The following is a 144,179-nucleotide window of genomic DNA, read 5'->3' on the forward strand; positions in this document are numbered from 1 at the left end:
TAGAGACAAGGTGTACATGTTGTATATGTATATGTCATCCATTTTAACTGATCTCAGTTGTGGCACATGTGACACAGTTATACAAGAGCACCCTTCAAAAGTCGTGAAAAATAAAGCCAATATATTATCACAAGAAGTCAAAGGCATGAAAATATTGCAACTCAGTTTGCACATATAAGTGAAGCTCTTATTCATAATAAAAGATTGGCAATGCTCGTCATTAAACCATCCCAACCTTGATGAACCATCACCAAGATTAGAGGTCATATCAAAATGATTAAACATTGGCACAACTATTTTCAAACGTATTTGATCCAAATCTGATCTTTTCACTGATTCACATGGTTCTTTTGCATCAATTGTTAATTCAATGGGTTCACTCAAAATTGTTTGATCACATGGCAAAGTCAAATCATGAACATAGTCCTCTAAAATAGCTGGTGTGATCAAAGTAGTGGGTAGCTCATCGCATGGTTCATTTAAATTGACAAGGCATTCATCATAATCATGTGGAGGTGGAAGATCGGTACCTTTGTCATTACCTCTTATGATCAACAAAGATGATGTAGGCACTCTAGGTGGCGACATGTCACATGGTGGAGGTGATGTAGTGCTCTCAACAATGGATGTTGTTGCCATAGGAGACGCAGTGGTGGAAGGAACAACCGTCGCAACTCGTGGGATTTGCACCTTCCGCTTGTTTATCTTGTGGGCAACACGTCTTGTTATCTCCTGTTCAGCTTTGCAAGCAAGACGAAACAAACGGTCCATAGGATAACATGTTTCATGAATTAGTAACTCCTGAATGTCACGGTTTAATCCTCCCCAAAATCTATCCATAAATTCTTCTTCACTTCCTTCTAAAGAGGAATGCAACAAGGTAGTTTGTAAATCATCATAATATTTCATTACAGTGTCACTACCTTGTTTTAAATGTTGCAACTTTTTAATCATGTCACGAGTATAATAAGCGGGGACGAATATATGTCGCATGGCAAGTTTCAAATCATCCCAAGTAATAGGTATATAATCAGGGTGTAACCGACAATATTCACTCCACCAAACTAAAGCATAACCAGTGAAAGAACCAACCGCAACCTTAACTTTTTTATGTTCATCAAAATTATGGGAAGCAAATATAATATTTATGTCGAACTCCCATTCAATATATAAAGCAGGTCTAAAACGGCCATTAAATGATGGTATAGAAACATTAACCTGATCATGTGCATTTGGATGTTTATGCACCTCTCGTGATCGTTGTGGAATTTGCATAGGTGGTGGCACGTCTCCCGCGATCGACAAAGCCCATGGATTGACTCTAGATCCTGTCATGATTAGTAGAAACAAGAAACAAAATCCAAAAATAATGTTCCTATAACTACTAGGATGTGGTAGTAAAACGCTCACAGGAAAGCAAATATCAATGTCTTACAATGTCTTACCATGCAGCAGGCGGTGATCGGCAACCAGCGGTGTCAAGTAACTCCAAAAGTTGGGTAAAGCGATTGCCAGGTGAACGTATGGATAGACGGTGTAGAAATATGTGGAGCTGGGTTGCTTTATATATGTGAAAAAAATGCTACAACCATGTTAATTAATGCAAGCTGAAAATTCGTTCAAAGTGGTCGAGTGCTGGTTCTAGGCTAGACTGTGCTAGAGACGCGAGCCTATAACACAAATAATTTTGACGCACTGACAAAGTAGCACAAAACAATACACGGTGAGGGGAAAAAACTGCACTCGAAGATACTTCCGAACAATAGGATGCCCTCCAAACAGAATAAACCACTTAAATCTATCTCATCCTTCCACAATATTCTGTTTTTTTTGCAGCGTGGTCTCCAACGTGAATGATTCCAACCAAACAAACTAGCATGTATAGATGTACTTGTCTTTTTTTTCCTCCAGTGCAAATTTTGCAACCGGACCAACACAACAGAAGCTGTCGAATCTGTTTTTCTTTTCTATCCTTCCAAAAGATGTGCGTGTATTCTACCACGTGAGGCCTTTCTTTGGAAACAAGATGCAAAAAACGAAATTTCCTTCTACAGTGATAGAGGCGAGGGCCCCGATCTTTCGATGAGATGATAACTATCGATTTGGTGGAGATGACTTTGACGATTCGAGTACAAACGTGCACGACGTTGCGCCTTAGCAACCGCTAAACCAATCTCCTGAGGTTACTGACGATGCTGGAAGCACGGTCAGCCTGACCACGAAGGTCTATTCCTGCAAGCAATCGAAGAACGAGCAAGAATATAATAAAGCAATCTGAATATCGCAAATATATATGAAGTATTGATAATGGTGGGGATCCGGAAGCGGTCTTGGTCTGGTCGTTGGACACAAACGAAGTACATGAAGTTGCAATGGCTAACTTTTAACTAAACAAATCCCCCAGGAAAAAGCTACTAGATGGATCTACTTATATATGAGCAAGGGGTGGCGGCCAAGGAGGTGGGAGGACGTCCCAAGGCAGCCTAAAACTAACCCTAGGTCGTACAAGGCTCATGGGCCCAAGTGGAGGTGATGCAACACCTTTGGGCTTGTAGTTTGACTCGGATTCTGCTGCAACGTCAGATTGTTTCGTCCGTAACTCAACGCTCCGGACGAATTTGAAGGTGAATCGAATTGGGATGGAAAGAGCACGAAATCTAGTTTCCAACAAAAAAAGAATCACCCAATTCGGAGTCCGTATGAAAAAGTTGTTGGCGTTTTGAGTCAGGTATGTCTGTGCAGTCCGAGTCTGAATCCAGAACGTGAGAGACTTGGACTCTATCTTCTCTTGGCCCAAAAGTGACGTGAGAGGACTTTTTGAACAAAACCTAAACATCTCCTTTTCCCTTATCTTCATATGTGGATTGTACAAATGTCCCGTACACCTGCAATTAGACAAAACACAAAAGTGTGTGAAGTATTTTTGTTCCGGATAACATAAATAGACTATTGAATAGTTTGCATCAGAAATCACCTGACAAATATGCATGTATGCAATATTTTTGGTCGTATCCAAGGTAGTCATGTCCTCATCAAACAGGCCAAATTTGGATCAGCACTTGCCTTCTCTCTCTCTTTTTTTTTGCTGCGATCTCCACTTCTCCCGTAATCAGGCCAAATCTGCTCGTTTTTTTAGCTGATCTGAAGTTACCAAACCAGTAAGATTCGGCCTGATCTTTTTTTTATTTTGCAGATCCGAAGTTACCAAACCAGGTGCATACTACGTCCCCCTTTTCCTCTTCTTTTTAGTCAAAACGCCCCAGCAAACTTCCCACAAAATCAGCCAGCTACCATACACCAACGCACTTGCCTTTTGTTTTAACTCACTTTCCAATTAAATTAAACCGATCAGCCCTCTTTTTTTTTATTTGGCTGATTTTTTTTTGCGTAGTACTTTCCAATTAGCGCACAACTCATGTCCTTCCTTCCTTCCTTCCTTCCTTCTTTTTTCAAAGAAAATTGCCCAACAACAACGGCCACCAACCAAACCGATTGGCACTTGCCTTTTTTTAATCTTTTCTTTTGATACGCACAAAACTTTCCGCAACCAACTCCGAGAGGTTATTGACCACGCTGGTATATAGCCCTTAAGGCTTCGTTTAGACTGGGGGATTTGTTTAGTTAAAAGTTAGCCATTGCAACTTCGTGTATTTCGTTTGTGTCGAACGACGAGACCAAGACCGCTTCTGGATCCCCACCATTATCAATACCTCATATATATTTGCAATATTCAGATTGCTTTATCATATTCTTGCTCGTTCTTTGATTGTTGCAGGAATAGACCTTCGTGGTTAGGCTGACCGTGCTTCCGGCATCGTCAGTAACCTCAGGAGATTGGTTTAGCGATTGCTAAGGTGCAACGTCGTGCACGTTTGTAGTCGGATCGTCAAAGTCGTCTCCACCAAATCGATAGTTATCATCTCATCGAAAGATCGGGACACCCTCGCCTCTATCAAGATTGCGAGTATGGATGAAGTATTGATAAAAGTGGGGTTTCATAAGCGGTCTTGGTCTGGTCGTTGGACACAAACGAAGTACACGAAGTTGCAACAACTAACTTTTAACTAAACAAATCCCCCAGTCTAAACGAAGCCTTAAGGGCTATATATATATAGGGAAAAGAGAGGGGATTTTGTCCACCCTTGGCAAGGTGGGACTAAAACACCTCCTAAGTCGTTTCCACTATAATATGGACTCTAAAAATAGATTACATGGGCCTGGCCTAAAATAAGGTGGCGCGACACCAATAATAAGCTATGGAGGAAATTTATGAAAGGCCATCTTGTATATTTCGTCCATCTTCTTGTATGTCATCATGGTGGCTTCAAAGTCCGGAAATCTCCACTTGAACCTCCGTTCTTGTTCTCTTTGCATGCACCTTCATCTCCGTGCTTGACCATGCTCCAATGTTCATCCTTCTTGTCCATGCTAGGCCCTTCAATTGCAAGCAACACAAATGTATCTAAGTTAGGCAGCATCATATTCTCATGAACACTAGAAACATTACCAAGAAACGAAAGTACCTGATAATTTAATTGGCGTATCTGAGCTCTAGCAACTGTTCCAAGAGGTAAAACAACAGGGGATATGTGTGTAACTGTGGTAGCCATGTCCTCATCAAGATCCTTGCTGGGAGGCGGTTTTAGCAAACCCGGCAAGACCCTTGCCGTGGCAGCTTGCCACACGCCTACGGAGTGAGTCACCCTTGAGTCCACTGCCCCCATGGGGAAAGGATTCGGGAGACATCCCCATGGTGGCATGCAGATCTTTGTGAAGGCATTCAAGATCAGATACACCCTTTAGAAGATGATGATCCTTGGCGGGATCCCAGCCAAGGAAGACCACAAGGCCCCCAGCAAGAGCCTTGCCGGGGATGACAGCAGGCGCCATGGCAAGACCCTTGCCGGGGCCCCGGCAAGGCCCTTGCCGAGAACACCCATAGGGCCACCATCAGGCCCGCGCCAGTCAAACCTCCACCGCCATTCGCATGCAGCTGCCGACCCAACTAGCTGGGCAGGCACCTACGTGGCGGCATGCAGATCTTCGTGGAGACCCAGCACTGCGCCACCTCAGCTGCCTGCCTGCCTACATGGCACCGCGAGCGCCGCTGGCCAGGGCGCGTGTCGACGCAAGAGGGAGCGGCAACGGACGAGACAGGGCTCTCCCCCATCCCCGATAAAGCGAGGATACCTGCGCAAGACGCATTAAATGCGCCTTGTCATGTAATGTGAGGGATAACCTCGCATCACTGTTCCCTTTCCACCTCCTGGTGCTACTGTGGCAACCCCTTTCCTATAAAAGGAGGCCCGAGGCGACCAGGAGGAGAATTCGGCTTTTTGGAGCTCCTCACGCCCCATAGCTAGCTCAAGAACACAGATATACAATCCACCAAAGCAGGAGTAGGGTTTTACGCATCCTCGTGGCCCGAACCTAGATAAACAAACCGTGTGCTATCTGTTTGATCCGCTCTTCTCATGACCCCGCGCCCCGCAACCGTAGTAGGGATTCTTGTGATCCCATAGGTGTCGTTCATCACTGACATCTTTGGCGTGCCAGGTAGGGGCGCAGTTGTGTGAATCGGCTTTAGCAGTTAGCTCGACGCTTCTTCATCGTCATGGCGCCCAAGAAGAAGAAGACGGTGGCGGTTGGCCCGTCGGAAGCCGGACATCCCGTCCCAACGCGGGCGAGCAGCGGACCGGTCGCAGAAAGGACCCGGGGCGCCGTTCGCGAACACCAACACCGTCCCAGCAGCCGGAGTTTGGGAGGCGGCAATGTTCGTGCGCCTGGTAACGGGCCGCACGCCGCCAAGTCCAAAGACGGAGCCAGGCCCTCCGCGGGTGGCGCGGGGCCTTCTAAGATCACTACCGCCCCGCCCGAAGGCGATGCGAGGGCCTCCAAGACTCCCATGCCGGCGACGATGGCGCGCTCCTCTCAAACGGCGCGCGACGAACGGCGCAATCACGCCGAAGACCCCGGGCGTCTCCGCGGGAAGAGCCCTGAGCGCCACTCCCGGGAGGTAGAAGACCTGCCCGCTCGCCGAGGCGCTGGTGAAGATGGCATGCGACCACGGGGTCGTGATAGAGCTCCTTCTGACATGGTCAGAAGTCGAAGCGCGTCGCGATCCGTGTAGGTTTCGCTGCCACCAACGCCAGCAGAAGCCATGGCGCGCGCGTAGTTGCTCCTCAATTTTCCTCCCACTACGGGGAAACTCGACGAATGGAGAGCCACTATCCGAAGCCTTGTTGTGGTGGCCAACAAAGACAAACCAAGTCCGTTGGAGCCCCCGGGTCGACGCTCCGACGGAGTCCCATGCACCAGTGGTAGGAAAGCTGGCGGCGCCGCGACCACGGTGCACTCGCCTCCTCCTCGCTCGGTACCGCGGACGCCAGCCCGCCGCGACGTTGCGGGCGACGAAATCTCCATAGCGTCGTCCGACCCGCGGACCCACCGCGACCAGCGCCAAGTCCTTCGGGAACGAGAACATGAAGACGCTCAAACCACTATCGAGCGCCGGCGCGGAGCGCGCCACCAGTAAGATAAGCGAGCAGGGCCCGCTGTGAACCACCCGGCACCGGAGAGCCCTGGAGGCCTACCTTACAAGGTAGGTTGTCCGGCTTTTACCCGTGAGCTGCGGCAGTTCCAGTGGCCCACTCACCGCACCTTCAAACCTGACGTGGGCGAAAAGTACGGCGGCAAGACCCACCCGTCCGAGTTCCTCAGCATTTACACCATTGCGATGCAAGCTGCCGGAGCCCGCGACGATAAGGTGCTTGCGAGTTACTTTCTGTTGGCTCTTAAACCCAACGCCATGTCATGGTTGATGCACTTGCCAGTAGACTCTATTTCCTCCTGGTCGGATTTGTGCCATGAGTTTGTGGGCGCCTTTACTGGAGGCCACCAAGCCCATGGCCAAGCGAGCGACCTGCACGTCATTCCCCAGAAGGGAGGCGAGAGTCTCCGCAAGTATATACAGAGGTTCAGCCGGATACAGTATAATATCCCTGATGTTCACCCTGCCGCCATCATCAGCGCATTCCATCAGAACGTGCGTAACCGCAAGATGCGCGAAGAGCTGGCAATGAACAAGGTGAAAGATGTAGCAGAACTCTATGTTCTTGCTGACAGACGTGCCTGGGCTAAAGAGGGAAGGAAGTACCCCAGCGAAGACGCCGACGTGGAAACCGACTCCTCAGATGAAGATACTGCCGCCCCGGCGAAGAAGGGCCGGCGCCGCAACAGGAAGCGCAAAGGTAAAGTTGTGCTTGCCGTCAAGGGATCTGATGACATCGGCTCCACCAAGAAAACCAAGGCAGATGACCCCGCAAGGAAATTGCAGGATGTGTCGCCTACCGGGCCTTGGCGGTTGCCGAGAAGCTAGGAAACTCCGACAAGCGATACTACAAGATCCATCGCACCAAAGGCCACGCTCTCCAAGACTGCCGACAGGTTGAGCTCCTCACTGAGAAGCAGAGGGCTGAATATGAGAGGCGGGACAAGGAGAAGGGCCAAGACGGTGCTGAGGGGGTCCGGCAAGAAGCGTGACGGCCAGGCGGGCTGTCGCAGCAAGGATAAACAACAGGAGAGGCCCGCCCGGGGCCGTGACAAAAAGCCAGAAGATGACGATCACGAAGAGGACGATGAATCCGGCGACCAAGAGTTTATAAAGCTACAGAGGCCATGTGCGTCGACGGCGGCGCCTCGCTGCATACTTCTCACCGCCAGCTTAAATAGTGGGCGCGAGAGATTACAGCAGTAGAGCCGTCGTTTGATGCCCAAAGGCCGCTAAAGTGGTTCAGCACACCTATCATTTTTGACATTGAGGATCACCCTGATCGCACTACTGCGGTCGGGTTCTTGCCATTGTTGGTTTCACCAATAATACGCAACCTCAAGGTGACAAAGATGCTAGTCGATGGCGGGGCCGGTCTAAACTTGATCTCGCCTGCCGTGATCGAGAAACTGCAGATTCCTGATGGGGACCTCAAAGAGACGGGCACGTTTCAGGGGGTCAACCCAGGAAGAAGCCAACCTAAGGGAAAGATCACGCTGCCTGTGACTTTTGGAAGCGATCTGAACTACAGGACGGAGAGGATCGTGTTTGATGTTGCCAAGATCCCCTTGCCCTACAACGGGATCCTTGGCCGCCCAGCGCTGGCCAAGTTCATGGCGGCGTCATGATGAGGACATGACTACCTTGGATATGACCAAAAATATTGCATATATGCATATTTGTCAGGTGATTTCTAGTGCAAACTATTCAATAATCTATTTATGTTATCCAGAACAAAAATACTTCACACACTTTTGTGTTTTGTCTAATTGCAGGTGTATGAGACATTTGTACAATCCACATATGAAGATAAGGAAGAAAGAGATGTTTATTTGCTGTCCAAAAAGTTCTCTCACGTCAGTTTTGGCCCAAGAGAAGATAGAGTCCAAGTCTCTCACGTTCTGGATTCAGATTCGGACTGCACAGACATACCTGACTCAAAATGCACACAAGTTTTTCATACGGACTCCGAATTGGGTGATTCTTTTTTTGTTGGAAACTAGATTTCGTGCACTTTCCAACCCAATTGGAAGCACCTTCAAATTCGTCCGGAGCGTTGAGTTGTGGACGAAACAATCTGATGCTGCAGCAGAATCCGAGTCAAACTACAAGTCCAAAGGTGTTACATCACCTCCACTTGGGCCCATTGGCCTTGTACGACCTAGATTTAGTTTTAGGCTGCCTTGGGACGTCCTCCCACCTCCTTGGCCGCCACCCCTTGCTCCTATATAAGTAGATCCATCTAGTAGCTTTTCCTTGGGATTTGTTTAGTTAAAAGTTAGCCATTGCAACTTCGTGTACTTCGTTTGTGTCCAACGACCAGACCAAGACCGCTTACGGATCCCCACCTTTATCAATACTTCATATATATTCGCAATATTCAGATTGCTTTATCATATTCTTGCTTGTTCTTCGATTGCTTGCAGGAATAGACCTTCGTGGTCAGGTTGATCGTGCTCCAGCGTGGTCAATAACCTTCGGAGTTGGTTTAGCGATTGCTAAGGCGCAACGTCGTGCACGTTTGTAGTCGGATCGTCAAAGTCGTCTCCACCAAATCGATAGTTATCATCTCATCGAAAGATCGGGACACCCCCGCCTCTATCAAGTGGTATCAGTTTTCAGGTTGCTCGGTGAGAATTTCCAGTTTTTCCTAGATTAGATTTATTTTCTTACCTATTGTCCAAGAAAAAGCCACAAAACAAAAGTTAGATCTATTCATCCTTTGTCCTAGCCAGACTGAGCCTTTGCAATTTTCTTTTCATTGTTTGCATTATTGAATTATCGGTTGCATCGCCGTGTCGAGTTGCTGGTCTTAGTGTCTAGTTCCTTTAGAGTTTCGAGTTCTGTTCACATTAGTCACGCAGCCGCTGCATCATTATCCCATCCGCTGTCCACCATCCCATCCACCAATTTCCACCACGTGCTACGCACTGTTTATTGTCATAATCATAGTTGAGGTCACTCACATCTTCGCCTGATCGAATCTGCATCTTATCTAGTTTGTCTTGGAAAGAGGGAGAAAAAGAAGATAAAGAAAAAAAAGAGAGAAAAAAGGAAAGAAAAAAAAAGAAAAAGAGGGAGAAGAAAAAGAAAAAAAAGGCGTGAGAAAAAAAGAGAGAAGAAAAAAAATTGGATCTATCTAGAATCAATCTCGTACCTGAATTCGGATTGGAATCTGTTTTGCGCACTGTTCAGTAAAACAGGTGTATCTTCCTCATACGAAGTCAGTTTTGGCTCCGTGAGTACTCAAATTGAAGATAGCGACGAGCCGCATCTAAATAGTTGCAGAAGCTAGTTCAATATTTGACACCTCAAAATCGGCTTCTAAATAGGTCTTTTTGCCCTCCGAAGTTCGTGAACACAGCTTGTTCCAATTTTTCAGGCCAGTTTTAGAATTCTTTGACTCCTCATATCAACTCGGAATTGAGTGATTCTTTTTGCATTGGAAAGCTTGAGTTAGTAGCATTCTTTGAAAGAATTTATCAGAAAATTGTCTCAAACTTTTCAAGAGGAAAGTTGGAGAGAGAGTTGTTGTATATCCTGCTTGGCAGTTGTTTTTCATCATTATCTTCACTGCCGTTGTGATCTTCACTTATATCTTGCTGTCAAGAGCTACTTAGTATCCTTCATTGATGCTAGTTGTGCTACGCCGTGACCTCATTAGTGTTCTAGGCTCGCGTCTCTAGTCCGGTCTAGCCTAGGACCAGCACAGTACCGTCGTTGAGCGTTTATTCAACATTGCATCTTTGAATTGATTATTGCTAATCTTTTGCTACCATATATAGCCAACCCAGCTCCACATATTTCTACACCGTGTATACGTACGCTCCCCTGGCAATCGCTTTACTCAATATTCGGAGTTACTTGACACCGCTGGTTGCCGATCACCGCCTGCTGCATGGTAAGAACTTGTAAGACATTGATATTTGCTTTACTGTGAGCGTTTTACCACCACATCCTAGTAGTTATAGGAACATTATTTTTGGGTTTTGTTTCTTGTTCTACTAATCATGACAGGATCCAGAGTCAATTCATGGGCTTTGTCGATCGCGGGAGACGTGCCACCACCTTTGCAAATACCACAACCGTCACGAGAGGTGCACAAACATCCAAATGCACATGATCAGGTTAATGTATCTATACCACCATTTAATGGCCGTTTTAAACCTGCTTTATATATTGAATGGGAGTTCGACATAAAAAATATATTTGCTTCCCATAATTTCGATGAACATAAAAAGGTTAAGGTTGCGGTTGGTTCTTTCACTGGTTATGCTTTGGTTTGGTGGAGTGAATATTGTCGGTTACACCCTGATTATATACCTACTACTTGGGATGATTTGAAACTTGCCATGCGACATACTTTCGTCCCTGCTTATTATACTCGTGACATGATTAAGAAGTTGCAACACTTAAAACAAGGTAGTGAAACTGTAACAAAATATTATGATGATTTACAAACTACCTTGTTGCATTCCTCTTTAGAAGAAAGTGAAGATGATTTTATGGATAGATTTTGGGGAGGATTAAACCGTGATATTCAAGAGATACTAATTCATGAAGAGTGTTATCCTATGGACCATTTGTTTCATCTTGCTTGCAAAGCTGAACAGGAAATAAAACGACGTGTTGGCCACGAGGAGAACAAGCGCACGGTGCACATTCCAAGAGTTGATATGATTGTTCCTTCAACTACTAGGCATACTATGACAACCACATCCGTTGTTGTCAGGACTACATCACCTCCACCATGTGACACATCGCCCCCGAGAGTGGCTACATCATCTGAGTTGATCATAAGAGGTAATGACAAAGGTACTGATCTTCCATCTCTACATGAGAATGATGAATGCCTTGTCAATTTGAATGCACCATCTGATGAGCTACCCACTACTTTGATCACACCACCTATTTTAGAGGACTACGTTGATAATTTGACTTTGCCATGTGATCAAACAACTGAAATACCAACAATTTTGAGTGCACCCATTGAATTAACTATTGATGCAAAAGAACCAATGTTTAATCATTTTGATATGACCTCTAATCTTGGTGATGATTCTGTGTTGAATGACTTATTGCATGTTTGCTTATTTAAGCATGTTGTAGCATGTAAATTTGATGCAAGTAAGGTTTATTCACCAATGTTGGGATGGTTTAATGATGAACATTGTCAATCTTTTGAAATGAATAAGAGCTTCACTTATATGTGCAAACTGAGTTGCAATATTTTCATGCCTTCTACTTCTTGTGCTAATTTTTTGGCTTTAGATTTTATGAACTATGCAAGTTACTCATCTATTCATGTGTCATATATGCAAAAATCAAGGGAAGTAAAAATGGATGACATATACATATACAACATGTACACCTTGTCTCTTTTGTTAGCCACATTTCAGATTAAGCAACGCCGAGGACGGCTTTATTTTCAAGAAGGGGAGGATGATGAGGACATGACTACCTTGGATATGACCAAAAATATTGCATATATGCATATTTGTCAGGTGATTTCTAGTGCAAACTATTCAATAATCTATTTATGTTATCCAGAACAAAAATACTTCACACACTTTTGTGTTTTGTCTAATTGCAGGTGTATGGGACATTTGTACAATCCACATATGAAGATAAGGAAGAAAGAGATGTTTATTTGCTGTCCAAAAAGTTCTCTCACGTCACTTTTGGCCCAAGAGAAGATAGAGTCCAAGTCTCTCACGTTCTGGATTCAGATTCGGACTGCACAGACATACCTGACTCAAAACGCACACAAGTTTTTCATACGGACTCCGAATTGGGTGATTCTTTTTTTGTTGGAAACTAGATTTCGTGCACTTTCCAACCCAATTGGAATCACCTTCAAATTCGTCCGGAGCGTTGAGTTGTGGACGAAACAATCTGATGCTGCAGCAGAATCCGAGTCAAACTACAAGTCCAAAGGTGTTACATCACCTCCACTTGGGCCCATTGGCCTTGTACGACCTAGATTTAGTTTTAGGCTGCCTTGGGACGTCCTCCCACCTCCTTGGCCGCCACCCCTTGCTCCTATATAAGTAGATCCATCTAGTAGCTTTTCCTTGGGATTTGTTTAGTTAAAAGTTAGCCATTGCGACTTCGTGTACTTCGTTTGTGTCCAACGACCAGACCAAGACCGCTTACGGATCCCCACCTTTATCAATACTTCATATATATTCGCAATATTCAGATTGCTTTTATCATATTCTTGCTGTTCTTCGATTGTTGCAGGAATAGACCTTCGTGGTCAGGTTGATTGTGCTCCAGCGTGGTCAATAACCTTCGGAGTTGGTTTAGCGATTGCTAAGGCGCAACGTCGTGCACGTTTGTAGTCGGATCGTCAAAGTCATCTTCACCAAATCGATAGTTATCATCTCATCGAAAGATCGGGACACCCCCGCCTCTATCACGTCACACTACGCCTACAACATCCTGAAGATGCCAGGACCTGTGACGATCATCACCATCCCCTCCGACAAGAAAGATGCGCTGATTTGCGCTGACCAACTATACCAGCAAACAGTTGCAGCAGCTGCCGCCACTAGGGCACTTGCTCTTGCCGCTGGGACCCCGGGAGGGAAGAAGAAGAAGAAGAAGACCGGTGAGACCTCGGACACCCACTCCGGCAAGCGCACCTCTTCGGAGTGTAGCGCTCCCGTCAAGGACGTGCCGGAGAGCTCCACCGGCGGAAACAAGAAGCCCAGGACCATACCGCCGGGAACCAAGAAGGTTTCTGTCAATGAGGACGGCACGGGAGGAGCTTTCACCATAAGCTCCACCCTTGATGACAAATAGGAAGACGCGCTTGTCACCTTCCTGCGGGCGAATGTCGATGTGTTTGCATGGCAAGCTTCCGACATCCCTGGCGTTCCCAGGGAGGTGATTGAGCACCACCTTGCTGTCTGTCCCCATGCGCGGCCCGTCAAGTAGAAGGTCAGAAAGCAAGCTTTGGAACGACAAGAGTTCATCACAGAGGAGATCCGGAAACTGGAAGCAGCGGGTTTGGTAAGAGGAGTGCTCCATCCAACGTGGTTGGCCAATCCGGTCGTAGTGCGCAAGGCTAATGGGAAGTGGAGGCTGTGTATTGATTACACAGATATCAATAAGGCTTGTCCTAAGGACCCCTTCTCGTTGCCGCGCATCGACCAGATTGTTGACTCCACAGCTGGGTGTGATCTGTTGTCATTCCTCGATGCCTACTCCGGCTACCACCAGATCTTCATGACAAGAGAAGACAAAGAGAAGACAACATTCATCACCCCATGTGGTACGTATTATTTCATACGGATGCCTTTCGGGCTGCAGAGTGCTGGTTCGACGTTTGCGAGGGTGTTCTAGATTGGTTTTGAACCCCAGTTCCATAGAAATATGGAAGCTTATATGGATGACATAGTGGTCAAAACCAAGGACAGGGCAACCCTCATACCGGACTTGCAAGAAACATTTGCAAACCTGTGCAAGATCAACCTCAAGCTGAACCCCGAGAAGTGCGTCTTTGGCGTCCCGTCCGGCAAGCTTCTCGAGTTCTTTGTGTCACAGCGTGGGATAGAGGCCAATCCGGACAAGATCAAGGCTGTAGAGCAGATTGAAGCACCCAAGCGAATCAAGGATGTGCGTCGGCTTGCTGGTTGCGTTGCCGTCATGGGCAGATTCATTTCCAAGTCTGATGATGAGGACATGACTACCTTGGATACGACCAAAAATATTGCATACATGCATATTTGTCAGGTGATTTCTAGTGCAAACTATTCAATAATCTATTTATGTTATCCAGAACAAAAAATACTTCACACACTTTTGTGTTTCGTCTAATTGCAGGTGTATGGGATATTTGTACAATTCACATATGAAGATAAGAGAGAAAGAGATGTTTAAGTGTTGTTCAAAATGTTCTCTCACATCACTTTTGGGCCAAGAGAAGATAGAGTCCAAGTCTCTCACGTTGTGGATTCAGATTCGGACTGCACAGACATACCTGTCTCAAAACGCCAACAACTTTTTCATACGGACTCCGAATTGGGTGATTCGTTTTTTGTTAGATTCTAGATTTTGTGCGCTTTCCAGCCCAATTGGATTCACCTTCAAATTCATCCGGAGCGTTGAGATATAGACAAAACAATCAGACGCTGAAGCAGAATCCAAGTCAAACAACAAGTCCAAAGGTGTTGCATCACCTCCACTTGGGCCCATTGGCCTTGTATGACCTAGGGTTAGTTTTAGGATACCTTGGGACGTCCTCCCACCTCCTAGGCCGCCACCCCTTGATCCTATATAAGTAGATCCATCTAGTAGCTTTTCGCTTGGGATTTGTTTAGTTAAAAGTTAGCCATTGCAACTTCGTGTACTTCGTTTGTGTCCAACGACCAGACCAAGACCGCTTACGGATCCCCATCTTTATCAAAACTTCATATATACTCGCAATATTCAGATTGCTTTTGTCATATTCTTGCTTGTTCTTCGATTGCTTGCAGGAATAGACCTTCGTGGTCAGGTTGATCGTGCTTCCGGCGTGGTCAATAACCTCAGGAGATTGGTTTAGCGATTGCTAAGGCGCAACGTCGTGCACGTTTGTAGTCGGATCGTCAAAGTCGTCTCCACCAAATCGATAGTTATCATCTCATCGAAAGATCGGGACACCCAGCCTCTATCAAGTGGTATCAGTTTTCAGGTTGCTAGGTGAGAATTTCCAGTTTTCCTAGATTAGATTTATTTTCTTACCTATTATCCAAGAAAAAGCCACAAAAAAGTTAGATCTATTCATCCTTTGTCCAAGCCAGTTTGAGCCTTTGCAATTTTCTTTTCGTTGTATGCATTATTGAATTATCGGTTGCATCGTCGTGTCGACTTGCTGGTCTTAGTGTCTAGTTCGTTTAGAGTTTCGAGTTCTTTTCACATTAGTCACGCCGCCGCTGCATCGTTAGCCCTTCCGTTGTTCACCATCCATCCATCAGTTTCCACCACGTGCTACCCACTGTTCATTGTCATAATCATAGTTGAGATCATTCACATCTTCGCTTGATCCAATCTGCATCTTATCTAGTTTGTTTGGAACGAGAGAGAGAGAAAAAAAGGAGAAAAAAAGACGGAAAAAAAGAGAAAAAAAAGTAAAAAAAAAGTCGGAGAAAAAAAGGAAAAAAAGTGTGAGGAAAAAAAAGAGAGAAGAAAAAAAACAAAATTCGGATCTATCTAGACTCAATCTCGTAGTTGAATTCGGATTGGAATCTGTTTTGTGCACTGTTTAGTAAAACAGGCATAACTTCCTCATACGAAGTCCGTTTTGGCTGCACAAGTACTCAAATTAAAGCTAGCGACTAGACGCATCTGAATAGTTACAAAAGCTAGTTCAATATTTGGCGCCTCAAAAGCAGCTTCTAAATAGGTCTTTTTGCCCTCCAAAGTTCGCGCATACAGTTTGTTCCAGTTTTTCAGGCCAGTTTTAAAATTCTTTGACTCCTCATATCAATTCAGAATTGAGTGATTCTTTTTGCATTGGAAAGCTCGAGTTAGTAGCAAACTTTTCAAGAGGAAAGTTGAAGAGAGAGTTGTTATATATCCTACTTGGCAGTTGTTATTCATCATTATCTTTACTGCCGTTGTGATTTTCACTTATATCTTGCTGTCCAGAGCTACTTATCCTTCATTGATGCTAGTTGTGCTATGCCGTGACCTCATTAGTGTTCTAGGCTCGCGTCTCTAGTCCGGTCTAGCCTAGGACCAGCACAGTACCATCGTTGAGCATTTATTCAACATTGCATCTTTGAATTGATTATTGCTAATCTTTTGCTACCATATATAGCCAACCCAGCTCCACATATTTCTACACCGTGTATACGTACGTTCCCCTGGGAATCGCTTTACACAATCTTCGGAGTTATTTGACACCGCTAGTTGCCTGTCACCACCTGTCGCATGGTAAGAACTTGTAAGATATTGATATTTTCTTTACTGTGAGCACGTTACAACCACATCCTAGTTGTTCATAGGAACATTATTCTTGAATTTTGTTTCTTGTTTCTACTAATCATGACAGGTTCCGGAGAAAAAAGTTCTTGGACGACGAACACATCTTCACCATCACGAGAGTTGGGACAACACACACAAGCACATGGTCAGGTTATCTCTTTACCATCATTTGAGGGTAGATTTAATCCTGCTATTTATCTAGCTTGGGAGCTTGAAGTAGAACAAATTTTTAGTTACCATGACTATTCTGAACTTGAGCAAGTACGAGCTGCTACTAGAGCATTTACTGGTTTTGCTTCTGTTTGGTGGAGTGTGCATTGTAAGAAAAACATTGATAACCAACCCACAACTTGGAAAGATTTGAAACATGTAATGAGACAACAATTTTTCCCTCCTTACTATCGTCGTGAATTGCTTCGCAAATTTGAACAATTTAAACAAGGCAATAACACTGTTCATGCTTACTACCAAGAGTTCAAATCTTATATGCATCATTGTGACATAGAAGAATCTGAGGATGATACAATGAATAGATTTTTTGGTGGTTTGAACCATGATATTCAGGCAAGATTTAGGTATATTCCTCGTTGCATTACTGGTATGTATGTTCGTGCTTGTACCTTTGAGAGACAGTTACAGGAGGATGCATTGGGTGACTAAAACAACTACTATTCCAATTCATGCTCACTGCCATCGGTTGATTCCTCCACCGTTGCACCTACTAGAGCAGCCACACATCAGATTGTGAGTGCGACATCATCTCAAGTGTATGGTACATCGTCATTGTCCATACCGACATCAGCTACGTCTTTGCGACAAGATAACAGTAAAGGTATTGATGATATAACTTCACATGAGAATGATGCATCACTAATTAACTTAAATACATCATGTGTTCAGTTACCTGTTGATTTGAGCACGCCACCTATTTTAGAGAATCATGTTACTATCATGAATGCATCATGTGATCAAACAACTGAAATACCAACAATTTTGAGTGCACCCATTGAATTAACTATTGATGCAAAAGAACCAATGTTTAATCATTTTGATATGACCTCTAATCTTGGTGATGATTCTGTGTCCAATGACTTACTACATGTTTGCTTATTTAAGTATGTTGTAGCATGTAAATTTGATGCAAGTAAGGTTTATTCACCAATGTTGGGATGGTTTAATGATGAATATTGTCAATCTTTTGATAGGAATAAGAGCTTCACTTATATGTGCAAACCGAGTTACAATATTTTCATGCCTTCTATTTATGATAATATTTTGGCTTTATATTTTATGATTTATAAAAGTTACTCATGTATACATGTGTCATATGTGCAAAAATCAAGGGAAGTAAAAATGGATGACATATACATATACAACATGTATACCTTGTCTCTTTTCTTAGCCACATTTCAGATTAAGCAACGCCGAGGACGGCTTTGTTTTCAAAAAGGGGAGGATGATGAGGACATGACTACCTTGGATACGACCAAAAATATTGCATACATGCATATTTGTCAGGTGATTTCTAGTGCAAACTATTCAATAATCTATTTATGTTATCCGGAACAAAAAAATACTTCACACACTTTTGTATTTTGTCTAATTGCAGGTGTATGGGATATTTGTACAATTCACATATGAAGATAAGAGAGAAAGAGGTGTTTAAGTGTTGTTCAAAATGTTCTCTCACGTCACTTTTGGGCCAAGAGAAGATAGAGTCCAAGTCTCTCACGTTCTGGATTCAGATTCGGACTGCACAGACATACCTGTCTCAAAACGCCAACAACTTTTTCATACGGACTCCGAATTGAGTGATTCTTTTTTTGTTGGATTCTAGATTTTGTGCGCTTTCTAGGCCAATTGGATTCACCTTCAAATTCATCCGGAGCATTAAGATATAGACGAAAGAAGCAGACGCTGAAGCAGAATCCGAGTCAAACAACAAGTCCAAAGGTGTTGCATCACCTCCACTTGGGCCCATTGGCCTTGTACGACCTAGGGTTAGTTTTAGGCTGCCTTGAGACGTCCTCCCACCTCCTAGGCCGCCACCCCTTGATCCTATATAAGTAGATCCATCTAGTAGCTTTTCGCTTGGGATTTGTTTAGTTAAAAGTTAGCCATTGCAACTTCGTGTACTTCGTTTGTGTTCAACGACCAGACCAAGACCGCTTACGGATCCCCATCTTTATCAAAACTTCATATATACTCGCAATATTCAGATTGCTTTTGTCATATTCTTGCTTGTTCTTCGATTGCTTGCAGGAATAGACCTTCGTGGTCAGGTTGACCGTGCTTCCGGCGTGGTCAATAACCTCAGGAGATTGGTTTAGCGATTGCTAAGGCGCAACGTCGTGCACGTTTGTAGTCGGATCGTCAAAGTCGTCTCCACCAAATCGATAGTTATCATCTCATCGAAAGATCGGGACACCCCGCCTCTATCATCTGCCGAGCGCGCCCTTCCCTTTTTCAAGATCCTGAAAAAGGCGGGCCCGATGGAGTGGACGCCAGAAGCCGAAGCAGCATTGCAAGATTTGAAGAAGTACCTCTCCTCCGCGCCGATACTGGTTGCGCCTAGGCCACAGGAGCCATTGCTGCTATACCTGGCGGCAATGAACTAGGTGGTCAGCGCCGCACTAGTGGCGCAGAGAGAGGTTGGCGACGAGGTAATGGCAGCAATAGAGCCCAACACCACCAATGCAGAGACGGCACGGCCAGTTGAAGTGCCGCCGAAGAAGAAAATGATGCAGCACCCGGTCTACTTTGTCAGTTCCCTCCTGCAGGGAGCTAGATCAAGGTACTCCGATATGTAGAAACTACTCTTCGGCCTTCTTATGGCCTCGAGGAAGCTGTGTCACTACTTCCAGGCACACGAGATCACTGTCGTCACTCGCCTCCCTCTACAACGGATATTGCACAATCCAGATGCAACGGGAAGAGTTCTGGAATGGGCACTGGAGCTGTCCAGCTTTGACCTCAAGTTTGAAAGTACTTCGACGATTCAGAGCCGAGTCCTGTTGGATTTCATTGCAGAATGGACCGCAACACCTGACGAAGAAGCCCAAGAGACTGCTCTACCTGGCAAGGAGGCAAGTTGCAGTTGGATCATGTATTTTGATGGAGCTTTCTCCTTACACAGCGCCGGGGCTGGCGTACTGCTTGTCGCGCCCACCGGAGAGCACCTCAAGTACGTGATCTAGATGCACTTCCCCAGGGAGGTGTCAACAAACAATACGGCAGAGTACGAAGGGCTACTTTCCGGTCTTAGGATCGCGGCGGACCTCGGAATCAAGAAGCTCATCATCAGGGGCGACTCGCAGCTCGTCGTCAAGCAAGTCAACAAGGACTACCAGAGCCTGTTGATGAAGGCCTACGTCGATGAAGTGAGAAAGCTGGAAGAACGTTTCAACGATATACAGGCTGAATACGTTCCCCGAGCGGAGAATGATATCGCTGATTACCTGTCAAAACACGCTGCCCTCAAGCTACCTCTGGAACCAGGTACCTTTGTGCTCCAGCTAACTCAGCCATCCATTGATCCATCAACAGAGTAGCACAACAGGAGGAAATCAGGACCCGGCAAGTACTTTCCCGCCGAGCTCCCCGGAGCCGCCGGCAAGGATGTTGCCAGGGACACTGAGCCCACCACGGGACGGCTAGCTCCGGCAGAGCGTCAAGCTCTTGCCGTCGAGATAGCCGTTCCTATAGCAGAGGAAATGCCTTTAGTCCTCTCCGTCGAGCCCCAGGCTCCAGCGTGGGCACAACATACCGTCCGATTCCTCCAAACAGGGGAACTTCCTGAAGAGCAGGAAGAAGCGGAAAAAGTAGCCCATCGCTCTACCATGTACCAGTTCGTCGATGACGTCCTGTACAGAAAGAGGTCGAACGGTGTGAAATTGAAGTGTATCCCTCGGGAGGAAGGACTGGAGCTGTTGGCGGAGATACACGGAGGCATATGTGGATCCCACATCGGGTCAAGGGCCCTTGCCGGCAAGGCTTATTCTGGCCCACCGCCCTCCAGGATGCGACGACACTAGTCAGCAGGTGTGAAGCGTGTCAGTTCCATTCAAAGAAGCTTCATCAGCCAGCTCAAGCCCTTCAAGCCATTCCTCTCTCCTGGCCCTTCTCGGTCTGGGGGCTCGACATACTAGGCCCTTTCCCCCCGCGCTGTCGGGGGCTTTGAGTACTTGTACGTTGCAATCGACAAGTTCACAAAGTGGCCGGAGGTGGAGGCAGTGAGGAAGGTCACAGCTCAGTCAGCCGTCAAGTTCTTCAAGGGACTAGTGTGCCGTTTTGGTGTACCTAACAAGGTCATCACCGACAACGGTACACAGTTCACAAGCCGCACCTTCATGCAATATATCCAAGACCTCGGCAGGAAAGTCTGTTTCGCTACTGTTGCTCACCCACGGAGCAATGGTCAAGCTGAGAGGGCAAACACTGAAGTTGATAGAGGCAAAGGTGTCCCGTCTTTCGATGAGATGATGGATATCGCTTTGGTGGAAGTCGACTTTGACGATCCGACTACGAACGTGCGAGGACGTCGCGCCTTAGCAATCGCTAAACCAACTCCGAGAGGTTATTGACCACGTCGGAGCACGATCAACCTGACCACGAGGGTCTGTTTCCTGCGAGCAAACGAAGAACAAGCAAGAAACTAAGATTGCAATCTGGATATTGCGAATATAAGATGAAAGCTTTATTGATCAAGGTGGGGTTCTGTGACGCCTTTGTCTGGTCGTTGAACACAAACGAAGTACGCGAAGTTGCAGCTATGGCGAACTTTTAATCTAAACAAAACCCAAAGTCTAAACGATGCCCTAAGGGCTGTATATATGGAGGAAGAGGGGGGAATTTCGTGGCCCTTGGTGGAGGGGTCCGAAATCAACCCTATCTCTTGTTTCCCCACACATACGGACTCTAAAAATAGCCTATACTTATGTATTTCGAAATTACATGGGCCTGGCCCAATAATAAGGTGACGCAGCACCTAAAATAGCCTCGGGACGAAATTTATGAAGTGGCATCTTGTATATTTCGTCCAAGGCTTCATGCACCCATTATGGTGGCTTCAAAGTCCTGAAATCATCACTTGTAACTCCGTTCTTGTTCCCCTTGCGCATGCCATCATCTCCATGCTTGTTCTTGCTCCAATGTTCATCCTTCTCCAAGCTAGGCCCTTCATTTGTAAGCAAAACAAATGTATCCAATTTAGGCAGCATCATATTCTCATGAACATTAGAATCATTACCAAGAAACGAAAGTACCTGGTAATTTAGTTGGCGTGCACGAGCTCTAGTAATTGGTCCAGTATGTATAGCAGCAGGGGCTGTGGGTGTAACAATTGTATTGATGTCCTCATCATCCTCCCCTTCTTGAAATGAAGTCGTCCTCGACGGAAGTTCATCTTCCTCACCCAAATAAGGCTTCAAATCTGCAATGTTAAAAGTGGGACTAACCCCAAAATCTGCAGGCAGCTCAAGTTTATATGCATTATCATTTATTTTCTCTAACACCTTAAAGGGACCATCAGCACGTGGCATTAGCTTTGATTTGCGCAAATCAGGAAATCTATCCTTACGCAAATGTAACCAAACAAGATCTCCAGGTGCAAACACAACATGTTTTCTACCCTTATCTCCAGCAAGTTTATATTTAGCATTCATACGCTCAATGTTTTCCTTAGTTAACTCATGCATTTTTAAAATCAATTCAGCACGTTGTTTAGCATCAAAATTAACCTTCTCCGAAGATGGAAGAGGCAACAAATCAATAGGTGCACGAGGTAGGAAACCATACACAACTTCAAAAGGGCACATCTTAGTAGTAGAATGCAATGAACGATTATAAGCAAATTCAATATGAGGCAAGCATTCCTCCCACATTTTCTTATTATTCTTCAAAACAGCCCTAAGCATAGTAGACAATGTTCTATTGACTACTTCAGTTTGTCCATCAGTTTGGGGGTGACAAGTAGTACTAAAAAGCAGTTTAGTCCCCAACTTAGCCCATAAACATCTCCAAAAGTGGCTAAGAAATTTAGTATCACGATCTGAAACAATAGTATTTGGCACACCATGCAAGCGAATAATTTCACGAAAGAACAAATCAGCAACATTAACAGCATCATCGCTTTTATGACATGGTATAAAGTGTGCCATTTTCGAGAATCTATCCACGACAACAAATATGCTATCCCTCCCCTTCTTTGTTCGAGGTAAACCTAAAACAAAGTCCATAGATATATCCTCCCAAGGAACACTAGGTACAGGCAAAGGCATATATAAACCATGAGGATTGAGTCGTGACTTAGCTTTTTGACATGTAGTGCATCGAGCAATAAAACGCTCAACATCCCGTCTCATCTTTGGCCAAAAGAAATGTGTAGCAAGTACGTCCTCCGTCTTCTTCACGCCAAAGTGTCCCATTAATCCTCCTCCATGCGCCTCCTGCAACAACAAAAGACGAACGGAGCTAGCTGGAATGCATAGCTTGTTAGCACGAAACACAAATCCATCGTTAACGACAAACTTGTTCCACATTCTTCCTTCTTTACAATTCTGCATTACATCTTTAAAATCAGCATCATGCACATATTGATCTTTGATGGTCTCCAAACCAAATATTTTGAAGTCAAGTTGTGAAAGCATAGTATAGCGACGAGACAATGCATCAGCAATAACATTTTCTTTTCCCTTCTTGTGTTTAATGACATAAGGGAAAGTCTCAATGAATTCAACCCATTTAGCATGTCTACGATTCAGTTTAGCTTGACTTTTAATATGTTTCAAAGATTCATGATCAGAATGTATAACAAATTCTTTGGGCCATAAATAATGTTGCCATGTTTCTAAAGTCCGAACAAGAGCATATAATTCTTTATCATAAGTAGAATAATTCAGACTAGGCCCACTCAATTTTTCAGAAAAGTATGCAACAGGTTTGCCATCTTGTAATAACACACCTCCTAATCCAATTCCACTAGCATCACATTCAAGCTCAAAAGTCTTATTAAAATCAGGAAGTTGGAGTAAAGGAGCATGTGTCAACTTATCTTTCAATACCGTGAAGGCTTCTTCCTGTGCGGTACCCCAAACAAAAGGCACATCCTTCTTTGTAAGCTCGTTGAGAGGTGCAGCAATGGTGCTGAAATCTCTCACAAAACGCCTATAGAATCCAGCGAGGCCAAGAAAACTCCTCACTTGTGTGACCGTTTTGGGCTGCGGCCAACTCTCAATAGCTTCAATCTTGGCTTTGTCAACTTCAATTCCCTGTGGAGTAACAACATAGCCAAGAAAAGATACTCGGTCGGTGCAAAAGGTGCACTTCCCAAGGTTACCAAACAAACGTGCATCACGTAGAGCAATAAAAACAGCACGTAAATGTTCCAAATGTTCTTCCAAAGATCTGCTATAAATCAGTATATCATCAAAATAGACTACCACAAATCGTCCAATGAAAGCACGTAAAACTTCGTTCATTAGTCTCATGAAAGTACTAGGCGCATTAGTTAACCCAAAAGGCATGACTAACCACTCATATAATCCAAACTTAGTTTTAAATGCTGTTTTCCATTCATCTCCCAATTTCATACGAATTTGATGGTAGCCACTACGCAAATCAACTTTGGAGAATATTGTAGAGCCACTCAATTCATCAAGCATATCATCTAGCCTAGGAATAGGATGACGATAACGAATAGTAATATTATTAATGCCTCTACAATCAACACACATACGTGATGTACCATCCTTTTTCGGCACTAGAATAATAGGAACAGCACAAGGACTAAGGGATTCGCGTATATAACCTTTGTCGAGAAGCTCTTGTACTTGACGCATAATCTCCTTCGTCTCCTCTGGATTGGTACGGTATGGTGCACGGTTTGGCAGTGAAGCACCGGGAATTAAGTCAATCTGATGCTCAATCCCTCGAATAGGCGGTAATCCCGGTGGCACGTCTTGTGGAAAGACGTCAGCGAACTCCTGCAAAATGTTAGTGACAGCAGGAGGCAAAGAGGAAGGCACGTCCTCGAATGAAAATAATGCCTCTTTGCACACAAAAGCATAGCAAACAGATTTGCTGAAATCTAGCTCATCAATATCAGATTTGGTGGCAAATAAACATGCACTTTTCAATTTAATTTCAGAAGCAACACTAGATGGTTTATTATTAGGCTTCATTTGTTGCTCAAATTCTTTTGCCACAATCTGATTTTCACTCTTATTCTTCTCCTGTTTTGCTTTATTAGCTCTATTAATATCATCTTTCAAAATGGAATCAGGAGTCATAGGAAGCAAAGTAATATTTTTATCCTTATGAACAAGAGTATAGTGATTGTTTCTACCATGGTGTACAGAATTTTTATCAAATTGCCATGGTCTACCAAGTAATAAGGAACATGCTTGCATAGGTACCACATCACAATCAACATAATCAGCATATGTAGAGATACTAAAATGCACACGAACAGTACGTGTTACCTTAACCTTGCCGCTGTTGTTGAACCATTGGATGTAGTAAGGATGTGGATGTGGTCTTGTGGTGAGAGAAAGCTTCTCCACCATCTCCATGCTAGCCAAGTTGTTGCAGCTCCCTCCGTCTATTATGACGCGCACAGAACGTTCCTTCACAACTCCCTTGGTATGGAACAAATTGTGCCTCTGATTTTGCTCAGCTTGTGTGACCTGCACACTCAAAACACGTTGAGCAACTAAACATTCATACCTGTCAGCGTCTTCAGGAGCCATGTATTGCGTCTCATGATCAGAATCATCTCCACCATGTTCTTCACGTGTAATAAGAGCCAATGTCTCCTCATCATAGTCACTAGCGGACTCATATCCACCATCTGCGGTAGCAATCATCACACGCAGAGATTTGCATTCCCTCGCATAATGACCTCCTCCCTTACAACGACGACAAATAATATCACTTGTGTGCCCTGTTGATGCCATGGAAGAAGAAGAACGCTGTGCAGGCCCCGCAGGTGCGCTCTTGGCAGATAATGGTGGTTGTGCCTGTTTTCTTGTATCACGGCTGGAGGTGGCACCGGATGGAGGTGCTGGTGCAGTTGAAGTAGAAGATGCACGTGGTGTCCATGATGAAGGTCGGCCTGCAGAAAAGTTAGTTCGCCCCAATGCTTGTCGATCCTGCACTTCACGTTCAGCTTTACAAGCAAGATGGAATAAACAAGTGATATTAGTATACTCCTTATAGTCTAGAATGGTCTGAATCTCTCTATTTAATCCACCCAGAAAACGTGCAAGCATAGCTTCATTCTCCTCAACAATACCACATCTAATCATGCCAGTTTGTAATTCCTGATAATATTCTTCTACAGAATTTTTCCCTTGTCTTAAACGCTGCAATTTTTGAAGCAATTCACGTTGATAATATGGTGGAACCCAACGCGTACGCATAGCAGTTTTCAAAGCAGCCCAAGTAGTTGGAATAGGATATAATCTACAATGTTCAGACCACCATACACATGCAGAACTAGTGAAAGCACAAACAGCAGCAGCAACTCGTCTCTCCTCAGGATATTGTAAACATGTAAATCGTTGTTCAGTTTCTAACTCCCAAGTAAGATATATATCAGGAACATATCTACCCTCAAATGGTGGAATATTCAATTTCAGTTTAGGAATATGGACATCATCTCGTACCTGAGGTGGTGGTGCAGGCCTACCATTACGAATATATACCTGAGGTCGACCTGCTGGTGGTGGTGCTGGTGGCTGCTCGTAGATCTGATTTTGATCAACCTCATCCTCATAATCGCCCGCATACTCATCATCCTCCTGGGTACCAGCAGGAGCAGTAGCAGGAGCCAAAGAAGCACCAACAGCAGTAACAGCGGCACCAGAATTTTGTCCTGGCACAATAGGAACACGCTGTGCTCGTCCATACTGATTCGGAAGGGGGCGTAGTTGTTGTTGTTGCAGAGGTGCGACAGGTGCAGCCGGTGGTGGAAGACGCGCAAGCAGTTCATTAAATCTGTTATCGAGCTTTGTTTCGAACGTCTTCTCAAGGCCAGTGATCTTCTCCATGGCCTCTTCAAAATTGTTCAGCACATCTTGTACCTGTTCAGTCATCATTTGCTGAAACTTATCATGAAGCTCCTTGTTCGATAAGTTCTCTCAGTCAATCTCGTCGGCTTGTGATCCTGGCATGGTTAGCAGCAATAGAAACACACAAGAATATGATTTTACAGACTACTAAGAAGTGGTGGTGGTGTATCACAAATCCGTCAAGCAAATCTCAAATTCTTACCAGTTCTTACCCAGCAGCAGGTGGTGATCGGCAACCGTTGTAGTCAAAAACTCTCAAAGCTTGGATAGAGCGATTACCAGGGAGAGTCAAACACACGACGTAGATGTATGTGGAGCTGGGAAGGCTTATAGTACGGTAGCAAAAAGGGTCAGCAATAATCAATTCAGAGATGCAAAGTTGAATAAACGCTCAACGACGGTACTGTGCTGGTCCTAGGCTAGACTGTGCTAGAGACGCGAGCCTAGAACACCAACAAAATCACGACGCGACACGTAAACAAGGGAAAAGCACACACTGAATTTTTTTTTCGCTCTTTTTTTGCGCTGTTTTTTTTTTGCGAAAAATCACTATAATGGCGAGTGTCTCAAAACTCTTCCTAGGTCAAACTAACAGGATGGGCACGAAATTTTTTTTTCGACCAAAATTTTTTTTTTCGACTGCCCGGACCCAAAAATTGGAAACGGATCAAAAAAAACTTCCTATAATGGCACCTGTCTCAAAACACTCAGAAACACCTAAAAATAGGATAGCCAGAATTTTTTTCGAAAAATGCGTTTTCGAAAAATTTTGGGCCTAAACGGAGCGTGGCTACCCGACTCTTTTTTTTTCTTTTCCGAAACCTACTCCGGCAAGGAAAATACGAATCGGAAACTAGATGGATCTCGGAAACAAACCTAATAAGCAAGGAACTCGAATTGGTGGTAGATATATGGTGGTGGTATATGGCAGCGGTGGTGGTAGCGGTGGTAGTATATGGATATGGATCGGTGGTGGTATATGGACACGGATTGGTGGTGGTATATGGATACGGATTCGGAGCGGTGGTGGTAGATGGCAGGGGCGATGATGATGGTGCGGCGGCGGCGTGACAACTTATGACCAGAACTCGAAACTCTAAAAGACTAGACTCTAAGACCAGCAACTAGACCGACGATGCAACCGCAAATTCAACAAAGCAAAACCCTAAAAAGATTATGCAAAGGCTCAGATTGGTTCGGATATGATGAACTAACCCTAAATTTTTTTTTGTGGCTTTTTCGTGGACTGTAGTTATGAAGAACAGACTCGATCTAAACTACGAAAAACTGTAAAATCTCACCGAGCAACCTGGAAATCTGATACCACTTGATAGAGGCAAAGGTGTCCCGTCTTTCGATGAGATGATGGATATCGCTTTGGTGGAAGTCGAATTTGACGATCCGACTACGAACGTGCGAGGACGTCGCGCCTTAGCAATCGCTAAACCAACTCCGAGAGGTTATTGACCACGCCAGAGCACGATCAACCTGACCACGAGGGTCTGTTTCCTGCGAGCAAACGAAGAACAAGCAAGAAACTAAGATTGCAATCTGGATATTGCGAATATAAGATGAAAGCTTTATTGATCAAGGTGGGGTTCTGTGACGCCTTATTCTGGTCGTTGAACACAAACGAAGTACGCGAAGTTGCAGCTATGGCGAACTTTTAATCTAAACAAAACCCCAAAGTCTAAACGATGCCCTAAGGGCTGTATATATGGAGGAAGAGGGGGGAATTTCGTGGCCCTTGGTGGAGGGGTCCGAAATCAACCCTATCTCTTGTTTCCCCACACATACGGACTCTAAAAATAGCCTATACTTATGTATTTCGAAATTACATGGGCCTGGCCCAATAATAAGGTGACGCAACACCTAAAATAGCCTCGGGACGAAATTTATGAAGTGGCATCTTGTATATTTCGTCCAAGGCTTCATGCACCCATTATGGTGGCTTCAAAGTCCTGAAATCATCACTTGTAACTCCGTTCTTGTTCCCCTTGCGCATGCCATCATCTCCATGCTTGTTCTTGCTCCAATGTTCATCCTTCTCCAAGCTAGGCCCTTCATTTGTAAGCAAAACAAATGTATCCAATTTAGGCAGCATCATATTCTCATGAACATTAGAATCATTACCAAGAAACGAAAGTACCTGGTAATTTAGTTGGCGTGCACGAGCTCTAGTAATTGGTCCAGTATGTATAGCAGCAGGGGCTGTGGGTGTAACAATTGTATTGATGTCCTCATCAGAAGTACTGCGAGGATTAAGGACCAAGACCTTTGACAGGCTGCACAAGAGTGGAAGGCGCTGGATTGATGAGTTGCCGACGGTTCTTTGGTCGATTAGGACGATGCCAAATCGAGCCACCGGCCAGACACCCTTTGCCCTGGTATACGGGGCAGAAGCAGTTCTCCCCACTAAACTCATATACGGGTCACCTCGAGTGCTCGCTTATGATGAGCTTGAGCAAGAGCAACTGCGGCAAGATGACGCAATGCTCCTTGAGGAAGATCGTCTTCGGGCGGCTGTGAGAGCATCACGCTACCAGCAAGCCTTGCGCCGCTACCATAGCCGCAAGGTTCATGCCCAAAGCCTTGAGGAAGGCGACCTTGTTCTTCAGCGCGTTCAATCATCCAAAAATTCCAACAAGTTGACGCCAAAGTGGGAAGGCCCTTATCGGGTAATACGAGTCACCAGGCCCGGCGCAGTCCGCCTGGAGACTGAAGATGCCATTCCGGTGAGTAACTCCTGGAACATTGAGCATCTTCGCAAGTTTTACCCGTGAGGCACGGCTTGCCGGGCCCCCCGGCAAGCCACCTTTTGTACAAGCATTGCCGATGATGCATGTAACCCTTTGTACAAAGCCAGGCGCAGACCCTGAGCACAAATAAATGAAGCGCTGGCGCCCTAAGTTATAGCATGCATGCTAGGTCGAGTCTCGTCCTTGGTTAGGGTTGATAGTGCTTAGCGGCGACTAACCCCTAGCTTAGAGGTCGGGTGTGCATCTCTTTGTCTTTCTTTTGTCTTCTTTGGTTCACAGGACACACGGATATCCGTGTCGAACCACTTGGGGAGGAAAAGAGAAGAGGGACAGACCAGCATCTAGACCACAGCAAGCCAGTATTGCCGGGGGCTGCAAGAGCAAAGATTCACCCATGGCAAACCAGAGTTGCCGGGGGCTACAGCTTCAGATAAGTTCTTCATCCCTTATCATGCATTCCCTTATGGACTGAGGTATGTGAAACCTCGTTTTTCCAAAAGCTACCATGCTCCCCTAACTCTAGGCCCTAGGGCTCGTTCCTGGGGCCAGGTTTTGTCGTAGTCGCGGCAGCGAGAGGATGAAACCAGGAGCCTAAACCCACCTCATCCCTGCCTCCGTCAAAGGTGTGCGAAAGGTCGAGCGAAGTGGGGAGACGGCAAGGCCTGTTGCCGGGCAAGGAAATGTTTGTCTTAAAGATATCAAGGATTTACTCCTTGTCGTGGGTTCTACCCACAAACAAATGACTCGGCAAACATCCCTTTTTCATTAAAAACATTCCACTCAGGTACAGTCCATAGGGAATGAAAAACATGAATAATGGGATTACAAGTTTTAAATTCAGCTAAGGCCCGAAGTCTTACAAACTAAAAAGAGATAAGGTGCCCGTAATCCCTTTCTTGTCCCTCTCCTCAGGAGGCAGGTCAAGGAGACGAAAAGGGAAAAAGGGGCGCCTAGGCGAGCTACGGGCGGCAGAAGACACCAAAAGAACATCTCGGTGGCCGTCCGAGGGCTGGATGGTGATGGCGGTGCCAGAAGCAGAGCTCGAAGACGAGGCGGCAGGACGTCAGCACGCGTCGAAGGCGTCGGTGCCCGCGTACTCCGACTTGACGGCCTTGCCGCCCGCCCTCTTCCTCTTCCGTAGCCTCCCAATGCCAGCCACCCAAGGAAACGACCCCGAGAAGTTCAGGGAGCCGGCGACGCGGATGATGGGGTCACCAGTGCCGCGTGGAGCGGCACCCAACGCCTAATCGGACCCGTCATCCTGTCGCCTACTACCCTCGTCGTCGCTGCCGCTGTCTTCCTCGTCACTCCCGCCCGAGGAGGAGTCTTCACTATCAGAAGAGCTCTCCACGCAGCACCTTGCACGGGTCCCAAAGCACCCAAAGACCTTGACGGAGAGAAGGCCACCCTCCATCAGCTTAAAATGGAGAGTGAGCCCCTCCGTCAAGCGGTGGATATGGGCGAACATCTACCATCCCCGACGAAGATACATCACGTGAGGGGCGGGGAAGTCGACGCGGGCCCGTGTGCCACTGATCCCGCAGCCCCTCATGCGCAGCCACAATGACTCCGGCGGATCTAGCTCCATCTCCTGCGCGAATGGAGTCGGGAGACGAAGGCGATGGCGAGGCAGCCGGCGCAGCCTGATGAAGAACTCGCAAGGGTCATCCCCAACGTGGCCCTCCATGGGGGGAGGAACTGCTGGCAGAGGCGAGGCTGGCGCGCCGCCCCGTCCTCCTCTTCCCCGAGCGCCTCGGCCTCGCCCATGGCCTCGCCCCCTCCCCCTTCCCTTCGCGACTGGCTCTGCCACCGCGGGTGCAGGAGAAGGAGGGATGCGTTGTCGAGCGGCGACTCTCGCCGCCACCGTTGAAGGACCAGGATTCCCTCTCTCCATGACGGATGGAAGGGAGGGAGCAGAAGCTGAAGGGAGGAGGAGATGAAGGAATGCGGGACGCCATCCCCCCCCCCCCCCGTTCTTTATAAAGGAACGGGGTGGGGGCTCGGCCGCCCCGCTCAGCCAATCAAGACGCGGAAGGCGGAGGGAACTGGAACCGACCCGCCGCCCCAGCCCATGGTGGCCCGGTTTCCCGCCTCCACCTTTCGCCACCCCAGGCGCATGAGAGCCATGTGGCGGGCGTGAAGGACCGAGGCGACGGGTGAGGCGACCTCTCCCCACCCCGTGATCGTGGGGAGTGGACGCCTTGAAGACCATGCCTCGGCCCCGTTCAGTAAATGGGCCGCGCCTCCACGCCTCCCTCCGTTTATGGGGAAGGCGCGAACCGCCCCCTTTACTACAACGTGACGCATGCATGCAGAGCTCAGCCCCACGCATGCCGCCCACGTAACACATGCCTCCCCATGCCGCGCCATGCGCGGGAAGCATGGGAAGCGCAGCGCACGAAGAAACTTACCACGGTAGAAACCGCCCCGCCTGCCTGCGCACCGTTTTTGGGCCTAGCCCAACGACGCGATTGCGCTTACATGTGGCCCAGGCCCGGGGGCTCCTGTCGGTGTACAAAAAGAGGGGTACACTTTTTGTACCCCTATAACTGTGCGTGGGCAGTCTGAGCCACGGGCACCACCACACTGGGCAAGGCAAGGGAGGTGAGCCAAGGTAAGGCCAAAGCTCAGGAGAAGCAGAACGACGCCAAGACCAAGAGCACAAAGAGCAAGGGGACGAAGCGGACCCCCCGGCAAGATCCTTGCCGGGAGGCGGTTTTAGCAAACCCAGCAAGACCCTTGCCGTGGCAGCTCGCCACACGCCTACGGAGTGAGTCACCCTTGAGTCCACTGCCCCCATGGGGCAAGGATTCGGGAGACATCCCCGTGGTGGCATGCAAATCTTTGTGAAGGCATTCAAGATCAGATACACCCTTTAGAAGATGATGATCCTTGGCGGGATGCCAGCCAAGGAAGACCACAAGGCCCCCGGCAAGAGCCTTGCCGGGGATGACAGCAGGCGCCACGGCAAGACCCTTGTCGGGGCCCCGACAAGGCCCTTGCCGAGAACACCCGTAGGGACACCATTAGGCCCGCGCCAGTCAAACTTCCACCGCCGTTCGCATGCAGCTGCCAACCCAACCAGCTGGGAAGGCACCTGCGTGGCGGCATGCAGATCTTCATGGAGACCCAGCACTGCGCCACCTCAGCTGCCTGCCTGCCTACATGGCACCGCAGGCGCCGCTGGCCAGGGCGCGTGTCAACGCGTGATGGAGCGGCGACGGACGAGATAGGGCTCTCCCCCATCCCCGATAAAGCAAGGACACCTGGGCAAGACGCATTAAATGTGCCTTGTCATGTAATGCGAGGGATAACCTCGCATCACTATACCCTTTCCACCTCCTGGTGCTACTGCGGCAACCCCTTTCCTATGAAAGGAGGCCCGAGGCGACCAGGAGGAGGATTCGGCTTTTTGGAGCTCCTCACACCCCATAGCTAGCTCAAGAACATAGATATACAATCCACCAAAGCAGGAGTAGAGTTTTATGCATCCTCGCGGCCCGAACCTGGATAAATGAACCGTGTGCTATCTGTTTGATGCGCTCTTCTCACGACCCCGCGCCCTGCAACCGTAGTAGGGATTCTTGTGATCCCATAGGTGTCGTTCATCACCGACACCCTTGTTGATCATGGATCATGTATCTCTTTTGTGTTTCGAGGATCTAGCATATGTGTGACCGAATCTTATCGGTTCGAGTGATTTCTCTTGTGTTTTCCCTCCTTCCCTTATGTGTTCTTCATAGGATCCACTCCAATCGTGAAAGATCAGCCCGAGGGTTTCCACCCTACATCATCTTGCTATCATGAGCCATGTTGATCATGGATTTGGAGCCCCTACACCTTGTTTTCTAGCTTGATTTTGTTGTGTTCTTCCCCAATTTCGAAAATCCCCACCAAAATAGCCCCAAACTTTTTTTGTGATATGTTGGTGTGATAAATTTTGTTGGATTTAATCCATGGATTTACTTTGCCACTAGTGGATCTAGCTTTCCCCCATCATCTCCACCATTTCCATCCACAAAATAGCTCGGATTTGACCAATTTTACCACCTCCACCACGAACCCTAGTTGTTCATCCCGTGCCCGAAATCGCCCAAGCACCGGACATCTTCCAGCCACCGGACGTCCAACCACCGGTCGTCCGACATCCACCCGACGTCCGAGCTTACCTGACGAAACTGAAAAAGTTCAGTTCAGCCACCACCACCTCTCCACCTCCACCCCTGCATACGCTCTCCAATACCCATTCCACTTCCACATACGCTGATGTGGAGCATCCCATGTTCATCCCCATGAACACTCCGACTACTCTCCAAGCCTCAAGAGGACATATGACGAGACCTCGAACATACGCCATTGGAAACAAGGTGAACTCGCTCCTCTCCGAACCTTAACTTTCTGTGCATGATCAGGTACTTAGAGGAAAGCCACGGAGCCACCACATCCAACGGACGAGCTAGAGATGATGCCAAGTACAAGGAACAAGAGAAGAAACTGCCCAAAGTTTACAGCCTACGGACGACCGGACCTCGCCGGGCGTCCAACCCCGGGAACATAAACCAGCCTGAAGAGTCAGCCCATGAATGCTACAGCGACCGGACGACCGATGCAGACCGGACGTCCGACACTCCCCAGGCTCCGGACGACCGAGTACCACTGGATGACTGGTGCCACGGCGACAGAACGCTATTTATGGAAGTCTGAAGACTTCCGGACATCCGGACCGTCCCAAGCCTCCGGACGTCCGACACCCACCGGACGTCTGACGCCTGTCTGCGCACAGAGATCGGGCCCGAGGCCCATGTACCCCTTCGCCCCTCAATTACCCACTCGTGGCTCTAGACTATAAATACTCCTCCACCTCCAGCATTTGAGGGTTAGCGTTGTGTTAGCTCATTTGTGAGATAGAGCTTTGCTCATCCATCCTGATCTACTCCACAAGACAGACTGCGGCCCCTCTTCGGAGAAGATCCACTTGGATTCAAGACCTCCTCACGGAGAAGACCATCAAGACCTCCTCACGGAGAAGACCAGCGACCATTTGTATCGTCCTTTGTTGACTTTGGATCTTGTATCTCCTCCCGTGTTCCGAGGATCTAGCACATGTGTGACTTAATATTGTTGGTTTGAGTGTTTCTCTTTGTGCCCCTTTGTGATTTCCCCTCGTGTTTTCCCCTCGTGTTTTCCCCTCGTGTTCTTCATGTTCATCGTGGGATCCGCTCCTTTCGTGAAAGATTGGCCATCTAGGGTTCCACCCTACATCATCTTGGTACCATGAGCCATGTTGATCACGATTTCAGAGCCTCCCCTCTTTGTTTTCTAGCTTGATTTTGTTGTGTTCTTCCCTAATTTCAAAAATCCCCACCAAAAATAGCCCCAATTTTTTTGTGAATTGTTGGTTTGACGAAGTTTTGTTGGATTTGATCCATGGATTTGCTTGGTTTCAAGTGGATCTAGCATCTCCCCAAGTTTCCCCATCTTTCATCCACGAAATCTCATCAATTTTGACCCCAAAATCCACATTTTCCGCCCAAAATCATGCCCCGGATCTCGGATCTCGCGTTGACTCCGACCCACCGGACGACCGACCTTTTCTAGACATCCGGAACCCCTGACCTGAGCCAAATTTACGGATTTCTGAGCACTCTGGACGTCTGGCCCCTGGACATTCATCCTTTTACGGACGTATGTAACCTGTAGTTTCAGACTTCGGCTGATTCTTGTTTCGGCCGTAACTAATTCATCCGAACTCCGATTTTGACGTCCTTTAGCTCATTTTGAACACGAAGAACACGAGGGGAATCACGAGAGAATCACTAAACCAACAAGAAATAGTCACACATATGCTATATCCTCGAGTACATAAGAGGTCACATGATCCACGGTCAATTAGGAACGATACAAAGGTAGCTGCTCTTCTTCGTGAGGAGGTCTTCATGTCTTCTCCACAAGGAGGTCTTGAATCCAAAGGGATCTTCTACGAAGAGGGGTCGCGGTCTCTCTCGTGGAGTAGATCCGATGTTGATTACCAATGCTCTATCTCTAATATGAGCTAAACCAATGCTAACCCTAAAATGTATGTAGGAGAAGAGTATATATAGTTTAGGTGGGCGAAGGGGTACACGGGCCTCGGGCCCTTACACTATGCACAGACAGGGGAGGCCGGATGTCCAGGCATTCACGGAGGGTCGGATGTCCGGGCTGGCGGTGATGGCCTTGCTGCTCTCGGGTTCGGTGGTGTCCGGATTTCCGGGCTGGAGGCCAGATATCTGGGAGCTCGGGAAGGGCCGGATGTCCGGGCTAGCGGGGCCGGGTGTCCGGGGCCTGTAGGTGCTTGGCACTTAAGCAGCTATTGTGGATGACTCTCCAGGGGCCGGATATCCGGGGTCATGGCCGGATGTCTGGGGCCTGGGAGGTGTTATTGTCTCCTTCCGTCGGTTCTCTTCATCCGTGGACTTGGCGGCTTGTCCGTCTTCACGTGCATCGTTGGGAGGGTCCTCTTGGTTCCTGATCATGCACAACATCTCGGACTTAGGTAGTAGCCATGTCTTGAGGGGATCATATGCAATGCCACTAAGGAGAGAAGTCACCTCGGTCTCGAGAGCTCTAGCTCTAGCTCTAGTCATAGGTCCTCTTGACACTTCGTGAGGTGATGGTAGGTCCATGGGGATGACCGTAGGATGCTCCTCATCATCTCCCCTCCCTTGGGGAAGATCCGACCTCGGATCGAAATCCTCATCACCATGGTAGGGCGAGAGATCCTTGACGTTGAAGATGCTGCTCACGGAATACTTGTCACGCGGGAGGTTGATCTTGTAGGCGTTGTTGTTGTAGCGTTCAAGCACCTTGAAGGGTCCATCCGCTCGTGGCCAAAGTTTGGTCTTGCGTTCGTGGGGGAAGCTGTCCTTGCGAAGGTGTAGCCACACAAGATCTCCAATGTTGAATACCATGGGGTGCTTGTTGATGTTGCGCAAGTTGTTGTACTTTGCGCTCGATGGTGTGCCTTGTATCTTCATGCACCTTCTTGAGATGGTTCGCACGTGCACTTGTGTCCATATTGATGTGCTCTTATAGTGGTAGAGGTACAATGTCCAATGGGGACAAAGGGTTGAATCCGTAGATGACCTCGAAGGGGGACTTGTCGGTTGTTGAGTGTCTTGCGCGGTTGTAGGCGAACTCGGCAATAGGTAGGCACTCCTCCCACACCTCGATGTTCTTCTTGATGAGCACTCTAAGTAGAGCGGAGAGTGTGTAGTTGGTCACCTCCGTTTGGCCGTCGGTTTGAGGATGGTAAGCCGTGGAGAAGAGTAGCTTGATTCCGAGCTTGGCGCATAGGGTCTTCCAAAAGTAGCTTAGGAACTTGACGTCGCAGTCCGAGATGATCGTCTTTGGCACTCCGTGTAGACGTAATATTTCCCTACAAAACAGATTCGCAACATGTGAACCATCGTCTATCTTATTGCAAAGAATGAAATGTGCCATCTTAGAGAAACGGTCCACAACGACAAATACCGAATCCTTTCGATTTCTAGTTCTTGGCAAACCAAGTACAAAATCCATGCTAATATCTTCCCATGGTTTATAAAGAATAGGGAGAGGCATGTAAAGGCCACGGGATGGGGCTTTAGACTTAGCTTTGGGACATGTAGAGCATCGGTTGGTGAAGCGGTTGACGTCGCAAAACATCTTGGGCCAATAGTAGTTCTTGGAAAGCGTAGCGAAAGTCTTCTCGTCCAAAATTGTAACGCCCTCGATGCGGCTATATCTCCCACGTGTCGAAGCACGACTTAGAGGCATAACCGCATTGAAAGCAATGACGCAAGAGAGGTAATCTTCACACAACCCATGTAATACATAAGGGAAAGAGATACATAGTTGGCTTACAATCACCACTTCACACAATACATGAATAAAGCATTACAACATCCAAATACAATCAAGGTCTGACTACGGAACCAAAATAAAAGAAGAACCCCAAATGCAACAAAGGTCCCCGATCGACCCCAACTGGGCTCCACTACTGATCAACTAGAATGAAGCAACACAAAGGACAAGATCTTCATCGAGCTCCTCCTGAGCTTGGTTGAGTCTCCTGCACAGTATCATCGGCACCTGCAAACTGGTTTTGGAAGTATCTGTGAGTCACGGGGACTCAGCAATCTCACACCCTCGCGATCAAGACTATTTAAGCTTATGGGTAAGGTAAAGGTATGAGGTGGAGCTGCAGCAAGCAACTAGCATATATGGTGGCTAACATACGCAAATGAGAGCGAGAAGAGAAGGCAAAGCACGGTCGATAAAAGTATGATCAAGAAGTGATCCTAGAACAACCTACGTCAAGCATAACTCCAACACCGTGTTCACTTCCCGGACCCCGCCGAGAAGAGACCATCACGGTTACACGCGCGGTGGATGTATTTTAATTAAGGTCAACTTCAGGTTTTCTACAACCGGACATTAACAAATTCCCATCTGCCCATAACTGCGGGCACGGCTTTCGAAAGTTCAAATCCCTGCATGGGTGTCCCAACTTAGCCCATGACAAGCTCTCACGGTCAACGAAGGAATAGACCTCCTCCCGGGACATTCCGATCAGACTCGAAATCTTGGTTCTACAAGACATCCTCGACAATGGTAAAACAAGTCCAGCAAAGCTGCCCGATGCGCCGACATCCTGATGGGAGCTGCACATATCTCGTTCTCAGGGCAACACCGGATAGGTCAAGCTACGAGTAAAACCAGCCCTCAAGTTTCCTCGAGGTGGCCCCGCAGGCTGCCCATTTCGGACCAACACTTAGACAAGCACTGGCCCGGGGGGCTTAAAATAAAGATGACCCTCGGGATGCGTGACTCCCAAGGGAAAAAGGCTAGGTGGCGAATGGTAAAACCAAGGTTGGGCCTTGCTGGAGGAGTTTTATTCAAAGTGAACTGTCAAGGGGTTCCCATTATAACCCAACCGCGTAAGGAATGCAAAATCCGGGAACATAACACCGATATGATGGAAACTAGGGCGGCAAGAGTGGAACAAAACACCAGGCATAAGGCCGAGCCTTCCACCCTTTACCAAGTATATAGATGCATTAATTAAATAAGATATAATGTGATATCCCAACAAGTAAACATGTTCCAACAAGGAACAACATCTCCATGTTCCAACAAGGAACAAACTTCAATCTTCACCTGCAACTAACAACGCTATAAGAGGGGCTAAGCAAAGCGGTAACATAGCCAAACAAAGGTTTGCTAGGACAAGGTGGTTAGGGGCTTGGTTCAACAATATGGGAGGCATGATAAGCAAGTGGTAGGTATCGCAGCATAGGCATAGCAAAAGAGCGAGCAACTAAGCAAGCAAAGATAGAAGTGATTTCGAGGGTATGGTCATCTTGCCTGAAATCCCGCAAGGCAGAAGAACGAGTCCATGAAGTAGACAAACGGAATGTAGACCAATGGGTCCTCACAACGCGACGTTATCGGAACCAACCCGAAGAAGCAAACACCGGAAAAGAAGCACACAACATAGTAAACAACCAACACATGAACATGGTATGATATGAGAGATGCGGTATGCGATGCGTATGCATGATTTGCAAAGGAATGAATGAACCTGGCCTCAACTTGGAAATCCAAGTGTTCCACTGAAAAGATGAGATGAAATCTCTTGAAAACGATATAAAGATCACCGGAATCGGAGTTACGGTTTGGAAATGGCAAGCAACTTAAATATGACCATGTTCTGCGATTTACAGCAAGTAGCCATCTAAATGCAACAAATGAACATGCTACAACACTCAAACATGGCAGGAATCCATTCACGATGCTTAACAAAAGACTAGCACTGAGCTACGGCCAATTCACCATTAACAGGTTCAAACAAGCATGGAAAAAGTGCAATTGGTAAACAGGTTTCAGACTTAGTGAAATTAACACTTGTTTGGAATTCCAGATCAGGTAGCACACTTCGGAGCATGAAAACTATATGCTACAGGACCTGAACATGGCAAAGTAAAGCATGGCATGAAGCTACTCAAAGAGCTTAACAAAAGTCCCTTAGTGACCTTGAGCCAAAAGGGATCATAAAATACAATTGCAAGCATGTGAACATGGCAAAAACATAATCAGTTCTCAGACTTAGTGAAAACTGGAGCATGCTGAAAACAGATATCAAGTAGGCATGTTTATGAGCTTGATGCACTCATTACGGAGCAAGTCATGACAATCTAAGCATACACCCATCAAGAACACACCAAATACAAGCTAGACATGACAAGAACAATAACATAGCATGCACGGATCAACTACAACATCCTCGGCAAAATCGCTAACAAGTAGACAATCTGCCCAGATTCACGAAATAGCAAAAGCAGAGCTCGATTGAGTCAAGCTAGGGTGCTCCATAAATGCAAACAAAGACATGGATGGATAGATCACTACAATATTAACAAAACATCCTTACTGATCATCCTCAAAAGAGGCACGGATCACTAGGAAACAACATGAACATATGACAAATAACTCAAGTAGCATTCTTCTAACAGCATTTCGGGCATCGATATGAACTCAAATGAAAATGATGCAATGAGATGAAATGATGTACTCTCTGAGACGAACATTTTGATATGTTATATGCCCAAAACAGGGTTACAGATGCAAAGTTACGACATGATGAACATGAGCATATGAATCTGGGAATTTCGGGGACTTAGTAGAAATTTGGACCTCTCCGAGAAAGTCAACGGGACGGAGCGGTGCGGGATGACGAGATCCGGGGCGGAGGCGCTGTTTGGTTGGAGGAGGTGGTGGATCTGATCCCGGCGAATGGATCCGACAAGAGTTCACGTCGGAGAGGCGCCGGAGTTGGGGAAGGTGACCGGAGCGGTCGGATCCGGCGAGGTCAGGCCGCTCGCCGGAGCCCCCGGGCGAGGTGTGGTGCGGGCAGCCGGGTGCGGCGGCGAGGCAAGCGCAGGCAGGCGGCGCGGGCGCGCTCGCCGGCGACATGACGGCGACCGGAGCGGGGCGCCGGTGGCGAAGGGCGAAGACGGCGACGGGGTTTCCGGTGGAGAAGGCGGCGGCGCTCGGGCGTGGGTCTCGCGCGGGTGGTGGCGGTTGGCGCGGGCTCCCGCGGGGTCCGCGCGGGCCGAGCGGGCCACGGCGGTGGTTGGCCAGCGCGCATGCCACATGGCGAGGTGGGATTGGAGGGGAGAGGTGGAAGGGATGATGTGGCGGCCCCTGATTGGTAGAGGTGAGGTGGCCGATGGCCGGACATGTCCGGGCGGCGCGTGGACGCGTCTGACGGCGCGAGGAGGGAGATGGCTAGGGTTGATCCGCGAAATGATCCGAAATTTCAGGGAGGGGCACATATTTATAGGTAGAGGGATCTAGGAGAGTCCAAATGAGGTGTGGTTTGCGGCCACACGATCGTGATCGAACGCTCTAGAAGATGGAGAGGGTTTAGGTGGGTTTTGGGCCACTTTGGGAGGGTGTTGGGCTACAACACACACGAGGCCTTTTCGGTCCCTCGGTTAACCGTTTGAGTATCAAACGAAGTCCAAATGGTACGAAACTTGATAGGCGGTCTACCGGTAGTAAACCAAGGCCGCTTGGCAAGTCTCGGTCCAATCCGGAAATGTTTAATCCCCACACACGAAAGAAAGGTAGAAGTGACCACCGGAGGAGAACGGAGCGCCGGATTGCAAAACGGACACCGGGGAAAATGCTCGGATGCATGAGACGAACACGTATGCAAATGAAATGCACATGATGACATGATATGCAAGGCATGACACGCAAGCAATGACAAGGCAACAACAGCGAATAACTGGATGACACTTGGCACATCGGTCTCGGGGCGTTACAACACTCCACCACTATGAGAGGATCTCGTCCCGAGATCTAGAATGGCACCGGAGGAACAACGGAAGAGAAAAGAGGATAGGTAAAACTAAGTTGCTTCATTGACAAACGAGTGAAACCACGAACCTTGAAGAGGTTAAGCCACTCCAGGAGAATAACACAACGGAGATGAACGAAGTTGAAAGCACTCCGTTAAGAAAGAGTAACAAGTAAGAACAAATTCGTATAGCGCTCCGGTTGGAAAAGATGCAAGACTTGATAAGATGAAAATAACTTGAACAAAAGGGCACAACACTCCGGTTAAAAGGATAGGCATGAAAAGAACATGATCTCGACAAAGCGAGAAGATGGGTTGAGGAGAGCAACATCACAATGGCTCCGGAACAAAAGAATAGAAGATAGATAATTGAAATAGGAGAAATGAGGAGAAAATGCCAACTTCTGCCAAAAGAGCTTGAGAAGGCATCCTTAGGAGAAGGGTCGAACGGAATTGTTGGAAAACCAACAACGAAAAGAGTAAGCTTGTAGTGGGCTTATAGAAAAACATCTCGAAACTAGAGGTGATAACCTGCCACTCACGGGAAAAGAATTGGATTGATATGAACAAGGAGACGAGAAACTATATCACCGGGAGGATAAATGAAGAACTTGGGTCATTTATAAGCACCATAATAGCAACAATCCTTAGGAAAAGCTTTAGGTGAAATATAACCCAAGATAACTCCAATGAAGAGGTTGATGGATTTAAAATATCTCATACTTGATAACTTGTGAATCATGAAACATGAAGGAAAATTATCAAGAATGATGTAAAACCACCTCCAATGATACGGTAGAACGAATTGCACTCCGGATTGCAAGATGAAGAATGCTTGAACTCCTTAGAAAAGAATCTTGAAGAACACTTCGAGAAGGAATTAAATCCTTTATGAAACATCATGTAGAACCTTCATGAAGAACTTCGTTAAACAAAAGAATTGTCAAACAGAAAGAAAGGGTAGTTGAGAACACAAGTTTGAACCTTGTAAAGATTTAGATAAATCTCCGTGGTGATATAATTGCGAGAGCTTGGGACTCCGGGAAAGAAAAATGAATCAAGTGAAACCGAGAATTTGATGAGCCTCCGGAATAAAGAATTAATCACTTGGATGAAGCAACAATAAGAGTTACGTTATGCGTATCCTTCACCAATTAAATTGATGACAATCAATGGATTTGGCACACTACTTATTCTCGTAGAAAGGATTAAGATAGATATAGCGCCAACTTGGGATAATATTGAACAAACCACCGATAGGATAGAAATAACGACTGAATCAATACAATAACAAAGGAATAGAAATCTTGAGCGAGCCACCGGTAAGAATTGAAAACGAACGAAGGAAAAAAAAGAAAGGAACACCGGGAATACTTATGAAATGGACGGAGATACTTGAGAGAATTTAGATACAAGAGAACGGAGGGATCACAAACTGATTAGAGATCACTTGAACGATGCACCGGTAAGATAGGAGAATGGTAACTGACAGCTGAGAATGAATAAACCTGAATTGATGGACTCCGGATAACAAACTGAGAAGACTCTTGAATTGCTCCGGATAGGTGAAAAGAATTCCCACAATCGAAAATAATTATGAGAGGATGGCAACAAGCTAGAATCACGAATCTAAGAGAGAATGGATAGATATGGAGGAAAAGTCTTCTTCGTTCTTCAAAACCTGAGAATGACGACGAGAAACACCACCATGAATTGTTGATGCACTCCGCAATGCCAAATAGAAAAGGTTGAGTCAAAGATGAAAAGAATTTGAAAGATCTTGGAGAAAGGCATTTGACTGATGATAATTCATTCTTATGTCAAACTTCGAAAAGAAATTTGAGGATAGCTCCGGGAAAAATAAGAAGAGTCAGGTAAGATCCTGGGAGAAGACCTGTGGGTTAGGGCCCACTCAAAAGGAACACGGTTGAACAATTCAAGAGAGAGAAAGCACCGGTTGAATTAAATGTCTTGAATGGGATAACAACCTCGAAATAGGGTGAACGAAAGCATAGTGGAAAACATGAATCATCAAGATATCTTGAGCACTCCGGAACAATAGAATAACGAGCGTGGAATGACTGAATATAAGGTGCACCGGTATGAGAAAACATTTGAAATACGGAAAAGAATTTGAAGAACACCGAAAGCTTGAATGGGATCCACCGGAAAAGAAAACGAGTGAAGAGTGACGAACTTGGAGCTTCGTTGGCATCTTCCTGAGAATCAACGGATAAGAACATTGACGTAAAAGAATGGAGAGACTTCACAACATTAAAATGATCCTTGAATAAGAAATCTGGTTCCTTGAAGAAAAGGGTGGGAGGGAGGGAAAACAAAGGCAACTTGGAGACAGATGAAACAAACACCGTTCAGAAGAAACTGATACTTGATCTTGCGGATGTTGAAATGATCAGATCCACTTGAAGAGAAGCACGCCGGTTAAAAGGGATTGGCAAAAACAATCTTGATGATCAAGAAGGATTGGTATTCACATAGGAGTATGAGAACACCATTTCGGAAAGGTATGGAATCAACATTTGACTTCGAAGCAACTCGAATACCACAACTGAAAACAAAACAAAGGATTGGCTTGCAGAATAAGCCGGAACAAACATATGATAGAGATTTTGTCCGAAGTTTTCGTGGTGGGGCCTACACGGGCTCGATCGTACAACACCATCATGTACAAGGCAGTGCACATGACATACGAAGCGTCCCCGAGTCGGCATAGCCAAGGACTCTTTAAGACACAACGAGACCACTGTAAAGCCGACCGTGAATAGGCGGACCACTAGACGTCGAACCCCAATTTCATATCATACTTCTGTCGGAAAGATATCCTAAGAACTACTTGAATTCCCACTTATAAACTCCCGAAATTTTCCCGGTTATGCAATCAGGTGTTGGGGATACAGGGGAAGCATAATATCTCACCCAAACTAGCAAATCCTACATCCAGCTGTATCCATCCTTCAACACATAACCAAGAAACCTTCGGAAATCGTCTACCTCAACCTTCGAAAAACATCCGTTATACAAGTTATGGCAATACTCCCGGACTCCCGCCCCAGTACTAGGTGGCGTCGAGGTTATCTCACCAACGAACTGTATAAAAGAGATTTTCGATGTCGGTGTACTAAACTCGGGTATTCCAGAACTACAACGATAAAATTATGACGACAACACCTCGGAGCTCAACTCCCCGGGACACTTCCACAAAACCCCTGACAGGAGGCACCAAGACAATGTTCTCGTCACAAAACCATCGGAACGATTCCAAGATACCCGCGTGATCCTAAATTTTTTTTTGTGAAATTTGAGAAGAGAAGAGTCAAAACTCTGTGTCAGGATGCCTTACCAAAGCGACGAGGAGACTGGGAAGTAAAAAGAATTCCTAAACTCTCCGATATATAATTCCTAAATGACTCAAAACATTTTTCTAGACACAACTCAGCCGCTAAAAACGATCAAGCAGTGGGGCTCCTAAGGTCAGGGAAGGCTCTGATACCAACTTGTAACGCCCTCGATGCGGCTATATCTCCCACGTGTCGAAGCATGACTTAGAGGCATAACCGCATTGAAAGCAATGTCGCAAGATAGGTAATCTTCACACAACCCATGTAATACAGAAGGGAAAGAGATACATAGTTGGCTCACAATCGCCACTTCACACAATACATGAATAAAGCATTACAACATCCAAATACAATCAAGGTCAGACTACGGAACCAAAATAAAAGAAGAACCCCAAATGCGACAAAGGTCCCCGATCGACCCCAACTGAGCTCCACTACTGATCAACTAGAACGAAGCAACACAAAGGACAAGATCTTCATCGAGCTCCTCCTGAGCTTGGTTGAGTCTCCTGCACGGTATCATCGGCACCTGCAAACTGGTTTTGGAAGTATCTATGAGTCACGGGGACTCAGCAATCTCGCACCCTCGCGATCAAGATTATTTAAGCTTATTGGTAAGGTAAAGGTATGAGGTGGAGCTGCAGCAAGCGACTAGCATATATGGTGGCTAACATACGGAAATGAGAGAGAGAAGAGAAGGCAAAGCACGGTCGATAAAAGTATGATCAAGAAGTGATCCTAGAACAACCTACGTCAAGCATAACTCCAACACCGTGTTCACTTCCCGGGCCCCGCCAAGAAGAGACCATCACGGTTACACACGCGGTGGATGTATTTTAATTAAGGTCAACTTCAGGTTTTCTACAACCGAACATTAACAAATTCCCATCTGCCCATAACCGTGGGCACGGCTTTCAAAAGTTCAAATCCCTGCAGGGGTGTCCCAACTTAGCCCATGACAAGCTCTCACGGTCAACGAAGGAATAGACCTCCTCCCGGGACATTCCGATCAGACTCGGTATCCTGGTTCTATAAGACATCCTCGACAATCGTAAAACAAGTCCAGCAAAGCCGCCCGATGCGCCGACATACTGATGGGAGCTGCACATATCTCGTTCTCAGGGCAACACCGGATAGGTCAAGCTACGAGTACAACCAGCCCTCAAGTTTCCCTGAGGTGGCCCTGCAGGCTGCCCATTTTGGACCAACACTTAGACAAGCACTGGCCCGGGGGGGTTAAAATAAAGATGACCCTCGGGATGCGCGACTCCCAAGGGAAAAAGGCTAGGTGGCGAATGGTAAAACCAAGGTTGGGCCTTGCTGGAGGAGTTTTATTCAAAGCGAACTATCAAGGGGTTCCCATTATAACCCAACCGCGTAAGGAACACAAAATCCGGGAACATAACACCGATATGACGGAAACTAGGGCGGCAAGAGTGGAACAAAACACCAGGCATAAGGCCGAGCCTTCCACCCTTTACCAAGTATATAGATGCATTAATTAAATAAGATATAATGTGATATCCCAACAAGTAAACATGTTCCAACAAGGAACAAACTTCAATCTTCACCTGCAACTAACAACGCTATAAGAGGGGCTAAGCAAAGCGGTAACATAGCCAAACAAAGGTTTGCTAGGACAAGGTGGGTTAGGGGCTTGGTTCAACAATATGCGAGGCATGATAAGCAAGTGGTAGGTATCGCAGCATAGGCATAGCAAAAGAGCGAGCAACTAAGCAAGCAAAGATAGAAGTGATTTCGAGGGTATGGTCATCTTGCCTGAAATCCCGCAAGGAAGATGATGAGGACATCAATACAATTGTTACACCCACAGCCCCTGCTGCTATACATACTGGACCAATTACTAGAGCTCGTGCACGCCAACTAAATTACCAGGTACTTTCGTTTCTTGGTAATGATTCTAATGTTCATGAGAATATGATGCTGCCTAAATTGGATACATTTGTTTTGCTTACAAATGAAGGGCCTAGCTTGGAGAAGGATGAACATTGGAGCAAGAACAAGCATGGAGATGATGGCATGCGCAAGGGGAACAAGAACGGAGTTACAAGTGATGATTTCAGGACTTTGAAGCCACCATAATGTGTGCATGAAGCCTTGGACGAAATATACAAGATGCCACTTCATAAATTTCGTCCCGAGGCTATTTTAGGTGCTGCGTCACCTTATTATTGGGCCAGGCCCATGTAATTTCGAAATACATAACTATAGGCTATTTTTAGAGTCCGTATGTGTGGGGAAACAAGAGATAGGGTTGATTTCGGACCCCTCCACCAAGGGCCACGAAATCCACCCCCTCTTCCTCCATATATACAGCCCTTAGGGCATCGTTTAGACCTTGGGTTTTGTTTAGATTAAAAGTTCGCCATAGCTGCAACTTCGCGTACTTCGTTTGTGTTCAACGACCAGACAAAGGCGTCACAGAACCCCACCTTGATCAATAAAGCTTTCATCTTATATTCGCAATATCCAGATTGCAATCTCAGTTTCTTGCTTGTTCTTCGTTTGCTCGCAGGAAACAGACCCTCGTGGTCAGGTTGATCGTGCTCCGGCGTGGTCAATAACCTCTCGGAGTTGGTTTAGCGATTGCTAAGGCGCGACGTCCTCGCACGTTCGTAGTCGGATCGTCAAAGTCGACTTCCACCAAAGCGATATCCATCATCTCATCGAAAGACGGGACACCTTTGCCTCTATCAAGTGGTATCAGATTTCCAGGTTGCTCGGTGAGATTTTACTGTATTTCGTAGTTTAGATCGAGTCTGTTCTTCATACCTACAGTCCACGAAAAAGCCACAAAAAAAAATTAGGGTTAGTTCATCATATCCGAACCAATCTGAGCCTTTGCATAATCTTTTTAGGGTTTTGCTTTGTTGAATTTGCGGTTGCATCGTCGTGTCTAGTTGCTGGTCTTAGAGTCTAGTCTTTTAGAGTTTCGAGTTCTGGTCATAAGTTGTCACGCCGCCGCCGCACCATCATCATCGCCCCTGCCATCTACCACCACCGCTCCGAATCCGTATCCATATACCACCACCAATCCGTGTCCATATACCACCACCGATCCATATCCATATACTACCACCACCGCTGCCATATACCACCACCATATATCCACCACCAATCCGAGTTCCTTGCTTATTAGGGTTGTTTTCGAGATCCATCTAGTTTCCGATTCGTGTTTCCTTGCCGGAGTAGGTTTCGGAAAAAAAAAAGAGTCGGGTAGCCACGCTCCGTTTAGGCCCAAAATTTTTCGAAAACGCATTTTTCGAAAAAATTTCTGGCTATCCTATTTTTAGGTGTTTCTGAGTGTTTTGAGACAGGTGCCATTATAGGAAGTTTTTTTTGACCCGTTTCCAGTTTTTGGGTCCGGGCAGTCAAAAAAAAAAAATTGGTCAAAAAAATTTCGTGCCCATCCTGTCAGTTTGAGCTAAGAAGAGTTTTGAGACACTCGCCATTATAGTGATTTTTCGCAAAAAAAAAAGCAGCGCAAAAAAAAAGAGCGCAAAAAAAAAAGAGCAAAAAAAAATTCCAGAGTGTGCTTTTCCCTTGTTTACGTGCCGCGCCGTGATTTTGTTAGTGTTCTAGGCTCGCGTCTCTAGCACAGTCTAGCCTAGGACCAGCACAGTACCGTCGTTGAGCGTTTATTCAACTTTGCATCTCTGAATTGATTATTGCTGACCCTTTTTGCTACCATATTATAAGCCTTCCCAGCTCCACATACATCTACGTCGTGCGTTTGACTCTCCCTGGTAATCGCTCTATCCAAGCTTTGAGAGTTTTTGACTACAACGGTTGCCGATCACCGCCTGCTGCTGGGTAAGAACTGGTAAGAATTTGAGATTTGCTTGACGGATTTGTGACACCCACCACCACCACTTGTTCGTAGTCTGTAGGATCATATTCTTGTGTGTTTCTATTGCTGCTAACCATGCCAGGATCACAAGCCGACGAGATTGACTGGGAGAATTTATCGAACAAGGAGCTTCATGATAAGTTTCAGCAAATGATGACTGAACAGGTGCAAGATGTGCTGAACAATTTTGAAGAGGCCATGGAGAAGATCACTGGCTTTGAGAAGACGTTCGAAACAAAGCTCGATAACAAGTTTAATGAATTGCTCGCGCGTCTTCCACCACCACCACCCGCTGCAGCTAACGCACCTCTCCAACAACAACAACAACAACAACGACTACCTCCACGTCGCGAAGCAGACCTCCGCCGAGCAAGCCGTGTTCCTCTTGCGTTTGGCCAAACTGTTGGTGCTGCTGTTGATACTTCTGTGGCTCCTGCTGCTGATGCGGAGGAGGATGATTATGTGGGAGACTATGAGGATGAGGTTGATCAAAATCAACACTACGTGCAGCCACCTGTACCACCACCAGCAGGTCGACCTCAGGTATATATTCGTAATGGTAGGCCTGCACCACCACCTCAGGTACGAGATGATGTCCATATTCCTAAACTGAAATTGAATATTCCACCATTTGAGGGTAGATATGTTCCTGATATATATCTTACTTGGGAGTTAGAAACTGAACAACGATTTACATGTTTACAATATCCTGAGGAGAGACGAGTTGCTGCTGCTGTTTGTGCTTTCACTAGTTTTGCATGTGTATGGTGGTCTGAACATTGTAGATTGTATCCTATTCCAACTACTTGGGCTGCTTTGAAAACTGCTATGCGTACGCGTTGGGTTCCACCATATTATCAACGTGAATTGCTTCAAAAATTGCAGCGTTTAAGACAAGGAAAAAATTCTGTAGAAGAATATTATCAGGAATTACAAACTGGCATGATTAGATGTGGTATTGTTGAGGAGAATGAAGCTATGCTTGCACGTTTTCTGGGTGGATTAAATAGAGAGATTCAGACCATTCTAGACTATAAGGAGTATACTAATATCACTCGTTTATTCCATCTTGCTTGTAAAGCTGAACGTGAAGTGCAGGATCGACAAGCATTGGGGCGAACTAACTTTTCTGCAGGCCGACCTTCATCATGGACACCACGTGCATCTTCTACTTCAACTGCACCAGCACCTCCATCCGGTGCCACCTCCAGCCGTGATACAAGAAAACAGGCACAACCACCATTATCTGCCAAGAGCGCACCTGCGGGGCCTGCACAGCGTTCTTCTTCTTCCATGGCATCAACAGGGCACACAAGTGATATTATTTGTCGTCGTTGTAAGGGAGGAGGTCATTATGCGAGAGAATGCAAATCTCCGCGTGTGATGATTGCTACCGCGGATGGTGGATATGAGTCCGCTAGTGACTATGATGAGGAGACTTTGGCTCTTATTACACGTGAAGAACATGGTGGAGATGATTCTGATCATGAGACGCAATACATGGCTCCTGAAGACGCTGACAGGTATGAATGTTTAGTTGCTCAACGTGTTTTGAGTGTGCAGGTCACACAAGCTGAGCAAAATCAGAGGCACAATTTGTTCCATACCAAGGGAGTTGTGAAGGAACGTTCTGTGCGCGTCATAATAGACGGAGGGAGCTGCAACAACTTGGCTAGCATGGAGATGGTGGAGAAGCTTTCTCTCACCACAAGACCACATCCACATCCTTACTACATCCAATGGTTCAACAACAGCGGCAAGGTTAAGGTAACACGTACTGTTCGTGTGCATTTTAGTATCTCTACATATGCTGATTATGTTGATTGTGATGTGGTACCTATGCAAGCATGTTCCTTATTACTTGGTAGACCATGGCAATTTGATAAAAATTCTGTACACCATGGTAGAAACAATCACTATACTCTTGTTCATAAGGATAAAAATATTACTTTGCTTCCTATGACTCCTGATTCCATTTTGAAAGATGATATTAATAGAGCTAATAAAGCAAAACAGGAGACGAATAAGAGTGAAAATCAGATTGTGGCAAAAGAATTTGAGCAACAAATGAAGCCTAACAATAAACCATCTAGTGTTGCTTCTGAAATTAAATTGAAAAGTGCATGTTTATTTGCCACCAAATCTGATATTGATGAGCTAGATTTCAGCAAATCTGTTTGCTATGCTTTTGTGTGCAAAGAGGCATTATTTTCATTCGAGGACGTGCCTTCCTCTTTGCCTCCTGCTGTCACTAACATTTTGCAGGAGTTCGCTGACGTCTTTCCACAAGACGTGCCACCGGGATTACCGCCTATTCGAGGGATTGAGCATCAGATTGACTTAATTCCCGGTGCTTCACTGCCAAACCGTGCACCATACCGTACCAATCCAGAGGAGACGAAGGAGATTATGCGCCAAGTACAAGAGCTTCTCGACAAAGGTTATATACGCGAATCCCTTAGTCCTTGTGCTGTTCCTATTATTCTAGTGCCGAAAAAGGATGGTACATCACGTATGTGTGTTGATTGTAGAGGCATTAATAATATTACTATTCGTTATCGTCATCCTATTCCTAGGCTAGATGATATGCTTGATGAATTGAGTGGTTCTACAATATTCTCCAAAGTTGATTTGCGTAGTGGCTACCATCAAATTCGTATGAAATTGGGAGATGAATGGAAAACAGCATTTAAAACTAAGTTTGGATTATATGAGTGGTTAGTCATGCCTTTTGGGTTAACTAATGCACCTAGTACTTTCATGAGATTAATGAACGAAGTTTTACGTGCTTTCATTGGACGATTTGTGGTAGTTTACTTTGATGACATACTGATTTATAGCAGATCTTTGGAAGAACATTTGGAACATTTACGTGCTGTTTTTATTGCTCTACGTGATGCACGTTTGTTTGGTAACCTTGGGAAGTGCACCTTTTGCACCGACCGAGTATCTTTTCTTGGCTATGTTGTTACTCCACAGGGAATTGAAGTTGACAAAGCCAAGATTGAAGCTATTGAGAGTTGGCCGCAGCCCAAAACGGTCACACAAGTGAGGAGTTTTCTTGGCCTCGCTGGATTCTATAGGCGTTTTGTGAGAGATTTCAGCACCATTGCTGCACCTCTCAACGAGCTTACAAAGAAGGATGTGCCTTTTGTTTGGGGTACCGCACAGGAAGAAGCCTTCACGGTATTGAAAGATAAGTTGACACATGCTCCTTTACTCCAACTTCCTGATTTTAATAAGACTTTTGAGCTTGAATGTGATGCTAGTGGAATTGGATTAGGAGGTGTGTTATTACAAGATGGCAAACCTGTTGCATACTTTTCTGAAAAATTGAGTGGGCCTAGTCTGAATTATTCTACTTATGATAAAGAATTATATGCTCTTGTTCGGACTTTAGAAACATGGCAACATTATTTATGGCCCAAAGAGTTTGTTATACATTCTGATCATGAATCTTTGAAACATATTAAAAGTCAAGCTAAACTGAATCGTAGACATGCTAAATGGGTTGAATTCATTGAGACTTTCCCTTATGTCATTAAACACAAGAAGGGAAAAGAAAATGTTATTGCTGATGCATTGTCTCGTCGCTATACTATGCTTTCACAACTTGACTTCAAAATATTTGGTTTGGAGACCATCAAAGATCAATATGTGCATGATGCTGATTTTAAAGATGTAATGCAGAATTGTAAAGAAGGAAGAATGTGGAACAAGTTTGTCGTTAACGATGGATTTGTGTTTCGTGCTAACAAGCTATGCATTCCAGCTAGCTCCGTTCGTCTTTTGTTGTTGCAGGAGGCGCATGGAGGAGGATTAATGGGACACTTTGGCGTGAAGAAGACGGAGGACGTACTTGCTACACATTTCTTTTGGCCAAAGATGAGACGGGATGTTGAGCGTTTTATTGCTCGATGCACTACATGTCAAAAAGCTAAGTCACGACTCAATCCTCATGGTTTATATATGCCTTTGCCTGTACCTAGTGTTCCTTGGGAGGATATATCTATGGACTTTGTTTTAGGTTTACCTCGAACAAAGAAGGGGAGGGATAGCATATTTGTTGTCGTGGATAGATTCTCGAAAATGGCACACTTTATACCATGTCATAAAAGCGATGATGCTGTTAATGTTGCTGATTTGTTCTTTCGTGAAATTATTCGCTTGCATGGTGTGCCAAATACTATTGTTTCAGATCGTGATACTAAATTTCTTAGCCACTTTTGGAGATGTTTATGGGCTAAGTTGGGGACTAAACTGCTTTTTAGTACTACTTGTCACCCCCAAACTGATGGACAAACTGAAGTAGTCAATAGAACGTTGTCTACTATGCTTAGGGCTGTTTTGAAGAATAATAAGAAAATGTGGGAGGAATGCTTGCCTCATATTGAATTTGCTTATAATCGTTCATTGCATTCTACTACTAAGATGTGCCCTTTTGAAGTTGTGTATGGTTTCCTACCTCGTGCACCTATTGATTTGTTGCCTCTTCCATCTTCGGAGAAGGTTAATTTTGATGCTAAACAACGTGCTGAATTGATTTTGAAAATGCATGAGTTAACTAAGGAAAACATTGAGCGTATGAATGCTAAATATAAACTTGCTGGAGATAAGGGTAGAAAACATGTTGTGTTTGCACCTGGAGATCTTGTTTGGTTACATTTGCGTAAGGATAGATTTCCTGATTTGCGCAAATCAAAGCTAATGCCACGTGCTGATGGTCCCTTTAAGGTGTTAGAGAAAATAAATGATAATGCATATAAACTTGAGTTGCCTGCAGATTTTGGGGTTAGTCCCACTTTTAACATTGCAGATTTGAAGCATTATGTGGGTGAGGAAGATGAACTTCCGTCGAGGACGACTTCATTTCAAGAAGGGGAGGATGATGAGGACATCAATACAATTGTTACACCCACAGCCCCTGCTGCTATACATACTGGACCAATTACTAGAGCTCGTGCACGCCAACTAAATTACCAGGTACTTTCGTTTCTTGGTAATGATTCTAATGTTCATGAGAATATGATGCTGCCTAAATTGGATACATTTGTTTTGCTTACAAATGAAGGGCCTAGCTTGGAGAAGGATGAACATTGGAGCAAGAACAAGCATGGAGATGATGGCATGCGCAAGGGGAACAAGAACGGAGTTACAAGTGATGATTTCAGGACTTTGAAGCCACCATAATGGGTGCATGAAGCCTTGGACGAAATATACAAGATGCCACTTCATAAATTTCGTCCCGAGGCTATTATAGGTGCTGCGTCACCGTATTATTGGGCCAGGCCCATGTAATTTCGAAATACATAAGTATAGGCTATTTTTAGAGTCCGTATGTGTGGGGAAACAAGAGATAGGGTTGATTTCGGACCCCTCCACCAAGGGTCACGAAATTTCCCCCCTCTTCCTCCATATATACAGCCCTTAGGGCATCATTTAGACTTTGGGTTTTGTTTAGATTAAAAGTTCGCCATAGCTGCAACTTCGCGTACTTCGTTTGTGTTCAACGACCAGACAAAGGCGTCAAAGAACCCCACATTGATCAATAAAGCTTTCATCTTATATTCGCAATATCCAGATTGCAATCTCAGTTTCTTGCTTGTTCTTCGTTTGCTCGCAGGAAACAGACCCTCGTGGTCAGGTTGATCGTGCTCCGGCGTGGTCAATAACCTCTCGGAGTTGGTTTAGCGATTGCTAAGGCGCGACGTCCTCGCACGTTCGTAGTCGGATCGTCAAAGTCGACTTCCACCAAAGCGATATCCATCATCTCATCGAAAGACGGGACACCTTTGCCTCTATCAGAAGAAGAACGAGTCCATGAAGAAGACAAACGGAACGTAGACGAACGGGTCCTCACAAAACAACGTTATCGGGACCAACCCAAAGAAGCAAACACCGGAAAAGAAGCACACAACATAGTAAACAACCAACACATCAACATGGTATGATATGCGAGATGCGGTATGCGATGCATATGCATGATTTGCAAAGGAATGAATGAACATGGCCTCAACTTGGAAATCCAAGTGTGCCACTGAAAAGATGAGATGAAATCTCTTGAAAACGATATAAAGATCACCGGAATCGGAGTTACGGTTTGGAAATGGCAAGCAACTTAAATATGACCACGTTCTGCGATTTACAGCAAGTAGCCATCTAAATGCAACAAGATGAACATGCTACAGCACTCAAACATGGCATCAAAATACATGGTAGGAATCCATTCATGATGCTTAACAAAAGACTAGCACTGAGCTACGGCCAATTCATCCATTAACAGGTTCAAACAAGCATGGCAAAAGTGCAATTGGTAAACAGGTTTCAGACTTAGTGAAATTAACACTTGTCTGGAATTCCAGATCAGGTAGCACACTTCGGAGCATGAAAAATATATGCTACAGGACCTGAACATGGCAAAGTAAAGCATGGAATGGAGCTACTCAAAGAGATTAACAAACGTACCTTAGTGACCTTGAGCCAAAAGGGATCAGAAAATACAATTGCAAGCATGTGAACATGGCAAAAACATAATCAGTTCTCAGACTTAGTGAAAACTGGAGCATGCTGAAAACAGATATCAAGTAGGCATGTTTACGAGCTTGATGCACTCACTACGGAGCAAGTCATTACAATCTAAGCATACACCCATCAAGAACACACAAAATACAAGCTAGACATGACAAGAACAATAACATAGCATGCACGGATCAACTACAACATCCCCGGCAAAATCGCTAACAAGTAGACAATCTGCCCAGATTCACGAAATAGCAAAAGCAGAGCTCGATTGACTCGAGCTTGTGTGCTCCATAAATGCAAACAAAGACATGGATGGATAGAGCACTACAATATTAACAAAACATCCTTACCGATCATCCTCAAAAGAGGCACGGATCACTAGGAAACAACATGAACATATGGCATAATGAGATAAACAGACCAAGGACTTAGTGGAAATGCTAAGTCCCTGAAATCGACATTACCAAATGCCTCACTTGGCATGCTTGTGCTAGTCACCACACACATCACAAAAATACATGGGTTGCACCTCTGGAAAGATGGCAAAACCCTTAACTAAACATATGTACAGCTCATGGGCATATCATGCACACAATAATCATGGCAAAAAATGAAAATATCTAAATGGAGCAGCAGATCTGACAAATAACTCAAGTAGCATTCTTCTAACAGCATTTCGGGCATCAATATGAACTCAAATGAAAATGATGCAATGAGATGAAATGATGTACTCTCTGAGGCGAACATTTTGATATGTTATATGCCCAAAACAGAGCTACGGATGCAAAGTTACGACATGATGAACATGAGCATATGAATCTGGGAATTTCGGGGACTTAGTAGAAATTTGGACCTCTCCGAGAAAGTCAACGGGACGGAGCGGTGCGGGATGATGAGATCCGGGGCGGAGGGCGCTGTTTGGTTGGAGGAGGTGGTGGATCTGATGCCGGCGAACGGATCCGGCCGGAGTTCATGTCGAAGAGGCGCCGGAGTTGGGGAAGGTGACCGGAGCGGTCGGATCCGGCGAGGTCGGGCCGCTCGCCGGAGCCCCCGGGCAAGGTGCGGTGCGGGCAGCCGGGTGCGGCGGCGAGGCAAGCGAAGGCAGGCGGCGCGGGCGCGCTCGCCAGCGACATGACGGCGACCGGAGCGGGGCGTCGGCGGCGAAGGGCGAAGTCGGCGGCGGGGTTTCCGGTGGAGAAGGCGGCGGCCCTCGGGCGTGGGTCTCGCGCGGGTGGAGGCGGTTGGCGCGGGCTCCCGCGGGGTCCGCGCGGGCCGAGCGGGCCACGACGGTGGTTGGCCGGCGCGCATGCCACATGGCGAGGTGGGATTGGAGGGGAGAGGTGGAAGGGATATGTGGCGGCCCCTGATTGGTGGAGGTGAGGTGGCCGGTGGCCGGACATGTCCGGGCGGCGCGTGGACGCGTCCGATGGCGCGAGGAGGGAGATGGCTAGGGTTGATCCACAAAATGATCCGAAATTTCAGGGAGGGGCACATATTTATAGGTAGAGGGAGCTAGGAGAGTCCAAATGAGGTGCGGTTTGCGGCCACGCGATCGTGATCGAACGCCTTAGAAGATGGAGAGGGTTTTGGTGGGTTTTGGGCCACTTTGGGAGGGTGTTGGGCTGCAACACACACGAGGCCTTTTCGGTCCCTCGGTTAACCGTTGGAGTATCAAACGAAGTCCAAATGGTACGAAGCTTGACAGGCGGTCTACCGGTAGTAAACCAAGGCCGCTTGACTAGTCTCGGTCCAATCCGGAAATGTTTAATCCCCACACACGAAAGAAAGGTAGAAGTGACCACCGGAGGAGAATGGAGCGCCGGATTGCAAAACGGACACCGGGGAAAATGCTCGGATGCATGAGACGAACACGTATGCAAATGAAATGCACATGATGACATGATATGCAATGCATGACACGCAAGCAATGACAAGGCAACAACAGCGAATAACTGGACGACACCTAGCACATCAGTCTCGGGGCGTTACAAAAATGTCCCATTAGTCCTCCTCCATGAGATTCCTGCAAAAGCAAGAAAGAAGAGAAGACTCGGGTATGCAAAGCTTGTTAACTCTCATAAGATATCCATTTTTGATGTAATAGCATTCCCAAAAGGTATGCTTCAAACATTTGGCATGAGGAATAGCAAAAGTAGGATCATGCTCATACAAGTCTTTTATATGCTCAAAGCCAATGACATCCAATTCAAGTTGAGTAACAAGCATGCATATGCTGGAAAGGGCATCCACCACAATATTTTCCTTACCTTTAATGTACTTGATGACATAAGGAAAAGAATCAATAAATTCACTCCATTTAGCATGATGCTTGTTCAACTTGGTTTGGCCCTTAAGATACTTGAGCATTTCATGGTCGGTATGAATGATAAATTCATAAGGCGAAGATAGTGTTCACATTCGTGCAAAACTCACACTAAAGCATATAGCTCTTTGTCATAGATGGGGTAATTGAGTTGCGCTCCAGGAAGTTTCTCACTAAAGTAAGCTATGGGGCGCTTTTCTTGCATTAGCACACCTCCTATGCCATTACCACTAGCATCACAATGAATCTCAAAGGGCTTGTCAAAGTTGGGTAAAGCTAGCACGGGAGCATGAGTAAGCAAATTCTTAAGCTCATTGAAAGCGGTATCTTGGGATGGTCCCAAAACAAAAGGCATATTTTTTTGCTCAAAGCATGCAAAGGTGAAGCAATGGTGCTAAAGACCTTCACAAATCTATGGTAGAAACTGGCTAGACCAAGGAAGCTACGCACTTGATGCAAGTTGGTTGGTTGTGGCCAAGTTTTAATAGCATTGATCTTAGTGTCATCAACATGAACACCATTAGAGGACACAACAAAACCCAAGAAAACGAGCTTATCAACGCCAAAAAGCCAATTGTCCATGTTAGCATAGAGATGCTCTTTTCGAAGAGTTTGCAAAACGGTTCGAACATGGGTGACATGATCTTTAAGAATTTGCTGTAAACAAGCATATCATCGAAGTAGACAACAACAAACACACCAATGTAAGGGCGAAAGACATGATTCATAAGACGCATGAAAGTACCCGGTGCTTCCGATAGATCCATCGGCATGACTAATGATGAGGACATCAATACAATTGTTACACCCACAGCCCCTGCTGCTATACATACTGGACCAATTACTAGAGCTTGTGCACGCCAACTAAATTACCAGGTACTTTCGTTTCTTGGTAATGATTCTAATGTTCATGAGAATATGATGCTGCCTAAATTGGATACATTTGTTTTGCTTACAAATGAAGGGCCTAGCTTGGAGAAGGATGAACATTGGAGCAAGAACAAGCATGGAGATGATGGCATGCGCAAGGGGAACAAGAACGGAGTTACAAGTGATGATTTCAGGACTTTGAAGCCACCATAATGGGTGCATGAAGCCTTGGACGAAATATACAAGATGCCACTTCATAAATTTCGTCCCGAGGCTATTTTAGGTGTTGCGTCACCTTATTATTGGGCCAGGCCCATGTAATTTCGAAATACATAAGTATAGGCTATTTTTAGAGTCCGTATGTGTGGGGAAACAAGAGATAGGGTTGATTTCGGACCCCTCCACCAAGGGCCACGAAATTCCCCCCTCTTCCTCCATATATACAGCCCTTAGGGCATCGTTTAGACTTTGGGTTTTGTTTAGATTAAAAGTTCGCCATAGCTGCAACTTCGCGTACTTCGTTTGTGTTCAACGACCAGACAAAGGCGTCACAGAACCCCACCTTGATCAATAAAGCTTTCATCTTATATTCGCAATATCCAGATTGCAATCTTAGTTTCTTGCTTGTTCTTCGTTTGCTCGCAGGAAACAGACCCTCGTGGTCAGGTTGATCGTGCCCCGGCGTGGTCAATAACCTCTCGGAGTTGGTTTAGCGATTGCTAAGGCGCGACGTCCTCGCACGTTCGTAGTCGGATCGTCAAAGTCGACTTCCACCAAAGCGAAATCCACCTTCTCATCGAAAGACGGGACACCTTTGCCTCTATCAAGTGGTATCAGATTTCCAGGTTGCTCGGTGAGATTTTACAGTTTTTTGTAGTTTAGATCGAGTCTGTTCTTCATACCTACAGTCCACGAAAAAGCCACACAAAAAAAATTAGGGTTAGTTCATCATATCCGAACCAATCTGAGCCGTTGCATAATCTTTTTAGGGTTTTGCTTTGTTGAATTTGCGGTTGCATCGTCGGTCTAGTTGCTGGTCTTAGCGTCTAGTCTTTTAGAGTTTCGAGTTCTGGTCATAAGTTGTCACGCCGCCGCCGCACCATCATCATCGCCCCTGCCATCTACCACCACCGCTTATCCGCCACCGCTCCGAATCCGTATCCATATACCACCACCAATCTAGATTCCGATTCGTGTTTCCTTGCCGGAGTAGGTTTCGGAAAAAAAAAGAGTCGGGTAGCCACTCTCCGTTTAGGCCCAAAATTTTTGGAAAACGCATTTTTCGAAAAAATTTCTGGCTATCCTATTTTTAGGTGTTTCTGAGTGTTTTGAGACAGGTGCCATTATAGGAAGTTTTTTTTGACCCGTTTCCATTTTTTGGGTCCGGGCAGTCGAAAAAAAAAAAATTGGTCGAAAAATTTCGTGCCCATCCTGTCAGTTTGAGCTAGGAAGAGTTTTGAGACACTCGCCATTATAGTGATTTTTCGCAAAAAAAAAAACAGCGCAAAAAAAAGAGCGCAAAAAAAAAGAGCGAAAAAAAAATTCAGAGTGTGCTTTTCCCTTGTTTACGTGCCGCGCCGTGATTTTGTTGGTGTTCTAGGCTCGCGTCTCTAGCACAGTCTAGCCTAGGACCAGCACAGTACCGTCGTTGAGCGTTTATTCAACTTTGCATCTCTGAATTGATTATTGCTGACCCTTTTTGCTACCATACTATAAGCCTTCCCAGCTCCACATACATCTACGTCGTGTGTTCGACTCTCCCTGGTAATCGCTCTATCCACGCTTTGAGAGTTTTTGACTACAACGGTTGCCGATCACCGCCTGCTGCTGGGTAAGAACTGGTAAGAATTTGAGATTTGCTTGACGGATTTGTGATACACCACCACCACTTCTTAGTAGTCTGTAGGATCATATTCTTGTGTGTTTCTATTGCTGCTAACCATGCCAGGATCACAAGCCGACGAGATTGACTGGGAGAACTTATCGAACAAGGAGCTTCATGATAAGTTTCAGCAAATGATGACTGAACAGGTACAAGATGTGCTGAACAATTTTGAAGAGGCCATGGAGAAGATCACTGGCCTTGAGAAGACGTTCGAAACAAAGCTCGATAACAGATTTAATGAACTGCTTGCGCGTCTTCCACCACCGGCTGCACCTGTCGCACCTCTGCAACAACAACAACTACGCCCCCTTCCGAATCAGTATGGACGAGCACAGCGTGTTCCTATTGAGACAGGACAAACTTCTGGTGCCGCTGCTACTGCTGTTGGTGCTTCTTTGGCTCCTGCTACTGCTCCTGCTGGTACCCAGGAGGATGATGAGTATGCGGGTCATTATGAGGATGAGGTTGATCAAAATCAGATCTACGAGCAGCCACCAGCACCACCACCAGCAGGTCGACCCCAGGTATATATTCGTCATGGTAGGCCTGCACCACCACCTCAGGTACGAGATGATGTCCATATTCCTAAACTGAAATTGAATATTCCACCATTTGAGGGTAGATATGTTCCTGATATATATCTTACTTGGGAGTTAGAAACTGAACAACGATTTACATGTTTACAATATCCTGAGGAGAGACGAGTTGCTGCTGCTGTTTGTGCTTTCACTAGTTTTGCATGTGTATGGTGGTCTGAACATTGTAGATTATATCCTATTCCAACTACTTGGGCTGCTTTGAAAACTGCTATGCATACGCGTTGGGTTCCACCATATTATCAACGTGAATTGCTTCAAAAATTGCAGCGTTTAAGACAAGGAAAAAATTCTGTAGAAGAATATTATCAGGAATTACAAACTGGCATGATTAGATGTGGTATTGTTGAGGAGAATGAAGCTATGCTTGCACGTTTTCTGGGTGGATTAAATAGAGAGATTCAGACCATTCTAGACTATAAGGAGTATACTAATATCACTCGTTTATTCCATCTTGCTTGTAAAGCTGAACGTGAAGTGCAGGATCGACAAGCATTGGGGCGAACTAACTTTTCTGCAGGCCGACCTTCATCATGGACACCACGTGCATCTTCTACTTCAACTGCACCAGCACTTCCATCAGGTGCCACCTCCAGCCGTGATACAAGAAAACAGGCACAACCACCATTATCTGCCAAGAGCGCACCTGCGGGGCCTACACAGCGTTCTTCTTCTTCCATAGCATCAACAGGGCACACAAGTGATATTATTTGTCGTCGTTGTAAGGAAGGAGGTCATTATGCGAGAGAATGCAAATCTCCGCGTGTGATGATTGCTACCGCGGATGGTGGATATGAGTCCGCTAGTGACTATGATGAGGAGACATTAGCTCTTATTACACGTGAAGAACATGGTGGAGATGATTCTGATCATGAGACGCAATACATGGCTCCTGAAGACGCTGACAGGTATGAATGTTTAGTTGCTCAACGTGTTTTGAGTGTGCAGGTCACACAAGCTGAGCAAAATCAGAGGCACAATTTGTTCCATACCAAGGGAGTTATGAAGGAACGTTCTGTGCGCGTCATAATAGACGGAGGGAGCTGCAACAACTTGGCTAGCATGGAGATGGTGGAGAAGCTTTCTCTCACCACAAGACCACATCCACATCCTTACTACATCCAATGGTTCAACAACAGCGGCAAGGTTAAGGTAACACGTACTGTTCGTGTGCATTTTAGTATCTCTACATATGCTGATTATGTTGATTGTGATGTGGTACCTATGCAAGCATGTTCCTTATTACTTGGTAGACCATGGCAATTTGATAAAAATTCTGTACACCATGGTAGAAACAATCACTATACTCTTGTTCATAAGGATAAAAATATTACTTTGCTTCCTATGACTCCTGATTCCATTTTGAAAGATGATATTAATAGAGCTAATAAAGCACAACAGGAGAAGAATAAGAGTGAAAATCAGATTGTGGCAAAAGAATTTGAGCAACAAATGAAGCATAATAATAAACCATCTAGTGTTGCTTCTGAAATTAAATTGAAAAGTGCATGTTTATTTGCCACCAAATCTGATATTGATGAGCTAGATTTCAGCAAATCTGTTTGCTATGCTTTTGTGTGCAAAGAGGCATTATTTTCATTCGAGGACGTGCCTTCCTCTTTGCCTCCTGCTGTCACTAACATTTTGCAGGAGTTCGCTGACGTTTTTCCACAAGACGTGCCACCGGGATTACCGCCTATTCGAGGGATTGAGCATCAGATTGACTTAATTCCCGGTGCTTCACTGCCAAACCGTGCACCATACCGTACCAATCCAGAGGAGACGAAGGAGATTATGCGTCAAGTACACGAGCTTCTCGACAAAGGTTATATACGCGAATCCCTTAGTCCTTGTGCTGTTCCTATTATTCTAGTGCCGAAAAAGGATGGTACATCACGTATGTGTGTTGATTGTAGAGGCATTAATAATATTACTATTCGTTATCGTCATCCTATTCCTAGGCTAGATGATATGCTTGATGAATTGAGTGGCTCTACAATATTCTCCAAAGTTGATTTGCGTAGTGGCTACCATCAAATTCGTATGAAATTGGGAGATGAATGGAAAACAGCATTTAAAACTAAGTTTGGATTATATGAGTGGTTAGTCATGCCTTTTGGATTAACTAATGCACCTAGTACTTTCATGAGATTAATGAACGAAGTTTTACGTGCTTTCATTGGACGATTTGTGGTAGTTTACTTTGATGACATATTGATTTATAGCAGATCTTTGGAGGAACATTTGGAACATTTACGTGCTGTTTTTATTGCTCTACGTGATGCACGTTTGTTTGGTAACCTTGGGAAGTGCACCTTTTGCACCGACCGAGTATCTTTTCTTGGCTATGTTGTTACTCCACAGGGAATTGAAGTTGATAAAGCCAAGATTGAAGCTATTGAGAGTTGGCCGCAGCCCAAAACGGTCACACAAGTGAGGAGTTTTCTTGGCCTCGCTGGATTCTATAGGCATTTTGTGAGAGATTTCAGCACCATTGCTGCACCTCTCAATGAGCTTACAAAGAAAGATGTGCCTTTTCTTTGGGGTACCGCACAGGAAGAAGCCTTCTCGGTATTGAAAGATAAGTTGACACATGCTCCTTTACTCCAACTTCCTCATTTTAATAAGACTTTTGAGCTTGAATGTGATGCTAGTGGAATTGGATTAGGCGGTGTGTTATTACAAGATGGCAAACCTGTTGCATACTTTTCTGAAAAATTGAGTGGGCCTAGTCTGAATTATTCTACTTATGATAAAGAATTATATGCTCTTGTTCGGACTTTAGAAACATGGCAACATTATTTATGGCCCAAAGAATTTGTTATACATTCTGATCATGAATCTTTGAAACATATTAAAAGTCAAGCTAAACTGAATCGTAGACATGCTAAATGGGTTGAATTCATTGAGACTTTTCCTTATGTCATTAAACACAAGAAGGGAAAAGAAAATGTTATTGCTAATGCATTGTCTCGCCGCTATACTATGCTTTCACAACTTGACTTCAAAATATTTGGTTTGGAGACCATCAAAGATCAATATGTGCATGATGCTGATTTTAAAGATGTAATGCAGAATTGTAAAGAAGGAAGAATGTGGAACAAGTTCGTCGTTAACGATGGATTTGTGTTTCGTGCTAACAAGCTATGCATTCCAGCTAGCTCCGTTCGTCTTTTGTTGTTGTAGGAGGCGCATGGAGGAGGATTAATGGGACACTTTGGCATGAAGAAGATGGAGGACGTACTTGCTACACATTTCTTTTGGCCAAAGATGAGACGGGATGTTGAGCATTTTATTGCTCGCTGCACTACATGTCAAAAAGCTAAGTCACGACTCAATCCTCATGGTTTATATATGCCTTTGCCTGTACCTAGTGTTCCTTGGGAGGATATATCTATGGACTTTGTTTTAGGTTTACCTCGAACAAAGAAGGGGAGGGATAGCATATTTGTTGTCGTGGATAGATTCTCGAAAATGGCACACTTTATACCATGTCATAAAAGCGATGATGCTGTTAATGTTGCTGATTTGTTCTTTCGTGAAATTATTCGCTTGCATGGTGTGCCAAATACTATTGTTTCAGATCGTGATACTAAATTTCTTAGTCACTTTTGGAGATGTTTATGGGCTAAGTTGGGGACTAAACTGCTTTTTAGTACTACTTGTCACCCCCAAACTGATGGACAAACTGAAGTAGTCAATAGAACATTGTCTACTATGCTTAGGGCTGTTTTGAAGAATAATAAGAAAATGTGGGAGGAATGCTTGCCTCATATTGAATTTTCTTATAATCGTTCATTGCATTCTACTACTAAGATGTGCCCTTTTGAAGTTGTGTATGGTTTCCTACCTCGTGCACCTATTGATTTGTTGCCTCTTCCATCTTCGGAGAAGGTTAATTTTGATGCTAAACAACATGCTGATTTGAAGCCTTATTTGGGTGAGGAAGATGAACTTCCGTCGAGGACGACTTTATTTCAAGAAGGGGAGGATGATGAGGACATCAATACAATTGTTACACCCACAGCCCCTGCTGCTATAAATACGGGACCAATTACTAGAGCTCGCGCACGCCAACTAAATTACCAGGTACTTTCGTTTCTTGGTAATGATTCTAATGTTCATGAGAATATGATGCTGCCTAAATTGGATACATTTGTTTTGCTTACAAATGAAGGGCCTAGCTTGGAGAAGGATGAACATTGGATTAAGAACAAGCATGGAGATGATGGCATGCGCAAGGGGAACAAGAACGGAGTTACAAGTGATGATTTCAGGACTTTGAAGCCACCATAATGGGTGCATGAAGCCTTGGACGAAATATACAAGATGCCACTTCATAAATATTGTCTCGAGGCTATTATAGGTGCTGCGTCACCTTATTATTGGGCCAGGCCCATGTAATTTCGAAATACATAAGTATAGGCTATTTTTAGAGTCCGTATGTGTGGGGAAACAAGAGATAGGGTTGATTTCGGACCCCTCCACCAAGGGTCACGAAATTCCCCCCTCTTCCTCCATATATACAGCCCTTAGGGCATCGTTTAGACTTTGGGTTTTGTTTAGATTAAAAGTTTGCCATAGCTGCAACTTCGCGTACTTCGTTTGTGTTCAACGACCAGACAAAGGCGTCACAGAACCCCACCTTGATCAATAAAGCTTTCATCTTATATTCGCAATATCCAGATTGCAATCTCAGTTTCTTACTTGTTCTTCGTTTGCTCACAGGAAACAGACCCTCGTGGTCAGGTTGATCGTGCTCCGGCGTGGTCAATAACCTCTCGGAGTTGGTTTAGCGATTGCTAAGGCGCGACGTCCTCGCACGTTCGTAGTCGGATCGTCAAAGTCGACTGCCACCAAAGCGATATCCATCATCTCATCGAAAGACGGGACACCATTGCCTCTATCAGCTTCGAATTTCTTATCTTCTGTATCCCATCCTCGCTGACCGTAGTTCGGCCAGGGCTCTCCTGATAAAGAGAGAGACTTAAGAGAATTCAGGATGTCGCCAAAAGGCGAATGTTGAAAGATGTCTGCGGCGGTGAACTCCATTATCGGCGCCCAATCGGATTCGATCGGCAGGGGCGCGGGGGGTTCAGAGTTCGGAAAGGAGTCCGGATCCTCGGAGTCACGGATCATGCAGAGTGCGGGGCTAGCGTTCGTCTTGATCGCCTTTGAGATCGAAGCCCCTGAGGTGACGCCCAACCGCTCATCCTCGATTGGCGCGATAGGCTCCGAGTTAGGGGTCGGAACCGATGCGTGTGCGGCCTCCAGGACACTGTCTGGAGGTAGATCTAGATCATGCCCCTCGAAATAGTGCGGCGCGCTTGGCCGTGGCTCGAACCCGTCGAAGATCAAGTCTCCGCGGATGTCAGCCGTGTAGTTTAAGCTTCCAAACCTGACTTGATGGCCAGGGGTGTAGCTTTCGATCTGCTCCAGGTGGCCGAGCGAATTGGCCCGCAGAGCGAAGCCGCCGAAGACGAAGATCTGTCCGGGGAGAAAAGTCTCACCCTGGACCGTATCGTTGTTGATGATCAAAGGAGCCATCGGGCCTAAAGGCGATGACACAGAGGAACTCTCAATGAAAGCACCAATGTCGGTGTCAAAACCGGCGGATCTCGGGTAGGGGGTCCCGAACTGTGCGTCTAGGCCGGATGGTAACAGGAGGCAGGGAACACGATATTTTACCCAGGTTCGGGCCCTCTTGATGGAGGTAAAGCCCTACGTCCTGCTTGATTAATATTGATGATATGGGTAGTACAAGAGTAGATCTACCACGAGATCAAGGAGGCTAAACCCTAGAAGCTAGCCTATGGTATGATTGTTGTATATGGAGTTGATTGCCTACGGACTACAACCCTCCGATTTATATAGACACCGGATAGGGTTAGGGTTACATAGAGTCGGTTACAATGGTAGGAGATCTTGAATATCCGCATCGCCAAGCTTGCCTTCCACGCCAAGGAAAGTCCCCTCCGGACACGGGACGAAGTCTTCAATCTTGTATCTTCATAGTCCAGGAGTCCGGCTGAAGGTATAGTCCGTCTACCCGAACACCCCTTAATCCAGGACTCCCTCAATGACCTTGACGGATCTTCCATCTATGCCGGTCTTGGTGTGGAATATGTGGAATCTTTGGTCTTCTTCTTGTTGATGTTGAAGAGTCAAGACCTTGGAGACAACGAGAGGGGGACTTGAATCTTCATCACAAAAGACTTGTTATGTGTCTTATTCATTCACTTGCTGGTGTATGGCCACTTGTTGAAGGGCTTCCATTTCTCGTTCACACATTGAGTCATAAGTGTCGTCGTCATTGAGGATCATGGTTTGCTTGTTGGTACACTCAAAGGACTTGTGGCCTCTGCCTCAGCATGTGAAGCATTTGAAGGAACTCGTCTTGACGGTCTCATTGCTTGGGGTAGATGATGATGAAGCTCTCAGCTTGAAGTTGCTCGCTGTAGGATGAATTGGTGCTGACAAAGTTTTCTTGGAACTCGACTTGTCGATGTTGCTTGTAGAAGGCTTGGTAGACAATGTTGGAGTCGTTGAAGCTTGGGTGTTGGAGAAGCCGTATGACTTGGATGATAACTTGGCATACTTGTAATCGTCTTGCACTTCACGTTCCGCTTTGGTAGCTTGATGCACTAGCTCGATGAGGTTCGAGTATGGTTGGAAGTCGGCGATCTTCTTCATAGGATTGTTGAATCCATGCAAGAAACGTGCCATTGTTTGATCATCATCTACCTAGACATTGGCTCTTATCATGGCAATCTCCATCTCCTTGTAGTACTCTTCAACGCTCTTGGTTCCTTGCTTGAGTAGTTGGAGTTTCTTGAAGAGGTCGCGATTGTAGTATGTAGGCATGAAGCGTGCTCTCATGACATCCTTCATTTGCACCCAAGTAGTGATGGGTGCTTCACCTCTTGCCTCATAGCGCTCGATGACTTGTTCCCACCAAATGAGGACGTAGTCTTGGAACTCAAGGGATGCCATCGCAATCTTCTTCTCTTCTTCATAGTTGTTCAAGCGGAAGATTTTGTGGACCTTCAATGCCCATGATAGGTACTCTTCGGGATCGTTGCTTCTATTGAACTTGGGCATGGTGAACTTTAGCTTGCCGTAGCGTTGCTCTTCATTGTGTTGGGGTCGGGGATGATGACGCCCATGTTGTTGATGATTGTCAAATTCGTTGTGCTATTGGCGAGGAGGATTGTCGACCTCGTGTTGCTCTTGTCGTGGAGGATTCCCATTGTCTTCATGCTCTTGGCAAACGTCATGTTCTTGGCGAGATTGTGGGGATACTTGTCGAGCTTGACGTTGCACACGAGCTTTATATCATCGTTCATGAGCTTCTTCGTGAAGTGCTTCTTCATGTTCACAAACTTGTCGGCCTCGGTTGCCTATGGCTCGACTTGAATCTTGGAGGGCACGTTGTGCCTCAAGTGTTTGAGCTTCACGGAGTTGTTGTTCTTGGCGTTGTGCCTCGGCATCTTGTGCATCTTGGTGTAGACGCGCTCGCTCTTCCTCTTCATGTTGGCGTTGGCGTTGCCGATCTCGTGCTTGCGCAAAGGCCGCTTGGGTTGGACGTTGTCGGTGCTCTTGAGAGTCGGTGTCGCATAGAGGATTTAGGTTTGCTTGACGATCGTTGCGCGCGGCACGTTGAAGCGTGTTTGATGTCGGTGTACTTGAGCCGAAGAGGGTGAAGTCAGAGTGTCGACTTGAGCGGCTCCTTCTTCAAGAGGACGAAGTGGAAGAACAACCGTTGAGGAACAAAGCACGAATCTCATCCATTCTTGCATGATTCTCTTGCTTGTGATCATCAAACTTGTGGTCAAATTAGTCCCTTGTACATTGCTCGGAGAGTCGCTAGTTGGCGGCGAGGTTGTCGATGCGTTCACTCATTGCTTGTTGCTCTTGATGCAAAGCATGTTGTGCACCAAAGAGGTGGCTCTTGGTGACGTAGGAGTTCATGTCGTCATTGTTTTCAATGAAGAGTGGGTTGGTAGATGTGCTTGGCCTATCCATCATTCCAAGAGAAATATGTGAGTTGGAGAAAGAGAAGAACATATACCAAATGTACCTTGACCGAAGATGAAGGTGGAAATAGCACAATTGGTACCAATTCTTGTCGGTTTCTCACACCTACACAAGTAAAATCTTATGGTGGAGCTTGGTTAGGATGGTGGCACAAAATTGGATGCAATTGTTAGTGAGCTTCAATAATGTTGGAAAAGGTTCGCAAGTTTGCAATGCAACAAGTAGACCAAGCAATATTAGGTACACGGAAACACACACGCAAAGAGATAAGTGGGGTCGTGCAACCAAGGGTGAGCCAAAATGTGAAATCCACAAAAATGCTCTTGTTGCAGAACAATAGAGAGACGCTAGCACGTTGCACAATAGGTGAATACGAAGACTTGTGCACAACCTACTAAGCAAAAATGCAACGACTTCTATCCCAAGTATGCTCTATGTAAGGTGTTTGTATCATATGATCCAAGATGATCTAGTATGACAATCTTAATGTTGTATGATGCTATGGTTCTTGCTTAAAAGCTCTTTGATTATCTTTCCCTTGTGCTTAAAAACTTGTTTGGCTCTTTTTTGTTTGAGCTCTTTTCTCATGCAATGCTTCACGAACCAAGATAGCAATTGTGTATGCGATGACAACCTTGTGACACTAGAGATGTTACCAATATATGCACCAATGATGTATGTATGATATGGTAAGTATGATCACTAATGTGCACAAGTCTCGTTGCCGGCAATACTCAAAAGCTAGTCTCGATGGGTAAGCGACGCAAAGGAGTAAGGCTATGATGGCTATCAATGTAATGGCAAGAATGATATGTCCAATACCAAGGTGAGGTTACCGTTCGTTGCTTCCTTGTAAGCAAGAAACGGTTAATGGTGTCAAATTGGTGAATGGGTTGTAGTCAATGACGCATCCGTGGCGAAGATGAGTGGTGGTGATGTTGATGTCGAATCATACCTAAATAACCGAAACACAATAGGACACGGAACCGCAACTCAAATTCTCAAAGTGAAATGGGACAAAATTGTCGGAGTTGGTAGTGTTAAGCGATGGTGGTGTATGTGGTATATGGTCGTGCTATGCGGAAGTGGTGGTGGTATGCAGAAGTATATGTGGGCACCGGAACAAAATTTGGCGAAAAATGGACAGAAAACAAGGCGGTGGATGGAGATGTTGCTGCCAGGGGCCGGATGTCCGGGCTTGATGGCCGAATGGTCGGGGTGCCGGATGTCCGGGCTATCGGGCCAGATGTTTGGGCTCTGGATCCGGATGAACTCCGCGTGGAAGGTGGCAAAATTCGGAGGAAATTGTGGATGGAAATTGGTGAAAAGTGGATGGAAAGCTAGATCTACTTGCAACACACGAAATCCACGGATCAAATTCAACAAAACTTCATCTCACCAACAAATCACGAAAAAAATTGGGGCTATTTTTGTGGGGAAATTTTCGAATTGGGACAAAATCAACAACAAAAAGGCTAGAAACACAACGGGGAGGCTCCGAAATCGTGATCAACATGGCTCTAGATATCAAGATGATGTTGGGTAGAACCCTAATCGCCCAATCTTTCATGGAAGGAGCAGATCCCGCAATGAACACGAAGAACATGAGGGAAAAAACGGGGGGAAACATGAGAGAATCACTAAACCAACAAGAAATAGTCACACATATTCTAGATCCTCGAGTACATAAGAGGTCACACGATCCACAGTCATCTAGGGACGATACAAATCTAGCCGGTCTTCTCCGTGAGGAGGTCTTGAGGTCTTCTCTGCAAGAAGGTCTTGAATCCAAAGGGATCTTCTCCGAAGAGGGGCCGCGGTCTCTGTCATGGAGTAGATCCAATGTGGATGAGCAATGCTCTGTCTGCAATATGAGCTAAACCAATGCTAACCCTAAAACGTAGGTAGGAGAAGAGTATGTATAATCTAGGTGTGCGAAGGGGTACACGGGCCTCGGGCCCTTACACTGTGCGCAGACATGGGAGGCCGGACGTCCGGGCATTCTCGGAGGGCCGGATGTCCGGGCTGGAGAGGCCGGATGTCCGGGCTAGCGGCGCTGGCCTTGCTGCTCTTGGGTTCGGTGGTGTCCGGATTTCTGGGCTGGAGGCCAGATATCCGGGAGCTCGGGAAGTGCCATATGTCCGGGCTGGCAGGGTCGGATGTCCGGGGCCTTTAGGTGCTTGGCAGTTGAGCAGCTGTTTTGGTTGACTCTCCAGGGGCCGGATGTCCAGGGTCATGGCCGGATGTCCGGGGCTTGGGAGGTGTTCTTGTCTCCTTCCGTCGGTTCTCTTCATCCATGGACTTGGCGGCTTATCCGTCTGCACGTGCATCTTCGGAGGGTCCTCTTGGTGCCTGATCATGCACAACATCTCGGACTTAGGTAGTAGCCATGTCTCGAGGGGATCATATGAAATACCACTAAGGAGAGAAGTCACCTCGGTCTCGAGAGCTCTAGCTCTAGCTCTAGTCATAGGTCCGCTTGGCACTTTTTGAGCCGATGGTAGGTCCATGGGGATGACCGTAGGATGCTCCGCAGCAACATCCCCCTTCCCACAAAAATACCACCAACATCTTTTGACTCCATCAAATTTTGTGAACTTTGGCATCTTTGCCTAGGGCTTCCACCACATCATCCGCTACACCACCATCGACTTCCGCTACCTAACCCATATTGATCCATATATCATTAGTGGTTGTTTGAGTTGTGATTTGAGTCTCCTAAGGTGTTTCGGCTACTAGGGACGGTTGCTTCTTCTTCAACCACCACCACCACTACCACATTGGCTTGCCCACCATAAACTTCCGCCACCCCAACTTAACCCAATTTTGTTTGTGTTGTGAGTTGTGTCTCCTAAGGTGTTTTGGCTACTTAAGGACCGTGCTTCCAACTCCGACACCGTGTATAGTCCACCACCTTACCCTCCATTTCCCCATTGCCTACTCGCATAACCCATCATTGCATTGCCGCCATCCCATTGAGCTTCCGCAACACCACCACCGCATCCCGCTACCACCATTTTGACATTTGAGATTTTGAGTTCGCGGTTTTTCTGTTTCCTAAGGTGTTTCGGCTACTTAGGGACGAGTCTCCATCATCTTGGTATCTACATCAAGAACACCGCCACTCATCATCACCAAGGACGGTAACCTCCATATCATCTTGGTGTCGTGGTATCCCTCCATTGTATATTCCCTTGGCATTGCATTGATTACCCCTAGCCCATTTTACATCACTTGCCTATCGAGACTAGCCATTTGAGTATTGCCGGCAACGTTACTTGTGCACATTACTGATCTACACCATACATTGCACACATACTATACCATATCGGTATCATCTTGGTATCATATCATCCTTTGTGCCACAAGCTTGTTTCCGCATATATACAATTGCTATCTTGGTTTGTGCATTGTGCAAAAGTGGCCATAAAAATAATAAAAAGAATAAGCTTTTAAGCAAAAGAGAAAGAGCAAAGAAGATTGTAAGCAAGATCCATAGCATCATACCACATTGCATATAAGATTGTCATATCCGATCAACTTGGATCATACCACCAGAACATCATACATAGCATACTCGGGATAGAAAGTCGATACATTTTATATATCATAGGTTGTGCACAAGTGTCGTATCCGCCTATAGAGCAATCATGCTAGCGTCTCTCTTGAGTTGTGCAACACGAGCGTTTTCCGTGGATTCCACATTTTGTGCTCATTCCTTGGTTGCACGACCCCATTTATCTATCTGTGTGTGTGTTTCCGTGTGCCATTCTTTGTTATTGGTCTACTTGTTACACTTGCGAATTTCTGAATCTCTTTCAACATTATTGACTATTGCTAACATTTTACATCAAATTTTTTGTGCCACTATCCTCACCGAGTCCACCATAAGCCTTATTTGTGTAGATGTGAGAAACCGACAAGAATTCGTACCAATTGTGCTATTTCCTTGTTACGTCATTGAGTGATCATTGATCCATCTTCAACATCGGTCAAGGTAAATTTGGTATAGTTCTTCTCCTTTCTCCACTCATATTTGCTCGAGTATTGTGATGGATAGGCAAGGCATTTCATCTCTGGTCTTCCACAACAACGACGGCGTCAACAACTAGATCGCCAAAGCGTCAATCTTCGATCTACAACGACAAATGCAAGGTGCACAATCAAGATTTTGAGAGTTCATCGAGAACCTCTCCATCGACATTCGTCACTCCGAAGCAAGGAAAAGGGGCTACATCGACAACAAGCTTTCCGCACAAAAGGAGGAGCAAGATGCAAGGATGGAGGAGATTCGGACCTTGTTGATCAACCGTTCTTCCCCTTCATCATCCTCAAGGCGGCGACGAGCAAGTCAATCATCTTTGGAGCGCCCAAGCGATGCAAGCGCAAGTCGTCCACGTCCACATCTCCATGGCGACCACCATCACGTTCGTGATACACATCAACATGAAGGGCAAGTAACCTCCAAGCAACATGTGCACGACGATGACGAATGACATCTACTACGAGCGCAAGTGTGACTACGCCAACATCATCATGATGATGCTCCACAAGCGCAAATGCACAAGTCCCAACAAGACCTACTTCACGCCAAGTCCAAACTTCATGAGCACAAGAGAAGACTGCGAGACGAGCACCACCAAGACGGAGCTATGGCTACACCAACCACTTTGGCATCTTCACCAAGTGTTATCAAGGCATCTTCGCCGACGTACGGCTTCTTTGCCTACTTCCCATGAGTTCGCCTACATCAACATCTTCAACTACAAGGCGACCACCTACGAGTGAGGGTGACACTTCCATCTTCGGAAGCCCCTCAAGAAAGATGGCCTAGCATGGGAAATTCCCTTCAGTCATGGAGATGAGCTACAAGGTGCCACATCATATGGGCCTCCTACAACAAGACGGTGACAAGAAGGTCGAGCTAGGGCCATCCCCTTCGACCACGGTGACAAGCATGAACCTCTTCAACTACACGAAGACGGCGCCCCCAAAGGACTCACTCTCTGAGTCAAGCTACGAGACCGCACATGAGACCTTATCTTTGGTCTTGGAGTAGAGTGATGATGTGCCATCTTCGGCCTTCATCCATGGCTACGAGTATGACATTATTGAGCATGGAGACATTTGCACCAACATCTCTCCGACACCGACATGTGACGAGATGCCCCAATTGCCATGTGAGGAGAGCCACCACCCCACGAGTGATACGAGTGACTCCACCATATGTAACATTGAGTGCATTTCCTATGAGAGGATGAGTGTGACCACCACTAGCCCCACACTTGAGAGCATGACACACATCCTATGTGAGGTTGAGAGCCATTTGAGTGACTCCACCAACCATATGAGTGAGAGCATCCAAGAGGGAGTGAGTGAGCCACAACACTTAGTGAGTGAGGTAGTTGAGACGGCATGTGAGGCCACTTTGATTTCTAATGACTTAACCTCTACTCCTAGTGTGTTTTCTTCTTTGGTGCTAGGTCTCCTATATGATGACACGCCTATCCTCGACTAGTCCATACCTCCAATGGAGACAACGATGGCCGTGGTGGAAGAAGATGCACCCCCACATGGTTCCATCAAGATGAAGATGACCACGACTTGGTCTTCGACACCTCACCTACAACACATGAGCGATGCTCCAAAGGTAAAATAGGTGTGGTGCTTCCCTTGTCCCACTAGTGGACTATCTCACCAATGATTGCTTGCATGATGTTGATCCACCTATTCCCATGCTTCATGCTAGTGCGACTTCTTAATGTCATGACTTACCTATTTATGATGAATATGATGATGAGCATGTTGATTTGCCTAGTTGTGATGCTATGCTCCATAGGATATCATGTGAAAATTCTATTGGTCACGTCATGTTTGACAATCCATTAAACTTGTCATATGCTATGAGTGAGATCTCCTATATTGCATCATTTCAATCTCAACATAGTAAGTATGCATGTCCCATTAAAATAAATCCCATTTGCACTTATGGCATAGATGACAAGATGATGGTCATTGTCTTTTGTTTTTCATGTGATGATATTGACATGCTTCCTTTCCATGATTTGTGCAATTCATCTGCTATGCCATGCCATGATCACAATGTTCCAACTACGCATTGTTTTGGATGTTGTCAATATCCTCCATGTGATGTTTCCATTAATTCTCAAGAGGAGACCCCCATAGTTTCCTCATACATATTAGGAGATTTTGATGCATTCCATACTTTGCATGATTCTCATAATTGCTTGCATCATATGCATTACCTGAATAACAATCCTCTACATATTTCTTGTGATGCATTACACAATTTGTGTCTCCATTATGCTATACATAACAACAAACCTATCATAATGGATGACATGTTTCTATATCACGCATCTCATTTATTTGGGAATTGGCTATTTTGTGCTAACCAACACAAGCACGTGCGCATCATGATGGATGATGTGTACATATACCACACACACACAATTTTTCCTTTGCCTTTCTTTTGTGTAGGTACTCAGATATACTCGTCAACCTCTCAATCCCAAGAGTTGATGAAACGAGCTCTTGAGAGCAAAGTTGACTTGGGATCCCTTGGACTATCCTTACCACCAATCCCTTCGCAGAAGGACTACGCGCATCTTTTCTACTTGGCTCTCACACGGCTATGGGCTATATATCACTTGTTACTTTATGCCCATTGTATCTTGTTCACTTTGCATGTTATGCATCTTTACATGATTTTGCCATGCAATTGTGACCCTTGCTTGCATCTACCAATGATTCACCATTATGCTACTCCTATGTGTATTTGCATGCTTGGTGGAGATTCTTGTTGCTATTACCATTTGTACCATGAACCTCTTTTGCTCATATCCTGCTTCCATACTGATGCGGAGCATCCTACGGTCATCCCCATGGACCTACCATCGCCTCAACAAGAGCCAAGAGGACCCATGACACGAGCTAGAGCTAGAGCTCTCGAGAACGAGGTGACTTCCTTCCTTAGTCATATTACATATGATCCTCTCGAGACATGGCTACTACCTAAGTCCAAGACATTGTGCATGATTAGGTACCAAGAGGACCCTCCCGAAGATGCGCGTGAAGGTGTACAAGTCCCCAAGGTCATGGATGAAGAGAAGCCACGGAAGGAGTCAAGAACACCTCCCAGGACCCGGACATCCGGCCAGGACCCCGGACGTACGGCCCCTGGAGCTTCATCCACCACTAGCTGCACAGCCGCCAAGCATCTACAGGCCCCGGACATCCGGCCCTTCCCAATCCCCCGGATATCCGGCCACCAGCCTGGAAATCTGGACCCCTTCGAACCCGAAAGCAACAAATCCCACCGTTCTAGCCCAAACATCCGGCCTCTCCACCCCGGACATCCGGCCCCGCGTGAAAGCCCGGACATCCGGCCCGACGCCTGGACGCCCGGCCTTCGCTGTCTGTGCACAGTGAAGGCCGAGGCCCGTGTACCCCTTCAACCCCCTAGACTATATATACTCCTCCTCGTCCTTCTTTCTAGGGTTGGCATTGGTTCAGCTCATATTAGAGATAGAGCATTGCTCATCCACATCGGATCTACTCCACGAGAGAGACCGCGTGATAGAGGCGAGGGTGTCCCGATCTTTCGATGAGATGATAACTATCGATTTGGTGGAGACGACTTTGACGATCCGACTACAAACGTGCACGACGTTGCGCCTTAGCAATCGCTAAACCAATCTCCTGAGGTTATTGACCACGCCGGAGCACGATCAACCTGACCACGAAGGTCTATTCCTGCAAGCAATCGAAGAACGAGCAAGAATATGATAAAAGCAATCTGAATATTGCAAATATATATGAGGTATTGATAATGGTGGGGATCCGGAAGCGGTCTTGGTCTGGTCGTTGGACACAAACGAAGTACACGAAGTTGCAATGGCTAACTTTTAACTAAACAAATCCCAAGGAAAAGCTACTAGATGGATCTACTTATATAGGAGCAAGGGGTGGCGGCCAAGGAGGTGGGAGGACGTCCCAAGGCAGCCTAAAACTAAATCTAGGTCGTACAAGGCCAATGGGCCCAAGTGGAGGTGATGTAACACCTTTGGACTTGTAGTTTGACTCGGATTCTGCTGCAGCATCAGATTGTTTCGTCCACAACTCAACGCTCCGGACGAATTTGAAGGTGATTCCAATTGGGTTGGAAAGTGCACAAAATCTAGTTTCCAACAAAAAAAGAATCACCCAATTCGGAGTCCGTATGAAAAACTTATGTGCGTTTTGAGTCAGGTGTGTCTGTGCAGTCCGAATCTGAATCCAGAACATGAGAGACTTGGACTCTATCTTCTCTTGGGCCAAAAGTGACGTGAGAGAACTTTTTGGACAGCAAATAAACATCTCTTTCTTCCTTATCTTCATATGTGGATTGTACAAATGTCCCATACACCTGCAATTAGACAAAACACAAAAGTGTGTGAAGTATTTTTGTTCTGGATAACATAAATAGATTATTGAATAGTTTGCACTAGAAATCACCTGACAAATATGCATATATGCAATATTTTTGGTCATATCCAAGGTAGTCATGTCCTCATCATCCTCCCCTTCTTGAAAATAAAGCCGTCCTCGGCGTTGCTTAATCTGAAATGTGGCTAACAAAAGAGACAAGGTGTACATGTTGTATATGTATATGTCATCCATTTTTACTTCCCTTGATTTTTGCATATATGACACATGAATAGATGAGTAACTTGCATAGTTCATAAAATCTAAAACCAAAAAATTAGCACAAGAAGTAAAAGGCTTGAAAATATTGCAACTCAGTTTACACATATAAGTGAAGCTCTTATTCATTTCAAAAGATTGACAATGTTCATCATTAAACCATCCCAACATTGATGAATAAACCTTACTTGCATCAAATTTACATGCTACAACATGCTTAAATAAGCAAACATGCAATAAGTCATTCAACACAGAATCATCACCAAGATTAGAGGTCATATCAAAATGATTAAACATTGGTTCTTTTGCATCAATAGTTAATTCAATGGGTGCACTCAAAATTGTTGGTATTTCAGTTGTTTGATCACATGGCAAAGTCAAATTATCAACATAGTCCTCTAAAATAGGTGGTGTGATCAAAGTAGTGGGTAGCTCATCAGATGGTGCATTCAAATTGACAAGGCATTCATCATTCTCATGTTGAGATGGAAGATCATTACCTTTGTCATTACCTCTTATGATCAACTCAGATGATGTAGCCACTCTCGGGGGCGATGTGTCACATGGTGGAGGTGATGTAGTCCTGACAACAATGGATGTGGTTGTCATAGTATGCCTAGTAGTTGAAGGAACAATCATATCAACTCTTGGAATGTGCACCGTGCGCTTGTTCTCCTCGTGGCCAACACGTCGTTTTATTTCCTGTTCAGCTTTGCAAGCAAGATGAAACAAATGGTCCATAGGATAACACTCTTCATGAATTAGTATCTCTTGAATATCATGGTTTAATCCTCCCCAAAATCTATCCATAAAATCATCTTCACTTTCTTCTAAAGAGGAATGCAACAAGGTAGTTTGTAAATCATCATAATATTTTGTTACAGTTTCACTACCTTGTTTTAAGTGTTGCAACTTCTTAATCATGTCACGAGTATAATAAGCAGGGACGAAAGTATGTCGCATGGCAAGTTTCAAATCATCCCAAGTAGTAGGTATATAATCAGGGTGTAACCGACAATATTCACTCCACCAAACCAAAGCATAACCAGTGAAAGAACCAACCGCAACCTTAACCTTTTTATGTTCATTGAAATTATGGGAAGCAAATATATTTTTTATGTCGAACTCCCATTCAATATATAAAGCAGGTTTAAAACGGCCATTAAATGGTGGTATAGATACATTAACCTGATCACCTGCATTTGGATGTTTGTGCACCTCTCGTGACAGTTGTGGTATTTGCAAAGGTGGTGGCACGTCTCCCGCGATCGACAAAGCCCATGAATTGACTCTGGATCCTGTCATGATTAGTAGAACAAGAAACAAAATCCAAAAATAATGTTCCTATAACTACTAGGATGTGGTGGTAAAACGCTCACAGTAAAGCAAATATCAATGTCTTACAAGTTCTTACCATGTAGCAGGCGGTGATCGGCAACCAGCGGTGTCAAGTAACTTCGAATATTGAGTAAAGCGATTGCCAGGGGAGCGTACGTATACACGGTGTAGAAATATGTGGAGCTGGGTTGGCTATATATGGTAGCAAAAGATTAGCAATAATCAATTCAAAGATGCAATGTTGAATAAACGCTCAACGACGGTACTGTGCTGGTCCTAGGCTAGACCGGACTAGAGACGCGAGCCTAGAACACTAATGAGGTCAAGGCGTAGCACAACTAGCATCAATGAAGGATACTAAGTAGCTCTTGACAGCAAGATATAAGTGAAGATCACAACGGCAGTGAAGATAATGATGAAAAACAACTGCCAAGCAGGATATACAACAACTCTCTCTCCAACTTTCCTCTTGAAAAGTTTGAGACAATTTTCTCATAAATTCTTTCAAAGAATGCTACTAACTCAAGCTTTCCAATGCAAAAAGAATCACTCAATTCCGAGTTGATATGAGGAGTCAAAGAATTCTAAAACTGGCCTAAAAAATTGGAACAAGCTGTGTTCACGAACTTCAGAGGGCAAAAAAACCTATTTAGAAGCCGATTTTGAGGTGTCAAATATTGAACAAGCTTCTGCAACTATTTAGATGCGGCTCGTCGCTAGCTTCAATTTGAGTACTCACGGAGCCAAAACGGACTTCGTATGAGAAAGATACACCTGTTTTACTGAACAGTGCGCAAAACAGATTCCAATCCGAATTCAGGTACGAGATTGATTCTAGATAGATCTGATTTTTTTTCTTCTCTCTTTTTTTTTCTCACGCTTTTTTTTCTTTTTCTTCTCTCTTTTTCTTTTTTTTCCTCTCTTTTTTTCCTCTATCTTTTTTTCTCCCTCTTTCCAAGACAAACTAGATAAGATGCAGATTGGATCAGGCGAAGATGTGAATGACCTCAACTATGATTATGACAATGAACAGTGCGTAGCACGTGGTGGAAATTAATGGATGAAATGGTGGACAGCGGAAGGGATAATGATGCAGCGGCGGCATGACTGATGTGAACAGAACTCGAAACTCTAAAGGAACTAGACACTAAGACCAGCAACTAACACGACGATGCAACCGATAATTCAACTATGCAAGTAATGAATAGAAAATTGCAATGGCTCGGACTGGCTTGGATAAATGATGAACAGATCTAACTTTTTATGGCTTTTTCATGGACTGTAGGTATGAATGACAGATGCGATCTAAACTATGAAAAACTGTAAAATCTCACCGAGCAACCTGAAAACTGATACCACTTGATAGAGGCGAGGGTGTCCCGATCTTTCGATGAGATGATAACTATCGATTTGGTGGAGACGACTTTGACGATCCGACTACAAACGTGCACGACGTTGCGCCTTAGCAATCGCTAAACCAATCTCCTGAGGTTATTGACCACGCCGGAGCACGATCAACCTGACCACGAAGGTCTATTCCTGCAAGCAATCGAAGAACGAGCAAGAATATGATAAAAGCAATCTGAATATTGCAAATATATATGAGGTATTGATAATGGTGGGGATCCGGAAGCGGTCTTGGTCTGGTCGTTGGACACAAACGAAGTACACGAAGTTGCAATGGCTAACTTTTAACTAAACAAATCCCAAGGAAAAGCTACTAGATGGATCTACTTATATAGGAGCAAGGGGTGGCGGCCAAGGAGGTGGGAGGACGTCCCAAGGCAGCCTAAAACTAAATCTAGGTCGTACAAGGCCAATGGGCCCAAGTGGAGGTGATGTAACACCTTTGGACTTGTAGTTTGACTCGGATTCTGCTGCAGCATCAGATTGTTTCGTCCACAACTCAACGCTCCGGACGAATTTGAAGGTGATTCCAATTGGGTTGGAAAGTGCACAAAATCTAGTTTCCAACAAAAAAAGAATCACCCAATTCGGAGTCCGTATGAAAAACTTATGTGCGTTTTGAGTCAGGTGTGTCTGTGCAGTCCGAATCTGAATCCAGAACATGAGAGACTTGGACTCTATCTTCTCTTGGGCCAAAAGTGACGTGAGAGAACTTTTTGGACAGCAAATAAACATCTCTTTCTTCCTTATCTTCATATGTGGATTGTACAAATGTCCCATACACCTGCAATTAGACAAAACACAAAAGTGTGTGAAGTATTTTTGTTCTGGATAACATAAATAGATTATTGAATAGTTTGCACTAGAAATCACCTGACAAATATGCATATATGCAATATTTTTGGTCATATCCAAGGTAGTCATGTCCTCATCACCGCGGCCCCCCTTCGGAGAAGATCCACTTGGGTTCAAGACTTCCTCATGGAGAAGACCATCAAGACCTCCTCACGGAGAAGGACGATTACCATTTGTATCGTCCCTTGTTGACTTTGGATCTTGTATCTCCTCTCGTGTTTCGATGATCTAGCACATGTGTGACTTAATCTTGTTGGTTTGAGTGTTTCTATTTGTGCCCCTTTGTGATTGCCCCTCGTGTTGTTCATGTTCATCGCGGGATCCGCTCCTTTCGTGAAAGATCGACCAATTAGGGTTCTACCCTACATCATCTTGGTATCTAGAACCACATTGATCACGATTTCGGAGCCTCCCCGTTGTGTTTCTAGCCTAGTTTTTATTTATTTTGTCCCTAATTTGAAAATTCCCCACAAAAATAGCCCCAATTTTTTTTGTGATTTGTTGGTGAGATGAAGTTTTGTTGGATTTGATCCACGGATTTCGTGTGTTGCAGGTAGATCTAGCCTTCCATCCACTTTTCCCCAATTTCCATCCACAAATTCCTCTGATTTTTGCCCGGATTTGACCTCTCCATGTGGTGTTCATCTCGCTTGTCCCCGGATCCAGAGCCCGAACATCCGACCCGATAGCCCAGACATCTGGCACCCCAGCCATCCGGCCATCAAGCCCGGACATCCGGCACCTGGCAGCAACATCTCCATCCACCGCCCCGTTTCCGTCCATATTTCGCCAAATTTTGTTCCAGTGCCCACATATACTTCTGCATACCACCACCACTTCCGCATAGCACCACCATATACCACTACCAACTCCGGCAATTTTGGTCCAATTTTGCTTGGAGAAGTTGAGTTGCGGTACCGTGTCCTACTTGTGTTTCAGCTATTTAGGTACGGTTTGACATCAACATCACCGCCGCTCATCTTCGCCACGGACGCGTCATCATCAACGATCTCCTAAACTACATCTTGGTATTCGAGACACTCTTTGGATCACCATCATCCGTTCTTGCTTACGGACGAGGACCTGAAGAAACGGTAACCTCACCTTGGTATTGGACATATCATTCTTGCTATTACATTGATAGCCATCATAGCCTTACTCCTTTGTGTCGCTTATCCATTGAGACTAGCCGTTGAGTATTGCCGGCAATGAGACTTGCGCACATTAGTGATCATACTTCCCATAGCATACATACATAATTGTTGCATATCTTGGTATCATCTCTTGTGTCACAAGGTTGTCATCGCATACACAATTGCTATCTTGGTTCGTGAAGCATTGCATAAGAAAAGAGCTCAAACAACAACGAGCCAAACAAGCATTTAAGCAAAAGGGAAAGATAAGCAAAGAGATTTTAAGCTAGAACCATAGCATCATACAACAAGATTGTCATACTATATCATCTTGGATCATATCATAGAAACACCTTGCATAGAGCATACTTGGGATATAAGCCCTTGCATTTTTTTCTTAGTAAGTTGTGCACAAGTCTTTGTATCCGCCTATTGTGCAATCGTGCTAGCGTCTCTCTAGTGTTGTGCAACAATACCATTTTTGTGGATTCCACATTTTGGATCATCCTTGGTTGCACGACCCCATTTATTTTTTTGCGTGTGTGTTTTCGTGTACCTTATATTGCTTGGTCTACTTGTTACATTGCGAACTTGCGAATCTTTTACAACCTTATTGAATCTCACTTAAAATTGCATTAAATTTTGTGCGACCATCCTAACCAAGCTCCACCATAAGCTTTTACTTGTGTAGGTGTGAGAAACCGACAAGAATTGGTACCAATTGTGTTATTTCCTTGTCCACATTGGAGTGATCATTGATCTACTTTCAACTTCGGTCAAGGTACATTTGGTATTCGTTCTTCTCTTTCTACCACTCACATTTTTCTCTCGGAATGATGGATAGGCCAAGTACCTCTACCAAGCCACTCTTCATTGAGCATGACGACGGCATGAACTCCTACGTCACCAAGAGCCACCTCTTTGGTGCACAACGTGCTTTGCATCAAGAGCAACAAGCAATGAGTGAACACATCGACAACCTCGACACCAACTTGTGACTCTCCGGGCAACGTACAATGGACGAGATTCGCGCTTTGTTGCTCAACTTCTCTTCTTCCACTCCATTCTCTTCAAGAAGGAGCCGTTCAAGTCGACACTCTGACTTCACCCTCTCCGGCTCAAGTACACCGACATCGAACACTCTTCGTCGTGCCGCGCGCAACGATCGGCAAGCAAGCCTCAATCCTCTACGCGATACAAACTCTCAAGAGCACCGACAACGTCAAACCCAAGAGGCTTTTGCGCTAGCACAAGAACGGTAACGACAACACCAACATGAAGAGGAAGAGCGCGCGCGTCTACACCAAGATGCACAAGATGTCGAGGCACAATGCCAAGAACAACAACTCTGTGAAGCTCAAGCACTTGCGGTGCAACCTGCCCTTCAAGATTCATGTCACGCCGTCGCCACACGCAACCGCCATCAGCGTGAACAATAAGAAGCACTTCACGAAGAAGCTAGCAAATGAAGATTTCAAGCTTGCGTGCATCGTCAAGTTCCTCGAGTTCCTCCTCAAACTCGACAAGCTCCTCCACAAGCTCTCCAAGAACATCAAGTTCACCAAGAGCATGAAGACAATGGGAATCCTCCATGACAAGACCAACATCAGGTCAACAACCCTCCTCGACAAGAGCAACACGAGTTGGACAATCATCAACAACATGGGCGTCATCATCCTTGACCCCAACACAATGAAGAGCAACGCTACGGCAAACTCAAGTTCACCATGCACAAATTCAATGGAAGCAACGATCCCGAAGAGTACCTATCATGGGCATTGAAGGTCGACAAAATCTTCCATTTGCACAACTATGAAGAAGAGAAGAAGATCGCAATGGTATCCCTTGAGTTCCAAGACCATGTCCTCATTTGGTGGGAACAAGTAATCGAGTGCCGTGAGGCCAGAGGTGAACCACCCATCACTACTTGGGCGCAAATGAAGGATGTCATGAGAGCACGCTTCATGCCAACCTACTACAACCATGACCTCTTCAAGAAACTCCAACTACTCAAGCAAGGAACCAAGATCGTTGAAGAGTACTACAAGGAGATGGAGATTGCCATGATAAGAGCCAACGTCATGGAAGATGATGAGCAAACTATGGCACGTTTATTGAATGGACTCAACCATCCTATCAAGAAGATCGCTGACTTCCAACCATACTCAAACCTCATTGAGCTCGTGCATCAAGCTACAAAAGCGGAATGTCAAGTGCAAGACGATCTCAAGTATGCCAAGTTCTCATCCAAGTCCTATGGTTTCTCCAACACCCAAGCTTCAACGACTCCAACACCGTCTACCAAGCCTTCTAGAAGCAACGTCGACAAGTCGAGTTCCAAGAAAGCTTCGTCAACTCCAAGTCATCCTCCTACAACAAGCAACTTCATGTCGAGAGCTTCATCATCATCAACCCCAACCGATGAGACCGTCAAGACAAGTTCCTTGAAATGCTTCACATGCGGAGGTCGAGGACACAAGTCCTATGAGTGCACCAACAAGCGGACCATGATCCTCAATGACGACGTCAGTTATGACTCAATGAGTGAAGGAGAAATGGATGCCCTTGAGCAAGTCGCCATGCAAGGGCAAGTGAACGATGAAGGAGAACAAGTCTTTTGCAATCAAGATTCAAGTCGTGCTCTTGTTGTCCCCAAGGTCTTGACCCTTCAACATCACCAAGAAGAAGACCAAAGATGCCATATCTTTCATACCAAGGCCGGCATTAATGGAAGGTCCGTCAAGGTCATCATCGATGGAGGAAGTTGTCATAATCTTGCAAGTGAAGAACTTTGCTCCAAGCTCCAATTTCCCAAGATGAAGCACCCACATCCCTACAAAGTTCAATGGCTTAGCGACTCCGGCACTATCCAAGACGAGCATCGAGTACAAGTCTCCTTCAAAATTGGCGCCTACGAAGACACTTTGGAGTGTGACGTCATTCCAATGACCGTTTGCCACCTTCTTCTTGGATACCCATGGCAATTTGATAGAGGTGTCATCCACAACGGCCGAACGAACCACTACATCTTCAAGATGGAAGGAAAGGAGTATGTACTTTGCCCCATGTCTCCAGGCCAAGTGATCGCCGACAAGCAAGCCACCCATCGTGGAGACAATAGTGAGAGAGCGAGCCAACAAAAAGAGAGTGAGCGCCACAAGCCCAAATTGAGTGCCTCCACGATGAGCGACAAGAAGAACTTACTCCTATTTGCGACCAAAAGTGAGATAAGAGGAGTGTGTGAGAACCCATCTAGTGTCCTACACTATGTCCTTTTGTGCAAGGACAACGCACCAAATGCTAAGACCTCTCACGCTCTACCTTTAGCGTTGTCTTCTCTTTTGCAGGAATTTCAAGATATTTTCCCCGACGAGCTACCTCCGGGACTACCTCCACTACGAGGCATCAAGTACCGCATCGACCTCATCCCTAGAGCACCTCCTTCGAACAAAGCTCCCTACCGTGTCAACCCCGAAGAAACCAAAGAAAAACAAAGGAAAGTAAAGCATCTCATAGACCATGGACATGTGTGTGAGAGTTTGAGCCCTTGTGCCGTCCCAGTCATTCTTGTGCCAAAATGAGACGGTAGCTTTCGCATGTTCGCCGATTGTAGACCTATCAATGCTATCACCGTTCGCTATAGGTATCCCATTCCATGCCTTGGTGATATGCTTGATGAACTTCGTGGTGCCACTATATTTTCCAAGATTGATCTTAAATGTGGTTACTATCAAATCCGCATATAAGAGGTTGATGAATGAAAAACTGCTTTCAAAACCAAGTTTGGGTCATATGAGTGGTTAGTCATGCCTGTGGGTCTATCGGAAGCACCGGGTACTTCTATGCGTCTTATGAGTCATGTCTTTAGCCCTTACATTGGTGTGTTTGTTGTGGTCTACTTTGATGATATCCTTGTTTATAGAAAATCTCTTCAAGATCATGTCGTCCATGTTCAAACCGTTTTACAGACTCTTCGAAAAGAGCGTCTCTATGCTAACATGCAAAAGTGCATTCTTGGTGTTGATAAGCTCGTTTTCTTGGGTTTTGTAGTTTCCTCTAAGGGTGTTCATGTTGATGACTCTAAGATCAATGCTATTAAAACTTGGCCCCAACCAACCAACTTGCAACAAGTGCGAAGTTTTGTTGGCCTTGCGGGTTTCTATCGTCGCTTTGTGAAAGATTTTAGCACCATTACTTCACCTTTGCATGCTTTGAGCAAGAAAAATGCGCCTTTTGTTCGGGGACCATCCCAAGATACCGCTTTCAATGAGCTTAAGAATTAGCTTACTCATGCTCCCGTGCTTGCTTTACCCAACTTTGACAAACCCGTTGAGATTCATTGCGATGCTAGCGGTAACGGCATAGGAGGTGTGTTAACGCAAGAGAAGCGCCCCATAGCTTACTTTAGTGAGAAACTCTCCGGACCGCAACTCAATTACCCCATCTATGACAAAGAGCTCTACGCTTTAGTGCGTGTTTTGCATGAATGGGAACACTATCTTCGCCCTCATTAATTTGTCATTCATACCAATCATTAAACCCTTAAGTATCTGAAGGGCCAAACCAAGTTGAACAAGCGTCATTCTAAATGGAGTGAATTTATTGAGTATTTTCCTTATGTCATCAAGTACATCAAAGGTAAGGAAAACGTTGTGGCGGACGCCCTTTCCCTCATATGCAAGCTTGTTACTCAACTTGAGTTGAATGTCATTGGCTTTGAGCACATAAAAGACTTGTATGAGCATGATCCCACTTTTGCTACTACTTATGCCAAATGTTTGACGCATACATCTTGGGAACGCTATTACATCAAAGATGGATATCTTATGAGAGCTAACAAGCTCTGCATCCCCGAGTCTTCTCTTCGTTTGTGGATCTTGCAGGAATCTCATGGAGGAGGCTTAATGGGAGAATTTAGACACGACAAAACTTTCACTACGCTCTCCAAGAACTACTATTGGCCCAAGATGTTTCGTGACATCAATCGCTTCACCAACTGATGCTCTACATGTCGCAAATCTAAGTCTAAAGCTCAATCCCATGGCCTTTACATGCCTCTACCGATTTCATACCAACCATGGGAAGACATTAGCTTGGATTTTGTACTTGGCTTGCCTAGGACTAGAAATGGGAAGGATTTGGTATTTGTCATTGTGGACCGATTCTCTAAGATGGCACATTTCATTCATTGCAACAAGATAGACGATGCTTCACATGTTGCCAATCTCTTTTTTAGGGAAATATTGTGTCTTCATGGAGTGCCAAAGACGATTGTCTCGGACCGCGACGTCAAGTTCCTAAGCTACTTTTGGAAGACCCTATGCGCCAAGCTCGGAATCAAGCTACTCTTCTCCATGGCCTACCATAACCAAACCGACGGCCAAATGGAGGTGACCAACCGCACACTATCCACTCTACTTCGAGTACTCATCAAAAAGAAGATCAAGGAGTGGGAGGAGTGCCTACCTATCACCGAGTTCGCCTACAACCAAGCAAGACACTCAACAACCGGTAAGTCCACTTTCGAGGTCATCTACGGATTCAACCCATTGTCATCGTTGGACATTCTTCCTCTACCACTACAAGAGCGCATCTATATGGATGCAAGTGCACGTGTGAACCATCTCAAGACGGTGCATGAAGATACAAGGCACACCATCGAGCGACAAGTACAACGACTTGCGACCAAGCTCAACATCAACAAGCACCCTATGGTATTCAACATTGGAGATCTTGTGTGGCTACACCTTCGTAAGGACCGCTTCCCCCACGAACGCAAGTCCAAGCTTCGACCACGAGCGGATAGACCCTTCAAGGTGCTTCAACGCTACAACAACAACGCTTACAAAATCGACCTCCCGCGCAACAAGTACTCCATGAGCGACATCTTCAACATCAAGGATCTCTCGCCCTACCATGGTGATGAGGATTTTGATCCGTGGTCGGATCTTCCCTAAGGGAGGGGAGATGATGCGGAGCATCCTACGGTCATCCCCATGGACCTACCATCGCCTCAACAAGAGCCAAGAGGACCCATGACACGAGATAGAGCTAGAGTTCTCGCGAACGAGGTGACTTCCTTCCTTAGTGATATTACATATGATCCTCTCGAGACATGGCTACTACCTAAGTCGAAGACGTTGTGCATGATTAGGTACCAAGAGGACCCTCCCGAAGATGCACGTGAAGGTGTACAAGTCCCCAAGTTCATGGATGAAGAGAACCCATGGAAGGAGTCAAGAACACCTCCCAGGACCCGGACATTCGGCCATGACCCTGGACGTCCGGCCCCTGGAGCGTCGTCTACCACTAGCTGCACAGCTGCCAAGCATCTACAGGCCCCGAACGTCCGGCCCCGCCAGCCCGGACATCCGGCCCTTCCCGAGCCCCCGGATATCCGGCCACCAGCCCGGAAATCCGGACCCCTCCAAACCTGAGAGCAACAAAGCCCATAGCTCCAGCCCGGACATCCGGCCTCTCCAGCCCGGACATCCTGCCTCACGTGAAAGCCTGGACATCCATCCCGACACCCGGACGTCCGGCCTCCCCTGTCTGCGCATAGTGAAGGGCCGAGGCCTGTGTACCCCTTCAACCCCCTAGACTATATATACTCCTCCTCGTCATTCTTTCTAGGGTTAGCATTGGTTTAGCTCATATTATATATAGAGCATTGCTCATCCACATCGGATCTAATCCACGAGAGAGACCGCGGCCCCTCTTCGGAGAACATCCACTTGGGTTCAAGACCTCCTCACGGGGAAGACCATCAAGACCACCTCACGGAGAAGACCGGTTACCATTTGTATCATCCCTTGATGACTTTGGATCTTGTATCTCTCGTGTTTTAAGGATCTAGCACATGTGTGACTAATCTTGTTGGTTTGAGTGTTTCTCTTTGTGCCCCTTTCTGATTTCCCCTTGTGTTTCCCCTCGTGTTCTTCGTGTTCATCGCGGGATCCGCTCCTTTCATGAAAGATCGTCCGATTAGGGTTCTACCCTACATCACATACTTGTGATATGTCATGTGCATTATGTATGCCCACCATTTGCACACATGACATGCTTGCCATGATTACTCCTAGTATGTTACATCTTCGCACTACTAGCTTGCTTGACTTGATCACTAAGATTGCTTGCTTTGTCGCATCACCCATGTTCCATTATTACTTGCTTTCTTGGGTTGATGAAGTATATGTTCATGCCTCTCACATTATACATCTTGTTCATTGTCGATTGCCTCCAATTATTGCATCTATGCTTATTGCTGTTGGAGACATGGACATATTACTTGTGATGCATGCTTGTTTGATTGAGCCTATTTTATTTGGTTGTTCTCGCATCATATGCCTCCATACTATGAAATGCTCCCTTGTCCTTTCTTATGATGAGCATGATGCATACACTTGTTGGGTATCTTACCACACGAATGATAGGTTTTGCACTTCCGCTAACCTCATTTGTTTTTCCGAGTGTTTCTCATGTTCTTTCGTTTTGAAGGATTCACAAGGTGGTACCATCACGATACAACTTGGTCATGTGAAGGCGTACACGATGCACGACACCAACATTTTTTACGTTCTCATAAAGGTGAACTCCTTCCCTTTCAACCATCCTCAAATATGCTTATTGGATGGGTCACTCTTTCATTCTTGTTTCCTTCTTGTTGTCTACATGATACATCTCGCGAACGGAGGAGCGACATTGAAGATTGGCTCTATTGACCTTCACATTGAGGAGTGCTTGGACTTATTGGATGCACCTTCGAACCTCCACTCATGCGACGACATCGAGCATTGGTACACCAACACCTCCATATTTGTTGATTGTGCTCACACATGTTATGCTCGATGGACATATAATACACATGACAAATTTGCATCTTATGCATGGATTGACTCACATTATGATTGCCTTGTTGCATCTTGTATCACCATGTCATCCATGATATATGAGCTTGTGCATTTTCTTAGCAAATTTGTTGTGATCTACCTTGATGGCATATTCATACATCATGATCGTATTGCCCATCATCAATTGCATGATCACATACTCATTTTGAGCATCCATTGCTATATTCATGCTATTGATAAACCATCTCGCTATGACATCATTTTGCACTGTGGTTGCATTGATCATATTCACAATACATTTGTGTGCAAAATGAATGCTTTTGCTCCCATGAATGCTTTGCATATCATTCTATATCATCTTGATAAACTTCATGCGCTTTGTCATGAACAATCTTGCCGAATGGACTCATTCTTCCATGATGGACACTTTGTGTGCGCTAACCATTGTATTTCCACGTGTACTTTGTGTTTGCTCATTTTGCATGTACCACATACCGGAGACACCTTCGAGTACTTGGATTGCGCCATGCCTTCAAGTCCGTCCACGACAAGCGTTTCCATGGTGATGAGGATCACGATCCGAGGTCAGATCTTTCCCAAGGGGGGAGATGATGCGGAGCATCCCATGTTCATCCCCATGTACACTCCGACTAATCTCCAAGCCTCAAGAGGACATATGACGAGACCTCGAACATACACCATTGGACACAAGGTGAACTTGCTCCTCTCCGAACCTTCACTTTCTACGTGTGAGACATGGATACTGCCTACAATGTGTATGCTATGCATGATCAGGTACTTAGAGGAAAGCCACGGAGCCACCACATCCAATGGACGAGCTAGCGAGGACGCCAAGTACAAGGAACAAGAGAAGAAACTGCCCAAAGTTTACAGCCTCTGGACGACCGGACCTCTCCGGACGTCCGACCCCTGGAGCTTACACCAGCCTGAGGAGTCAGCCCGTGAATGCTACAACAGCCAGACGACCGACACGGACCGGATGTCCGGCACTTCCCAGGCCCCGGACGACCGAGCGCCACCGGACGATCGGTGCCACGGCGACAGAACGCTATTTACGGAAGTCCGAAGACTTCCGGACTGTCCTCTAGACGTCCGACGCCTATCTGCGCATAGAGATCAGGCAGGAGGCCCATGTACCCCTTCGCCCCTCACTTACCCCTTCGTGGCTCTTGACTATAAATACTTCTCCACCACCATTTGAGGGTTAGCGTTGTGTTAGCTCATTTGTGAGATAGAGCTTCGCTCATCCATCCGGATCTACTCCACGAGAAAGACTGCGGCCCCTCTTCGGAGAATATACACTTGGATTCAAGACCTGCTCACAGAGAAGACCATCAGGACCTCCTCACGGAGAAGACCAGCTACCATTTGTATCATCCTTCATTGACTTTGGATCTTGTATCTCCTCTCATGTTCCGAGGATCTAGCACATGTGTTACTTAATCTTGTTGGTTTGAGTGTTCCTCTTTGTGCCCCTTTGTGATTTCCCCTTGTGTTCTTCGTGTTCATCGCGGGATCCGCTCCTTTTGTGAAAGATTGGCCATCTAGGGTTCCACCCTACATCATACGCTGATGAGGACATCAATACCATTGTTACACCCACAACGCCTACTGCTACATATACTGGACCAATTACTAGAGCTCGCGCACGCCAATTAAATTATTAGGTACTCTCGTTTCTTGGTAATGATTCTAATGTTCATGAGAATATGATGCTACCTAAATTGGATACATTTGTTTTGCTTACAAATGCAGGGCCTGGCATGATAAGAGGGATGAACACTACAGCAAGAGCTCTCCTCTCCTAGGCTCTCCTAGGGGATTACCTCGCCGGTGGCCACTCCGGCCCCGGCGGCCACCTCCTTCTACGCTGGCGGCCACTCTGGCCTCGGCGTCCACCTTGTCACCTTGTCTCATCCACGTGCATCACTTCTTTGTGGAACTATGGCTCCTTTTTCTCTCAAATTCGAGAGGGGCAAGAAGTTTCAAACAGCCATGAGAAGCACGTTTGGGCACCCCGTGGTCTTCTCTCCCGGCTTTCGGCAAAAGGAATTCATCTTGGTCGTGTCATTTTGCCGGGCTACATTCAATTTGGATACACATACAGTTAGTATTGCTCTTCAGTCAACTTTTGGAGGTTATCCTCAAGGTTTTAGGGTCTCCTCTCTCAAGGACCGTTCTTCAAGTTCTCTGTTGCTTCCAAATCGGTGGGTTTTCACATCTACAATGCGGGGAGAGTGGTGGAAAAAGATTTTGAGATGGTCTTTAGTCCACCTACCATTTTGAGTTGTGGAGAGTGGTGGAACTATGACTCAAGACTACCTCGACCACGTCGCCATGAGGATTGGGCCATCGCCACCATCCACCCCCTTCCCGATGAGGTACACTTCCACAACGTCCGTGAGGTTTTGGAAGATTTTCTGCAAAATGACCCAGATGCTCAAGTTGGTTTTCGAGAGATTCAGCCTTGCCCATTTAGGGAGGCATATGTTCAGTTTCGGCACATCCACGATAGGGATAGGCTGGTTAGAGACAGCCCTCTTGCTTTTGGGGATGTTTTCATCACATTTACTAAGCATAATGAGGGTAGAAACTCGAGGAGAGTGTAGTTTAACAGGGTGTGCTGGCTGCTGATTGTTGGTGTTCCTTTAGACCACTGTAACACTGAAGATATTGCCACGGCAATAGCAAAATTTGGAAGAATAATTCACTGGGAAAAGGAAGATGCTCTAAAGGGCAAGATCTTGGTCAAGGCAAGAGTGACAGACTTGATTAAAATTCCAAACAGCATCCGTTGGTCTGAAGGAGAAAACTTTGAAGAAGGATCTCTAACTAGTTCTGTTGAGGTGCTGCTGGAGGAAATGTAGGGTGGTGGCCCTGCAGATGAGGACCCATTCCCTCCACCAGGAGTTGATCCCCACCCCATTCCTCAGAATGCTAATGACTTTCCAGGATTCCATAACTTGCTGTTGAACAATGCACCTACAGATAATGTAGAGTGGGAAGAGTGGGATGAGCAGGGACATTGGGCTTTTCCTCATCCAGCAGCTCAGCCTATGGATATAATTCAGCAGCAACAACAAGAAGAAGTTCAGATAGATGCAAATGAAGTCTTGCCCAACAGCAGCATTACCACAACAGTTTCTTTATCTGAAGGTTTGTCCTCACACAATGGTGGACCTAATATTCAGAATTAGGAGGTTAATCAAGTGGCCCTAGGAAATTTTGAGGCCCCTCTTGGTGATGGTCTTCATAACTTACTACAAGCTTACCCATCTGATGCTGAAAATGATGTGGAAGAGGGTGAGTTCATTGCACCTGTGGATCAACAAGTTCCTGGTCTGAGCATTGTCAATGAAATTCAGAATGACACTGGTCTCATTCAGGAGCCTCTGCAAATTCAGGTGGCTGAAGCTGTATAAGCCTCTGGTGCTGCGGCAGTACAACAAATTTCAGAAGACCCACATCCAGCAGCAGAGCAGAGTATTCTCAAAGAAGTGCTAGCAGATACTGAGGGTCCATTGAGCTCTATTAAGGAAAGTGCTGGTCCTTCTGCAGGTATAGCAAATGTTAATTTGGATATTTCTTCTACTTACCTAATCAGTTCACAAGAATTGTTCCAGTTGGCCTCACAACATGTTGTTTCTGTTATTGACTGTGCACATCTTATGTCTCAGGAAGGTATTGAGCTCTGGGGGAAACATTCTGCTCCTTCACCCACACAAGTGGCAAGTTCTTTCTCTTCAAAAATTCCAGTAAGTTGGTTTAGCTTTATTTTGCACTTGCTTCTGACTCCAGACAAATTTGATTGGACCTTGCACCTTCTGAAATCACCCTTATGGCAAATTTTGATTGAAAACTTCAAAGAAGAAGATACTATGACTTTTTGTATCCCTGATAAGTGCTTTGTCTCTCAGGCCCTAGTATGCAAGTTACAGTCACCTGCTGGTATTAACAAAGAAAATGCCGGATGTAGTCCAGCAGCCCACTCTTCTTCTGGAGTAGGCAGTCCTCTAAAAATGGTTTCTCCAACTAATGTGATACTCTTACCTGCTGGTGAAGCAATCTCCAGGAAAAGGAGGGGAAAGGTACCCCTTGTTGAAACTCAGGTAAGAAGAAGTGGAAGAATTAGAGAGGAAAACGAAGGTTTTAAAAGAAATTCTTGCTCAGGAAAAGCATCTCTCCCTTGTAATGCTGCTCCTCCAGTTTTACAAAGTAAAGTAGTTAAAAATCTTACTTCATCCTTTTGCAAGGTGGCTGGAGAGGACCTGCAAGAGAACATGGCCAAGAGGGCTAGAAGCAAGGAATCTGATGGAGAGGCCAAGAATTCCAAGGCCAAGGAGAATAATAACTCCAACCCTAGTGCGGAATGATTAGTAAACCCTTTCTATATTTTGGCCGCATGTAGCTACCTGACCCGAACGGATCAAGTCTTTGTGCTTAAGTGTCATCCCTGGATCGGTATGCTGACACACACAGTACTCGAGGATTTATAACAGAGGTAAATCACATGTATAAAGTAATGTAAATACTATTACCTCAATCCAAAATAGCGGAAGTAACAAGGTTGTGGATTCCCATCAACACCAACGGCAAAGTTGAGTGTAGAAATCGTAACCCTAACGTATCACTTACTCGTCATAAGAAATCCTGAACATGAGACGTTGCAGCCATCAACATTGAATGTACTAGCAAATTCACACCATAGAGAATGATGAACAATGGCTATCACTACATGCATATTTGGCTGGTGGAAAAGCTCTATGGTTATAGGGTTTTTGCGAAAAGCCAATTTTTCCCTACTGCAAAGGAATAAATTTTATTTAACTATCATGGTGGTTGTTGAACATTGAGAATGGTTGACAACATTCTCAATCCCAATTAAAAGTAATCATTAACACCCAACAATATTCATTTAAAGTAACATGATGAGATTCACATGATAATCCAGGTACTAGATACTCAAGATGTCCATAACCGGGGACACGGCTAACCATGATTAGTTTATACACTCTGCAGAGGTTTGCACACTTTTCCCCACAAGACTCGATCTCCTCTGTTGGATTTCTCGCACTACAAGGTGTTTGAGAAACGGATGACCGAGACATAGTCTTTCAGAAGCGTTTGCACCTTATGATGGGTAGACCGTACCACCTACAACCCCTACATCTGCTAGTCTACCACTGTAAGAGTTCACACGACTTAATAAACTATGCTAGAGCCCATAATAGCTTGTGGCTGCACACGGAAGTTTCTAGTATGAATAATCTCATGATCCCTTTGAGCATGGGTCGCGGTCCATAAAAAACAGGCAATCCTGGTCTACCCAGGTGCCTAGACAGGCAATCCTGGAATAACCAGGTACCTCAATCCACCCAGATGTGTGTTTAAGTTGCCACCTTAAGTAAACCATTAATTAACAATCTCACATCGGTCATGGATACTCTCAAAACCCAATCCACGTCTACGAGCATAGCATGGCACTATAAGCATAACGTAATAGTAACTCCCAAGGGTTTGATAACAAACAGGTAATAGGTACTACCTCAACTACTTCCCATCCCACAATTTAATTAGATCCTAATCATGCAATATTTGAGGATTGATCTAATGCAATAAAACTGGGAATGAAAGGGGGTATGATCAAAGTGTGAACTTGCCTGCAATGTTGATGAAGATGATTTGCACTCAAAACTCTTGATAGATCTACTCGTCACACTCCGGTCAGTCTATCGTAGGCAAGCAATAGTAACCACACATAAGCAATCACTCAAAGATCGGAAGAACAAAGAAAACAATTCGGAAAACGTCAAAACCAAGCAAATAACTCTTGCAACACAAAACAATTTCTAACAGTACCAAAATTATGTGAATTTGGCCTTATTAGAATGTTTAGGTCAAGAGCTTCGATTTGCAAAAAGAATCAACTCAAACGGAGCTACGAAACTCAAGTTATGATCAAACGAAGTTTGAATTCAAATCTGATCTAATTCAAATTTTAAACTTTCAAAAACATGTTTGAGTTGGATTAATGGATAGAGGGGTTCATAACGAAGAAGTGGGCATTGGTTTCGTTGGATTAGGACTAACGAGTAAAAAGTAGTGATAGATTGAAGTACAGGGACTAATCTGTGAAGAAAATTATCACGAATAGGTCCCTGGCTGAAAATAACAGAAAAAGAAAAAGACTAAAAAGTGAATGTTCGCTTTCTAAACCTATCCAGCGAACGCTCTCTAAAAACAACCTAACTAAAAAAACAAAACCGGCTAAACCGAGGAAAACCGGATCGGGTTTTGTGCGGGTTTTACCGGTTCGCCAAATAAAACCGGCGGCGGCGACGAACGGACTCCGGCGAGGCGGCGCGGCTCCGGCGAGGTGCGGGCGACGGCGGCTGCGCGGGGCGACGTGGGGCGGCGCTAGGCGACGGGGCGGCGGCGAGCAGCGAGGCGGGGCGACGGACTAGGCGGCGGGGTGGCTCGCTTGCGGCGGCGGCGGCGGTTGTCGGCGTGGTGCGGCGGCGCGATGCGAGAGGAGGAGAGGAGAGGCGGCGGTGACGGGATTTATAAGGGGAGGGCGAGGCAATGGCATGGAGAAGGGGGCAGGAGGAGCCCGGGCGGCGCACGGCGTCCATGGCGGCGGCGGCGCTCCCGTGCTGGCTCGGGAGACCGAGCGGAGGCCGCGGCCTGGCTGGTTGCTGGGCCGGCCCAGTCGGCGAAGATTTTTTTTAATAAAACATTTTCTCAGAAAATAAAAACAGAAAAAACATAAATATATATATATATTATATAGGCATATAATATACCAAAATTTTCAGAAAAAGATTTTCTACGAGGTGAACATTTTTATAACTTCAAATAAAATGCACACAAATTCAGATAAATCAAAGAGTGCTACTGGTCTATTAAAATCCAACAAAAATCATTTTAAAAAATACCAAAATGAATTCAAATTTATTTATCTCCAATTTTCTGATGTAGGGAATCATGTTACCCTATTTTCCATATATTTTATTTTTGGAGAAAAATAATTTGAATAAAACTCAAATAACTCCAAATTGAAAATAAATTCAAAAGACTTTGAATTTGATCCTTTGAAACTCCCAACTCATATATCATATAATTTGAAGAAGTCATTTTATCTTCTCTCGTGAAAATCATTGAGTTGCATAAAGTTTCAGAATTGGAAAATATTCTCAAATGAAATTCAAATATTTTCAACACCCCTTGTCATTTAATAAATGGACGAAGTCATGTCATCTTCTCACCAGGGTTTCGTGATGAGAAAGTATTTGAATTCACGGAGAGCATAAAGGCAAAAATGAAAGTTTGGGAAAGTCCTTTTATTCCCTCCCATTTAACTTTCAAAAAGTTTCGAATTTCACTCACTTTCAGTCAATCAATCAAACAGTCAATCAAATCTACCTATTTATTATAACATTCCAAAATTTAGAATTTTGGGATGTTACACTGCACAGCCAGGGTCCATGGGGAAAATGTTCCTAAGTTAGTTTCTCAAATATTGAACTCTATGTACTGCCTGAGGCATTTTGTTATGTGTATGACTGGGACCTTTCCTGGTAGTCTGTCTGGCTCTTACTGTAATGGTTTGCACTTTTGGAAAACTAGTATGAGGCTAATATTGGCACCTGGAATTCTGCAAGTAACCTGTAGTACTCAGTATTTATTCAGGTTCTATGGGTGCTGTATGGTGGTCTGTCAAAGGCTAGTCTTTGATAGCAGTTTAATAACATCCATGTTACTTAATGAATAACAAGAGATCTTGGAACATATTAAATTGGAACATTAGAGGCATAAATGTAGAAGCCAAATGGCTAGCTTTAAAGCAAAAAATAGAAGAGAGTGCAGCTGGGATTATATGTTTGCAGGAAACCAAAAGGGAGGGATTTGACTTGTCTTATGTTCATAACTTTTGTCCATATAGATTTAATAAATTTGAGTACCTACCTTCTGTTGGGGCCTCTGAGGCATAATTGTTATCTGGGTTGGTTTTCTTTTTCATGGAGAAGTTCTGTTCCAAAACAAGTTTTCTCTCTCATGAAATTCACTTGTAACATTTCCAACCAGTCTTGGGTTTTGACAAACATCTATGGTCCTAGCAACCAGGAAGAAAAAGCTGAATTTCTGCAATGGTTTAGTAACATCCAAATGCCCCCTGATGTGGATTGGATAGTAATGGGTGACTTCAATTTCATCAGATCTCCAAGTGACAGAAACAAACCAGGGGAGATGTCAATCAAATGCTCCTCTTTAATGAAGCTATTAGTAATTTAGGTTTGCTCGAACTACCATTAAAAGGCAGACAATTTAGCTGGAGTAATATGTAGGAAAACCCACTATTAGAAAAACTTGACTGGTTCTTCACTTATGCTTCCTGGATGATTTCATACCCAGATTCCCTAGCTCTTCCTCTTGCAAGACCTATTTCTGATCATCTGCCATGTTTAATTAAAGTGGGAACTTCTATTCCAAAAGCTAAAGTGTTTAGATTTGAGAATTACTAGTTGAAGCACAGCTCTTTTAAAGACAGAGTCAAAGCAGCTTGGGACATTCCTATGGGTTACTCAAATCCTGCCAAGTTGATCAATGCCAAGTTCAAAAACCTAAGGAGGGCCCTAAAATTATGGTCAAAGAGTTTGACATGCCTTAAGAAGCTGATTGTAGACATCAATGAGTGCATTTTTCTTCTGGACTTCTTTGAGGAATTTAGAAGACTGGATACCATAGAGTAGAATTGTAGAGCCTTGCTTAAAGAGCACTTACGCACTATTTTGAAAAAACAGAAGATATATTGGAAACAAAGAGGAAAACTTAAAGGAGTAAAATTTGGAGATGAAAACACAAAGTTTTTCCACACTAGAGCTTCAATTAATTACAGGCATAATAAGTTTGCAATGCTCCTTAATGAGGATCAAGTAGAAATCACTGATCATGATGGAAAGGCTGGCTTACTTTGGGAATCATTTAAACAGAGACTAGGAAAATCTGAGGGACATACTATGCATTTTGATCTGGAAAACCTTCTTGCCAATCATATCAATCCAGATGTCTTCAAGGACATTGAACATCCATTTTCATATGTGGAAATAAATAATGTGGTTAAGGACTTGCCTACTGAAAAATCACCTGTGCCAGATGGTTTCAACAATGATTTTATTAAAGCCTGTTGGGATATTATTGGAGCTGATGTAAGAAACTTGGTGCATGCCTTCCATGAAGGTAATATTTCTCTGGAGAGCATCAATACCTCATATATCACCCTCATCCCCAAGAACTCTGCTCCCCTTACCCCTAGTGATTTTAGACCCATTTCCTTGCTTAATGGGGTGCTCAAGATCATCACTAAGTTACTGGCAAATAGATTGCAAAGTGATTTTACAAATGATCCACATTAACCATTATGAATTTCTCAAGGGTAGGGTTATACAAGATTGTTTGGTGTGGTCCTATGAATACATTCACCAATGCTATAAATCCAGGGAAGAATTGCTTGTGTTGAAACTAGATTTTGGAAAAGCATTTGATACCATTGAACACCAAGCAGTTATAGACATTCTCAGAGCAAAAGGTTTTGGCCATAAGTGGATCTCATGGATAGAAATAATATTTAACTCTGCTTCAACTACTGTAATGCTGAATGGAATACGTGGTAAGAAGATTTACTGTAGAAGGGGAGTACCATAAGGAGATCCTCTTTCACCTCTATTGTTTGTCATAGCAGCTGACCTGCTCCAATCAGTAATCAATAAAGCAATGGGAATGGGCCTCCTTCATGCACCTTTACAAATAAATTCATGCACTGACTTTCCAATTGTCCAGTATGCAGATGACACCTTGTTAATAATGCAAGCTGATTCTAGACAGCTCATCTGTCTTAAAGCCCTATTGAACACTTTTGCATCTGCCCCTGGTTTAAAGGTAAATTACCAAAAATTTATCATGGTACCTATCAATATTTAGGAAGAGCGGGCTCAAATTTATGCTAGAACACTTAATTGCCAGATGGGACACTTTCCATTCACATACCTTGGACTTCCTTTAGGACTTCACAAACCAACAGTGGAGCAGTGTTTACCACTGGTTAACAGGATTGCAAAAAGATTGGCTGGCATTGCCACATTCATGACCTATGCAGGCAGATTGTTAATGGTTAAATCAGTTCTGGCATCTCTCACAATTTTCTTCATGAGCTGCTTGGATGTAACAGTGACTATCACTACTAGGAAAAGGGCTAAAGATAGGATTGACACTAATGGCGCACCAGAGAAGTGGTGCGCCACTACTATATTCTAATGGCGCACCAGGTAGAGATACGCCATTAGTGTGGAAGACACTAATGGCGCACCAGGAAAAAGGTGCGCCACTAGTAAAACAATTTTTTTTTCATTTTTTCAAACATACTAATGGCGCATCCTGGCAAAGTGCGCCATTAGTAGTTAGAACTACTAATGGCGCACCGGCGACAGAGTGCGCCAGTAATTTTTTTTTTAATTTTTGGCAAAAAACATTCTAATGGCGCACCGCTGCTGGGTGCGCCATTAGTAAGCTTCCCCCCACTCCACCTATTCCCCTCCCTCCCTTCCTCCCTACTCGACCTAACCGTACGCCCCCTCCGCCCCAACCGTACGCCGCCGCCGCGCCTGCACGCCCCCTCCGCCCCCTCCGTCCCCTCCGTCCCCTGCCGCCGCCGCCCCGACCCTCGCCCCCGCGCCCCTCCGCCCCCTCCGTCCCCTCCGTCCCCTGCCGCCGCCGCCCCGACCCCCGCGCCCCCACGCCCCCTACCACTGCAGCTCCCCCGCGCCGCCGCCCCCACGCCCCCACCACTACAGCTCCCCCGCGCCGCCGCCCCCACGCCCCCGCGCCCCCACCACTGCAGCTCCCCCGCGCCGTGTCTCATGTCTGCCTCTCCAACGCCACCACCGACCGGCCCTTCATATCGACCCTCGAGCTCTGGCCGCTCAACGGGTCGTTGTACCGCACCGACGCGGAGGCCCGCGCCTTCCTCGCCCTCGCCGCCCGCAGCAACTTTGGCGCCCCCTCGCCAGATCCAGTCAGGTCTGCCTCTTGTTTCTTATCCCCCATTTCTTTCTTATTCTTCTTCTGTTGATTTGAACATGTAATCATTCAGTTACTGGATTCGTACAGTATACGTCCATACCAAATGGTGAATTATTTTTTTAACCCGAATTTTGTCACCTCCAGCAAATTTAACCCGAATCAAGATAAGATTAATAGCCTACTCGTACTTAAGATTTGGAATGCCTAGGCCACCAGAATCCTTGCTCTTACAAACCATGCCCCAATTTGTCAAGTGATGTTTTTGGTTTACCATCCACATCCCCCCCAAAATAAATATGACAAACATCACTTTTAACCACTGTATTCCCTCAGACACTGCAGTTTTAACCACTGTAAACTCCCTGTGGCATGAATTTCCCTAGCAGCGAGTTTCATAACAGACAGCAAGGAACAAGGGATTGAAAAACTGCTAGCCTGAAAAAGAACTCATATTTCTCATCTTTTCCTCAGAGAAAGGTTCCCTTTTAACCACTGTGACAACACATAATTCACCATTTTTACTCCAAAAGATAGCCTGTAGAAGAATTCTTCTCTGGATCAGAGAGCAGATAGAGTTTATTTCTAAAAGGTTGAACCAAGATGGATGTTGGTCTTTCTTAGGGTCATAACCAAACAAACTCACCCATTTTCCCTTTTAACCACTGTATAATTTATGTCGAGAATCCGGTAAGGGTTCAAACTTTTCCTTGTTCAAACCCAACCAAGGTTCCACCATCAGAATCTGTTTTTTCCAAATCCTCTTAACACTCCAACTACACTGGAGGGATTTGATTTCTATGTAGCAAGTCACAAGCCTTTCTGTTTGTAATTATACTTATGCAGTTACCATCAGGCAGTTGGCTGGGATTCATCCATAACAGAAACATCAATATTGCCAGGCAGGGAAATGTCAGGGTGTTCATTACCAAAAGCAGCACCGTCTAGTTCACGTGCACCAAAACATCTTTTATTTTCATTTTTATGTTTCAAAGAATATAATTTTCTTCTTCTTGTTGTTTTGGTCATAATCAATTACAGTTCTTAGAGTAAGCACGTCCATACCAAATGGTGATTTTTTTTACTTAAATTGTGGTCCATCAATTTAACCCAATTTTGTCACCTCCAGCAAAGCATCATTTTTTTGTTCTTGGAAAGCATCAGGCTAAGATTAATATCCTCCTTAAGATTTGGAATGCCTAGGTACTCTACTACTCTGCCGCCGCTTCTTTCTTTTTCCCCCTTTCTTTCTTCTTCTTCTGTTGATTTGAACATGTAATCATCTTTCCAGTGTTGCTACTCTTTCTGAAAATCACTGGATTCGTAGAGTAGCCTACATGCCAAATGGTGATTTTTTTAACACAAGTAAATTGTGATCAACCAATTCAACCCAAATTTTGTCAACTCCAGCAAAGTAGTGTCTTTTTTGTCTGTAGATTAATATCCTACTTAAGTTTTGGAGTGACTAGGCCACCAGACTCCTTCATCTTACAAACCATGCCCAAAAAACACAAAAATGAGGCATCTGTTGCATGATTTTTCCAGCCAGGGAGTTTCATAGTAGAGAGCAAGTAACAAGGGATTGAAAAACTGCTAGCCTGAAAAGAACACAGTTTCCTCCAAAACATGACATTTCTCATCTCTGGATCAGAGAGCAGACCAGACCAGAGTTTTTCCAAAATAAGGTCGAACCAAGGTGAATGTTGGTCCTAGGTTCATAACAGTGTTTCTTTGCCCCGTCTTCTTTAGGAAGATCAAAGCTCTTGTTTTTCTTTGCCCCAGTCTTCTTCTTATTTCTTTTCCAAAATTCTTCTTATTTTCTTCTAGTGTTATTAGTCTTCTTCTTTTTCTTCTTCTAACTTCTTGTTTATCATTTTGCAGATTTGATTTAATTCACGGAAGCTTGCATGGTTGGAGTGCTTCTTTTCCATTTGTGTTTTTATTTTGTATCAATGTGGAACTTTTGTGAATTGATGGATAACGGTGTTGGATGAACAATGTGAAACTTTTGTAATATGTAAGGATGGAACTATGTGTTGGCTATGTATGTATATATGATGGAACTTGTGTGTTGGCTATGTATGTATATATGATGGAACTTGTGTGTTGGCTATGATTGTTATATGGATGCTTGTTGTATATATATGTGTTGGATATCTCATAGGTGAAATAGTGACCTGAGATTAAGAAAAAAAATTAAAAAAATTGTTACTAATGGCGCACTACCGTGTGGTGCGCCATTAGTATAGCAGACACTAGTAGCGCACCGTGGGCAAAACTAATGGCGCACTACCTGGTGCGCCATTAGTATACCAGATACTAATGGCGCACCACTGGTGCGCCATTAGTAAAAAATTCTAGTGGCGTGATACTAATGGCGCACCAGTGATGCGTCATTAGTAGGCAAAACGGGTGCGCCATTAGTAGCCCTTTTCCTAGTAGTGTATTAAGCAACAAATCTTGAAATATTTCAGGCACTGCTTGTGGAGAGGACCAGATATGGAAGACCATAGACCATCTTTAGTAAAATGGACCACTGTTTGTAGACCAAAAAGTCAGGGAGGGCTAGGAGTCATGGATATCTTCACACAGAATAAGGCACTGCTTATGAAAAACTTACACAAGTTCTACAATAGACATGACATTCCTTGGGTGAATTTGATTCGGGAGACACATTACAATGAGGACAAGTTGCCAGGAGATGAATTAGTAGGTTCTTTCTAGTGGAAGGCAAACTTGCAACTAATACAACAGTTTAAAGGCTTAGCAAGGTGCAACTTGGGAGATGGCAGAAGTGCTTTTTTCTGGTTTCACTTATGGTCTGAGTAATTACTGCAACATCAGTTACCCCATCTTTTCTCTTTTGTGATTAATGACAGACTTACAGTGCAGGAAGTTCTGGCCACAGAATACCTTGAAGATCTCTTTCACCTTCCATTATCAATGGAGACTCATGAGCAATTCTTGCTGCTTGAAAATATGTGTTACTGCATGAGGCAATCATAGTATCAGAACCACACAGACACTTGGAGCTACATCTGGGGTAATGAACACTTTTCCTCTGCCAAGGCTTACAATGTTATGATTGGCTTCAACTGGATCTGGGACTCATGATGCCAACCCAAACACAAAATGTTCTTCTGGATGCTTTTACATGACAGACTCAATACAAGGAATCTTCTGACAAGGAAAACATTTGTGTTAGAAGACTATGATTGTGCCCTCAGGGGGTGCCAACAGGAGGAAACCCTGCATCACTTGTTTTGGGGATGCACTTTTGCCAAGAGATGTTGTGATCACATCGTCCCCACCAAAACTCCAAATTTATCTGTTTTGAGGTTGTCCATGACATTAAGGAGAAGCTAAGATTACATTTTTTCATGGACATAATAATACTTAGTTCTTGGGCTATTTGGATTTCTAGAAACAACAAGATCTTTGAACATATCTACCCCACTTTTCAAGGATGGAAGAACATTTTCCTGATGGAGCTGAAGTTACTCAAGCACAGGATGAGACCAAAGCATGCCAACCAATTCAACTCATGGCTGGTTCTTCAAGGATAGCTTCATTTCTCTTTCTTGGCAACTTCTTCCTGCCTAGGTCTTAAGCTGTAGCCCTAGCATTAGCTTTCTCTTAGTCTTCTTTTGGGTTTTTTCTAGCTTCTTAGCTTCTTAGCTTCCTCTCTTTTCTTCTTCTCTTTTTCTTTTTCTTGGGGCTTCCCTCAAGCCCTTGTTGTATTTTTTTTCTTGTTCCTTGTACTGCCGGACCTTGTCTTCTGATTATAAAAATTGCAGTGGGGTGTTTTACCCTACTGTTTATAGTAAAAAAAAACACTACAGCAAGACCAAGCATGGAGAGGATGGCATGCGCAAGGGGAACAAGAACGGAGTTACAAGTGATGCTTTCAGGACTTTGAAGCCATCATAATGAGTGCATGAAGCCTTGGACGAAATATACAAGATGCCACTTCATAAATTTCATCCAGAGGCTATTCTATGTGTTGCGTCACGTTATTATTGGGCCAGGCCCATGTAATTTCAAAATACTTAAGTATAGGTTGTTTTTAGAGTCCGTATGTGTGGGGAAACAAGAGTTAGGGTTGGTTTCGGACCCCTCCTCCAAGGGCCACAAAATTCCCTCCTCTTCCTCCATATATACAACCCTTAGGGTGTCGTTTAGACTTTGGGTTTTGTTTAGATTAAAGTTCGCCATAGCTGCAACTTCGCGTACTTCGTTTGTGTTCAACGACCAGACAAAGCCGTCACAGAACCCCACCATGATCAATAAAGCTTTGCTCTTATATTCACAATATCCAGATGGAATGATAGAGGCAAAGGTGTCCCGTCTTTCGATGAGATGGTGGCTATCGTTTTGGAGGAAGTCGACTTTGACGATCCGACTACAAACGTGCGAGGACGTCGCACCTTAGCTATCGCGAAACCAACTCCGTGAGGTTATTGACCACGCCGGAGCACGATCAACCTGACCACGAAGGTCTTTTTCCGCAGGCAAATGAAGAACAAGCAAGAAACTAAGATTGCAATCTTGATATTGTGAATATGAGAGGAAAGGCTTATTGATCAAGGTGGGGTTCTGTGATGCCTTTGTCTGGTCGTTGAACACAAACGAAGTACGCGAAGTTGCAGCTATGACGAACTTTAATCTAAAAAAAACTCAAAGTCTAAACGACGCCCTAAGGGATGTATATATGGAGGAAGAGGGGGGATTGTTGTGTCCCTTGGAGGAGGGGTCCGAAGCCAACCCTAACTCTTGTTTCCTCGCACATAGAGACTCTAAAAACAGCCTATACTCAAGTATTTCCAGATTACATGAGCCTGGCCCAATAATAAGGTGACACAGCACCTATAATAGCATCTGGACGAAATTTCTGAAGTGGCATCTTGTATATTTCGTCCAAGGCTTCACACACTCATTATGGTGGCTTCAAAGTCCTGAAATCGTCACTTGTAACTGCGTTCTTGTTCCCCTTGCGCATGCCATCATCTCCATGCTTGATCTTGCTCCAATGATCATCCTTCTTGCCCAAGCTAGGCCTTTCATTTGTAATCAAGACAAATGTATCCAATTTAGGTGGCATCATATTCTCACGAACATTAGAATCATTACCAAGAAATGAAAGTAACTGGTAATTTAATTGGCGTGCGCGAGCTCTAGTAATTGGTCCTGTATATGTATCAGTAGGGGATGCGGGTGTAACTTTGTTAGTGATGTCCTCATCATTGCAATCTTAGTTTCTTCCCTGTTCTTCGTTTGCCTGCAGGAAACAGACCTTCATGGTCAGGTTGAGCAAGCTCCGGCGTGGTCAATAACCTCTCGGAGTTGATTTAGCGATTGCTAAGGCGCGACGTCCTCGCACGTTCGTAGTCGGATCGTCAAAGTCGACTTCCTCAAAAACGATAGGCACCATCTCATCGAAAAACGGGACACCTTTGCCAATATCAAGTGGTATGAGATTTCCAGGTTGCTTGGTGAGATTTTACAGTTTTTCGTAGTTTAGATCGAGTATGTTCTTCATACCTACAGTCCACAAAAAAGCCAAAAAATAGGGTTAGTTCGTCATATCCGAACCAATCTGAGCCTTTGCATAGTCTTTTCAGTATTTTTCTTTGTTGAATTTGCAGTTGCATCGTCGTGTCTAGTTGCTGGTCTTAGAGTCTAGTCTTTTAGAGTTTTGAGTTTTGGTCATAAGTTGTCACACCGCCGCCGCACCATCATCATCGCCCCTGCCATCTACCACCACCGCTTATCCACCACCGATCCGTATCCATATACCATCACCACTCTGTATCCATATACCACCACCAATTTGTATCCATATACCACCACCGCTACCATATCTTACCATCATATATCCACCACCAATCCGAGTTCTTTTCATATTAGGTTTGTTTTCGAGATCCATCCAATTTCTGATTTGTGTTTCCTTGCCAGAGTAGGTGTTGAAAAAAAAGATAGTCTGTAGACCCCCAGGCAGTTTTTAGGCCAAAATTTTGGCGACGGAAAATATTTATTCCCTATCCTATTTTTAGGCTTTTATGAGTCTTTTGAGACACTCGTCATCATAATGATTTTTTGTCGCGCTTTTTCGTCGTCGCTGCCCTGCTTTCCAAAAAAAAATTGTCAAAAAAATTTCATGCCCATCCAATCATTTTGGCCTGGGAAGAGTTTTGAGACACTCGCCATTATGGTGATTTTTCGCAAAAAAGAGGGGCGCAAAAAAACAGAGAGAAAATAATTCCAGAGTGTGCTTTTCCTTGTTTACGTGCAGCGCCGTGATTTTGTTAGTGTTCTAGGCTCGCGTCTCTAGCACGGTCTAGCCTAGGACTAGCACAGTACCGTCGTTGAGCATTTATTCAACTTTGCATCTCTGAATTGATTATTGCTAATCTTTTTGCTACCATATTATAAGCCTTCCCAGCTCCACATACATCTATGTCATGCATTTGATTCTCCCTGGTAATCGCTCTATCCATGTTTTGAGAGTTGTGACTACGACGGTTGCTGATCACCACCTGCTGCTAGGTAAGAACTGGTAAGAATTTAAGATTTGCTTGACGGTTTTGTGATGCCCCACCACCACCATTTTCTAGTAGTCTGTAGGATCATATTCTTGTGTGTTTCTATTGCTGCTAACCATGGCAGGATCTCAAGTTGATGAGACTGACTGGGAGAACATGACGAATAAGGAGTTGCACGATAAATTTCAGTAAATGATGACTGAACAGGTGCAAGATGTGCTGAACAATTTTGAATAGGCCATGGATAAGATAACTGGCTTTGAGAAGACGTTTGAAACAAAGCTCGATAACAAATTTAATGAACTACTTGTGCGTCTTCCATAACCACCACTGGCTGCACCTGCCGCACCTCTGCAAAAACAACAACAACAACAACAACAACAACAACAACAACAACAACAACAACGACGACGACGACGACGACGACGACGATGATGATGACGACGACGACTACCTCCACGTCGCGAAACAGCCCTCCACCGAGCGAGCCGTGTCTCTTGAGCCTGGCCCAACTATTGGGGCTGCTGTTGATTCTTATGTGGCTCCTGTTGCTGATGCGGAGGAGGATGATTATGCGGGAGATTACAGGGATGAGGTTGATCAAGAACTACGTGCAACCACCAGCACCACAACCACCAGGTCTTCCACATCCAAAAATGGCAATGGTAGGGCTCCCCCTTAGGTACGAGATCATGACCATCTCCCGAAACTGAAATTGAATATTCCACCATTTGAGGGTAGATATGTTTCTGATATATATCTTACTTGGGAGTTAGAAACCGAACAACGTTTTACGTGTTTAGAATATCCCGAGGAGAGACGTGTTGCTGCTGCACTTTGTGCTTTCACTAGTCTTGCTTGTGTGTGGTGGTCTGAACATCATAGATTATATCCGAATAATATTCCAACTACTTGGGCTGCTTTGGAAACTGCTATGCGTACTCGTTGGGTTCCACCATATTATCAACGTGAATTACTTCAAAAATTGCAGCGTTTAAGACAAGGAAAAAATTATGTAGAGGAATATTATTAGGAATTACAAACTGACATGATTAGATGTGGTATTGTTGAGGATAATGAAGCTATGCTTGCATGCTTTATGGGTGGATTAAATAGAGAGATTCAGACCATTCTAGAGTATAAGGAGTATGATAATATCACTCGTTTATTCCATCTTGCTTGTAAAGCTGAATGTGAAGTGCAGGATCGACAGGCATTCGCACGAACTAACTATTCTGCAGGTCGACCTTCCTCATGGACACTGCGTGCATCCTCTACTTCCACACATTCTACTGCATCGGCACCTCCATCAGCTACCACCTCTAGTCGTGATACAAAAAAGCAGGCACAACCACCACTATCTGCCAAGGGCACACCTGTCGGGCCTACACTGAGCTTTTCTTCTTCCATGGCATCAACAGGGCACACAAGTGATATTATTTGTCGTCGTTGTAAGGGAAGAGGTCATTATGCGAGAGAATGCAAATCTCAGCGTGTGATGATTGCTAATGAGGATGGTGGTATGAGTCTGCTAGTGACTATGATGAGGCGACTTTGGCTCTTATTACACGTGAAGAACACGGAAGAGATGATTCTGATCATGAAACGCAATACATGGCACCTGAAGATGCTGACATGTATGAATGTTTAGTTGCTTAACGTGTTTTGAGTATGCAGGTCACACAGGCTGAGCAAAATCAGAGGCATAATTTGTTCCATACAAAGGGAGTTGTGAATGAACGTTCTGTTCGCGTCATCATAGATGGAGGGAGCTGCAACAACTTGGCTAGCATGGAGATGGTGGAGAAGCTATCTCTCACCCCAAGACCATTTCCACATCCTGATAGAGGCGAGGGTCCCGATCTTTTGATGAGATGATAACTATTGATTTGGTGGAGACGACTTTGACGATCCAAGTACAAACGTGCACGACGTTGCACCTTAGCAATCGCTAAACCAATCTCCTGAGGTTACTGACGATGCCGGAAGCACGGTCAGCCTGACCACGAAGGTCTATTCCTGCAAGCAATCGAAGAATGAGCAAGGATATGATAAATCAATCTGAATATTGGGAATATATATGAACTATTGATAATGGTGGGGATCCGTAAGCGGTCTTGGTCTCGTCGTTGGACACAAACGAAGTACATGAAGTTGCAATGGCTAATTTTTAACTAAACAAATCCCCAGGAAAAAGCTACTAGATGGATCTACTTATATAGGAGCAAGGGGTGGTGGCCAAGGAGGTGGGAGGACGTCCCAAGGCAGCCTAAAACTAACCCTAGGTCGTACAAGGCTCAAGGGCCCAAGTGAAGGTGATGCAACTCCTTTGGGCTTGTAGTTTGACTTGGATTCTGCTGCAACATCAGATTGTTTCGTCCATAACTCAACGCTCCGAACAAATTTTAAGGTGAATCCAATTGTGTTGGAAAGATAATGAAATCTACTTCCAAACAAAAAAAGAATCACCCAATTCGGAGTCCGTATGAAAAAGTTGTTGGCGTTTTGAGTCAGGTATGTCTGTGTAGTCCGAATCTGAATCCAGAACATGAGAGACTTGGACTCTATCTTCTCTTGCCCCAGAGTGACGTGAGAGGACTTTTTGAACAGCACCTAAACTTCTCTTTTTCCCTTATCTTCATATGTGGATTGTACAAATGTTCCATACACCTGCAATTAGACATGGCACAAAAGTTTGTGAAGTATTTTTGTCCTGAATGACATAAATAAATTATTGCATAGTTTGCATTAGAAATCACCTCACAAATATATATGTATGCAATATTTTTGGTCGTATCCAAGGTAGTCATGTCCTCATCATCCTCCCCTTATTGAAAACAAAGCCATCCTCGGCATTGCTTAATCTGAAATGTGGCTAACAAAAGAGACAAGGTGTACATGTTGTATATGTATATGTCATCCATTTTTACTTCCCTTTGTTTTTACACAAATGACCCATGTATACATGAGTAATTTTCATAGTTCATAAAATCTGAAGCCGAAATATTATCACAAGAAGTAGAAGGCATGAAAATATTGCAACTCAGTTTGCACATATAAGTGAAGCTCTTATTCATATCAAAGGATTGACAATGTTCATCATTAAACCATCCCAACATTGGTGAATAAACCTTACTTGCATCAAATTTACATGCTACAACATGCTTAAATAAGCAAACATGCAATAAGTCATTTGACACAGAATCATCACCAAGATTAGAGGTCATATCAAAATGATTAAACATTGGTTCTTTTGCATCAACAGTTAATTTAGTGGGTGCACTCAAAATTGTTGGTATTTTAGTTGTTTGATCACATTACACATTCATGACAGTAACAAGATTCTCTAAAATAGGTGGTGTGCTCAAATCAAGAGGTAACTCAACACATGATGCATTCAAGTTAACTAGGCATGCATCATTCTCATGTGAAGTTATATCATCAATACCTTTACTGTTACCTTGTTGCAAAGACGTAGCTGATGTAGGTATGGACGTTGACAATGTATCGTACTCTTGAGATGATGTCGCGCTCACAATCGGAGGTGGGGCTGCTCTAGTAGGTGCAACGGTGGAGGAACCAACCGGCAGTGGTGAGCATGTACTGGAATAGTGGTAGTTGTAGTCACCCAATGCATCCTCCTGTATCTGTCTCTCAAAGGTACAAGCATGAACATACATACCAGTAATGCAACGAGAATATACTGAAATCTTGCCTGAATATCATGGGTCAAACCACCAAAAAATCTATTCATTGTATCATCCTCAGTTTCTTTTATGTCACAATGATGCATATAAGATTTGAACTCTTGGTAGTAAGCATGAACAGTGTTGTTGCCTTGTTTAAATTGTTCAAATTTGCGAAGCAATTCACGACGATAGTAAGGAGGGAAAAATTGTTGTCTCATTACATATTTCAAATGTTTCCAAGTTGTGGGTTGGTTATCAATGTTTTTCTTACAATGCACACTCCACCAAACAGAAGCAAAACCAGTAAATGCTCTAGCGGCAGCTCGCACTCGCTCAAGTTCAGAAAAGTCATGGTGACTAAAAACTTGTTCAACTTCAAGCTCCCAAGCTAGATAAATAGCACGATTAAATCTACCCTCAAATGACGGAAAAAAGATAACCTGACCATGTGCTTGTGTGTGTTGTCACAACTCTCGTGATGGTGAAGATGTGTCCGTCGTCCAAGAACTTCTATCTCTGAAACCTGTCATCATTAGTAGAAACAAGAAAGAAAATTCGAGAATAATGTTCCTATGAACTACTAGGATGTGGTTGTAAAGTGCTCACAGTAAAGCAAATATCGATATCTTACAAGTTCTTACCATGCGGCAGGTGGTGATAGGGAACCAGCAGTGTCAAATAACTCCGAAGATTGTGTAAAGCGATTGCCAGGGAAACGTACGTATACACGGTGTAGAAATATGTGGAGCTGGGTTGGCTATATATGGTAGAAAAAGATTAGCAATAATCAATTCAGAGATGCAATGTTGAATAAACGCTCAATGACGGTACTGTGCTGGTCCTAGGCTACACCAGACTAGAGACACGAGCCTAGAACACTAATGACGTTACGACGTAGCACAACTAGCATCAATGAAGGATACTAATTAGCTCTGGACAGCAAGATATAAGTGAAGATCACAATGGCAGTAAAGATAATGATGTGAAACAACAGCCAAGCAGGATATATCAACAACTTTGTCTCCAAATTTTCTCTGGAAAAATTTGGACCAATTTTTTGATAATTTTTTTCAAGAATGGCATTAAGTCAAGTTTTCAAACACAAAAGGAATCACTCAATTCCGAGTTGATATGAGGAGTCAAAAAAATTCTAAAACTGGCCTGAAAAACTGGAATAAGCTGTGTTCCTGAACTTCAGAGGGCAAAAAGACCTATTTAGAAGCCAATTTTGAGGTACCAAATATTTAAAAAGCTTCTGTAACTATTTAGATGCGGCTCGTCGCTAGCTTTCATTTGAGTACTCGCGGAGCCAAAACGGACTTCGTATGAGGAAGTTATGTCTGTTTTACTGAACAGTGCATAAAACAGATTCCAATCCGAATTCAACTACGAGATTTAGTCTAGATAGATCCGAATTTTGTTTTTTTTTCTTTCTTTTTTTCCTCACATTTTTTCTTTATCGTTCTTTTTTTCTCTTACTTTTTTTCTCTCTCCCTCTTTCCAAAACAAATTAGATAAGATGCAGATTGGATCAAGCAAAGATGTGAACGATCTCACCTATGATTATGACAATGAACGGTGGGTAGCACGTGGTGGATGGATGGGTGGTGGACAGCGGAAGGGATAATGATGCAGCGGCGGCATGACTAATGTGAACAGAACTCGAAACTCTAAACGAACTAGACACTAAGACCAGCAACTCGACACACGATGCAACCGATAATTCAACTATGCAAGCAATAAAAAGAAAATTGCAAAGGCTCAGACTGGCTTGGACAAAGGATGAATTGATCTAACTTTTTTATGACTTTTTCTTGGACAATAGGTAAGAAAATAAATCTAATCTAGGAAAACCTGGAAATTCTCACCGAGCAACCTGAAAACTGAAACCACTTGATAGAGGCGAGGCTCCTGATCTTTCGATGATATGATAACTATCGATTTGGTGGAGACGACTTTGACGATCCAACTACAAACGTACACGATGTTGCGCCTTAGCAATCGCTAAACCAATCTCCTGAGGTTACTGCCGATGACGGAAGCACGATCAGCATGACCACGAAGGTCTATTCATGCAAGCAATCGAAGAACGAACAAAAATATGATAAAGCAATCTGAATATTGCGAATATATATGAAGTATTAATAATTTTGGGGATCCATAAGCGGTCTTGGTCTGGTCATTGGACACAAACGAAGTACGCGAAGTTGCAATGGCTAACTTTTAACTAAACAAATCCCTAGGAAAAAGCTACTAGATGGATCTACTTATATAGGAGCAAGGGGTGGCGGCCAAGGAGGTGGGAGGACATCCCAAGGCAGCCTAAAACAAACCCTAGGTCGTACAAGGCTCATGGGCCCAAATGGAGGTGATGCAACACCTTTGGGCTTGTAGTTTGAATCAGATTCTGCTGCAACGTCAGACTGTTTCGTCCATAACACAACGCTTCGGACGAATTTTAAGGTGAATCCAATTGTGTTGGAAAGAGCACGAAATCTACTTTGAAAAAAAAAGAATCACCTAATTCAAAGTCCGTATGAAAAAGTTGTTAGCATTTTGAGTCAGGTATGTCTGTGCAGTCCGAATCTGAATCCAGAACGTGAGAGACTTGGACTCTATCTTCTCTTGGCCCAAAAGTGACGTGAGAGGACTTTTTGAACAACACCTAAACTTCTCTTTTTCCCTTATCTTCATATGTGGGTTGTACAAATTTCCCATACACCTGCAATTAGACATGGCACAAAAGTTTGTGAAGTATTTTTGTCCTGAATGGCATAAATAAATTATTGCATAGTTTGCATTAGAAATCACCTCACAAATATACATGTATGCAATATTTTTGGTCGTATCCAAGGTAGTCATATCCTCATCACATCCTTACTACATCCAATGGTTCAACAACAGCGGCAAGAATAAGGTAACAAGTATTGTTCGTGTGCATTTTAGTATCTCTACATATGTTGATTATGTTGATTGTGATATGGTACCCATGCAAGCATGTTCCTTATTACCTGGTAGACCATGACAATTTGATAAAAATTATGTACACCATGGTAGAAACAATCAGTATACTCTTGTTCATAAGGATAAACATATTACTTTGCTTCCTATGACTCTTGATTCCATTTTGAAAGATGATATTAATAAAGCTAATAAAGCAAAAAAGGAGCACAACAAGTGTGAAAATCAGATTGTGGCAAAAGAATTTGAGCAACAAATGAAGCCTAATAATAAACCCTCTAGTGTTGCTTCTGAAATTATATTGAAAAGTGAATTCTTACTAGCCACCAAATCTGATATTGATGATCTAGATTTCAGCAAATCTGTTTGCTATGCTTTTGTGTGAAAAGAGGCATTATTTTCATTCGAAGACGTGCCTTCCTCTTTGCCTCCTGCTGTTACTAACATTTTGCAGGAGTTCGCTGACGTCTTTCCACAAGACGTGACACCGGGATTACCACCTATTCGAGGGATTGAGCATCAGATTGACTTAATTCCCCGTGCATAATTACCCAAGCGTGCACCACACCGTTCCAATCCAGAGGAGACGAAGGAGATTATGCGTCAAGTACAGGAGCTGCTCGACAAAGGTTATATATGCGAATCCCTTAGTCCTTGTGCTGTTCCTATCATTTTAGTGCCGAAAAAGGATGGTACGTCGCGGATGCGCGTTGATTGTAGAGGCATTAATAATATTACTATTCGTTATCGTCATCCTATTCCTAGGCTAGATGATATGATTGATGAATTGAGTGGCTCTACAATATTCTCCAAAGTTGAATTGCATAATGGATACCATCAAATTCGTATGAAATTGGGAGATGAATGGAAAATAGCCTTTAAAACTAAGTTTGGATTATATGAGTGGTTAGTCATGCCTTTTGGGTTAAATAATGCACCTAGTACTTTCATGAGATTAATGTATGAAGTTTTATGTGCTTTCATTGGACGATTTCTGGTAATCTATTTTGATGACATACTAATTTATAGCAAATCTTTGGAGGAACATTTGGAACATTTACGTGATGTTTTTATTGCTCTATGTGATGCACGTTTGTTTGTTAACCCTGGGAAGTGCACCTTTTGCACTGACTGAGTATCTTTTCTTGGCTATGATGTTACTCAACAAGGAATTGAAGTTGATAAAGCCAAGATTGAAGCTATTGAGAGTTGGCCGCAGCCCAAAACGGTCACACAAGTGAGGAGTTTCCTTGGCCTTGCTGGTTTCTATAGGCGTTTTGTGAGAGATTTCAGCACCATTGTTGCAGCTCTCATGAGCTTACAAAGAAGGATGTGCCATTTGTTTGGGGTACCGCACAGGAAGAAGCCTTCACGGTATTGAAAGATAAGTTGACACATGCTCCTTTACTCCAACTTCCTGATTTTAATAAGACCTTTGAGCTTGAATGCGATGCTAGTGGAATTGGATTAGGAGGTGTGTTATTACAAGATGGCAAACCTATTGCAATTTTTTCTGAAAAATTGAGTAGGCCTAGTATGAACTATTCTATTTATGATAAAGAATTATATGCTCTTGTTCGGACCTTAGAAACATGGCAACATTATTTATGGCCCAAGGAATTTGTTATACATTCTGATCATGAATCTTTGAAACACATTAAAAGTCAAGCAAAACTAAACCGTAGACATGCTAAATGGGTTGAATTCATTGAGACTTTCCCTTATGTCATTAAACACAAGAAGGGTAAAGAAAATGTTATTGCTGATGCATTGTCTTGTCTTTGTACTATGCTTTCACAACTAGACTTTAAAATATTTGGTTTGGAGACCATCAAAGATCAATATGTGCATGATGCTGAATTTTAAAGATGTATTGCAGAATTGTAAGGAAGGAAGAACTTGGAACAAGTTCATTGTTAACGATGGATTTGTGTTTCATGCTAACAAGCTATGCATTCCAGCTAGCTCCGTTCGTCTTTTGTTGCTGCGGGAGGCGCATGGAGGAGGATTAATGGGACACTTTGGTTGAAGAAGACGGAGGATATACTTGCTACACATTTATTTTGGCCAAAGATGAAAGGGGATGTTGAGCGTTTTATTGCTCGCTGCACTACATGTCAAAAAGCTAAGTCACGACTCAATCCTCATGGTTTATATATGCCTTTGCCTGTACCTAGTGTTCCTTGGGAGGACATATTGATGGAATTTGTTTTAGGTTTACCTCGAACAAAGAAGGGGAGGGATAGCATATTCGTTGTCGTGGATAGATTTTCGAAAATGGCACACTTTATACCATGTCATAAAAGCGATGATGCTGTTAATGTTGCTGATTTGTTCTCTTGTGAAATTATTTGCTTGCATGGTGTGCCAAATACTATTGTTTCAGATCGTGATACTAAATTTCTTAGCCACTTTTTGAGATGTTTATGGTCTAATTGACAAACTAAAGTAGTCAATAAAACATTGTCTACCATGCTTAGGGTTGTTTTGAAGAATAACAAGAAAATGCGGGAAGAATGCTTGCCTCATATTGAATTTGCTTATAATCGGTCGCTGCATTCTACTAAGAAGATGTGCCCTTTTGAAATTTTGTATGGTTTTCTACCTCATGCACATATTGATTTGTTGCCTCTTCCATCTTCGGAGAAGGTTAATTTTGATGCTAAACAACGTGCTGAATTGATGTTAAAAATGCACGAGTTAATTAAGGAAAACATTGAGCGTATGAATGCTAAATATAAAGTTGCTGGAGATAAGGGTAGAAAACATGTTGTCTTTGCACCTGGAGATCTTGTTTGGTTACATTTGCATAAAGATAGGTTTCCTAATTTGTGCAAATCAAAGCTAATGCCACATGCTAATGGTCCTTTTAAGCTGTTAGAGAAAATAAATGATAATGCATATAAACTTGAGTTGCCTTCAGATTTTGGGATTAGTCTCACCTTTAATGATGAGGACATCAATACAATTGTTACACCCACAGCCCCTGCTGCTATACATACTGGACCAATTACTAGAGCTCGTGCACGCCAACTAAATTACCAGGTACTTTCGTTTCTTGGTAATGATTCTAATGTTCATGAGAATATGATGCTGCCTAAATTGGATACATTTGTTTTGCTTACAAATGAAGGGCCTAGCTTGGAGAAGGATGAACATTGGAGCAAGAACAAGCATGGAGATGATGGCATGCGCAAGGGGAACAAGAACGGAGTTACAAGTGATGATTTCAGGACTTTGAAGCCACCATAATGGGTGCATGAAGCCTTGGACGAAATATACAAGATGCCACTTCATAAATTTCGTCCCGAGGCTATTTTAGGTGCTGCGTCACCTTATTATTGGGCCAGGCCCATGTAATTTCGAAATACATAAGTATAGGCTATTTTTAGAGTCCGTATGTGTGGGGAAACAAGAGATAGGGTTGATTTTGGACCCCTCCACCAAGGGCCACGAAATTCCCCCCTCTTCCTCCATATATACAGCCCTTAGGGCATCGTTTAGACTTCGGGTTTTGTTTAGATTAAAAGTTCGCCATAGCTGCAACTTCGCGTACTTCGTTTGTGTTCAACGACCAGACAAAGGCGTCACAGAACCCCACCTTGATCAATAAAGCTTTCATCTTATATTCGCAATATCTAGATTGCAATCTCAGTTTCTTCCTTGTTCTTCGTTTGCTCGCAGGAAACAGACCCTCGTGGTCAGGTTGATCGTGCTCCGGCGTGGTCAATAACCTCTCGGAGTTGGTTTAGCGATTGCTAAGGCGCGACGTCCTCGCACGTTCGTAGTCGGATCGTCAAAGTCGACTTCCACCAAAGCGATATCCATCATCTCATCGAAAGACGGGACACCTTTGCCTCTGCGACAGGTGCAGCCGGTGGTGGAAGACGCGCAAGCAGTTCATTAAATCTGTTATCGAGCTTTGTTTCGAACGTCTTCTCAAGGCCAGTGATCTTCTCCATGGCCTCTTCAAAATTGTTCAGCACATCTTGTACCTGTTCAGTCATCATTTGCTGAAACTTATCATGAAGCTCCTTGTTCGATAAGTTCTCCTAGTCAATCTCGTCGGCTTGTGATCCTGGCATGGTTAGCAGCAATAGAAACACACAAGAATATGATCCTACAGACTACTAAGAAGTGGTGGTGGTGTATCACAAATCCGTGAAGCAAATCTCAAATTCTTACCAGTTCTTACCCAGCAGCAGGCGGTGATCGGCAACCGTTGTAGTCAAAAACTCTCAAAGCTTGGATAGAGCGATTACCAGGGAGAGTCGAACACACGACGTAGATGTATGTGGAGCTGGGAAGTCTTATAGTATGGTAGCAAAAAGGGTCAGCAATAATCAATTCAGAGATGCAAAGTTGAATAAACGCTCAACGACGGTACTGTGCTGGTCCTAGGCTAGACTGTGCTAGAGACGCGAGCCTAAAACACCAACAAAATCACGGCGCGGCACGTAAACAAGGGAAAATCACACTCTGAAATTTTTCTTTTCGCTCTCTCTTTTTTTTGCGCTCTTTTTTTTTGCGCTGCTTTTTTTTTGCGAAAAAGCACTATAATGGCGAGTGTCTCAAAACTCTTCCTAGGTCAAACTGACAGGATGGGCACGAAATTTTTTTGTTCGAATTTTTTTTTTCGACTGCCCGGACCCAAAAACTGGAAACGGGTCAAAAAAAACTTCCTATAATGGCACCTGTCTCAAAACACTCAGAAACACCTAAAAATAGGATAGCCAGAATTTTTTTCGAAAAATGCGTTTTCGAAAAATTTTGGGCCTAAACGGAGCGTGGCTACCCGACTCTTTTTTTTTTCCGAAACCTACTCCGGCAAGGAAACACGAATCGGAATCTAGATGGATCCCGAAAACAAACCTAATAAGCAAGGAACTCGGATTGGTGGTGGATATATGGTGGTGGTATATGGCAGCGGTGGTGGTAGCGGTGGTAGTATATGGATATGGATCGGTGGTGGTATATGGGCACGGATTGGTGGTGGTATATGGATACGAATTCGGAGCGGTGGTGGTAGATGGCAGGGGCGATGATGATGGTACGGCGGCGGCGTGACAACTTATGACCAGAACTCGAAACTCTAAAAGACTAGACTCTAAGACCAGCAACTAGACCGACGATGCAACCGCAAATTCAACAAAGCAAAACCCTAAAAAGATTATGCAAAGGCTCAGATTGGTTCGGATATGATGAACTAACCCTAATTTTTTTGTGTGGCTTTTTCGTGGACTATAGGTATGAAGAACAGACTCGATCTAAACTACGAAAAACTGTAAAATCTCACCGAGCAACCTGGAAATCTGATACCACTTGATAGAGGCAAAGGTGTCCCGTCTTTCGATGAGATGATGGATATCGCTTTGGTGGAAGTCGACTTTGACGATCCGACTACGAACGTGCGAGGACGTCGCGCCTTAGCAATCGCTAAACCAACTCCGAGAGGTTATTGACCACGCCGGAGCACGATCAACCTGACCACGAGGGTCTGTTTCCTGCGAGCAAACGAAGAACAAGCAAGAAACTGAGATTGCAATCTAGATATTGCGAATATAAGATGAAAGCTTTATTGATCAAGGTGGGGTTCTGTGACGCCTTTGTCTGGTCGTTGAACACAAACGAAGTATGCGAAGTTGCAGCTATGGCGAACTTTTAATCTAAACAAAACCCGAAGTCTAAACGATGCCCTAAGGGCTGTATATATGGAGGAAGAGGGGGAATTTCGTGGCCCTTGGTGGAGGGGTCCAAAATCAACCCTATCTCTTGTTTCCCCACACATACGGACTCTAAAAATAGCCTATACTTATGTATTTCGAAATTACATGGGCCTGGCCCAATAATAAGGTGACGCAGCACCTAAAATAGCCTCGGGACGAAATTTATGAAGTGGCATCTTGTATATTTCGTCCAAGGCTTCATGCACCCATTATGGTGGCTTCAAAGTCCTGAAATCATCACTTGTAACTCCGTTCTTGTTCCCCTTGCGCATGCCATCATCTCCATGCTTGTTCTTGCTCCAATGTTCATCCTTCTCCAAGCTAGGCCCTTCATTTGTAAGCAAAACAAATGTATCCAATTTAGGCAGCATCATATTCTCGTGAACATTAGAATCATTACCAAGAAACGAAAGTACCTGGTAATTTAGTTGGCGTGCACGAGCTCTAGTAATTGGTCCAGTATGTATAGCAGCAGGGGCTGTGGGTGTAACAATTGTATTGATGTCCTCATCATTTAACATTGCAGATTTGAAGCCATATTTGCGTGAGGAAGATGAGCTTTCATCAAGGATGACTTCATTTCAGGAAGGGGAGGATGATGAGGACATCAATACCATTGTTACACCCACAGCCCCTATGGTTACATATACTGGACCAACTACTAGAGCTCATGCACACCAATTAAATTATCATGTACTTTCGTTTCTTGGTAATGATTCTAATGTTCATGAGAATATGTTGCTGCCTAAATTGGATACATTTGTTTTGCTTACGAATGAAGGGCCTGGTATGGATAAGAGGGATGAACACTACAACAAGACCAAGCATGGAGAGGATGGCATGCGCAAGGGGAACAAGAACGGAGTTATAAGTGATGATTTCAGGACTTTGAAGCCACCATAATGAGTGCATGAGGCCTTGGACAAAATATACAAGATGCCACTTCATAAATTTCGTCCAAAGGATATTCTAGGTGCTGCGTCTCCTTATTATTGGGCCAGGCTCATGTAATTTCGAAATACTTAAGTATAGGCTGTTTTTAGAGTCCGTATGTGTGGGGGAACAAGAGTTAGGGTTGGTTTCGGACCCCTCCTCCAAGGGCCACGAAATTCCCCCTTCTTCCTCCATATATACATCCCTTAGGGTGTCATTTAGACTTTGGGTTTTGTTTAGATTAAAGTTCGGCATAGCTGCAACTTCGCGTACTTCATTTGTGTTCAACGACCAGACAAAGGCGTCACAGAACCCCACCTTGATCAATAAAGCTTTCCTCTTATATTCGCAATATCCAGATTGCAATCTGAAGTTTCTTGCTTGTTCTTTGTTTGCCTACAGGAAACAAACCTTCGTGGTCAGGTTGATCATGCTCCGGCGTGGTTAATAACCTCTCGGAGTTAATTTAAAGATTGCTAAGGCCTGACGTCCTCGCATATTCGTAGTCGGATCGTCAAAGTCGACTTCCTCCAAAATGATAGCCACCATATCATCGAACGACGGGACACCTTTGCCTCTATCATACGCACCCCGATACCACCACTGCTTTCCGCAACCACCGTTGCTTACTCGCTTCGCACTCCGACACAATTTTGACACATTTTGCTTTGAGAATTTGAGTTGCGGTTTCCGTTTCCTAACATGTTTTGGCTACTTAGGGACGGTTCGACATCAACATCACCGCCGCTCATCTTCGCCACGGATTCACCATCGACAACAACCACTCCACCATTTTGACACCATATCGAATGCAAGAATGGTAACCTCCTCTTGGTATCGTGATATCCCATCATTATACATTCTTGCCATTACATTGATAACCACCATAGCCCAATTTTGTGTCTCTTACCCAACGAGACTAGCCTTTGAGTATTGCCAGCAACGTTACTTGTGCACATTAGTTGTCATACTTTCTATAGCATGCATACCATATCATCATGGTGGATATCTTTGTATCATCTCTTGTGTCACAAGGTTGTCATCGCACACAGAATTGCTAGGTTGGTTCATCAAGCATTGCATGAGGAAAGAGATCAAAAGAAAAAGGAGCCAAACAAGGTTTTAAGCAAAAGGGAAAGATAAGTAAAGAACTTTTAAGCAAGAACCATAGCATTATATTACATTAAGATTGTCATACTTGATCATCTCGGATCATATCATCGGAATACCTACTTGGGATAGAAGTCGTTGCATTTTTTCTTAGTAGGTTGCGCACAGGTCTTCGTATCCACCTATTGTGCAATTGTGCTAGTGTCTCTCTAGTGTTGTGCAACAAGAGCATTTTCAGTGGATTCCACATTTTCTCTCATTCTTTGGTGGCACGACCCTATTTATCTTTCCGTGTGTGCGTTTTTGTGTACCATATCTTGCTATTGGTCTACTTGTTGCATTTGCAAATTTTCAATCTTTTCCAACATTATTGAGGTTCACTAACAATTGCATCAAATTTTGTGCCACCATCCTAACCGAGCTCCACTATAAGCTTTTACTTGTGTAGGTGTGAGAAACCGACAAGAATTGGTACTAGTTGTGTTATTTCCTTGTTCCACATTTGGGAGTTCATTGATCTATCTCCAACATCGGTCAAGGTACATTTGGTGTACGTTCTTCTCTTTCTCCCACTCACATATTTGCTTCGAATGATGGATAGGACAAGTACTTCTACCAACCCACTTTTAATCGACCAAGACGACGACATGTCCTCCTATGTTACAAAGAGCCACCTCTTTGGTGCACAACGAGCTTTGCATCAAGAGCAGCAAGCAATGCGTGAACGCATCGACAACGTCAGCACCGACTTGCGACTCTCCGAGCAACATACAAGAGACTACTTCAACAACAAGCTCGACGACCACAAACAAGAGAATGACGCAAGGATGGACGAGATTCGTGCTTTGTTGCTCAACCGCTCTTCTACCACTTTGTCTTACTCAAGACAGAGCTGCTCGAGTCGACACTCCAATGACACCATCTCCGGCTCAAGTACTCCAACATCAAATACTCTTCGACGTGCCGCGCGACAAGACCGTAAAGCCAACCGCAATCCTCTACATGGAACCGATGATCAAGAGCAACTTCGAGCGCAAGAGCATCGACATCATCAAAACCAAGCTACTTTTGCGCAAGCACAAGAATGGCAACGCCAATGCCAACAAGAAGAGGAAGATCGAGTGCGACAACACCAAGATACATAAGACGCCGATGCACAACGTCAAGAACAACAACGGCGAGAAGCTCGGGTACTTGAGGCGCAACATTCACTCCACGACACAAACCGCGTCGTTGTCGTACGCAACCGCCTTAGGCGCGAACAAGAAGAAGCACTTCACGATGAAGTTCAAGAGAGGATTTATCAATCACGAGTGCATCATCAAGTTCCTCAAGCTCCTCCACAAGCTCGACAAGAACCTCGTGTTCACCAAGAGCATGAAGATAATGGAAATCCTCCAAGACAAGAGCAAGTTGAGGGAGACAATCCTCCGCGTCAAGCATGTCATCACCCTCGACCCCAACACAACGAAGAGCAACACTACGGCAAGCTAAAGTTCACCATGTGGAAGCACTGATCCCGAAGAATACCTTTCATGGGCATTGAAGGTTGACAAAATCTTCCACTTGCACAACTATGAGGAACAGAAGAAGATCGCGGTGGCATCCCTTGAGTTCCAAGACTACGTCCTCATTTGGTGGGAACAAGTCATTGAGCACCGAGAGGCAAGAGGTGAACCACCCATCACAACTTGGGCACAAATGAAGATGTCATGAGAGCACGTTTCGTGCCAACCTACTACAACCGCGACCACTTCAGGAAACTCCAACTTCTCAAAGAAGGAACCAAGAGTGTTGAAGAATACTACAAGGAAATGGAGATTGCCATGCTAAGAGCCAATGTCACGAAAGATGATGACCAAACTATGGCACGTTTCTTGAATGGACTTAATCACCCTATCAAGAAGATCGCCGACTTCCAACCATACTCGAACCTCATCGAGCTAGTGCATCAAGTATGCCAAGTTCTCATCCAAGTCCTATGGTTTCTCCAACACCCAAGCCTCAATGACTCCAACACCTTCTACCTCGACCAAGCCATCTACATGCAACGGCGATAAGTCAAGTTACAGGAAAAGTTTGAAAACCTCCAGTCGTCCTCCTACTACAGCAACTTCAAGCCAAAAGCTTCTTCATCATCTCCCAAACGATGAGACCATCAAGACAAGATCCTTCAAATGCTTTACATGCGGCGGCCGAGGCCAAAAGTCCTTCGAGCGTACCAACAAGAGCACCATGATCTTCAACAACGATGGCACATATGACTCCATGAGTGAAGGAGAAATGGAAGCCCTTCAGCAGTGGCCATGCACCAGCAAGTGAACAAACATGAAGATGATCAAGTATTTTGTGACGAAGATCCAAGCCCCGCTCTTGTTGTCTCCAAGGTCTTGACACTTCAACATGAACAAGAACAAGACCAAAGATGCCATATCTTCCACACCAAGGCCGACATCAATGGAAGGTCCGTCAAGGTCATGAACGATGGAGGGAGTTGTCATAACCTGGCAAGTGAAGAACTTTGCTGATGTAGGGTGGAACCCTATACGGCCGATCTTTCACGAAAGGAGCGGATCCCGTGAAGAACACGAAGAACACGGGGAAGAACGGAGAGAAAACACAAGGGGAAACACTCAAGAACAAGTCCAATCACACATTCACTAGACAATCAAACACACAAGATCCACAAGGTACATGAAAAACAAAGGGAAAGATACAAGGTAAGGTTCATCTCCATGAGGAGGTCTTGATGGTAGAGTTCATCCCAAATCCAAAGGAGATGGGGGATTGAATCCTAGAAGGATCTTCTCCGTGAGGAGGTCTTGAATCCTAGGTGGATCTTCTCCGAAGTGGGGCCGCGGTCTCTCTCGCGGAGTAGATCCGTAATGGATGAGCAAAGCTCTATCTCTAAATGAGATACTACTTTGCTAACCCTAAAACGTAGGTGGAGGGGAAGTATATATAGTCTAAGGGGCGAAGGGGTACATGGGCCTCGGCCAAGAAGTACTGCACGCAGGCAGGGAGGGCTGGATGTCCGGGCATAGGGCCGGATGTCCGGGGCTTCACGGGGAGCCGGATGTCTAGGCTGGCAGGCCAGATGTCCGGGCTGATGGCGTTGGTCACGGTGCTCTTTGGAATGGCTTGTACGGATTTCTGGGGGCGAGGTCGGATGTCCGGGTGTTGGCCAGGCGCTGGATGTCCGAGGCTGATGTCGGATGTCCAGGGCCTGTAGCACTTCGGCTGTAGGGCTGCTGCTGTTGTTAACATCTTCAGGGGCCGAATGTCCGGGCCAGGGCCGAATGTCCGGGTCCTGGGAGCTGTCTCCGTCTTCTTCCGTCATCGCTTCCATGCTTCCCTCACGGATGGTGTAGTTGTTCCTTGGCGCTTGCACTCCTTGTCATCGTCTGTAGTGTTCTGACAATACCTATGCATGCACGTGAGAGGGGTGTCAAGTAGTATACCGTCCTCGAAGGGGTCAAGTGAGCACGTGTAAAGGAGATGATTCACCTTTGGGTATGTCAAGTAGATGTCGCACGTGTCACTCGCCAAACGGACTCTTGACATGGTGATGTCCATAGGATGCTCCACATCATCTCCCCTCCCTTGGGAAAGATCTGACCTCGGATCAAAAACCAAATCACCATGGGAAAGAGATGGCTTCGCCGTGTAGAAGTGGACGTTCACCAAGTACTTGTCATCTTAAAGCTCGAAATGGGCACTCTCCAATGTCGCACTGTATTGTGCTTCCTTCAAAAGGACTAAGGACAACAAACACTTGGAAAAACAAATATGGTTAGCATTAGTGCAAAACCAAGCATTCAAAAGGTGAGTCACGAAACAAGTGTCGTCATCATGCAAAGCATATGGTGTGACAAAGGATTGTGACATGGAATGTAAGCATATCAATCAAGCACAATCAAAGATATCATGGGGACAAGCATGTAAATGTGAGGTAGTGATGCAAATATGTGTAACAAGAGAATAAGCATCTACCCCAAAGTCATAGCAATCATGCACAAAGAACTCGACAAATGGTCGATGGTAGGCATAAGAAACATTCACAACACCAAATAAAATGAAGTGTCTAAACACATGGGACAAGTGTAAGACAATCCAAACATAACGTGCAAGGGGTGTAGTGAATATTGTGTGGCACCCAACACAATGGAAAGAGCAATTGTTCATCATATGTGAGGCAATCAAGGAAAGCATGTAGCAATCAATGGGACATGGCATATGTGAAGTGATGACACTGTTGTAACCAAACATATGAGAGGAGCAAGTAATCCAAGAATTGGATGCAACACACAAGGCATATATATCATGATGCATGGAACGGTGAAAATGACAAGTCGAAGCAAGATCTCTAACATGTGTGCAATCAAGTGGTCCAAGATGAACAATAAGTCTCATGGTGCAAGCAACACAAGTAGTATGATCAGTCATATCCATGCTCAAGAAAGATGTCACCTTGTAGGCGTGTCCTTGTGCGTCCTTCACAATGCCGAAGTACAAGCAAGTGCGATGTAGAATCGTCATGGTAGAAGGTGGTTCGCTCTCAAGAGCTCGGATTGTCAACTCACATGATGTGGAAGTTGATACGAAGTCCAAGTATCCTACACATGCACACAACAAAATAAAGAACGTATGCGCATGGTAGATAAACACATCATCCATCATGATGGTTCTCTTATCCTACACATAACCATTAGAAGCACATGCATGGATAATATGATGCAACAATGGCAATATTCATGGCATGGTGCAAATAGGTAAGACAAGCATGCTTCACAAGAAATATGTTGAAATCTCCAAATATATGCGAGAATGCTATGGGGGCAATCTCATTAGCAAGACTAAAGGCATAGTTGCACTCAATAGATGGAAAATCATCTAGCATGAGAGAGGCAACATATGGAGATATATGAAAAGAAGAAATAATAATCATGTGCAAAGCATGTAGATGGTTGTCATCAACCGCATGAAATGAGCAAGTATGAATCATTGGTGATTCAACATAAGCAAGCATAGTAATCAAGGCGTGTAAACTAGTGGAGCGAAGATGCAACACACTAGAGGAAATCATGGCAATCATGTCATGTGAGCAAATAATAGGCGTAGGCAATGCACATGACATATCGCAAGCACGAACATAAAGCAAGATCATAGTATCATCATAGGCATGGGGCACAAAGCAAACATGGCAATAACAAGCAATATGTCCACCAAGTTTGCAAATACACATAAAAGTATGAGAATTAATCGTCATGTGTAATGCAAAGCATGGGTCATGAATGCATGGCGAAGGCATAGGAATAAGCATATCATGCAAAGTGAACATGGCAAGGTGGGCATAGAATGATATATAATGGACAATAACCCATAGCCAGGTGAGGGTCATGTAGAAGAAATGCGTGAAGTCTTTGCGGAAGAGAGCGGTGCGAAAGACAATCCATGGGATCCCGATTCATCGTTGCTCTCTAGAGCTCGTTTTGTCAACTCGTGGGATTGCGAGGTTGACAAGTATTCATGGGTACCTACACAAAAGAAGCAAAAACGAAAAAAATTGTGGGTGTGGTAAATGTACACATCATCCATCATGATGTGTATGTGCACGTGTGAGTTAGCACAAGATAAACATCGCTCAAAGAAATTTAATGGATGGTATAAGAACATGTCATCCATCATGAAAGAATAGTTATTATGTATAACACGATGGGGACGCAAATTGAGCATACAAGTATAGCAAGTGTGTGGCACAACAATAGCATTTTTATTCATGGGGAGCATATTGTGCACACAAGTATTGGGATCATGCAATGAATGGGACGAATCAAAATCTCCTAACATGTATGAGGAAACTTTGAGGGTCTCCTCATGAGCAATATTGGAAACATCATATGGAGAAAATGGACAACATCCAAAACAATGCATATCCGATGCTAAGTGGTCATGGCATGGCATATGAGATAAATGATGCAAAGGGAGCATATCAAGATCATCACAAGAAAAAAAATGCCAATAACCATGGGCTTGTCATCTATGCCATATGTGCAAATTGGGTTTATTTTAATAGCATATGCATAGTCACTATGAAGAGATTGCAATTATGACATATTATTGATCTCATGCATAGCATATGACAAGTCAAGCGGATTGGCGAACATGATGTGACCTAAGGAATTGTCACAAGAACTCCTATGTAACATGGCATCACAACTAATAGACTCAACATGGCAATCATCATACTCATCGTAAATGGGTAGATCATCGCATGGGAAAGTTGCACTAGCATGAATCATGGAAATAGGTTGATCAACATCATGCAAGCAATCAATGTCAAGAATGTCCACTAGTGGGACTAGAGCATCACCAGTCACCTACGTTACCGTTTTCATTCCACTCAAGTGGTGTAGGTGAGGTGGGAAAGACCAAATGGTGATCATCTTCATCTTGATGGAACCGTGTGGGGGTGCATCATATTCCACTATGGCCATCGTCTTGTCCAAAGGTAGGACGTAGTCGTCGCGAATCGATGCGTCATCATATATGGGACCTAGCACCAAATGAGAAGACACAATAGAGGGAGAGGTCAGGTTATTAGTGTTGAAAGTGGCCTCACATGACCTATCAACTATCTCACTCTCTCTATGTGGTCGTTCACTCACTCCCTCAAGGTAGGTGCACTCAATCTCACGTATGGTGGAGTCACTCATCTCACTCAAGTGGTGGGGATTGTGGCTCTCCTCACATGGGAATTGTGGCAACACATCATATATTGGGCTAGTGGTGAAGTCACTCTCACTCTCAATATGGTGGCTAAAGTCACTCAAGTCATCATATGTCGCCGTGGTCGAAGGGAAAATCCCATGCTCAACCATCTCATTGCCATCATCGTGGATGAAAGATGAAGATGGCACATCATCACTCTCGCCTCCTAAGATGGAAGCGTCATCCTTGCTAGTCACCATGTCGCTCGCCTCCAAAGCTTGGTCCTTGATGGTCTCCGTAGTCGTAGCCATCGCTGCACCATCTTGAAAAAGAGTCAAAGTAGACTCGGCATCTTCAATGCCACAAAGAGGGATGGCGGTGAAGTCAAACTTGGGAGCATCGTCTTGGAGCTCGTCGGTCTTGGACATCGTGGTGGTACTAGCCTCTTGCTCGTTCTCATGGAGCTTGGTCATCACGAAGTGAGCTTGGAGTGGAGAAGCTTTGGCCTTCATGAGTTCTTGTTCCACCTTGAGAGCACCAATGTAGTTGTCGTCGAGGGACTTGTAGTTCTCGAGGAAGATCGTCTTGGAGATGTCGTTGTGCAATCCCATCATGAAGTGGAACTTCATCGGAATGGGGTCGTCCACGCCGGCTCGTCGCAAGGCAATATTCATCTCCTTGAACTACTCGTCGATGGACTTGGATCCTTGGATGGTGTTCTCCAATTGGCGTTGAAGTTGTTCCGTGTAGGTTGGAGGCATGAACTCTCGCTGCAAAGTTCTCATCATCTTGGGCCAACTCATGTCGTAGGTCTCCGAAGGTGCGTGAAGCCACCATGTGGACGCGTAGTCGTGGAAGTTCCTTGTGGCGCACATCACTTGATCTTCGGGAGGGACTTCATGTAGCTTGAGGTAGTCGTCCATTAAACGCTCCCACTCGAGATACTCCTCGGGTTCTAGAGTCCCATAGAAAGGAATCTCATGGTCGGTGTCGAGGTCGTAGTAGCTCGTGGAAGTCGCGGACTTGAGCTTAGGGAGCTTCTCTTGAGTGTAGTCCTGAGGTGCTTGTTGGCGAAGATGCCGTATATCTGAAGGCGAAGGTGCCTTGAAGTCGCTTGGCAAAGATGCCAAGGGAGATGGTGAAGTCGTTGAGCGGTTGTTGGTGTTGAGCTCTTGACCTTCACGTTCGTGGTGGTGATGGTGTCGATGACGATGAGACCTTGCCGGAGATGGTAGCTTGGAAGCATGTGTACTTGAGCGTCTTCTCGAAGATGAGGAAGATCGCTTGTAGGACTTGATGAGGGCTTTGATCTCTTCCATTTGAGCTTGCATCTCGGCGTCGTTGGAGTTGTTCGTGGCATTGAACTCGTTGTTGTTGTTGTAGACCGAAGATGAAATACCTTGCCTATCCATCACAAGACTCGAGAAGAGGTGAGTAGGAAATGAGATAAACAATATCAAATTACCTTTTCCCAAAGTTGAGGATGTATCCCATTTCACTCAATGTGAGATGAAAGAATAGTAGAATTGGTACTGGACTTGTTCATTCACACCTACAAACTAAAGCTTATGGAGTAGCTCGGTGAGGATAGTGGCACAAAAATGTAATGTAAAATGTTAGCAAGAGTCTATAATGTTGAAAGAGATTCACAAATTTGCAAGTGAAACAAGTAGACCAATAGCAATGAATGGCACACGGAAACGCACACACGGATAGATAAATGGGGTCGTGCAACCAAGGAATGAGCTCAAAATCTGGAATCCACGGAAAATGCTCGTGTTGCACAACTCAAGAGAGACGCTAGCATGATTGCTAAATTGGCGGATACGGCACTTGTGCACAACCTATAGGAGACAAAAATGCAACGACTTCTATCCCAAGTATGCTATGTATATGATGTTTCGGTGGTATGATCCAAGATGATCGGATATGACAATCTTATATGCAATGTGGTATGGTGCTATGGCATTTGCTTACAAGCTCTTTTGTTTTTTCTCTCTTTTGCTTAAAAGCTTATTCCTTTTTATGGCCACTGTGCGAAATGCACAAACCAAGATAGCAATTGAGTATATACGGGAAAAATCTTGTGACACAAGGGATGATATGATACCAATATGATATGGTATGTATGCGATGGAAGGTGTAGATCACTAATTTGCACAAGTAATGTTGCCGGCAATACTCAAATGGCTAGTCTCGATAGGCAAGTGATGCAAAATGGGCTAGGGGTTAACAATGCAATGGCAAGGGAATATACAATGGAGGGATACCAGGATACCAAGATGATATGGAGGTTACCGTCCGTGGCGATGATGAGTGCGGCATTCTTGATGGAGATACCAAGATGATGGAGACTCGTCCCTAAGTAGCCGAAACACCTTAGGAAACGGAAAAACTGCGAACTCAAAATCTCAAATGTCAAATGTTAAATGGTGGTAACGGGAATGCGGTGGTGGTTGCGGAAGCTCAATGGGATTGCGAAGTGCAATGATGGGTTTTGAGTATGCAATGCGGAAATGGAGGGTAAGGTGGTGGACTATACACGGTGTTGGAGTTGGAAGCATGGTCCCTAAGTAGCCTAAACACCTTAGGAGACACAACTCACAACACAAACAAAATTGGGTTAAGCCGGGGTGGCGGGAGTGTATGGTTGGTAAGCCTATGCGGAAGTGGTGGTGGTGGTTGATGAAAAGACAACCATCCTAAGTAGCCTAGACACCTTAGGAGACTCAAATCACTCCTCAAGCAACCACTAATGCGATGGGGAACACAATTGGTTAGGTTGCGGAACTCGGTGGTGGTGTAGCGGATGATGTGGTGAAAGCCCTAGGCAAAGATGCCAAAATTCACAAAATTTGATGGAGTCAAAAGATGTTGGTGGTAATTTTGTGGGAAGGGGGATGTCAAGAGCTTTTCAACGAGCTAAATAATGCGAAAATCGGACTCCGGATGAATTAGTAATGGACAAAACGGTGAAACTAGGGTGGCTGAGATGTCAGGGGCCGGAAATCCGGGCTCGGGGCCGGATATCCGGGACCTGATGTCCAGAACCATGCAGATTTGGTGCTCCAGGAGCCGGATGTTCGGCTTGGGGGCCGGATGTCCGGCCCGACGATTCCAGATCTCGTTTGGGGCGGAAAATTTTGAATTCGGGGCGGAAAAACTCAATTTACAAGGTCAAAATCGATGAGATTTCGTGGATGAAAGATGGGGAAACTTGGAGAGATGCTAGATCCACTTGAAACAAAGCAAATCTATGGATTAAATCCAACAAAACTTCGTCAAACCAACAAATCACAAAAAAAAATTGGGGCTATTTTTGGTGGGGATTTTCGAAATTGGGGAAGAACACAACAAAATTAGGCTAGAAAACAACGAGGGGAGGCTCCAAAATCGTGATCAACGTGGCTCACGATACCAAGATGATGTAGGGTGGAACCCTATACGGTTGATCTTTCATGAAAGGAGCGGATCCCGCAAAGAACACGAAGAACACGGGGAAGAACGGAGAGAAAACACATAGGGAAACACTCAAGAACAAGTCCAATCATACATCCACTAGACAATCAAACACACAAGATGCACAAGGTACATGAACAACAAAGGGAAAGATACAAGGTAAGGTTCATCTCCATGAGAAGGTCTTGATGGTAGAGTTCATCCCAAATCCAAAGGAGATGAGGGCTTGAATCCTAGAAGGATCTTCTCTGTGAGGAGGTCTTGAATGCAAGGTGGATCTTCTTTGAAGAGGGGCCGCGGTCTCTCTCGTGGAGTAGATCCGTAATGGATGAGCAAAGCTCTATCTCTAAATGAGCTACAACTTTGCTAACCCTAAAACGTAGGTGGAGGGCAAGTATATATAGTCTAAGGGGCAAAGGGGTACATGGGCCTCAGCCCAGAAGCACTACACGCAGGTAGGGAGGGCTGGATGTCCGGGCGTCGGGCCGGATGTCCGGGCTGGCAGGCCAGATGTCCGGGCAGACGGAGCTAGTCACGGTGCTCTCTGGAATAGCTTGTCCGGATTTTCGGGGCGAGGCCGGATGTCCGGGTGTTGGCGAGGCGCCGGATGTTCGGGGCTGACGCCGGATGTTCGGGCCTGTAGCACTTCGGCTGCAGGGGTGCTGTTGTTGTTGACATCTTCAAGGGCCGGATGTCCGGGTCCTGGGAGCTGTCTCCATCTTCTTCCGTCGTCGCTTCCATGCTTCCCTCGCGGATGGTGTAGTTATTTCTTGGCGCTTGCACTCCTCGTCGTTCGTAGTGTTCCGACAATACCTATGCATGCACACGAGAGGGGTGTCAAGTAGTATACCATCCTCGAAGGGGTCAAGTGAGCACGTCTAAAGGAGATGATTCACCTTTGGGTATGTCAAGTAGATGTCGCACGTGTCACTTGCCAAACAGAGTCTTGACATGGTGATGTCTATAGGATTCTCCGCATCATTTGCTCCAAACTCCAATTGGTCAAGATGAAGCACCCACATCCCTACAAGGTTCAATGGCTATGCGACTCCGGCACTATCCAAGTCGAGCATATGGTACAAGTTTTCTTCAAGATTGGAGCATACGAAGACACTTTGGAGTGTGATGTCATTCCTATGTCTGTTTGCCACCTCCTCGTTGGACGGCCATGGCAATTTGACCGAGGTGTCTTCCACAACTGGCGTACAAATCACTATAGCTTCAAGATGAAAGGAAATGAGTATGTTCTACGACCTATGTCTCTAAGCCAAGTGATCGCTGACAAGCAAGCAACCCATCATGGAGAGAGTAGTGAGAGAGTGAACCACCAAAAAGAGAGTGAGCGCCACAAGCCCAAATTGAGTGCCCCACGATGAGCGACAAGAAAAACCTAGTCCTATTTGCCACCAAACTGAGATGAGAGAAGTGTGTGAGAACCCATCAAGTGTCATGCACTATGTCCTTTTGTGCAAGGACGAGGTACCAAAAAATAACAATTCTCACAATCTACCTTTAGTGTTATCTTCTCTTTTGCAGGAATTCCAAGATGTATTCCCCGACGAGCTACCTCCGGGTCTACCTCGTCTACGAAGCATCGAGCACCGAATCGACCTCATCCCCGGAGCACCCCTTCCTAACAAGGCTCCATACCGTGTCAACCCCGAGGAAACTAGGGAGATCCAACGGCAAGTACAACAACTCATCGACAACGGCCATATATGAGAAAGCTTGAGCCCTTGTGCTGTACCAGTAATCCTTGTTCCCAAGAAAGATGGTACATTTCGCATGTGTTTCAATTGTCGTCCTATCAATGCTATTACTGTGCGTTATAGTTACCCTATTCCACGCCTAGATGATATGCTAGATGAGCTTAGCGGAGCCACCATTTTCTCTAAGATTGATATTAAGAGTGGCTACTAACAAATACGCATCCAAGAAGGCGATGAATGGAAAACCACATTTAAGACCAAATTTGGCTTATATGAATGGCTTGTCATGCCAATCGGTTTATCCAAAGCACCCAGTACTTCATGCGAGTCATACATTTTGTTCTTCATCTCGGTTGGAATTGGTAGCTGAAGTCAGTGGGGCTATAGTAGGATGTGTGGGAGTAAAGGATGCACGCGGTATCCATGACGAAGGTCGGCCTACAGCAAAGTTAGTTCGCGCCAATGTTTGTCGATCCTGCACTTCACTTTCAGCTTTGCAAGCAAGATGGAATAAACGAGTGATATTATTATACTCCTTATATTCTCGAATGGTCTGAATCTCTTTATTTAATCCACCCATAAAACGTGCAAGCATAGATTCATTATCCTCAACAACACCACATCTAATCATTCCAGTTTGTAATTCCTGATAGTATTCTTCTATAGATTTTTGCCTTGTCTTAAACGCTGTAATTTTTGAACTAATTCACATTGATAATATGGTGGAACCCAACAAGTATGCATAGCAGTTTTCAAAGCAGCCCAAGTAGTTGGAATAGGATATAATCTACAGTGTTCAGACCACCAAACACATGCAAAACTAGTGAAAGCACAAACAGCAGCATGAACACGTCTCTCCTCAGGATATTGCAAACATGTAAAACGTTGTTCAGTTTCTAACTCCCAAGTAAGATATATATCAGGAACATATCTACCCTCAATTGGTGGAATATTCAATTTTAGTTTAGGAAGATGGTCATGATCTCGTGCCTCAGGTGGTGGTGCAGCCCTACCATTGCGATGATATGCATGAGAATGACTTGGTGGTGGTGGTGCTGGTGGTTGCACGTAGTTCTGATTTTGATCAACCTCATCCTCGTAATGGTCTTCCACCTTTGCAGTAGCACCAGGAGCTACAGAAGCATCTACAGTAGGTATAGCAGCACCAGAATTTTGACCAGGCTCAAGGGGAACACAGAGTTCTCGTCCCACTTGGTTTGGAAGGTGATGTTGTTGTTGTTGTTGTTGTTGTTGTTGTTGTAGAGGCGCGACAGGTGCAGCGGGAGGTGGTTGTGGAAAACGCATGAGTACTTCATCGAACTTGGCGTCCAACTTGGTGTCAATTGTCTTCTCAACGTCATCAATCCTCTCCAGTGCCTTTTCGAAGGTGGTCATGACGTCTTCCACCTGTTGACTCAATATTTGCTGAAATTTATCGTTAAGCTCCTTCTTCGTCATGTTCTCCCAGTTAATCTCATCGGCTTGTGGTCCTGCCATGGTTAGAAGCAATAGAAACACACAATAATATGATCCTACAGACTACTAGAAAGTGGCAGTATGTCACAAATCCGTCAAGCAAATCTCAAATTCTTACCAGTTCTTACCCAGCAGCAGGCGGTGATCGGCAACCGTTGTAGTCAAAACTCTCAAAGCTTGGATAGAGATATTACCAAGGAGAGTCAAATGCACGATGTAGATGTATGTGGAGATAGGAAGCCTTATAATATGGTAGCCAAAAAGGGTCAGCAATAATCAATTCAGATATGCAAAGTTGAATAAACGCTCAACGATGGTACTCTGCTGGTCCTAGGCTAGACCGTGCTAGAGACGCGAGCCTAGAACACTAACAAAATCATGGCGTTGCACGTAAACAAGGGAGGAGCACACTCTGAAAAAAAATCTCTTTTTTTCACCTTTTTCCTCTCTTTTTTGCTCCACAACAATTGATTTTCGAAAAAGTCTACAAATGGTCTAAAAACTGCCTAGCCAGAATTTTCCAGACTTAGTTTGTTTTAAACTGGAACTGTTTTTCTACTGCGGGTAGCACGAAAGTTGGCGAATCCGACTTGTTCACGACTCGGAGTATGGCGTGATTTGGAAATCAAAAACAAAGCAACAAATACTGGACTCGGACGACCCTATATTGGTGTATTGTTGAGGTCTGTTTTGACGATATTCTTGTTTTTAGCAAATCTCTCAAAGATCATGTCACCCATCTTAGGACCGTGTTGCAAACTCTTAGAAATGAGCGCATTTATGCTAATATGGACAAATGCCTTTTTGGTGTTGATAAGCTTGTTTTCTTGGGTTTCATTGTGTCTTCTAAGGGTGTTCATGCAGATGAATCTAAGATCAATGCTATTAAAACTTGGCCCCAACCAACCAACTTGCAACAAGTGCGTAGTTTTCTTGGTTTAGCCGGTTTCTATCGTAGATTTGTGAAGGATTTTAGCACCATTGCTTAACCTTTGCATGCTTTGACTAAGAAGAATGCGCCATTTGTTTGCGGACCATCCCAAGATATCGTATTCAATGAGCTTAAGAATTTGCTTACACATGCTCATTTGCTTGCTTTACCAAAATTCGATAAACCATTTGAGATTCATTGCTATACTAGGTCATGGCATAGGAGGTGTGTTAATGCAAGAGAAGCACCCTATAGCTTTCTTTAGTGGAAAACTCTCCGGAGCGCAACTCAATTATCCCATCTATGACAAAGAGCTATATGCTTTAGTGAGAGTCTTGCATATTTGGGAGCATTATCTCAGTCCTCATGAGTTCATTCTTCACACCGATCATGGAACACTTAAGTATCTTAAGGGTCAAACTAAGTTGAACAAGTGTCATGCTAAATGGAGTGAATTCATTGAGTCATTTCCTTATGTCATCAAGTATATTAAAGGTAAGGAAAATGTTGTAGCGGATGCTCTTTCCCGTAGATGCATGCTTGTTACCCAACTTGAATTGAATGCCATAGGATTTGAGCACATAAAAGATTTGTATGTACATGATCCTACTTTTGCTACTCCTTATGCTAAATGTTTGACGCATACGTCTTGGGAACGCTATTACATCAAAGATGATTATCTTATGAGAGCTAGCAAACTTTGCATCCCCGAGTCTTCTCTTCGTTTGTTACATTTGTTAGAATCTCATCGAGGGGGACCAATGGGACACTTTGGACGCAACAAGACATTTGCTACGCTCTCCAAGAACTATTTTTGGGCCAAGATGTTCTGCGATGTCTAACGCTTCACCAGCTAATGCTCTACAAGTCGCAAGGCTAAGTCTAAAGCCCAATCTCATGGCCTTTATATGCCCCTTCCAATTCCATATCAACCATGGGAGGATATTAGCATGGATTTTTTGCTTGGTTTACCTAGAACTAGAAATGGAAAGGATTTCGTGTTTGTTGTCGTGGATCGATTCTCTAAAATGGCAGATTTCATACCATGCATCAGGATAGATGATGCTTCACATGTTGCAAATATTTTTGTAGAGAAATCTTGTGCCCACATTGATGTAGGGTAGAACCCTAATCGCCCGATCTTTCACAAAAGGAGTAGATCCCGCGATGAACATGAAGAACATGAGGGGAAACACGAGAGAAACACTAAACCAACAAGAAATAGTCACACATATGCTAGATCCTCGAGTACATAAGAGGTCACACGATCCATGGTCAACTAGGGACGATACAAAGGTAGTCGGTCTTCTCCGTGAGGAGGTCTTGAGGTTCTTCCTGTAAAGGGGTCTTGAATCCAAAGGGATCTTCTCCGAAGAGGGGTCGCGGTCTCTCTCATGGACTAGATCCGATGTGGATGAGCAATGCTCTATCTCTAATATGAGCTAAACCAATGCTAACCCTTGCTAGAAGGAATAGGAGGTCTATTTATAGTCTTAGTGCAAAAGGGGACGAAGTGGGGGTACATGGGCTGCGGCCCAACACATAACAGCACACAGGCGTCAGACATCCGGGAGTCACCGGTCGTCCGGAGGCTCATGAGGGTGTGGACGTCCGGTGTCTGTCGGACGTCCGTAGATTCGGCTCGGGTGGTCTTCGGTCAGACGTCCGGGGCGTTGGTCGTCCGTAGAGCTTCGGAAGTCCGTAGTTTTGGCTCAGGTGTGGAAGTGTCGGTCGTCCGGAGAGGGCCGGACATCCGAAGCCTGGAGGTCATCGGACGTCCGGGGTTCGTCGGTCGTCTGGAACCTGGGAACTTTGAGCAGTTCTTCTTCTTGTCCAATGGACTTGCCGTCCTCACCATCTTGTCCGTTGATTGTAGTTGTTTCATGGCTTTCCTCCAAGCACCTGATCACACATAGGGTTTCCACTTGAGGTAGTAGCCAATTCTCATGCATGGAAGGTGGTAGTTCGGAGAGGAGTGAGTTCACCTTATCTTCGATATCCTTTGCTCTGGCTCTTTTCATTGGTCCAAGTGGTGTCATAGGAGACGTAGGTAGGTCCATGGAGATGAACTTCGGATGATCCAGATCATCTCCCCTCCCTTGGGGAAGATCTGACCTCGGATCAAAATCTTCATCACCATGGTAGGGAGAGAGGTCCTTGACATTGAAGATGTCGCTCACATTGTACTTATCATGCGGGAGGTCGATCTTTTAAGCATTGATGTTGTACCATGCGAGCACCTTGAATGGTCCATCCGCTCGAGGTAGAAGCTTGGACTTGTGTTCGTTGGGGAAGCGGTCTTTGCTAAGGTGTAGCCACACAAGGTCACCAATGTCGAATAGCATGGGTTGCTTGTTGATGTTGAGCTTGGTCACAAGTCGTTGTACTTGGCGCTCGATCGTTTGCCTTGTATCTTCATGCACCTTCTTGAGATGGTTCACGCGTGCACTTGCATCCAAATTGATGCGCTCTTGGAGTGGTAGAGGGAGAATGTCCAATGGGGACAATGGGTTGATTCCACAGACGACCTCGAAGGGGGACTTGCCGGTTGTTCAGCGTCTTGCTCGGTTGTAGGCGAACTCGGCGATAGGTAAGCACTCCACCCACTCCCTGATGTTTTTCTTGATGAGCATGCGAAGTAGACCGGAGAGTGTGTGGTTGGTCACCACCATTTGACCGTCGGTTTGTGGATGATACGCCGTGGAGAAGAGTAGCTTGATTCCGAGCTTGGCGCATAGGGTCCTCCAAAAGTAGCTTAGGAACTTGATGTCGTGGTCCGAAACAATCGTTTTTGGCTCTCCATGTGGATGCAATATTTCCCTACAAAAGAGATTGGCAACATGTGAAGCATCGTCTATCTTGTTGCAAGGAATGAAATGTGCCATCTTAGAGAAGCGGTCCACAACGACAAATATCGAGTCCTTTCCATTTCTAGTCCTAGGCAATCCAAGCACAAAATCCATGCTAATATCTTCCCATGGTTGATATGGAATTGGGAGAGGCGTATAAAGTCCATGGGATTGAGCTTTAGACTTAGCTTTGCGACATGTAGAGAATCGGTTGACGTCGTGAAACATCTTGGGCCAATAGTATTTCTTGGAGAGCGTAGCGAAAGTCTTGTCGCGTCCAAAATGTCTCATTAGTCCTCCTCCATTAGATTCCTGCAAAAGCAACAAACGAAGAGAAGACTTTGGGATGCAAAGCTTGTTAGCTCTCATAAGATATCCATCTTTGATGTAATAGCGTTCCCAAGAGGTGTGCGTCAAACACTTGGCATAAGGAGTAGCAAAAGTAGGATCATGCTCATACAAGTATTTTATGTGCTCAAAGCCAATGACATCTAATTCAAGTTGAGTAACAAGCATGCATATGCAGGAAAGGGCATCCGTCACAATATTTTCCTTACCTTTAATGTACTTGATGACATAAGGAAAAGACTCAATAAATTAACTCCATTTAGCATGACGCTTGATCAACTTGGTTTGTCCCTTAAGGTACTTGAGCGTTTCATGATCGGTATGAATGATGAATTCATGAGGGCGGAGATAGTGTTCCCATTCATGCAAAACTCGCACTAAAGCATATAGCTCATTGTCATAGATGGGGTAATTGAGTTGCGCTCTGGAAAGTTTCTCACTAAAGTAAGCTATGGGGCGCTTCTCTTGCGTTAACACACCTCCTATGCCATTACCACTAGCATCACAAATGGATCTCAAAGGGTTTGTCGAAGTTGGGTAATGCAAGCACGGGAGCATGAGTAAGCAAATTCTTAAGCTCATTGAAAGCGGTATCTTGGAATGGTCCCCAAACAAAAGGCGCATTTTTCTTGCTCAAAGCATGCAAAGGTGACGCAATGGTGCTAAAGTCCTCAACGAATCTACGGTAGAAACCGGCTAGACCAAGCAAGCTACGCACTTGATGCAAGTTTTTTGGTTGCGGCCAAGTTTTAATAGCATTGATCTTAGAGTCATCAACATGAACACCCTTAGATGAAACAACAAAGCCCAAGAAAACGAGCTTATTAACGCCGAAAAGACACTTTTCCATGTTAGCATAGAGATGCTCGTTTCTAAGAGTTTGCTAAACGGTTAGAACATGGGTGACATGATCTTTATGAGATTTTCTATAAACAAGGATATCATCGAAGTAGACCACAACAAACACACCAATGTGAGGGCGAAATACATGATTCATAAGAGGCATGAAAGTATCCGGTGCTTCCGATAGACGCATAGGCATAACTAACCACTCATACAACCCAAACTTGGTTTTGAAAGAGGTTTTCCATTCATCACCCTCTTGTATGCGGATTTGATAGTAACCACTTTTAAGATCAATCTTGCAGAAAATAGTGGCACCACTAAGTTCATCAAGCATATCATGAAGGAGTGGAATGGGATACCTATAGCGAACGGTGATAGCATTGTGAGGTCTACAATCGGAGCACATGCGAAAGCTACCGTCTCATTTTGGCACAAGAATGACCGGAATGGCACAAGGACTTAAACTTTCGCGCACATGTCCATGGTCTATGAGATGCTTTACTTGCCTTTGTATTTCTTTGGTTTCTTCGGGGTTGACGCGGTAGGGAGCTTTGTTCAGAAGGGGTGCTCCGGGGATGAGGTCGAGGCGGTGCTCGATGCCTCGTAGTGGAGGTAGACCCGGAGGTAGCTCGTCGGGGAAAACATCTTGGAATTCCTGCAAAAGAGAAGACAACACTAAAGGTAGAGTGTGAGAGGTGTTAGCTTGTGTTGCATTGTCCTTGCATAAAAGGACATAGTGTAGGACACTAGATGGGTTCTCACACACTCCTCTTATCTCACTTTTGGTGGCAAATAGGACTAAGTTCTTCTTTTCGCTCATCGTGGAGGCACTCGATTTGGGCTTGTGGCGCTCACTCTCTTTTTGGTGGTTCGCTATCTCACTATTCTCTCCACAATGTGTGGCTTGCTTGTCGACGATCACTTGGCTTGGAGACATGGGGCGAAGTACGTACTCCTTTCCTTTCATCTTGAAGATGTAGTGGTTCGTTTGGCCATTGTGGATGACACCTCTATCAAATTTCCATCGGCGTCCAAGAAGAAGGTGGAAAACGGTTATTGGAACGACGTCACACTCCAAAGTGTCTTCGTAGGAACCAATTTTGAAGGAGACTTGTACTCGATGCTCGACTTGGATAGTGCCGGAGTCGCTAAGCCATTGAACTTTGTAGGGATGTGGGTGCACTAGTGCAGAACCGGGATGTATCACCGGTTCGTAAGGGCCTTTAGTGCCGGTTCTGCAACCGGCACTAAAGAGTGGGTTCTAAAGGTCCCCCCCTTTAGTACCGGTTCTGCACGAACCGCCGCTAAAGGGCCACCACGTGGCACCAGCCAGCGCCGGGGGCCAGGAGCCCTTTAGTACCGGTTGGTAACATCAACCGGTACTAAAATATTTGGGTGGTTTTGGTTTTATTTTTTATTTTTCCTTTAATTTTGTGTTTTCCATTTAATTCTTTTTTGTTTGCTGGTATTTTACGACACTACATATTGTACATGTTATGCATATATATATATATATATATATATATATATATATAAAGAATTTCTCGTAGGACCCGTCTATTCTGATAATATTATCAGAATAGTTATTCTGAAAACACTTCCGCACTGCATGCTTAATGCGAGGGCACTGCACTTTCTTTAGCAAGAGCACTGCATTACAGAGACTAGTGAACTTCGTGTCGGAAAAAACTGTGCGTAGTGTTTTTTCGGTACTGTTTTCGCTCTAATGTTTTAACCGCTTATCGCAACGAGGTGCGTAATATACCGTTGGAAAGCTACGGATTAGGCGCAACTTCGCCATGCTGAACACTTTTTGATATTCCCCGCGGTTTAAGAGCAGTTTCAAAAACGGTGCGGCCCACAAAGAGTGGCAGCGAACGTTTTTTCGCCTTGTTTTCTAAACCGCTCGTCGGAATGAGGCAAATGATACATCGTTGGATAGATATCGCCGAGGCGCATCTTTTTCATAACTATTGTTTTCTCTAATTCATTATGGTTCAATATTAGTTTCAAATTTACTAAATCGCGGAATTCTGTTTTTCAAATTTTCGGTACTGTTTTCGCTCCAGTTTTTTAACTGTTTCTCGAAACGACGCGTGCAATATACCATTGAAAATCTATTGACGAGGTGCAACTTTCATATGTTGAAATGTTTTTGAGATTCCTTATGGTTTTATGTTAATTTTGAAAATCATGTGGCGGACGACGAGTGGCAGCGGCCGTTTTTCGTGAAATTTTTACAAACCGCTGATCGGAATGATTCAAACGATATGCCGTTGGAAAGATATCGACGAGGCGCAACTTTTTCATGTAGAACACTCTCTCTAATTCTTTACGGTTTAAGAGGAATTTTGAATTTACCAAAATGTGGATACTCTGTTTTTCGCGACACCCAAATCGACGTGGGTACTTCATCCGACTGAAAACCGCACTGCATCGGACGAAACACTGCACCGCATTAGACGTGTTAGAGAACTACATGGTTTATTTTATTCAAACGTAATTTTTTCAAGGAACGAGAAAGTAGAGTGCACTTCACATCGGGTGTAAATGAACCACACCACTACCATGAAGTGAACCGCATTACTTTTTTCTCTTTTTCTGTAACAATTTTTTTGCACTTACGGGATGGACAACATCACACAGCGGACCGCACTGCTTCATAATGAAAACCGCACTGCATCGGACAGACAAGCGAGCTGCATAATTTCTTTTGTCCGACGTAAATTTTTCTCAGACAAAGAAGTGAAGTGCGCTTCACATCAGGCACAAGTGAACCACATCAAGCGAAAAATGGACCGAGACACAAGTTTAAGTGTACCGTATGATTTTTCTTTGATTTTTCTTTGTCTTTTTATAACTTGTTTCACAGGGTTAACTGGACCATATTTGTCAATGTTAGTGTGCCGCATCATGCGGGAAAACGCACTGCAATGTCATCACAGAGGATTGCACGCGATTCTTTTTATTATTATTTTAAAATGAAAAGAAATGCATAGTACAGCGGAGCGAACCTCTAAAAGTCAAAAAAAGTGCATGGTATAATGATGCGAACCTCTCCACACAATAAAATGGAACCTCTCGGTGGACAAAAGTGATCGTCTCGACACTTTTTTTTGCATGTCCAATCCATTTTGAGGAGGAACTGAAACTTGGATACAACAGCAGTGCACTTTATTTTCATGCTATTTTGCATTGTACAGGAACATAGCCCCCGGATCGGCTACCACGCCAAACACACACATATACACAAAACCATCATGAGCACACTGTACTGCAGTGGGGATGGCATCGACAACAACAACATGCAATCTCCAACATACAAATTGAATCGCACTAGATCAAACTGCACTATGACAGGCTGGGGTTCAGATTGCAAGATCTTCTACTAAGTTGCGTGTGAGGAGCTCACGGTAGACCAAGTCGTTGTTGTCGTCGTCGCTGTGTGCGCCAACAAACTTCATAGACACACACACTGTACCACATCTCATGCTTTAGTAGCTGCCCTTGTGTGCTCGCCGATTTAATTGGAGAAAAGTGAACTGATGCTACCAAGAGTAACAACAAGAAAAAATTCAGAAGAAAAGTGAAATAATGCTACAAAGAATAACGCCAGGGCGGAGGGCGAGCTGCACTGCATGCCACAGTCGCCCGCACTGCATGCTGTGCAGTCCAGAGGAAGGAAGAGAGGAGTTCGGTGGAGAAGTCAGGGGCGCGGCGCCGGCAGAGGCCACCCAGATCCACTCGCGGTGTGGAGCGGAGGTGGTGGCGGCGAGGGTCGGGATCCGGGGTGGCTGCTCCA

This window comes from Triticum aestivum, chromosome 3A (assembly GCF_018294505.1).
Source record: "Triticum aestivum cultivar Chinese Spring chromosome 3A, IWGSC CS RefSeq v2.1, whole genome shotgun sequence".
NCBI lineage: Eukaryota > Viridiplantae > Streptophyta > Magnoliopsida > Poales > Poaceae > Triticum > Triticum aestivum.